The sequence below is a fragment of the Heloderma suspectum genome, chromosome 2 (assembly GCF_057233095.1).
Source record: "Heloderma suspectum isolate Gila_16-S chromosome 2, 16-S_ref, whole genome shotgun sequence".
Taxonomy (NCBI): domain Eukaryota; kingdom Metazoa; phylum Chordata; class Lepidosauria; order Squamata; family Helodermatidae; genus Heloderma; species Heloderma suspectum.
The window spans coordinates 347,266,826-347,406,795 of record NC_139459.1 but is presented as its reverse complement, the minus strand read 5'-3'; the positions used below and the strand labels follow the sequence as shown (position 1 = coordinate 347,406,795).

Here is a 139,970-nt window from a genome sequence, read left to right as displayed (position 1 = left end):
CCAAGGGTCCATCTAGTCCAGCATTCTGGTCACACAGTGGCCAAACAGCTGTCGACTGGAAACCCACAAGCAGGACACAAGTGCAATAGCACCCTCCCACCCATGTTCCCCAGCAACTGGTGTACATCAGCATACTGCCTCTGATACTGGAGGCAGCATACAGCCCTGAGGACTAGGAGCCATTGATAGACGCCTCCCCCAGGAATTTGTAATGCTTCAGCATGTTGATATGATACACCTCAGGCTGTTGTGTTGAATCGGGATGGCTAAGCTTTCAGGCGCTTTCAGCCAACTCAGAGCTCTCTCTTTCTGCCTCATAGTGGTTAGGTAAGCTAAAAAACACCACAAAAAATAAATTATAAAACACCCTGAAAATGAGCCATAAGAACATAAGAAGAGCCCTGCTGAATCAGACCAAGGGTCCATCTAGTCCAGCATTCTGTTAACACACTGGCCAACCAGCTGTTGACCAGGAACTCACAAGCAGGGCATGAGCGCAACAGCACCGTCCCGCCCGTGTTCCCCAGCAACTGGTGTACATCGGCATCTTGTCTCTGATATTGGAGTTAGCATATAGCCATCAGGACTTGGAGCCATTAATAGCCTTCTCCTCCATGAACTTGTCTAACTCCCTTTTAAAAGCTGCCAAATTGGTGGCCATCACTACGTCTTGTGGTAGCGAATTCCATAGTTTAACTATGTGCTATGTGAAGAAGTCCTTCCTTTTATCTCCCCTGAATCTCCCACCAATCAGCTTCATGGGATGACCCTGGGTTCTAGTATTTTGAGAGAGGGAGAAGAATGTCTCCCTATCCACATTCTCCACACCATGCATAATTTTGCATACCTCTATGATGTCTCCCCTTATCCTCCTTTTTTCCAAGCTAAACAATCCCAGCTGTTGTAACCTTCCCTTGTAGGGGAGATGCTCCAGCCTCTTGATCATTTTAGTTGCCCTTCTCTTTACTTTTTCCAGCTCTACAATATCTTTTTTTAGGTGTGGTGACCAAACTGGACACAGTATTCCAAGTGTGGTCGCACCACAGATTTGTATAGGGGCAGTATGATATTGGCAGTTTTATTCTCAATTCCTTTTCTAATTATGCCTAACACAGAGTTTGCCTTTTTTACAGTGGCTGCGCAGTGGGTTGACATCTTCATTGAGCTGTCCACCACAACCCCAAGATCTCTTTCTTGGTGGCTCACTCACCGCTAGCTCAGATCCCATCAGGTTATACTCGAAGTTGGAATTTTTTTCTCCTAACATGCATCCATGTACGCTTGCTTACATTGAACCACATTTGCCATTTGGATGCCCGTTCTCCCAGTTTGGAGAGATCTTTTTGGAGCTTCTCACAATCCCTTTTTGTGTTAACCACCCTAAATAATTTGGTGTCATCTTGGCCACTTCACTGCTCACTCCAAGCCTCCTGAAGGCGTGGGAAGCACCATTTTTCGGTGGTTGCCATCCTTCCTTGAGGGTTATTTCCAAATGGTGGTGCTGGGGCACTCCTGATGGATGCCTTGGCTATTGGTACATGGTGTCTATTAGGTATCATGTGCCAAGCACTATCCTCCCCACCACCTTCATTGGACATTTCTTCCCTATGAAGGGAGGGGGAAAATAGAATTCTAGGGATTATCAGGGTGAGTGTGTACAAATTGCTTGATTTTCAGATACTTACAATTTGCTGAGGTGACTGATGCTTCCTTGTTTTTTTCCCCTTTCTTCTTAGCTGTTGAGTCCTATGGAATCCTATCTGCAAATACCCCTGGGAATCATAGAAATATCAAGTTGGAAGGTACTTTGGAGATCAACTAATCCAACCTCCTGCTCAATGCAGGCTAAGCAATGCTGCTTGTAGCTACAGCATTCCTAGTAGATGGCTCCCCAGCCTGTGCTTAATACCTCCAGTGAAGAAGAACCCACCATCTCCCAAGGCAAGTCTGTTCCCCTGCTGAAGAGCTCTCACTGTGGTGAAGTTTCTCCTGATGTTGAGCTGAAATTTGCATCCCTGCCAAAATGAATAAATGGAGAGACCCCACTCCATGTCCCACCTAGAATGTTGGAGTGCCTCTGGGAAGGATGCTAGCATGACTGTGCTAACATAATCCCAAGAGGTGTTTTGGGAAGGAAGATAGCAACAATTAGGGATGTCCATTGCCATGAAATCTGGCCCTTTTTGGGCTCACAGGACTTCCATGGTGTGCCCAACTCGCGTTGCTTTTGCGAGCTGAGCTACGTGTTTTCCCCAAAGCCCAGGGACTTCTTACCTAATTTATTTGGTCTCGGTTGTAATTTGCACAGAGATTTGCACAAATTATGACTGCAAATTGCGAAAATTACAGCTGTGATTTGCATGATTTGTGCAAATTGAAGTCTTAATTTATGCAAATTCAGTAACACTGAACATCCGATAGCTGGCCCGACTTGCTGCAGGTGGAGTTGGGCCAGCAGGCAGAACATGCAATGAAGTCAGGGGGGCTGAGCCACTGAAAACTCATCGAGCTCCACCCCTAAACCTGATTTCTCCAACATCCATACCAACAATTAGAGGTCTATCGCTGTTGCTGCTGCTGCCCCACTAATCTTGGGGTGTGTGTGGTGTGTGGTGAGTATTTGGGCTGAATCCCAAATTGGGGAAAGGGGCTTCTTTTGAGAGTTAAGCAAAGAAAAAGAAGCCCCCTGACATTTAAGCACTTTCCTTGTCAAATTGTGACCCGCCAAATGGCACTGAATAGCCACCCACAATTTACTAGCTGCAGTAGAGTTTTTAAAAAACGAAGACCCCTTCACTATTTAACCCCCTTCATCTCCCCTGAAAATGGTGCAAACTGATTTGCACCTTCCTCATTTTGGGATTTGCCCAAAATACTCCCCTCCCCACTAATCAGTCAGATCCCAAGATAGGGGGGAAAAACACTGTGAGTGGTGTTTTTTTATATTTATATTTTTATTTATTTATTATTAAATTTATTAATCGCCCATCTGGCTGGTCACCCAGCCACTCTGGGCGATGTACAACATACAATAAAAACAGTTTAAAACAATAAAATTCTACAATAACAACATTTTCTAAAATACCCTAACCCACCCCAAATGCCTGCCTGAACAACCACGTTTTTAATGCACGACGGAAGCTCATTAAAGAGGGGGCATGACGGAGTTCCCCAGGGAGGGAGTTCCACAGAGTGGGGGCCACCACAGAAAAGGCCCTCTCCCTCGTCCCCACCAGTCTAGCTGTCCTGGCTGATGGGACAGAGAGAAGGCCATCCGAGGCTGATCTTGTTAAGCGGCCTGTCTGGTGCTGCTGGAGGCGCTCCTTAAGATAGGCTGGGCCGGAACCATATAGGGTTTTAAAGGTCAAAACCAACACCTTGAATTTGGCCCGGAAAACAACTGGTAACCAGTGCAACTCCTTCAGCACTGGAGTGATGTGATCTCGCCGGCGGCTGCCTTTAATCAGGCGAGCCGCCGCGTTCTGTACCAGCTGCAGTTTCCGAACCGTCTTCAAGGGTAACTCCACGTAGAGCGCATTACAGTAGTCTAAACGAGAGGAGACCAGGGCATGTGCCAGGGCTGACAACGACATACCTATGGTATCTGTTCTGAATGCTAGGGCTTAACAAGCCACAGATGACAATGCTCTCAAGCAGGTGCAGAGTGCATTTCTTTCATCAGTGAATACAGAGAAACAGGCTCCGGGTAACAGTGTTGTTGTTTTCAGCATCTCTTTCCCCAGAAATTAATTGCTGGCCGTATTTACAGGGAAGGATTCTACCGCTCAAGATCTAGATCAGCCTTCCCTGACCTGCTGCCCTCCAGATGCATTGGACTGCAATTCCCATCATTCCCAGCCAGCAAGGCCTTTGCTGGCTGGGAATGAAGGCAGTGGAAGTCCAACAGATCTGGAAGGCACCAGGTTGGGGAAGGCTGATCTAGATTATTTCCTACCTTATATTCCTGTGCAGTCTTTTCCTGGGCAAGGGTCAAGTGTTGTCTGTGTTCTATGTGCTGACAAATTCAACAGACTAATTTTCCACCCTCTTTGCAAAGCAGGTTGAGTTCCTTCTTATATTTCACACATAGGTTGCCCTTTGCAGCTGTCTTTTTCAGCTGGCAGCGATGCCTTCTCTGGCTTCTGGCTTCGCCGATAAGACACTTAGAGGGCCCTGGTTCTTCCCTTTGCTCACAGTCTTTAGTGAAGCAGTCCTGGCACACACAGGGACCCTGGGCCTCTTAGGCACTTCTGGCAGATGTGGTTCTTGGCCATCACTTCCACATCCGTGGTGGTAGACCTGTGGCCATGGTGGCTGGAGTCTCTGTGGTTTTGTTGGAAGAGGCAGCTTGTCTGAGCTGAAGGGAGAAAGCAGGATGAGAACTGAGTAAAGACTGGTGGGAAAATAATTTCCCAGAGTTCTAAATGACATGGGGGAGCTTACATGCGCCTGAGGTTATCCCTCAACACAAAGAGGCTGGTAAGGATGGCGATGGAGGCAAGGCGGAGCTTGGATGCTCCTCCAAGTCACATGTTCATTGAACACTGAACCAGAAAGCCTCAACAGGGACATGGAGAGCAGGGCTAGCAACGTGTATTACATTCAGAGGCAGTATGCCCTTATTTCATTAATTTACACCCCACATTTTCATATTAGATGCTCTCCCCCCATATGTTCATTAAACACTGAATCAGAATGCCTGAATATGCTTATGAACATGGCTAATCCACTTCTAAAGTAATCTCAGGTAATGCCAGTCCCCCACATCTTGTGGAAGCAAATTTGGGAAATGAATTATGCATTGATGAAGACATAGATTCTTTTGTCTGTCCTCAGTCTACCGCCTTTCAGTTTCATTGGTTGACCCTGAAAGGGGACACAAAATAACTTTTCTCTACTCCCTTTCTCCAAACCATGCATAATTTAATAAAACTCTACCATGCCAACCCATGCCATCTTTTTTTCTAGAGATGCTTTTCTAAACTAGAATTTAACACGTTGTTGTTAAAAGCTAGTATCAATTTAACTACTTAAATGAAGATAAATATCTTCATTTAAGATATTTAGGGCGCAGTCCTATGGCGGCTAGTCAGTGGCTAGACGGCCATAGGATAGGTCAGTTCCAGGGAACTAACCTCGGAGCCCATGATCCAAGGTCGGTTCTTGGAGAACTGACCTCCACCCCCTCCCGCGTTGCCTTGTACGCAGTGCAGAATGGCTCCGCGCTCAGACGAGGAGCGCAGAGTGGCAAAAATGGTGCGTTCCTGGGGGCGTGCTGGGGTGGGGAAGTTGGAAATGCCTGTACGACACATCCCATGTGTTGTCCGGCTGCCGCTTCCTGCGCTCCGAGGCCCCATGGCTGGACAGCCAAAATCGTCTGTCCAGCTGTAAATGCAGGGTGGCTGAAGCATGGAGGGGATGATCCTCTCCGTGTTCCTCCTGCCCTGCATTGGAGAGGCAGTCGCCTCTGAGTTTGAGGGCAGCTGCCTATCCCCACAGGATTGCGCCCTTAAGGGATCTTAAATGAAGATAGTTTACTGCCTTCTGAAAGGCAAAAAGAGATGGTGCCAGGCAGAAACCTTCAGGATGGTATTTCATAGCCATAACTTCACAGGTTGTAGTTTCGATTGTGATGTTGTACACTACAGATTTCAGCCAGCTCTGACTGGTAGAGGAGCCATCAACTGAAATTTAACCACTGTGAGCAAGCAAGCAAGGACTCAAAAATTGACCCTACTCAACATTACGATTTGGGAGACATGTTTACGTCACTGCTGGAGAGCGGGAGCATGTTGTTCTCAGAAACATGCACCCAGCTAATAAAATGCAGAAAGCAGAAACTACTGTAAAGTGAAAACAAACTGCTAGGAAGGGAGGGACTCTCTTTAGATACAAGATAAATTCTTATAAAAAGGAATCTACACAGAGCTGTCAAAAAAGCAAACTAGATTGATTTCCCTGCCCTTCCCACTGTGCTAATTTCCTACCTTGTACTCTTTGGCAACCTCTTTCACCTGAGCCGCACGCATTGCCAGTTCTTGGTTTGGCCTGAGGTCACCTCCCTGAAATATTTTTCCACAGCGAGGGCAGGAAGCTTCTGTGACGGACTCTCCCCAGCGCTGTGTGAGGCAGCCTCGGCAGAAATTGTGCCCACAGTCTAGGCTCACTGGGTCTGTGAAGTATTTGTGGCAAATGGAGCAAGTTGTTTCTTCACAGAGCCCCTTGACTGGACCTCCAGATGCCATGGCTGCCTTTTCCTGATGCATAAAAACAGCTGTAGTTTCATTTCTACAGGAACAGAGTGGTGCTCCACTGACGTGACAAAAACGGTTGGAACCGCCCCTGAATTCCAGCACGAAAAAGTCATGCAATAAAGAGGGCGTGTGTATTTTTTCTCTCCATTATTTATTTATTTGCTACATTTGTAAGAACATTTTGATATGAGAACTGGATGTCGAAGTTTTATTAATCCATTCCAGCCTCAGTCTTTTTAGAAAGCCATTTCATGATCCAGAGTAACTGGCTATAATAAACCAGGATTTATTACTCGTTGGCAGGATACCCAGAAAACAGGGAATGTTCTGCATGGCTGTGTATGGAGCAGCTGTGCTGATGGTGTTGCTCACCTTTGTACGATCAGATTCATTGCAGTCTTGACTGTTTGCTTGTAGTAGGTCTCTTTAGCATGGTGGCATTTGTTCGTCTTCTTAGTGGGAAATGCATGAGTTGCGAAGCGTGCAAATATGTCTGAGCCGAGTGCGGCAGTGACTGGAGTTGTGGCATGTGATGTCACAAAGGGAACAATGTTTCTTTTAAGCGATGGGAAATGATTCTCAGTGCAATTCCCAGACAAAAGGGCCCTTTAGGAGCTGTCCTCTAGAGCGGTGGTCTTCAAAGTGGGGTGCGCACAGCCCAGTGGGTGTGTGATATGATCCATGGGAGTGTGCGAGCTGCCTGATCATTGAGCACCCTCCTGCTGCTCGTAAGAGGTGGGTGGTGGGGGTGGCAGCAGGGCAGGGCAGGACGGGAGCTGAGAGGGAAGCTCTCTCTCGACTCTGGCCCTATTGAGAGCAACTGCTCCGGGCTGTGGTGCCTTCCTGCTGAAGGAAAGCGAGAAGGAGATTAACCCTTCCCACTCTCCTTTCGAAGCCGAGAAGGAAGCAGGCACTTTCCTCTCAGCTTCCATCCTGCCCAAGGAGAGCAGGAAGGCCAAGCCACCAGTTGGCCAAGGAGTGGGGACTCTGTGCAGGGTGCGGGGCTGGCAACCAGGACCAGGAAGGTGGGATTCAGCTTGCCTCCTGCATCTGTTTTCAACTCGAGGATTTACCCTGCCCTGGAACATATAAAGCAGCCACAGATAAAAATGCCCTTGAGCAGGCACAGAATGCAATTCCTTCACCAAATAGGTACAGAGAACATCAGGTGTTAGGGCACAGGTGGGGAGCCTCTTTCAGCCTGAGGGCCAAATTCCATTTTGGTGAAGCTCTCAGGGGCCACATTCCAGTGGTGGGTGGGGCCAGAGGCCAAGGGAGCAGGGACAGAATTACAACAATTACAAACATACCAGCTTAAAGCTCTTACTGCCAGGCACTGAGCCTTAGGAGAGGCATTTCAACCTTTGAGAATGGGGACAAATCTGCACAAAACCCAGGAAACCTCCAAATGATCAGTGGTTGGGGGAAGGGAGTGGGGCCTGAGGAAAGAGAAGGGGTGTGACCTTCTGAGGAACCCTGGAAGGCTAGTTTGGGATGGCAGCAGGGCTGGATTTGGCCCCTGGGCCTGAAGCTCCCCACCCCTGCATTAGTGGAAGGGCTTCTGCATCAGAAGGTGCTGTTTCCAGACAGTTGTCTAGTGTCTCTTTTTGCCCCTAGAAGTGAAGTACTGGTTATATTAGACAGAAAGGGATTTAGGTAATTTCCTATCTTGTATGACTTCAGTTGACTGACTTTGAGTTGATCCACTGTGGTTACCAGTTGCCAGTTTAGTTCTCTGTCCAGGTCTGGACTCTGCAGACCCTTCACTCCAGCAACCCCCATTCCTTCGAGTTCTCACAGTGCTTGGTGATGCAGCTCCGACAGAATTGATGTCCACAGTCCAGGATCATGGAGTCTGTGAGATACTCCCTGCAGATGGGGCACTTGTCATCCTGTTCCACACCCATGGCTGGTGGCCCTGGGAAGACCATGGCAGGTGCAGCCTCGGTGGCAGTTCTGTTCAAAGACCCAGCTTGTGGGGACAGCAAGATGGAAATGATGCGGAGAAGGAAGCAATGCAAATTTTATAATGCCTCCAGTAGGAGCAGCTTTCCCTTGCAGAGGGTCTATAATACATTGCAGTCTGTGTCATGGCATTCACTTAGTGGACTTCCCTCCTCATGAAGATCTAGGTATGGATGAATCTGTTAATTTTGGTTTCTCTCAGGGCGTGTCTCCATGAGCGATTTACTCCGAGCCGGCTACGTTTGGAGGCTATTAGGGATATATGACGTCGTGGCCATCCAGCAGCCGCCCTGGAGCTTATCAGGGAAAAACTGGATTTCCTGAGACTGCTTAAAGCCCGATTCTTTGCCTTAAGTCGGGTTCTCCACAGCGTAGTTGTTTTGTGCCCCAACCGCCTCATTTAGCTTGGGTACGCTAGCCCTGCCCAGGGGTGTGCCTTTCACCATGACCCCAGTTAAGGGGTATTTCCTGTCCCTGTGTTTCCCAGCACAAACCAATTAGTGTCTACTCAGAACTAACTCCCATTGTGGTCAATGAGGCTTGTCCCCTGAATGCGCAGTGAGATTCCCATGAATCGAAATAATGCATTTAGAGAGCCTTAGGCCTCCATCACACTGTCAGAGAATTCCACATCAATGCCGGTTCTATCCCCGTCTGGTATCATTGCAGGACTGGGTCGTTCTCTTTAGATGGCTGTCCACGTTATATTATTTTCCATTTATTTCCTTCTCGCAGTGGTGGTGATGCTGCTCAGAGGCATTGCCACCTTTCTGTGAAGAAGCATTACACGTGCTCAGGGTGTAGCGATAATTCCTCCCTGGTTCCTGCCCCTTTCCCTCCCCTTGTACATTACTGGTGGATGGGAACTGACTCACAGGCAGCGCCCCCCCATGATCTCCCCAGGCCCCCTGCCTCCCCATTCAGTGTTTTTGTCAATCTCTGCCATTTACTCAGCCGTTGACTCGCTGGGAATGCACAGCAGCGGGTGTCCCAGCAGGCTGGAAGGCCAGCATGCCACTCTGTCCACCTGCCGCTCTGCTGTCTTGTTCAGAACGCTGCAGGCCGAAAATGTCGAAGACCCAAAATGGCGCAGGCACAGGAAGGTGACACGCCCCACAGCCTGCCGTCATCACCTTCACTATCATGACTGCACCCCCAACAACCCAAAACAACCACACAGCCACCAACGTGGTTCATTTGTGCTAGGGGAGAAATGCATGGGGAGGTCATGGCACTCCATTTGCACATATTTGGAACCAAATTTTTTCCATTTGAGGAAAACATAGGATAAGGGGTTTACAAAACCCACTTACCAGTCTGCTGGTGGGGTCCATGGGAGGGGGAGGCAATCTGTTCCTCCCCCCGGAATCCTCCCCGGCCGGCTCCACTCTGTGGCGAGTCCACGGAGCCACCGGCCAGGTCCATCTACAGCTGGACTTCTGTCCACTGCTGGCCTGCAGACGCAAATGGCGTCCGGCGTAGCAGACGCCATTTGTGTCCCTTCTCTTTGCCATGATAGACTATGTAAAGATTTACGTAGTCTATCACGGCAAAGAGCGGGGATGCAAATGGCGTAGCAGACACGAAGAGGTCACGAAGAGTCGGACACGACTGAACGACTGAACAACAAAATCACGGCAAAGAGAAGGGAAGTAAGTGGCGTCCGTTATGCCGGACGCCATTTGCTTCCGCAGACCGGCAGTGGATGGACCGGTCCTGGCTGGTGGCAGGTAGGATCTGTTCTGGGGAAACTTCACGGGGTGGCGGAGGTGGGTGGTCCGTTCCGCCACGGACTCCGAGGGGACGGATTCTTTAGAATTCTCCGCCATCCCATCCCTACATAGGATAGGTGGGCGGAAGTGGTGGGATAACGACTGGATGATGACGACGTCATGTAATGGACCCACACAATTCAGTGAGTGAGCAACCATGAATGTGCAATAAACTTGAGGTGTAGATGCTCCTAATGTCGAAGCTTTGAAACTTTGATTGATTGCAGCAGGACAGCTAGAACACTGTGTTCCGGAAGGGATTGTTTATTTAAGGAAGTAAGGGGAGGGGGGAGAGAGAGGCCACCTTCACACCTTGGCTTTTTAGTGCGATGGTTCTTCTTTTCTCACAGGTTTTCATGGGTGCTTTAAACGACACCACTGCTCTCTTGCTATTATCTCACAACTTCCCCTTCCTCTTCCCATGTTATCTGACTATGGGGAAACCTGGCATTTTCTGTGCTTGTGATTGAAATTGCCATTTCCGCCCTGTGTATTTATGCCTTAGTGCTTTGTCCTGCTTTGTGTGGCCATGTGCTGGGGGGGGGGGTGTTGCTGGGGGGTGTTGCATAGCATTGTCACGACAACAAATTGGTGGGAGGGTGGGGGCAGGTCAGTGATTGCGAGCATTTCTCTCATTCCATTGAAAGTGCCATTGAAAACTGTGTGGCTTGCTTCTGAGTTGGCATGCATAGGAGTGCAATGTAACTCTACAGAGTAGCAGTCTTAAGGTCTCCCATCCCCTTCAATGCATGTACTTGGAACCTCCCCCTCCCATTGACTTCACTGGACTTTTTATCTATGAGAGGAGAACCATTCTCCTTAGCCCCTGACTGCTTCTTCTCCCTTTTGCTCACCAGTTTGATGGGCTTTTTTCCTCCCAGGGTGGATGGGGGAGTCTCCCTTCTCAGCCATGCAGGAGAAAGGCTTGACAGCTAGGATTTCAATGGGTATTAAAGGTGCCTTTTCTCCTCCTCTGAATAAGTCCATCATGCAGTGCTTGGAATGGTCATCTTTAATGGTTTCTTCTTTTTTTATGGAGTTGTTTTAGATAAGGCAGTAATGCTAAGGTGGACAAAGGTGGTCTCCATCGCCTCCACATCAGAAAGTAACCATAAAGTCAATTTGCTTCCAAGAGGTTTTCTCTCCCTCCTTGAAAAGACACAGGCACAGGCAAAGTAGAGCTCCTGGCTTTGTGAATGGAAGGATGGATCTGAAAACGTGGACCGGATTAAACACAATCTAAATCTCCCTACGGAACACAGAACCAAAGATGCCAGACAAGGCACAGAAAAGAGAAGGACAAGAGAAGGGGCTTGGGGTGGTTAATGCCTTGCCACTGTGCAGGAGGTTGGCTGTAGTATTGCAGGTACACTGCACTGAAGGCCCAGCCTGGCCTGACTTTGTGGGGTGGGATGGGATAACAAGGTGGACTCTTGTGTGGTCAAACGGGCCTGTGCATCTGCCCACCTTACAGGGTTGTTGGGAAGCCATAATAAGGGGGAAGAGCAACAGCAGTGCGGGGGGGGGGGCAGCCACTATATCTTCTCCTAGCCCACCTTACAGGGTCATTGGGAAGATAGAATTAGGGGGAAGAGCAACAACAGCGTGCGGGGGGGGGGAAGGAAGTTAGGAGGGATGAAGGAGCGGAAGGATGGGGCAGGGCCATCAATCATGTTAGAGGAACCAATGATCAGTGGGGGGTGAGGCAAGGGACCAGAAGTCACCTTCTGTCCCAATTTTTCCATGCAGCTCCACCCAGCTGCAAAAAGGTATACAGTGGAGGGAAGCGCTATGAAAGATGCCTGTACACAGGGCCAGTCTAAATCCCAGAAAGGATCAGGAATCAAAAGGAACGGTTTGTAGTGGGATAAAATGCCAGGTGTGAAGAGAGCCAGAGAGAGAGAAGGAGATTGTTCCTGTCCCCACTGTGTTTCCCAACACAAACCCATTAGTGTCTACTCAGAAGTAACTCCCATTGTGGTCAATGAGGCTTGTCCCCTGAATGCAGGGGAGCCTCTTATTCTCAAAGGAGAAAGGGGGGGAGAGCCTGGAGGGGGGCTGGGCTCTCTTATTGGTTGAGCAGCCCCAGCCAGTCAGATGATGTTCACTTGAAACCTCCCCCCCGCCCCAAAGTATATTCTGTGAAGCGACTTTTGCTGGTGCGATACCCTCTCTCGTGGAGCCCTGTGTGGAACAAAGCCAGCTCCTTGAAAAATCCGGGTAAGCCACGATGGCTTCTCCTTCTGTCTCCTTCCGTTGTGGAGACAACCCTCCAATTTCTCATTTTTCCAAACTTAAACTTGGTTCATCTTGAACTTTCAGATTTTTCTTTTTAAGTTTGCATGAAAATTCGTTAGTGTCGTTGTGCACATTTCTCCTAATACATGCATGTATTATATATGCATACATTAGGATGTTTGGATCTGCCTTTGTTGACGTTTATGTGTAATTTCTTTTATTCCCCAAGAAAACTGTACTTTCATTCACTCATTCACACACATGCACACACTTCACATGCATCCATTGAAATTGATACTTTCAATCTTGTAGATTCATCTCCCCCTTTCCCCACTTTCTTTCATGTGTTGTTGTTGTTGTTGAAATTTATATGTGCAGCTCTTTGGATCTTGCCCTATATTGGGGGTCTAGAAAATACATTCGTATGGATTTATTTATTTTTTATTAATAAAATAATAATAAAATAATCACCCACCCCAACTCAATCCTAGCTTCACTCCACTCTGAGGATGCAACCCGCCTGCTAGTGCCCAATGACCCTGCAAAGTGGCGCTTTGTGCGGAGGAGGTGGCAGCAGTAAACATCACCCGTCTAGTAAACCCAGCTTCACCCCAACTCTGAGGCTGTTGCCTGCCAGATAGTACCACTGCAAAGAAGGTGTTGTGGGGGAGCTGGCAGCAGGACCTTGGAGCCTTCAGTGCCTCTCTCACCTGAGAAATGCAGTGGCATGGGTCACGGCATAGCCATTTATGGCACCACTATGGTTCATGGCTCCATGTTAGGGGGAGCACATATGGGACCATGTGATCATGGTTTCCAACACCACCATGATTACCAACTCCACTGGGCATGTTGGAATTGGACAACCAGCCATCCCACCTGCTTCACATTGGACAACCAGCCATCCCACCTCCTGCCAGGTTCAGCTGCCTCATGAATTGAGCAGGGGGTTGGACTTGATGGCCTTGTAGGCCCCTTCCAGCCCTACTATTCTATGATTCTATGATTCTATGAATCTTGTGGATCAGGGTAGAAGCCAGCACTATGGACTGTAAGGCAGGGTATGGATGGCCCTCTTTCATGCTGGGGTCATGGACCAGTCCCATATGGCAGAAGAGAAATAAAGGTGAGAAGAAGATGAAGGCAGTGCTGAAGACTGTGCTTATAACAATTGGCTATATTACTGACAAATACCACTTCATCATAGGAGCATAGGAAGCTGCTTTATACTGAGTCAGATCATTTGCCCATCTAGGCCAGTATTGTCAGTTGCTCTCCAGTGTTTCAGGGAGGATTTTTTCCTAGCACTACTGTCATGTCCCCACTGGAGGGGTCTTCCTCCTTCAGTGAGCTAGAGCTCCCAGAGATGGGTGGAACCATCGATATCAGGAGACCTGGGCGAGCCTGGGCCCTCAGGGAGAGAGGACCACAGTTCCATCCCCACAGGAAGAGGGGAGTTCTGCTTCTGAGTGATCACCCAGTCCTAGTGAGCGTTGTCACCTTAAGAGGCAAGTCAGCAGGGATCCTTTAAGAAGACATACCTGACTCCAAAGAAGGACTCCTCAAGAGGAGGGAACTCCTTGGGAACAAGGGTTGTAATATACTGCAGCTGAGCCTTGGGTGGGGCTCAGGAGGTTCTGGTAATATAAACCTGTGTAAACAGGTTTACACAAGCTTTGTATATAAACTCAAGCTTTGGCTGAGAACAGTGCTATTTTTTTTTTCAGTTGCTAGTGCTGTCATCTTGTTTCCTTGACTGTGACCTGTATTTGGATCTTTGGACTTTTGCCTGATGCTGCCTTCTGGGCTTTGATTCTGCTTGACTGATATCCCATGCATTTTACCTGGCTGCTCCTCTGACTTCTCTCTGGAAAAAAAATCTGTGTTTGCCCAGGAACACTGTACTTGACTTCTGCATGTTTAACTTCTCTATTGTGCTCAACTGTGTGTTTTGCATAGCAAAGAACTGAAGCAGGACAACTACCTGGACATGTGGGAGATTGAATCTCAGACCTTCTGCATGCAAAGCAGGTGCTTTCCCACTGAGCTATAGCTGCTCCTAGGGACCCTCTGGCTTTGGGAAGGAGGGGGAGGGAGATTGTTGTAGCCCATCATGCTACTATCATTACCCCCATTAATAAGATATGTCAGAACCACTTCCACCATGGTTGTTGGTTGCTGTGGAAGAAATGAGCACAGTCGGGGCTCCCTCAACGATGCACCAGATGTACCAGGATGTGGGGATGCACTATAATTCTGTGTACATCCAGGATTCTGGAGAAACATGCTGGAGCAAGGGATTGCAGTGATGTGAATGTGAGACTGGGGAACTTTGGTATGCCAGGGGAACTTAATGTTGGGAACCGTTGAGAGATTTTATTATATTCAGCAGTATATAAATGCCACAAAGAAATGAAATAAACAAACAAACTTTGGTATGCCAGGGGAACTGTCAAGGCATTGCTGGGGTGCTATATCTCAGCTGCTGGTGATCTTGAAGCCCTCTGTGGAGGCCACCAAAATGCTCAGCTGCAGCACCACACTCAGATGATCTATGTAGTCATGCATCTAGGTTGGGGACTTCCTGAGGATCCCAGCTCAGGTCAGGCCGCCAACCTCAAACTAGGGGGGTTGTGATCCAGCAGCTAGTATAGAGGTATAACTTGTGCCACTTTCCATCATAGACTAAAGCGGGGCTTTCAGTCTGCAGGGAGAAATTTGTGCAAATTGGGACATTTGTGTAAAATCAAACTGGGAAAGTTGTGCAAATCTGACATGAGCACATGTCTGGAAATCAGCAATTTTTTTTCAGTGGATACATTCTCACGCTTGGGTCTTCGAACACACTCACCTGCTTTGTGAGCAAAGCTGAAATTCTCATTCATCCCTAGATTCAGGGCCAGGTCTCAGCTCTGATGGGCTCTGGGCTAGCAGGCTGCAGCAGCCTCCCTACTCCGGTCTGAATTTGCACATGCTCATGCAGCAGTGGTGGTTGGTACCTATTGGGACTGGTTTTGCCCTATCACTTTGGTTTGTCTTCTGACTAAAGAGATGATGATATACCACACTAAGGACACTCTACACTTGACCGGGTGTGTGCGTGGTGGTGGGACAGAGAGTCTTGCTGAGCCTTGAAGACATACAGATTTATTTAAAATTCCCAGGAATTTTAGCATTTTCACATTCTAGTCTTTTAGCTTTGCTGTTTGAAATTTGTTACTGTATTTTAAATCTCTGCATTACTGCTAGGTTTTACGCTGGTTATACTTTTATACTGTAGTTTTAATGCTTTTGTATTTTATATTGTTTTTATGCTGTACTTGTGGTTTTAATTTTTGTGAACCCCCCACCCGGAGAGCTTTGACTATTGGGTAGTATAGAAAAGTAATAAATAAAATAAATAAATTTTGCACTAAACCTCATGCTGCTACCTGGGTGGGGAGGGATGGAAATGGCACATGATGCTTCAAATATTTTAAACTGTATTTTAAATCTTTGCACTGCGTCTAGGTTCTGTTTGGTTATTTTTATACTGTAGTTTTAAACATTTACATTTTATAGTGTACTTTATTGTCTTGTGTTTTATGGTTTTAACTGTTGTGAATCACCCAGAGAGCTTTAGCTGTTGGGTGGGGTCAAGAATGATGGCCTGTTTTCCATCCTGAGACTAGGCCGTGTTGTCCCATCTAATGCAGCCACCTGGAATAGTATGTTACCCAGAGGCTCCTGGGCCCCTTGTTCAAGGCCAGGTGCAGCCCCTGTTAACTGGGGAGTGACAATTGGTAGGGAGTTCCGGCCTGTTGGAGGCAAGGGCAGTCCATCCAGGGGCTGAGCGGGTGATTGGCTAAAGGAAAATCTGCCCTGGTTTGCCAGGGCTGGGCTTTAAAAGAGGGCTGAGGTAGCGGTATGGCATCTCCCTTCATCCTGGTGGTTCTGGATCTGCTGGCGGCTGGTTGCTGGGAGACCCATACTTAGGTATATTAAGGATAGGCCAGGTAGTTTTATTTTTTTTGCATGGGTATGCATTTATAAGGCTCTCTGTGTATGTTTAATTAATCTGGCTTTTGCTTGTTTGTACAACTTACTATTCCCATTCTTCCTTTTCTCTTTACCCCCTTGTTTACCTTAAGAAATATTTATCCAAACTTTAGTTGGTGTGATTTTCTGTGCATGACCTCAGTGCTAATTTCAGTGTCTCTTGGTCTAAGAGGGTGGTTACTGGATGTTTTGGGGGGGCTGAAAGGCTGGGTTTGGCCAGCTCTATTTTGCAGGAGAGTTGGAATTAGTTCCAAGGTGGTCCTCCCTTGCAGGAAGGTTGGAATTAGTTCCAGCAATCCTTCACAGGTGGTAAAGAAATGTAATAAAACTTTTTTTTTTTGCATCCCCATTTGTGGTGTGCAGGTGGGAATGGGAGGCGAAAATGGTCAGTATTTATGGTACACGGTCTTACCAATGGATGGGAGAGGCAGTGAGTATCTGGACATACTCTACTGCACTGACTCCACTCCTGAAAGGCTGTGCCAACATGTGTGGCCAGAGGTGGGGAACACCTTGTGGTTAATGCCATTTTGGGCAGAAAGGCAGGGTATACATTTAGTGCATAAATAAATAGAATTACAAACTTTGGTAGCTCTGAAAAAAGATAATCCAAGAACCCAAGCAAAATCAAGCTTGATGGATTTCTCCATCCCCATCAATTTAAACACAGAGAATCGAATGGGTACCTTATATCTGCATGGATATTTATTTTTGGATCTCACCCACTGAACAGAGCTAGTGGGACTGTGAATCCATAAGAGAACGAGGCAGGAACTAGAGGCTCAGGTGAAAAGGAGACAGAACTCTTTGTTTCTATGGGAGAAGAGTAGGGCAGAGAACAGAATCAGCCAAGAGTTCTGGGTATAATATTGCAATGGGGATAATTGCAACAGTTTGTGATAGTTGTGGTGTTAGTGAAAGGGTCCTTTGTGGTTGTGCCACAGTTTGTACGCTGAGCAGCATCAGTGCAGTTACGAGATACATCATGGATCACATTGCCTGAGTGGGAAAATAAAATACTGTGAAGTGGGAAGCAGAATGCTGGGTTTAAAGGCAAGGGGATCATGTGGTAGACCACGGGCAGTGGGACTGTCTGTAACAACTGGAAAGAATATGGATTCATAGAATCATAGACTTGGAAGGGCCATTTAGGCCTTCAAGCCATAGCCCCAGCTCAGTACAGGATTCAGAACCAGTGCATCTAATTTCTCCTGACTGGAGCTGAAGAGGACATTTTTGGGAAGGAGAAATGGAAGAGGGATTCTCAAAATGTCAAGTGTCATTGTGCTCATGTCCTACTTACAGGCTTGCTCAATTACTTCACAGGTGGGCAACTTGTGGCCCTCCAACTGCAACTCCTATCATCCCTTACCATTGGCCAAGTTGGCTAATGCTGATGGGAACTGTAAGCCAAAATATCAGGAGGGCCAGCAATTGCCCACCACAGATTGATTGATTGATTATAGTCTAATTCTGCCCAATAACAAAAATTATTTGAGAAAATTACACAAAGCTAAAAGAATGAACTACAATTAAACAATAACAAACATCACAAGTAAAAAAAAACAATATATGAAAACAGCCCAAAATCTAAAATAGCTATCTGGTTGGCCACTGTGTGAACAGAATCCTGGATTAGATTGGCCTTTGGCTTGATCCAGCAGGGCTCATCTTATATTCTTAAATTTAAATTAATATACATAAATGTATATTCTCTGAATTCAGTTATTTTATTTAAAAAATATTCATGCTTGCTTCAATTGTCCTTTTACTCTGTAGTTCTCAGGCATGGTCTTTTTGAGAATATTCATTGCTGCTTATCAGTATAGTGAGATGTATTTCTATTTATGTTCTAGTAATTCTTTCTTCATTTGCATCTATACATGTAAATAACCGTATGCAAATTTTATACACGTATGGTCCTCTTTTTGCGGATGTATGTCCTCTATTTTGGTGATGCATATGTGACAACCATAGATTTGAGAGTGTGATTTTATGTTGAGAATCTCTTGTAAGTTGCTTTGAGAGCTTCTCAGAGCTATAAAGAAAGATATAAGTAGTATAAATAAATATGAGAGCAATCCTATGTCCTCTAGACAGTGTTTGGGTGACACAGGATTGTTCAGTTTCCTGAATCTGAGCTCAGAGACAGGGCTGTGACCTTGGAGCCAGGAAACTGCGCTGCCCACCACCTCCCCCACCTCCTCCTAGCCGGTGTGGAGAGAACCATGCTGGCTACCTCTCTGCACTCAGAAAACACAGTGTGGAGATGGGCAAAAGGTGGCGTTCTCGGCGGCGGGGGTGGACGGGAGGAGACTGGGGCAGGGGCCATACGACATTTCCTATGGCCGCCTCAGCCTCCTTCGCTCCCCCTCCCTGAAGCCTCCACTAATCAGGCAAAATCTCCTGTCTAACTTAAATGCAAAGTCCACTCTGCATAGGATACTCGTAAGCCTCTCAGTTTGGAGGCTTATGGGTATGTAGGGTGGATCAGGTAGAATTGCACCCTGGAGTACTCCCACATTTTTTCAGTTTCTGAAACTTACCTCTGTAGACTGTAATTATCTGGCATTGTTCACTCTCACTGGGGACGCAGTCCTGCGAAATAAAGAAACCTCTGTTGGGCTGGTTGGGGTGGTTTTGGAAGCATTTCATTTCTCTAACTCGAGGATTAGTTCGTTGAGCTGTGGAAGAAAGGCGAGGTTTAGGAATAGGAATGTACAAAAGTCATTTACCTTTCCGTGGATTATGTTTATGGTGGGGGGGAGGCGTTCCATCCCTCCCCCAGGAATCCTTGACGGGGGGGGGGGGGAGGTGATCCGTTCCTCCCCCACGGAATCCTCCACGGCTGGCTGTGCTCCGCGGCAGCTCTGCGGAGCAGCCGGCCAGGCCCAGGCCAGACCCTCCGCAGCTGGATTTCCGGCCGCGGAGGACTCTGGGTAAAAAAACCCAAAATGCGTATGCAAATGGCGGCGGCTACGGCTGCCGCCATTTGCGTTCCTTATTTTTGGCCGTCTTAGTCTACGTAAATATTTACGTAGACTATGATGGCAAAAATAAAGGGTAACGCAAATAGCGTAGCAGGCGCTATTTGCGTCTCTTTTTGATTTGCCGTTTTAGCCTACGTAAATATTTACATAGACTAAGACGGCCAAAAATAAGGAATGCAAATGGCGGCGGCCGTAGCCGCTGCCATTTGCGTACGCGTGTTTTTTTTAACCCAGCCGTGATAGGCTACGTAAATCTTTACATAGCCTATCATGTCTCTGTAAAAACAACCCCCCCCCCTCCAGACTGCAAATGGCGGCGGCGGCAGCTGGTCGGAAGACCAGCCGCCGAAGCCGTCGCTGGAGCCGCCTCCGCCCGGAACATCCGCCCCAGGTAAGTCTCGTCCCGGGGGGGATCGGTGGGGGTGTGGCAGGCCGTTCTGCCACAGATTTCGGGGGGGGGGCCCCGAATGCACTGGCATTCAGCCTCACCGAGATCCGTGGCGGAATTCTTTGACATCCCTATTTAGGAATCCCCTTTGTGTCTGTTTAGTGATGAGTGGTGCGGGTGGACTAGGTGCCCCTATAGTATGTATACTCTGTAGCCATACAAGAGAAAGCGACTCCTGCATTGGTGATGGATGCATCACCAGGATACCTGAGGGAGCGTCTTCTCCTTTACCAGCCTGCCCAATCACTGAGGTCATCAGAGGGCATGCTCCTGGTAGTTCCACATGGCGCCATGGCCTGACTGGAGTCCACTCGGATAAGAGCCTTCAGTGTGGTGGCTCCCTTCCTATGGAACTCCCTGCCTTGGGAGGTCAAGCAGGTGCCAACACTTTTTTCCAGGAAGCTTTCCTTGCTTAACCAGCCTTGATTTTATTGGCACTCTGTTTTTCAGGATTAATTTTTATATCATGTTTCTTCTTTTTATCTTTTGTTAATTTTCTCTCTTGTTGTTTACGGCTCCAGAATCTGTTTGGATGTGGAGCTAGGGATGGCGGAGAATTCCGCCACAGACTCCAATGAGGCCGGATTCTAAAGAATCTGCCCCCCCCCCGGAGTCCGTGGCGGAACGGACCACTCACCTCCCTGCGAAGTTCGCGCCAGCTGGATCCTACCTGCCGCCGGCCGTGTCTGTGCCTATGTGCTCACTCTGCTGCCATCTGCTGCTGGTCTGCAGACGCAAATGATGTCCGGCGTAGTGGACGCCATTTGCATCTCTGCTCTTTGCTGTGATAGGCTACGTAAATCTTTGTGTAGCCTATCATGGCAAAGAGCAGGGACGCAAATGGCTCCCGCTACGCTGGACGCCGTTTGCATCTGCCGACCAGCAGCAGACGGAAGTCTGGCAGCGGACGGACCTGGCCGGCAGCTCCGCAGACTCGCCGTGGAGTGGAGCTGGCCAGGGAGGATTCCGGGAGGAGGAACGGATCGCCTCCCCCCTCTCCTGAGGATGCCCCGAAACGGACCAAGGTAGGGAATTTGTACACCCCTATGTAGAGCGGTATACAAATGTTGTAAATAAATAAATAGTGGTTGTATTTTCAATATTTTTAATACCTATCAGGGCCACTGTGTTATTGTATTCAAATGGCCTAAGTGCTGTGAAAGGCTTTGAGCACAAGGTATTAGTGGGAAATGCAGTTGTCAAGAACAGCAGACAGGTTGTTAGTTTCCCCTCTGGTTGCTGCAGCCACCGGGCTAGGCCCAGCTGCCACATAATGACATCACCACCTGTGAATGTGCTATCTAGGGATGTACGAAAGGCATTTACCTTTCGCAGATTATGTTTATGGTTGGGGAGGAGGCGCTTCGTCCCTCCCGCCGGAATCCTCGCCGGTGGGGGAGGCGGTCCGTTCCTCCCCCCCCCCCGGAATCCTGGTCGGCCGGCTGTGCTCTGCAGGGATTCTGCGGAGCCGCCGGCTGGCTCTGCCAGCAGCCAGACATCCGCCCGTTGGCTAGCAGGGATGCAAATGGCGACGGCCGTAGCCGCCGTCGTTTGCGTCCCTGCTGTCAGCCGTGATAGGCTACGTAAATGTTTACGTAGCCTATCACGGCTGACTTAAAAAAACCCAAAACGCGTGTACGCAAATGGCGGCGGCCATGGCCGCCACCATTTGCGTTCCTTAATTTGGCACGTCTTAGTCTACGTAAACATGTACGTAGACTAAGACAGCGAAAATAAGGGGAACGCAAATAGCGTAGCGGATGCTACGCTATTTGCGTTCTCCTTATTTTCACCATCTTAGTCTACATAAATGTTTATGTAGACTAAGATGTGCCAAAATAAGGAATGCAAATGCCATTTGCATACGTGTAGGGTTTTTTTTTTTTAAAGTCAGACATGATAGGCTACATAAAGATTTACGTAGCCTATCACTTTTTTTGTTTTTTGTTTAAACTGGAAATGGTGGTGGCGGCAGCCGGTTGGAAGACCGGCCGCCGCAGCCACCGCCACCGAACCGCCGCCAGAGCTGCTGCCGGAGCCGCCGCCGCCAGGAAGATCCGCCCAAGGTAAGTCTTGTCCCGGTGGTGGGGGGTGGCAGGCCATTCCACCACCGATTTCGGGGGGCCGAATGCGCTGGCATTCGGCCTCCCCGAGATCCGTGGCGGAATTTTTGTACATCCCTAGTGCTATCTCATAAGAACCTGAGAAGAGCCCTGCTGGATCTGACCAAGGGTCCATCTAGTCCAGCATTCTGTTCACACAGTGGCCAACCAGTCGTTGACCAGGAGCCCACAAGCAGGGCACGAGTACATCAGCACCCTCACGCCCATGGTCTCCAGCAACTGGTGTACATAGGCTCCCTGCCTTTGATACTGGAGGTAGCACATAACCAACAGAACTAGTAGCCATTCATAGCCTTCTCCAGGCATTTGTCTTACCCCCTACTAAAGCCATCCAAGTTGGTGGCCATCAGAACCATCTCGAGGCAGCTTGGGCAGCTCCTGTGCTCCCTTCAGGGTGGGGGGACCCCATTGGCACTGGCCCAGGATTGGCTGCCTGAAATCTGCCTTGAGTTGCCAGGGTCTGAAAGATAAAAGGGGTGATGGAAGATGGTTTAGTTGTCTCCCACTTTTGTGTGTCAAGTTGTTGCGAGCTGGTGCATTCTTGAACCTTGGCTGGGACCCTGGCCTCGAAGATTCTTACTCCAGTAATGCATAGGTTAGATCAGTTAGTGTTTTGTTTTGCTTGGGATATTGTAGCGAAGGTGCTCTGTAACATTTTGTATAACTTTGATTTCCTTTCCCTTTCCCCATCCGAATAAACTGCTTATCTACCTCTAGAGATGAGTGTGCTTTGTTCTGGGTAAAACTCAGTGCTAAGTTCAGTGCCTCTTGGCTGAGTGACTAGCTACTGTGTAACATTTGGGCTCCAGGACTAAAACAGAGGGCCCTGAAGCTTGAGCCCTTATTGTAGTGGCCCCCAAGCATTTCCAAAGTTCTGAGAGTCCCCTGATGTGGACTGGACTGGAGGAATCGGGGTGGTGGCAGCCGACTGACTTTTGGAGATCCCTGCCTACCTTGCAGGGAGTCTGGGATAACTCTCATTCTCCCCTTGCAGCAGTAGATAAACAGGGCCATCCCAAGATAGTTTGCTGCCAAAATACAAGATGGCATCCAGTCCTTGTTCCATGTACAGAAGCCAAGTGGACTGGCAGCTTCACCTTACTTTGACACTGGTGATAGGATATCATTCTCCGGAGGCAGCAGGCCACTTTAGAGGGCCCAGCAAAAAGGTGTGTGGCATCCACAGCTCTGTCCTCAAACAGAGAAGAACAGCCAGAGGGTTCATGAGGAACCGCTGGAAGGCTGCCACTGCCAACCCTGTAGATAAATAAACTGACTATGAGCACATCGGTAATACAACAGGATAACCCTCGCCCCTCATATGAACCCCAGTCTGTCTCCCGTTCCATGCCAAGGCTGGAATTCTTTGGTACAATAATAATTTTAATTCATTTCCCTTTTCCTTGAAGGATTTGCATTCTACTAATATTCATAGTAGATGGGCTGATCCTAGATGGGGTGTTCAGAGGAGGTGTTGAAAGTCTTCCCACCCTGCAGCAAGGCCAGGATGTTCCCCACCCCACAGGAAGATCCACTCCACTTACCTCTCCATAATTGTCAGCCAGTTGCTCTACAATGACTGCAGCATAAGAAGCATGTGTGCATAATGAGAGCACTGGAGGGAAGCAATTGCCACCACTGCCTACCCCTACGTTGGCTCAGTCTTCTCCCGAAAGAGGGTCTATGAGCCCTCTGGCAAAGACGAAGTATGGGCTCAAGGGGCCGGATTGCAGCTTGAGATCGATAGGTATATGGTCAAGGAACACCTAATTCCTTTGAATGAGTTCAAATCTCCAGGGCCAGATGAACTGCATCCTAGAGTAATAAAGGAACTGGCAGAAGAACTCTCAGAACCTCTGTCTATTCTCTTTGAGCAATCATGGAGGACGGGTGAAGTGCCAGATGACTGGAGGAGGGCTAATGTTGTCCCTCTCTTCAAAAAGGGCAAAAAGGAGGAGGAACCTGGGAACTACAGACCAGTCAGTCTGACATCAATCCCTGGGAAAATTCTGGAGCAGATGATCAAGCAATCCATCTGGAAGCACCTTGACAACAATGCAGTGATTACTCGAAGCCAACATGGATTTGTCAAGAACAAATCTTGCCAGACGAAACTGATCTCATTTTTTGATCAAGTAACCTCCCTTGTGGACTGTGGGAACGCTGTGGACATAATATACCTCGACTTCAGCAAAGCTTTTGACAAAGTGCCCCATGATATTCTGATGAGCAAACTAGCTCAAAGTGGACTAGATGAAACAACGATCCGGTGGATCCACAGTTGGCTACAGAATCGGACTCAAAGAGTGCTTATCAATGGGATCTTCTCAAACTGGGGAGAGGTAACGAGCGGGGTACCGCAGGGCTCAGTCCTGGGCCCAGTGTTGTCAACATTTTTATTAATGACTTGGAGGAGGAGGTGCAGGGAATGCTGATCAGATTTGCAGACGACACAAAATTGGGCGGGATAGCTAATGCCCTGGAAGACAGAAACAGAATTCAAAGTGATCTGGATAGGCTGGAGTGCTGGACAGTAAACAACAGAATGAAATTTAATATGGATAAATGCCAAGTTCTGCATCTAGGAAAAAGAAACCAAATGCACAGCTACAGGATGGGCGATACTTGGCTCAACAATACTACAAGCGAGAAGGATCTTGGAATTGTTGTTGATCACAAGCTGAATATGAGCCAACAATGTGATGTGGCTGCAAAAAAGGCAAATGCTCTTTTGGGCTGCATTCATAGAAGTATAGCTTCCAAATCCCGTGAAGTCCTAGTTCCCCTCTACTCAGCACTGTTTAGGCCTCATCTGGAGTACCATGTCCAGTTCTGGGTGCCACACTTTAAGAAGGATGCAGACAAACTGGAGAGGGTTCAGAGGAAGGCAACGAGGATGATCAGGGGACTGGAAACAAAGCCCTTTGCAGGGAGACTGAAAGAACTGGGTGTCAAGATTGATTCTGAGCACAGGGAGATAGCAGCTCAGATTCAGAAGAAGAACAACCAGAACCGGGGGATGCATTTTCCCAAGCCAGTTCAGATATGGGTAGGTGTGCTTCTCAGGTTACTAATTCCCAGATGGCTGGGCCTGAAGCCCCCCCTAGCCCCCCTCTGTGAGAAGCCGGGAGGAGGAGGAGGAGGAGGAGAAGGAGGAGAGCAGGGCCTGTGATCTAAGAGATGCTAGAGTGCAGCGCAGAGCTAAGAGGGAAACATCAGGGGCAGAGCTCAGATGGTCAACCCGGTTAGCGATGCGTGAGAGGCGACATAGGGAAGCACCACTGGAAGGGCAGGACATCCCTCCCTAAGTGAGTCTAGCCAGCAAGCCTCACTTCAAACTGCAGGCAATGTCATTGTTCCCATTTGAATCCCCTGGAGGCATTCCTTTGTAGCCTGAGAGCCTTCAAGGATTTGCATCTGTAATGAACCTGTTCAATTACAATGAGGCCTTCCTATTTGTGGGTGTGAGTGCATAAGGAAAGAGGGAGCCCAAGGGAAACGTGACACTGGGCATGTTCAGCCTTGAGAGGAGAAGACTGAGTGGAGATAGGATGGCACTCTTGAAGTACTTGAAAGGTTGTCACAGAGAAGAAGGCCAGGATCTCTTCTCCATCATCCCAGAGTGCAGGACACGGAATAATGGGCTCAGGTTACAGGAAGCCAGATTCCGGCTGAACATCAGGAAAAACTTCCTGACAGAGCAATACGGCAATGGAACCAATTCCCTAGGGAGGTCGTGGGCTCTCCCACACTGGAGGCATTCAGGATGAAGCTGGACAGCTGTCTGTCAGGGATGCTTTGGCTTAGATTCCTGCATTGAGCGGGGGGTTGGACTCGATGGTCTTACAAACCCCTTCCAACCCCACTATTCTATGATTCTATGAACACATCCTACATATTTTCAGGGGCAGGTGATAATTCCATTTCAGTTCGGTTTTGATAAGAATGTACTAAAACGTGCAAATTTCTTATTATTGGGGATGGAAAGAACTTGAGGTTGAAAACATTAGATAGTGTCCACAACCTAGAATAAAGAGTTGAGACACAAGTGTTGGGTAACTGAAGGGCCGCATTTATTTGACGTATGAGGATGATCTGCACTAGTCTTGTCATAGCCAGGTGGGACTCAGCTGAGACGGGTAGCCTGCCAACACCTCTTCCTTGCATAATCTAGGGGCAAGGCACCTTGGCCCCAGGTGCAAGCAGGATTTCACAGTTTCTGCCCAGCCATCCACCTTGTAGTTGAGAGAGGGACCTTGTCCCACTTCAAAACCCCCAAGCCTTGTAAGTCTTGAACTTGGGTGGGCTTCCAAGGGTGGTTCCTCTGCCCACCACCAGGACCCACAGCCCTAAAGGACAAGCTTATGGCAACCCCCTTTCCCTATCAACGTGCCCCAGGATGCTCTGCATTAGGCCCCAGTGATTGTATCCTGCATAGCCCTGCCAAAGTGGTGATCCATGACCAATTTTCCCTGTATCACAACGGAGTAGGTGAAGAAAGCCTGCTCCACACAGACAATCAGGGGAGCAAGCACATAATTCCTACCTGGCCCTGAAGCAACTGGTCCAACCATGCTGAGTCCTGTTACGGTGAGCCAGGTGGATACCACCAAATGGAAAGAGGACCTTGTATATGAGAAAGCTCGCTCCTCTCAGAGTGTGCCCCACACAACGTGCATCTGCATGCTCCATTGCGTGCCCCAGTCTTTCTGAGGCCAGCCACAAAGCTTCTCCCCACTCCTATGCGCCTATTCCAGGTGCAGGGAAGGGAGTATGTGACAATGTGGGAGAAAACAGAACTTTCAGATTTGTCCAACTCTCCTTCATCTTTTGGGGGGTTCTTTTTTGTCTTAGGGAGCTAACCTTAGCTTTATAGAATTAATTGGTGCTTCTGGTTTTTCTCCTGGGGAACCAAAATTATCCTGCAATCGCACTGGAAGACCTCCTTAGATGACCTCTTATTTTACAACTTCCTGAGAAGAATCTAATCTAGCATACTTTGTACAGAAGTCACCACCAGCATGCCATAATCCTGATTTACCAGGAGATATCCTAGCAGGACTTACCCAAAGAGCAGAGGATCAGCAGTGCAGAACAGCCAAAGACAATAATCAGTTTCATCTTGCTTAATTTCCGAAGGGCAACTCTCAAAGAGAATAGGGAAGCAGCACTTCTTGAGATTATTATACATGTGCAAGTCCTTCAAATTTAACAGCTTCAAGACTCTTGGGGCAGCCAATGGGGTGATGAATTCAGGGTGTGGAGAACTGCCACGTTGCAGGAAAATATGCTGAATTCTGTACATGGAGTTCCTCTAATAATGTAATAATTATTGTAATAATTCTTCTGGAAACAGAATAGTGTGTTCTTATTAACCTATTGCCAATGCTAATATCTTTTCCTAGCAACAGGGTTAGGCAGAAGTCATTAAGTTTCACCTGGAAATAATCCAGAAGAAATATACATTTCCCAGATATAAGCCCTTGCCAGACAAGTTAATTCAGACCGTAGATTAGGCCTGAACAGAACCAGCATGAGCATGAAGAAGTGTGAAGCAGGCAACATCTTTCCCAATTGGGAGGGCAAGCAGTGTGCAGGGGGATATCTACTGTTATCTCTGATCGCAAATTGGAGATAACAGCAGGGATGCAGGGGCATGTCAAACTGAGGACTCGGCCAGGGCTGGGAGGAGAGGCTCTTCCCATTGCCGGCCACGGGATCTTTCCTGCGCTGCTTGACCCAATCAGGATGGTGTGTGGTCTGAAAAGGAGGCTCACAACTCATCTGGTGCATGGAGAAGCAGTTTGTCCATGCACTGGCTGAGTGAACCGTCATGCGCCATCTTCGGCCCCTATCAGGATGGCGCATGGCATAGGAAGGAGAGGCCAACTCGGCCAGCACATGGAGGAGCCACTCCTCCAAGTACCGGCTGAGTTATCCTTGTGCGCCACTCTCCACCCTGAATGAATGGGGATGGCAAGAGATGGATGAAGGAGGCGCCTGGCTTGGAGGAACCATTCTTGCAGCCTATCAAGATCACTTTGAATTTTGTTTCTGTCTTCCCGGGCATTAGCTATCCCGCCCAATTTTGTGTCATCTGCAAATCTGATCAGCATTCCCTGCACCACCTCCTCCAAGTCATTAATAAAAATGTTGAAGAGCACTGGGCCCAGGACTGAGCCCTGCGGTACCCCACTCGTTAACTCTCCCCAGTTTGAGAAGATCCCATTGATAAGCACTCTTTGAGTCCGATTCTGTAGCCAACTGTGGATCCACCGGATCGTTGTTTCATCTAGCCCACTTGGAGCTAGTTTGCTCATCAGGATATCATGGGGCACTTTGTCGAAAGCTTTGCTGAAGTCGAGGTATATTATGTCCACAGCGTTCCCACAGTTCACAAGGGAGGTTACTTGATCAAAAAATGAGATCAGATTCATCTGGCAGGATTTGTTCTTGACAAATCCATGTTGGTTTCCAGTAATCACTGCATTGTTTTCAAGGTGCTTCCAGATGGATTGCTTTATAATCTGCTCCAGAATTTTCCCAGGGATTGAAGTCAGACTGACTGGTCTGTGGTTCCCAAGTTCCTCCTTTTTGCCCTTTTTGAGGAGAGGGACAACATTAGCCCTCCTCCAGTCATCTGGCACTTCACCCGTCCTCCATGATTGCTCAAAGAGAATAGACAGAGTTTCTGAGAGTTCTTCTGCCAGTTCCTTTATTACTCTAGGATGCAGTTCATCTAGGATGCAGCCCTGGAGATTTGAACTCATTCAAAGGAATTAGGTGTTCCTTGACTATATGCCTATTGATCTCAAGCTGCAGTCCTGCCCCTTCAGCCTGTACTTCGCCTTTGCCAGGGGGGTCATAGACCCTCTTTTGGGAGAAGACTGAGCCAAAGTAGGAATTGAGCATCTCTGCCTTTTCTTTGTCCTCTCTATTATCATTTCCCCATCCTTATTAATAGCTGAACCACCATTTCTGCCCTCTGTCATTTACTATGCACGTAGCTGAAGAAAGCCTTTTTGTTGCTTTTAGCATCCCTCATTAACCTCAACTCGTTCATCTTTAGCCTTCCTGATGCCATCCCTGCAATTCTGTGCTACCTGCCTGCCCTGTACTCTTCCTTTGCTGCTTGGCCCTCTTTCTACTTCCTATATGTGTGCTTTTTTGTTTCCAGGTCATCTCTAAGCTTTTTGTGAAGCCACCTTGGCTTCTTCTGCTGTCTTCCACCTTTTCTTCTTGTTGGAATTGTCTGTAATTGTGCCTTGAGAATTTCCTTTTTTAAAAGCTCCCACCCATCTTGGACTCCTTTTCTTGTTAGAGTTGCTTGCCATGGGACCTTACTTATCATTGTTCTAAGTTTATTAAAATCACCTTTCCTAAAATTCAGGGTATGTGTTTGACTACACTCGGCTTTTGCTTCCCTTAGAACCAAGAACTCAAGTATAACATGGTTGCTTTCCCCCAGAGATCCTGTAACTGCTACTTTATCCGCTAAGTCATCTCTGTTGGTTAGGATCAAGTCAAGGATAGCCGATCCTCTAGTTCCTTCCTCTACTTTCTGTAGGAAGAAGTTATCTGCCACACAAGTCAGGAATTTCCTGGAGGGGGCGAGTTTTGCAGAATTTGTCTCCCAACAAATATCGGGGAAATTGAAATCCCCCATTACTACTCCATCATGCTTCCTTGAAACATTGGCTATTTGCTTTTCAAAAGTTGCATCCTCGTCTTCTCCTTGATTGGGTGGCCGGTAGTAGACTCTGACCACCAGGTTCCTTTTATTCTTTGCTCCATTTATTTTAACCCAGATACTATCGATGGGGCTACCAAGCTCATCCTCCTGTATTTCTGTGCAGAGATATGTATTTTGCACATACAGTGCAACCCCACCTCCCTTTCTGTTCCTCCTGTTCTTTTTGAACAAGTTATATCCTTCAATTGCTGTATTCCAGTCATGAGAGTCATCCCACCAAGTCTCAGTTATACCTATCAAGTCATAATTTCCTTCTTGTATCAAGAGTTCAAGTTCGTTCTGTTGTTTCCCATACTCTGGGCATTAGTATATAGACATCGAAGACCATGTGCTTCATAGTCTGGCTTTCTTCCTACATAGTTTTGAAGACTATTATTGGGCGCTATCAGCTGTTCTCTCCGTTGTGGTGCATGAGCCTTTGTCCATTGTTACCCCCAACTTTACATCTCCCTTCCCCGTAGGTTTCAGTTTAAAGCCCTTCTGATGAAGTTCTTCATGCTGTGGCCAAACACATTCTTCCCAGCCTTTGTGAGGTGCAAGCCGTCCCTTTCCAACAGTCAGTCTTCCAGGTGTATTCATATGTGTATGTTTGTATGTTTGGGGTGTATGTTTGGGGTGTATGTTTGGGGTGTATGTATGTATGGTGTATGTTTGGGGTGTATTTGTTTCTGAGTCTTACTACCTTTCTTGGTCAACTCCCACTCCCTGGCAGATGAGCAGTTGCCATCTTTGTCTTTGTCTTCATCTTCTCTCTCTATTCTGGCTAGAGTTTCCTCTGGGCAATCAATCCCCAGTGCTGCAAGAAGACTGACACCCTCTTTTAAGGTCTCTGCTGAATAGGTGGATGATCCCCTGTTTACAATCAAGCGAAACGGAAAAGCTCATCAGTATCGTATATCAGCGTCTTGTAGCTGAAGTGTGATGGGTTTCAGTTCTTTACATTTCCGCAGCGTTTCTGAAGACAGGTCTTGTAACACCATCACTGATTGATTTTCAAAAGATGTCTTGTCGAGGTCTCTAAGAGAGTGCCACACGTCCTCCTTTTTCTTAAATCTTGCAAAACACATTATAATGTCTCTTGGAGGGGCATTCTCTTTAGGATTTGCTGTGAGGGCTCTGTGAGCTCTCTTGAGATCATCCTCCAACAGCTCCAGTGTTGGGATTAAAGTCCTAAACCAGGTGACAATAAATTCACGTAAGTTGTCCTGTTCAGCACCTTCTTCCACCCCATGCAAATGGATATTAACCCTTCGCATTCAATTTTCAGTTTCTGCCAGCGCTGTATCAATGTATCAATCTTTGTCTCTAAGGGATACAGTAATTCCTTCCAAGTTTCTATCAGGACTGTTTTAAGGGAGGCAAGTGGAGTTGCAAATTGTTGATTTAGGGTTTCAGATGTGATTTCTGAAACACCAGCGTCTGTCGCCATGCTGATCAACTTCCCCACTTTTCCCTCCGTTACAGATATTTGTCTCTCCTTAGGTTTGAAATGAGCAGTAATGCTTGCAATTTTAGACCTATGGAGTTGAGTACTCATACCCCAAGACTGACCACTTTTACTAATTTGACAGTTTCTAGGGCAGGAGTTTTTCCATAAATTATGTAGCCTCTTTCCGGAGCTCGAATTACCTTGCAGCCATCTTCTCTGTCGTCCGCCCCCCCACACCCAGACCGGCTGGAGCAGCTTCCCCTGCTCTGTTCTGCTCAGCTAGGAGGTGGGAAACAGGTTGGGGCAGTGTTGCGCCCAGCCTCTGAAAGAAGCAGGGCATGAAGGGCAGTGTGGGCACATGTCATGCTCTCCTTTAGTTGGGTGGATTAGTGGGGCCAGCTAGGGTATATAAGCCACGACGTCTGCCCCTAACCAACCTCTTTGCTTCCTGGTTCTCGGCAACCACCCTCCTTCTAGGAGTGTAGTGCAGGACTGTCCAGTCACTCATGGGCCAAGTAGGAATATGGATTCTTTACATGTGGATCACATTGGCTTAAAAGAAGTGGTTTTTTTTTTAATGTACTCACACTGTAGCTAAGGGAGAATTGGAGAGTAGTGTGAAAGGGGCCTCAGTGGAGGCTGGTGGCTCCAATTTTGTTGGGTGTGAATCCTTTCCGGGTTTCAGCCAGACCCAGCCAGAACTCTAAAGGAGCTATGCAAAGTGCTGAACCTAGCTCTGGGGACAGGGTTCAGCACACTCCTGTCCACTCTGCCAAGCTCAAGGAAGTTTACTTGAAGTGCAGAATTAAGCCCCTTCAGTTTACCCCACACCTCTCCTCTCTCATCCACCATTGGGATTTTGTGAAAGATTAAAAGATACTGCGCTATTGTGAATGGGGAAAATGGGCAACGTAATCTGAGTGTGTGAAGCAGCTACTGTGCTATTGTGAATGTTTGAAACAGTGCTACTGTACTATTCTGAATGGGAAAAACAGGCTGCATAATATGAATGGGAAAAATAGCTACTCCGCTATTCTGAATGCCTGACATTGTACAACTGCACTATTCTGAATGGGAAATACAGGCTAAAAACCGTGAATGAGAAAAGCAGACACTCCACTATTGTGAATGCCTAAAACAGCGCAGCTGTGATACTGTGAATGGGAAAAAGAGGCTTGATATTGTGAATGGGAAAGCAGCTCTACTGCGAATGGGGAAAAAGGGAATGGGAATAGGGGGTGGCCCCACCACCTGACCAGGTCACAGAAATAGGCACACCCACGACTGAATGCAGGGGAACGGGGCACACAGCAGCAGAACTGCATGGGAGCCACATTTAAGGAAACCAGAAAGACTTTCCAAAATTCACCTTTTCCAGAGGGAAGCTGGGGGGTTGCTGTGGATTGGTGGCAGCAGCATCTGTCGCAAACGACCCTGATGTGCTGTCAGTCCACACTAAATCGGCCATGTACTTAGGGAGAAGCCTGTTTACAAATTATCCTTTAAAAAATTATCCTTTTTACAAATTACCCTATTTAGGGAGGAAGCACAGCTCATGTATAAGATCCAAGGTTCAATCACTGGCATCTCCTGTTAAAAAAAGATCAGGTTGAAGGTGGTGGGAATAGATCCAATCTGAGATCCTGGAGAACCACTTCCATTCAGAGTGAGCAACACTGGGCTGGAATCTAGCCCAAATAGTCTGTCCTGGTATAGGGCATCTTCCTGTGATCCCGAGAGAGAGAGAGAGAGAGAGAGAGAGAGAGAACGAGAACACTTTGACCTGGTAAATGTATTTTGATGAACAGGTGTCTGAAATGTAAAATGCAAGGGTGTGTGTGTGCTTTATGTTACTATACTTTTGATTTCACGCGCCATTCATGGGGTGGGGGCGGCGGGGACTTTGTCCCACGTGCCTTTTCTGGGTTGGGGGGTGGGGGCTTCATTCCGCGATGGATTTCGGGGGGCCGAATGCACTGGCATTCGGCCTCACTGAGATCCGTTGTGGAATTCTCTGACATCCCTAGAAATAACTGATGAGGTGGCCATCATTTCCTTGGATGAAGAAAAGGCCTTCAACAAAATTCATTGGAAATTGATTTTTACTACATTGACTAATTTCGGTTTTTCTATATAATTTTTGAAATGGTTTAAAATTTTATAAGCTCCTAGAGCGAGAGTAATGACTAACGGTTTATTCTCAGCTTTTTAAAAAAACTTGGGCAGGGTACCAGACAAGGTTGCCCACTTTCCCCATTGATATTCAATTTATGTTTGGAACCCTGGTGTGTGCTACTAGACAAAATAATAGTATTCATGGACTTGTCTATTTTGGTTTAGAATTTAAAATTCGTCTTTATGCTGATGATCTTTTGTTATTTATCTTGACACTCCATTCGTTGGTTCCAGCTTTGACAAAATTGATTAATACATTTGGTGAATCCAGCTATTCAGTAAATTGGTCAACGTTGGAAATAATGCCGATTGGAGATATGATATACTCTAGTGTATTAGCCAATTCGCAATTTCTACGGTGCCCAGAGTTCATTACTTACTTGGGATGTACTAGTTCCCCTCTACTCAGCACTGGTTAGGCCTCATCTGGAGTACTGTGTTTAGTTCTGGGCACCAGTACCACACTTTGAGAAGGACGCAGACAAACTGGAGAGGGTTCAGAGGAGGGCAACGATGATGATCAGGGGACTGGAAACAAAGCCCTATGAAGACAGACTGAAAGAATTGAGCATGTTTAGCCTTGAGAAGAGAAGACTGAAGGGAGATAGGATAGTGCTCTTCAAGTACTTGAAAGGTTGTCACAGAGAGGAAGGCCAGGATCTCTTCTCGATCATCCCAGAGTGCAGGACACGGAATAATGGGCTCATGTTACAGGAAGCCAGATTCCGGCTGAACATCAGGAAAACTTCCTGACTGTTAGAGCAATACGACAATGGAACCAATTACCCATGGAGGTAGTGGGCGGTCCCACACTGGAGGCATTCAAGATGAAGCTGGACAGCCACAAAGTCAGGGATGCTTTGACGTGGATTCCTGCATTGAGCAGGTGGTTGGACTTGATGGCCTTATAGGTTCCTTCTAACCCTACTATTCTATGATTCTATGATAATTATTCCTAGAGATGTAACTCCAATGATTAATTTAAATTTAAACAAGTTCATGGAAGATATTTCATGAGATATAGATAGATGGGCATCTTTAAAGTTGAGTTTATGGGGTAAGGTGAATAAGATGTATACCATACCTCGAATTATTTATGTTATATGTGAGATCCCTATACTTATACCTGGCAAATATTTCCAAAAACTTAATGCTTTGTTTCATAAATTCTTTTGGGGTTCCTCTCCACCAAGAATATCTTTTAAAAGGATGCAACTTCCAATTAATGAAGGCGGGTTCGGTTTTCTGGACCTACTATGTACCATCAGGCCTATTTGCTGACCTCTACTAAATTTTAGTCTTTTCCACTCAAATTAGATTTTCCTCCTGGGTCAGTATTGGAATCTTCTTCTCTAGAGCCTCTCTTGAAATGCATGTCATTAGGTTCTCAACATATTAATGTAGACAGAGCTTCTCCCACAATTTTGGCATTTAGGGAAGTTTGGCATATAACATCACATCAATTACAGTTTGATCTATTTTTCCATGCTAAACTGACTTTATGGGGAAATCTAGATTTAAGAATTGGCAAGAAAATGGTTTTATGGTGGACCTGGACAGATAAAACGATCTTTACCCTAGATCAATTAATGGGGGTTGATGGTGAGTTGTTCTTATTTTCAACGTTGTGACATCAATTTGATTTGCCTGCTACAGTGGAATGGCAGTACTTGCAACTGAAACATTTGTTGGTATCTAGATTCGGTCCTGCTGCTTTTACTGCCTCGGAGTCTCCTTCGCTACTGGAAATACTTATTGAAGCTGATCAGTTATATCGACCTACGATTCATGTTTACAAACATTTAGTATCAATGAATAAATATGATACAAGTGGTTTACAGCAGGGATGGAACAGGGAATTGGAAGGTCCTACTTTGCTTAATCAGTGGACTGCCATTTTGGCGTCTGTATCAGACATAACCAATCTTCGGTTACGCCTTATTCAGCAAAAACTTTTGTTCTGGGTGTATTGGATGCTACAATGTCTTTTCAGTAAAGGCGTGTCAAATTCAGCTAATTGTTGGAGGTGCAGTGCAGTCAATGCTTCTCTTATTCATATGTTTTGGAAATGCCCAATGGTTGCCTCCTTTTGGGAGGAAGTTACAGATAAATTTTGTATTGGAAAGCTCTTTAATATTTACTGATGTAAATGTTCTCTTAAAATATTTACCTGCTTCTTGGAATTTAACATATGGTCAGCGTAAATGGATTTTTCGCACCCATTTGGTTGCTAAAAAGACTGATACTACGATATTGGAAGGATAAAAGCTCACCACATATTACACAATGAATGGAAGACTTAACAACTCTAGCAACATTTGAAAGAGTGGTATATAGGCGTAACTTGCAGATGGACTTATATGTGGCTATTTGGTCTGCTTTTACTGAAGTTTATATGTAACCTTTTTTCTTTCTTGAATATTGTAATATTTGAAACTGAGGATTTTTGAACATGTTGTATTTTTATTTTGTTCCTTTTAAAAGGATTTGCTATGTTTTTGGTTTGTTTTGTTGTGTAAAAATTCACAATAAAAGACTGAAAAAAACCCATGTGACAACAACCCATGGTTTAATTAACCCACGCCATACCCAGAGTTAACCCATGATTTGGCTGCCAGAAAACTGAGCAAACTGCAGATTGCTTTTTCAATTTCTGGATTGTTTGGTTCCTGCCCCTTTCACCCATACCCTCCCTGTATCCCACATAGGAATGTTGCGAGAGTCTGGGAAGTGGATAGAGTCTGGCAGACTCCCCCTCACTCATATCGCCTGGACCCGCTCACCAAGCCTCTGTGACACTTGGACTTGCTCATGGAGCAGCCCCATGGCCAGTGAGCGAGTCCGGTAGGTTCTCCCCTCCTTGCAAGGAGTGGAGAGCAATGGGTTAACTCCGTCTGTCATGGCTTGACAGGTGGCAGAAGCAGGGGTTGCCCTTAACCCCTTGTTCTGCCCTCCTTGCAAGGAGAGGATAATGTGCAGTTCTTTCGACAATGACCTCACTGTCCAGTTTTGCTTCTCTTTGTTAAAAGCAGTTTTGAGAGGGCTGGGGGGGTTGGGTGTGGTGTGGGGGAAATCCAATATTTTTTGTGAAAGCGAAACAAAGCACTAGTCCCCAGCTGTGTACTTGCATTCTACCACAGGGCCACCAAGAGATTACAGAGCAGAAACCATGGAAAGGCAGGAAAGGAAAATAATTCACACTGAGCTCCAATCTTAATTCTGCAATGAAACGGGAAATTGAAACAGCGGGTTAAAAAGACTCATCTAGAAAAGCTGAAAACAACACGAAATGCATAAAGCCTTAGAAATGAGTGTGAATGTATTTGGCCCCATCCCTGTTCGCTATTGTAACTGTGCATCGGGTTATCCATGGTCAGGCTTACCTGCGGTCCTGATTGTACATTCTTATGCTCTGTCATTTAATTGCCCCCAACTGATGACAGTGTATTTGAAATTTTTGTTAGATTAATACATTCCCCATTCTGAAAAGAAACTGGCCTGCGTGCGGATTATTGGGAGTCTGCCTTGCCAAAGAGGCACTACTGCCAAAGTGAGAAAGATCCCTGTTGGAATGTCTGTCCTGAGGCTGTGCATGGAGTTGTACACATGTCTAGAGGAGCATATTGAGTAACAACTGTGTGTACTGTGCAACAAAAGTAAAAATTCCTCCCCAGGAAATCCATGTTCTCCTCGAAGTAAAGGTTAATACTGTGACCTGTATGGATAGTTCAAACTGAACTAACTGGCATCATTTCTGCACTGAGCAGGGGGTTGGACATGATGGTTTTATAGGCCCCTTCCAACCCTACTATTCTATGATTCTATGATTTCATTATTTTGAATAATTTATTCTGCAGCTTGCTGGGATCTGCTCCTTTCCTGCCCTTCCTGGTTAGGTGGAGAGGGGAGGAGCTATGGGGAACCATGAAACTCCGTCTCCAACCCAGTCTGAGTAAGAATGTCCCAAACACGGAAACTCTTACTCAGTCATTCCTTTGGCTTCTGAGATTCCAGCTGGTATTGCCCATATATTTCAAAGCCCAGTTTACTACACAGAATGGTTGGAAACATTTTTCTTAAAGATGAAACTAGAGACGCTGGGTGTAAGGCCATTACTGCATTCTGCAAATATTTGTGCTTCTGAAACAGCACAGCATAGACACAGCCCTTGTCAGTAGTAACTGTCCAAAAACACCACCTTTAAAATGTTTGTCTTTGTCATCACATTAGTCTAAAAAATCCAGCGCAAAGGACTTCAGGTACAGGAGCCTGTGTGTTGCATGGACAAGGCGACTGGCATCTTCTCCTATGTGGGGGGTATCTATGCTACAGTAGGGATGTACAAACGTCACTTACCTTTTCGATGGGTAATTCACGGTGGGGGGGAGGCGCTCCGCACCTCCCCCGAAATCCTGATCCGGCTGGCTCCGCTCTGTGGAGATTCTGTGGAGCTGCCGGCCAGGGCTGCCCGCAGCCGGACATCTGGCTGCTGGGCAGCCTTCTGGGAAAAAAACCCACCATGTATGCAAATTGCGGCTGCTGTGGCAGCCACCATTTGCGTTCCCTTTTTTTCTGTTTTAGCCTACGTAAATATTTACGTAAGCTATTACGGCGAAAAAAAAAAGGAACGCAAATGGCACCCACTACGCTATTTGCGTTCCCCTTTTCTTCGCCGTAATAGCTTACGTAAATATATAATATTTATATAATATTTACGTAGTAAATATATAATATTTATATAATATTTACGTAGGCTAAAACGGCAAAAAAAAGGGAACGCAAACAGTGGCCGCCGTAGCCGCCGCCATTTGCGTACGTGGTTTTTTTTTTGCTTGCCGTGATAGACTACGTAAGTATTTACGTAGCCTATCACGGCAAAGGCAGCTATGCAAATGGCATGGTGGCTGCCATTTGAGTCTGCAGCAGCCGTCCGAGAGACCAGCTGCCGCTGCCACCGGAACATCTGCCCCAGGTAAGCTTTCGTCCCAGGGGGGATTCTGCGGGGGGGGGGGCGGGCGGGGAGGCTGTTCTGCCATGGGTTTCAGGGAGCCGAATGCCAGTGCATTCGGCCTCACTGAAATCCGTGGTGGAATTCTCCGCCATCCCTATGCTACAGACACTGCAGTTGCTTTTAACTTGTCCTGGAGCACAGCTCTATTTTACTCTTTTAATGTTTTGTTCTAGTATTTCAATGTCATATATTCAATGTGTTACTGTTAGATGTTCTTTCTACAACGCCTTGTGAAGTTTTATGGAAGTCAGTCAAGAAGTGCTTACCTAAATACGAAAGAAAGAAAGAAAGAAAGAAAGAGAAAGAAAGAAAGAAAGAAAGAAAGAAAGAAAGGGACGTGGCCTGGGATGTGTAGCTCTGCAAGGGCCCTGGGGATCTCTGTTAGTATTCTCAACATCTTCACACAGCGATGGTTCATCACAAGATTCTTTAGCCACTACATCTATACACAGCCCTTCTGTGGAACGTAAGGTGGCATACACAGGATTCCTAGACATTCCTCCTTAGACTTCTAGTGGCCTCGTTTTTCACCATAGGGGAACTAAAAAAGGACCGGAGTTGGCAGCTCAAAAGCCAGGGCAATCTTATGTTGCCCAACTTTTCTTTTAAATCCTCAATTTTTATTGGTTGACCCTTGTCATAAAATTGATACAGCCGATATAGCACTCTTTCTTTCCATACAGCGAAATTAGATGTCCTGGCTTTATTACGGAAATTAGGGTGACTTTCCACTGGGAGGAGTGGCGACGTCCCAGGAGACAATTTTGCTGCCCACCTTGTCCAGCTCTGGCAGGTGGTTTGTGTAAACCTATTTTCAACTAGGCGCCTAAGGTTAGTTTTGTTTTTTAGCAATAGGTGATCGCTTAATGGTATTCCCTGTATCTCTATGTTTTCCATTGAAACCTATTGCTTTCCCTCATCTTTTAAAATTATGGGGATTGCCTGCTGAAGTTGACAAGCATTGTAACAGAGTTGCCAATTCAGTACCCCCCAACCCCCCTGCTGAGCTTGCAGGAAGAGTAGAGCTGCTCTAATCCTTGGGTGTTTTGTAGCAAAAATAAAGGAATTAATTTTTTTCTGCCATTTATTTAAATGTTTCTGGGGGATATACACTGGGAGTGTTTGGAAAAGGAACATAAGGTGGCATACACAGGATTCCTAGACATTTCTCCATCTAGGCACTGGCCAGGCCAGGTTCAGGTTCAGCAAGATTTCAGCATCATGGGCCTTCAAACCATTGCCCCAAGAAGGGGTGAATGAGACAAACCCACATCTGGATGTGTATGTATATTCATCAGAGACTCAGGTTAGGCCCTGGTCAAGATACTCTCTGTCACAAATCTCACTTTGTTGGTGTCACACAGTGCATGAAGAGGCCCAGAGAGACTGCAGGTTCCACCATTTATATGGAAGGCCTTGATGGGAATCCATTTTCCACCCACCCATCATCCCATTCCACACTTGGTTTCCATCCAAACTCTGCGAGGAATAATACTCTCAGGAAACATTCCATAAACTGGCTTCTGTAATCCCATCATACACATAAAATAAAGGACAGTGTGCATTTGGATGCCAGTTTATTATATCATCTTAAAATAATTCACCAGCCCGATACCCATTTAAGACAGACAAGCTGTGCTGAAGCCAGAAGAGACTTCTCTCAGTAATTTAATGTGGGTGGGTTCTCTTCCTGGTGGGTCACTGCAAAAGGAGTCTTTAGAAGATTACATAAATCAGTTACGCAGCAGGTGATAGTTCCTCCAATCTTGCGACCAAGATAGGAAAATGTATTGCACATCTCAAATCTGGGAGTTATCCAAGGCATACTTAGACCCCCTGAGAATAGAAAAGGCAACAATATCACCAACAGGTTCATTTTTGCTTGAAAACACATAATATATAGGTGCTGGGTAGCACTCAGAAAGGGGCTCATTTAAACATTCACCAAAAAACTTATGAATCCATGAAGGCCGTGTTTCTGTGAAGGGACAGCCCCAGCACCTCTCTGTAATATAAGACAAGACAAGTTTCTGGGATCACAAACCCTCCAGTTTATGAGAAGCGACAAGGTGCTGGAAGACTCGCTCACAAACCCCAAGCATGACGAGCATAGCAATGAAAGCCCCTGGCCTTAATGTCTGCATCATGGAAGCAGTGCATCCTGCATTTATGAATAAATATGCACACCGTTGGCATATCCCACAGCATGTCTCTGTTTAGACCGAATTAACGAAATACTTCAGACTGACAAGCTGCGCGGAGCAAGGCTGCACGCCTGACAATGCCTGAAGATTAACCGGGATGGTTTGAGGCCCACAGTCACTACCCCGTCCTCCTCCAAGGAGAAAGCAAGCTGGCCAGTGGCAGTGCAGAAAGGCAACCTGGGAATGCAGCAGCTGCTGCCTGCCGGCTTTGAAAGATCTGCCTGCCCTCTCTCTCTCTCTCTTGTTCTCCCTGTATTTACATAGGAGAATGAGAGAAAGAACTAGGCTGGGAAGGCAAGCAGGCAGACTGGAACATTGGTCTCACTGCTGAGCTATTACTGAAAGTTTCTTCTTACCAGGAATTATACAATCTGTTGTGCTATAGGGGTATGTAGCTTTCTGAGAAGCTGCAAAATGCCACCTTCTGCCTCAGCATTCACCTCCCCCTGCTTCCTTCTTCACCTCTCAGTCCTGCTCCGGTGTGTGGAAAAGAACTAAGGCAAAGCCATGTCGTCTTGGCTTCTTCATGCCTACGTGGCAGATTCTTCAAAGGCCTAAAACGGTTGTCTCTGTTTCTTCCATATTGAAGGAGAAACTGCTAGGACAGTAGAGATAAGTTATCTTGTTGGCACAGCAACTCACCCCACACCTATGAATCATCGTGCTTCCAAAATAATTGGGTCATAAATTTTAAGAAAGTCACAGAAACTCTCAGGGAAGAAGCTGGGGGTGGTGGTTCAATAAAAGTTTAGTTGATAATGAGCAGACATGCGCGATAGGCTTGGCCGATGTCACTTATTTAGCCACACTATGATTATAAATGTAACTGGTGAGTGTTGGTCTGTGCTGCCTCTGGGTTGACAAAGCTGCCTTCCTTGTACACGAATAAACTTGAGTTGGGTCTTACCTGCGTGTCCAGAGCTTAATTGGAGGGCAGCTGGGCACGGACCTCTAAGTCCAGTTCTGGATTTTTATCACAGGTGTTGCATTAAGGAAATTTGGGGCACAATCCTAAGCATGTTTAGACAGGAAAAAAATATCCTGGGAGTTGTAGCACTTTTTTTCCTGCATAGAATTGTGCCCTTGACTACAAAGGCTCATGGGTAATACTAGCATGTTGAAGGGCAGGATAGAATTACAATGTGGAGAGAGGATTCTGAAATGCCGTTTCCTTCCTCTGAATTTTACGAAGTATAATCCTCTCAGGAGATTGTATCGTGAGCTTTTTGTGAATACGTCGATCAGCTGTGCCTGTACCTTCTCCAAAAATGGAGATAAACTTTCAAAATAATTTGTATTACCATCTCTTTCAGTCTGAAATTCTAACACACAGACAACGTCGTCAAGGACTCTCCGACGCGTCCCCAAATAAAATATGGAACAGGTGAGAAAGAAATCTTTCTAGGAAAGAAAGATGAGAGACAAAACCAGAATGTTTTATTGCTGCTTGTTTTCAGTAATGTCGCTAGCTGCGTTGCTAGGCCTATGTGCAGATGGATCTTTTTGAGGCCAAGGTCAAGATTCAATCTTAGGGGCAGCTTCACTGGAGTGGCGTGGGGAAGCAGCTCCTTGAGACCCAAAGACCTGAGAGAGCACCTCCCTCTATCCCAAGGGTGGGAAACCTTTCATGTGATACTGGGCAATTGGTCAGAGGCAGTACACACATATGTACGTACGCAGAGTGATCTCACGGGTGTCTGCAGGAATTTTGCGGTGTGTGTGCATTTTCAAAGCTACACAGTGCGCACGAGTACAATGCACCTGTGCATTTTCCCTGTGTGTCTGCACATGCTTTGTCGCTTAGAGACCTATTCCATGACATTTAGGAGCCTACAAAGAGTGGGCGTAAGTCCTGGGAATTTGACAGCACGAATGCAGAAGGGTGTTATTGACAAGCTTTACACAGGTGGCATTAACCTGGTTTGCAAAATCACTGCAGTCCAGGGTCCTTTAAATCATGGCAGGTTGCAATGCCTGCGGGTGCCAGTTTGCGGAATCAGCCCTCCGGCAGCGGCTTCTTGGCAGAACCTGGCGAGGGTGGCTTACTGGGGTAGTTAAGCCACCCTACAAACGAGGCAAACCAGGCCATGGGCTCTGGGTGGTTTGTTATTATGTAATTATGCAAATTGGGACAGCACATGACTGGCACACGCAGAATGGTTAACAAGCCACTATGAACTGCAAAGAACTTTATTTGGAGTGAGAACACTAAGAACAAGCGGGGAAAAACAGATGGGTTGTTCTAGGGTTCAGGGTACTTTGCACACCACCCCAGCCACCCACCCTCACTGGGTTCAGACATTGCAACAACCCATGCTTGGTGGGCAGAATAATGCTAATTAGGTGAATCACGACTGGTATGCGCAGGGAAGGCACCGTGGCTTATTTTCCCTCTGTGACTGTGCAAACCCTCTGTGATCGTGCAAACCCATCGCTCACTGAGTGATGTCATGGCCATCTGCTGACAGCCTTCAATAGTTTTTAAGTTTACACTTAACTGAGCTTTTCAGGTAATAGGTGTACAGAAACTTCTCCAAATTGATTAGTTCCATTCCATAGAACAAGCCTCTTTTTCCCCTCCAAAAAGGTGCTAGTGCATGTGTGTAAGAGAGTGTTTCTGTCTGTAGGGATGTGTGAGAATTCAGTTTCAAGTTGAAAGCTCAATGGATTTTCTTGATTCGGGTTCAGTGGATTTAATTCCATTTTCCTCTGCTGGCACTGACTCAATTCGTATTGACTCAAGACACGAAGCAGATTCCAGAATTTTTATAATTAGCTAATTATACGTAAATAAACATGACCATCCCCCCCCCAATATGTAAAATAAGTAACCCAACTCTCAGTGGTCTCCCTCTCCAGACAGGACTTACCCTCAGAGCAGGAAAAAACCAGGACCAAAGCAATCAGAAGAATCTTATTCATCTTGGTAAATGTTGCCAATGTAATTAGCAGAATGATGAGTTGGGTCAGGCAGAGGCACCCTCAAAATGAGAATCTTCTCCAAGACAGGTGCTGAGAATTTATTTCTGTTCAAATCATGATGAATAGTCAGTGAGGTGGAGACCAGGGCAAAGAAACACTCCCTTACTGGAAAGAGAGGAGGAGATTTTATATACTAGTCCAGGATCACATGTAACTAATATTCAAAACTGCTTAATATATTTCCTGAAATTATCAAGATGACAAGTGGGGCGGAGTATTCTTGATCCATGTTCCAGGCAATCAGCCTTGCCTTCTTCCAGGTTACTCCATCCCACACTCACCCTTTTCTGTTTTTCACTTAAAGGTAAAGGTGTCCCCAACCAGTCGTGTCTGACTCTAGGGGAGAATTTTGTGGCTACTGAGCATGCTCAGTCCTCATGGGTCTGATTTGGTTACCCCCCCACTATGTTTCCCCCCCCCAAAAAAATATTTTTTTCGTACTTCTGCAAACCCTGAGCATGCTGATACATCCCACTTGTTTCTCAATAATCTGGTTTGGGCTACATAAATACTAAAACACAGTACCCAAGTCCTCTGTTAGTAGTATATTCAAGTGGGACCTACAACAAACTGTTGCAGTATGGAGTGTTTTTGTTTAGGAGTGATACCAGATGATGTTAATGTTCTACCCAATGAGTTAGATTAATAACTGATGCACATGTAACAGAATATAGGCCCAGACATCCAATGGTATTCCCAAGTCCCTTACAATTCTCAGGTCCTGTTGGGTTTGGAAAATGGACACACATGCACTCACACAGATTATGACAACAAATGGTGACACCTCATTAGTGATGCGTGATTAATTTGATTGTTTGTAATTCTGATGCGAACTGACTTGATCCACACCTCCTCCATGAACGTGCAGATTGGAATGAAATAATCCATCTGATTTTATATTTTTCTAAATTTCACAATGGATTTCTCAACTGAAAAAATCACCAAAATACATTTTTTAGAATGTGTATGTTAGGATAAAACAGAAATGTGTACTTGGAGATAAAATATTTTGATCCAAAACTTGTAGATCAAATATCTCTCAAAATATTTGGAGATACATTTTTTAAATATGGTAAGTGGTATATAAATCTGTTAAATAAATAGAATCTTAAACAAATACATGAAATCCAGCTGCCCTGGATCCTGCTCTCCTAGTGGATCAGCTGTGGTTATACCCTTTTCTTGAAGGAAATGAAAAGGGAGCGGTGGAGATAGTGCTATTCCAAAACCTCCCAGTTACATGAAAATCTTTCCCCATCTGCAGGTGTCCAGGGGGTCAATTTTCTACTGCTTTTAGTGGATGGGCAAATATAAGTGAAAATGGGAGTCTGGCACATACCTTAGTTTTATGAGGTGGATGCTGGTTGTTTTCCTTCTTTTAGACTTTTTTTTTTAAAGCATTGCATATAAGTGGCACGAGGCTCTTTGGGCATTAAAAGCAGATCGGACAAATTCATGGAGGATAAAGCTATTAAGGACTATAAGTCACGATGGGTATATATGACCTCCAGAACCTCACTCAGTGCCATCTGTTTCCCATGAGTATCATCCAGAAAAAAGCAGTCAGGAGGAAGTGAAGGGCCTTATGGCTACTGTGAGTGAACTTTTTTCTTTAAACTGTAAATGCAAGGAACAATCAGCAGCAGCTCATATAACTAAGGTAAGTGTCTCCTGAAAATGGTTTTATAAATTCTCCCACCCCCAGAGCAGCTGTAAGTACTCTCTCCCCCCCCCCCCCCCACACACACACATAACTGGCATGGACATGAATACTTAATAGTTCCATGTCAATGGAGGGGGGAATTTTGGCACAGTGAGAGTTCAGTTTGTGTATTGATTTTAGGATGCTATATGCGACACCTTCATCCAAATGTAGATTGCACGTGGTATGCTTACCTGTTGCTAATGTAGTTTGTTTGCTCACTGAAGATCATGACTTAATAAAGCTGAGGGCCTTTTGTCCCATACATATGCCTCATGTCTTCATTTCAGTATTTGGGCTGAAGCCTGAAGGAGGGTGGCATTTGTTTCCATTCAAAGTACCATGAATAGTTAATGGGGCGAAGTTCAGGAAAAGAAAACAGCAGAGGATTTTTTTCACAGTATTTTCATGATGCCAGGATCACATGTTGCAATGCAGTTAGATTTGCTTAATGCAGTTTCTGGAATTATGATAACTGTATAATGTTGAACCTCCCAGGCATTTTCAGGCTTCTGCGAAAGGGTGGACAGTCCCAAGAGAAATCCCACATTTCCTGATAGCTCAGTGCACCTTGGGAAGTCAGTCTCCAAACATGTTTTGCATATTGCATGTGTTTTGGTTAGAGATGATGATGACGTTCCCCTGAGGCAGACTCACAGGGGCATCTTGGGGGCTCATAAAAGCCTGTCCCCAAAGAGATGCTGTCTTGCCAAGCTCCTGAATTCTTTTTCCACTTGCACTAAAATTTGAGCTGAAGAACTGAACTGAATTTGAAATTTGAACTGAAGAATCATTTCAGGTGTCCCTGGTGACCAAAAGATTTGCAGGGTAGTGAGAATGATCCCTCCTGGCCAAGCAAAGCCATTGTCCACCAGGGATGGTGGGAGGCTTGAGGAAATTGTTGCTGTCACTCAATAAGTAGCAGTTCCATCTTAGTGGGACCAGAGTGCCTCTCGTTAAGAAGCAAAATCAGTTACAGGAAATATTCTCATGTTGCTGAGCCTAAACAGTATTAGAGGTTGGGGCAGTGTTGCGCCCAGCCTCTGAAAGAAGCAGGGCATGAAGGGCAGCGTGGGCGCATGTCATGCTCTCCTTTTGTTGGGTGGATTAGTGGGGCCAGCTAGGGTATATAAGCCACGACATCTGCCCCAACCAACCTCTTTCCTTCCTGGTTCTCAACAACCTCCCTCCTTCTAGGAGAGCAGTGTAGGACTGCCCAGTTCTCATGGGCCAAGTAGGAATTCTTTACATGTGGATCACATTGGCTTGAAAGAAGTGGATTTTTTTAAAAAATGTACTCACACTGTAGCTAAGGGAGAATTGGAGAGTAGTGTAGAAAGTGCCTCAGTGGAGGCTGGTGGCTCCGATTTTGTTGGGGCGTGAATCCTCTCCAGGTTTCAGCCAGACCCAGGCAGAACTCTAAAGGAGCTATCCAAAGTGCTGAAACCCGAATCAAATGGATCCAGATAATCCAATGGTGATACAAACCACTATTTGGCTCCTCCTTTTCCAGGACTGTCTTCCTCAGTGGCCATTCTACCTGGCTTGTTTCCCCCTCAAACATACGTACGTAAGAAGTGTGCACTTCAACTCAGATTCCAATTCAGCATTTTGGAAAACATCCTGCTTCTGCTAGGACCAATTTGTAGTCGGTCCACTTCAGCTCAGCAACAAACCTGAGTCAAGGTTTGGAAAAATGAGCCTTTATGCTTCCTGTTGACTGCTATGGGAAATTAGGGAAAAACACACACACACTTCAATGTTTTTTCTTTGTCAGAACTGGATGATAATTTCAGGCATGGTAGCCTCCTAGAATGGGATTACACCTCCCCAGTGTCAGAAAAATAGGTGCAGGGTTTATATTTTGATTTTCTTTTAAAGGAAACTTCCAATAACCATTTTATTCCGTGGAAGAATTGGATAAAAATTTCAGGAATCATTGCCCCATCACAGGAGATCATATCTGCCAAATTTCAGAATGAGAGCCACAGCGGTTTTTGTGCAAGGGTAGCCTTGCCATTTTGAGGTCTCCAAAAGTGGACATACTTACAGTATCTGCCAGTGTTCCTTGTGGATGCTTGTTCTGAAAATTACAGACAGCCTAGGGGTGTCCCTAAGTAACCAGCAAATTTTCAGAAGGATAGGTGCAGCAGTTCATGTGGAAGGGAAGTTCTCCAATTTGGAGAAGGGACTGATTTGCTTTCCCTTCACCCCCGCCAATAGTTTTTGGGTAAATTTGTATGAAAATGCACAGGCCATTAGAGTTGCCCCCCAGGCGAGAAATCTGCAAAGTTTCTGAAGGATATACATACATTCTAATTTAGAATGACTACTATTTATTTACTTTTCATCAATGTTAGCAGCAGGGGAACATGGGTGGGAAGGTGCTATTGCACTCATATCCTGCTTGTGGGTTTCCCATGGGCATCAATTTGGCCACTGTGTGAACAGAATGCTGGACTAGATGGACCTTGGTTTGATGCTGCACTCTTCTTATGTTCTTAAATATAGAGTGCCTTTGAGCATAATCAGAATGTTTTTCTTTCACCACTGAGCACTTACATTCTCCCCCTACCAATTCTAGTCCCCTCCATGCAACCATCCCTCCGCATCCTACCATCCTCCAGCAACTCTGCATAAATGTCTTGTTTTGTGCAATTCTCTTCTACCTCCTCCTTGTAATGCACAAGCTCTCATTGTATCTTCCTCCGCATAACTTCATTTGTGCCGAGACTTCAACAGGATTCAACCAATGAGCCTGTTTTCAAAACCAGGGCTAAGTTATGGAAAAACACTGAGCATGTACGAAGTGCCTTTCCCTCACCACTGAAGCTGGAGTTCATGCAAAATGAAAACACACACACACACACAAATGACAAAACATGCATAGGACTGAGCTGAAAGGGTAGTCAGTTCATTAGACGGAACTGGGTAGGCACTGTATTAACTCTGCAGCACCATGCTCACAGCTCAGGACTCGTTTCTGGGTCAACATGCAGGACATCAGGGTGCAAACCTCCCTGCAAAAGTAACTTGTGCTGGAATCCTATGCACACTTTCCTGAGGGTAAGCCTCATTAAACATAATGGGGCTTCTGAGTAGGCATACATAGGATTGTATAAATGAGCAGCATTTATCTCCCCTCCACTTAAAAAACAAACCCCAAACTCCTATTTTTTAAATTAAAGCTTTCTGTTCATAGGAACATAGGAAGCTGCCTTATACTGAGTCAGACCCTGGGTCCATCTAGCCCAGTATTGCTGACTGCAGCAGTGGCTCTCCAGGGTTTCAGGCAGGATTCTTTTGTAGCCCTACCTGGAGATACTGGGGATTGAACCTGGGACCTTCTCCATGCCAGGCATGTGCTCTACCACTGAGCTACAGCCTTTCCTATTGCTGGATAATCGCAACTGACAAACAAAACAGCCCCAGATTGGTTTCTCTGAAACCACGTGAAACCACTTTTCTCAAAGACTTGAGTGAGGAGGAGGAGAACAAACTCTCTTGTCTGTTTGTATGAAGTCAAATACAGTCCAGAACTTCTCTTGCCCACCAAAGAGAATTTTCTTTAAGAATACCCCAATATATGCTCTGGGTGGAATAAAGAAGAGAAAAAAAGAACCGGATAGGGGAGGGAAGAAGAAAAGAAGAATGGTGACTGGAAATGTAGCAGTGGTGGTGTAGAGAGTTCCCCAAGTCAAGTGGCTCCTTTCAGAGAGGTGGTACTTCATCAGAGGAATTTAGGAGGCTGTGGAGGATTTGTAAGGATTGCATGTACTTAAATTAACTTTATGAGGTGAGGTGGTGGAGGGCTTTTTCTAGCTTAAAAAAACAACAACTTTAGAATCTATTTAAAAGCCCCAGCAGTTCCTCGATCATGATGCCACATAGCCCTAACCCTCCTTTTGGAATAATTCGAGTCCTACGTATATTTTGGAGAAATTAAAGTAGAGTGGGAGAAAGAAGTTTCTGGAGGCTGATTGGATCCTTTGCTGTACTGAAGCTACTAAACTTCTGCAGAAGCCGAAGATTCCAGTTTGGGGCAGTAAAATCAGATACTCTGTGAAATACCAGTATTTCATGCGGGGCTCTTTCTTCCCTTCCTTCTCCCTCTTCAAAATTTCATTACAAGCAAGCTCCCAACAGCAGGCATGTAAGAGCAGAAAAGTAGGGGGAGAGAGAAAAAACAATAAGCAGACTGTGAAAGGAAAGGTGGCAGTCTCTTCTCTAGTTTAAAGGGCTGGTGCATTCATGCTAGAGTCCAAATTGGTCTGCCAAGGGAGCGAGTCCTAAGGCCTCCTAGTAACAGCAAGGCTATTGAGCTCAGAGGGAAGAAGAAGGCTTGTATTAAGTAGGGCTCTAAACTGCTTCGAATCCGGATCCAATTCTGAACCGAAGCAGGGTGATTCAGACCAAATTGGTCCAGATCTGAAGTGGATCTGGATTAATCTGAAGCAGCTCGGATCAGTCTAAATTGCTTCAGGTCGCTTTGGACAATTTTGAAATGTAACAGTTTCCTTAAGATTAGGGAGGGGGAGAGGAGGAGTTGGAAGGGGGGAACTGAGCCCTGGAAAGTGACATCTAGCTCTCAAGGGCTGAACTTTTAACCCAGCAGTCTTCAATCACAGTGGGGTGATTGAGAGTGGAGTGCAATCACTTCTCTATAAGGAAAGGCTTCAATGTTTGGGCTATTTGATTTAGAAGAAGGCAAATAAGGGGGAGGACGTTAAAAAAATTATATGGAATAGTGAAAGTGCAGCGGTGCAATAAATAAGCTGAGTTCAGTGTGACTTTTTTCCCAGGTAATGTGTACTGCAGCCAAAGAGATGCTTCACTTTTTTCTTCCCTTAATGGAGAGCCTCAGGTCATCCAGTGAAGCTGAACAGTGGCAGATTCCGGACAGACAAAAGGAAAGTACCATTTGCACTTCAAAATAACTTTTGAATAGGGATTAGGGATAGTGACCTCCTAAAGGTCACCTGAAACACCTTCTGATTAGGATCTCTAATCCCCTTTGTGGCTTGACAGTTTTTACCTTTTGTTTTAGTCTTTGAGAAAAGGAAAGCTAATGCATGGCTAGCACAAAAGCCACTGGACCTAACTGCTTGAACTTTGGCAGGTTCAGTCAGCTCCATAGGGGCTACCAGGTCCCCAAATTCCATGCACCCATGTGGAAGCACAAAAAATTATAGCTCTTGGCTTTGACAGATTTCTTGAAAAAAGTAAAATTTTACCTGTGACTAGCACAAAAGCCACTGGATCTAACTGCCTGAAACTTGGCAGGTTCAATCACTCTATGGGGGCTACCAGGTTTCCAAATTTCATGTATTTATCATACAAATTAAAAAAGTTATGGTTGTTTCTGTTTTCCAATGCAAGTCAATGAGAAAATGTAAAAAAAGAAAGAAAAAGAAACAATTAGGACAGCTCAAAAGATCCGGGGCACAGCTCAGAAGATCAGGGGCCATACCCAGGTGGGCCTAGTTGTAATAACGCCCATGGTGGAGCCCTATATGGACCACATTGCAGCAAAGCCGATTCCATTTAAAAAATCCAGTACTCCTTCATCAGCTTCTCCTTCCGTTGTCATGGAAACACAGCCAAGGAGAGTATCCCCCCCACCATTAACTCATAGACAGAGAGATAATTGCAGAACATTTTCTGCAATCAATACCAGAAAGGGCATCAAAAGGTGAGAACAAAGCTAACTTCTGCCCCCCCCCCCCATTGTGAGACGGTCACAGCCTTAAACAGTTTTTAAGTTTACACTTAACTGAGCTTTTCAGGTAATAGGTATACAAAAACTTCTCCAAATGGATTAGTTCCATTCCATAGAACAAGCCTCTTTTTCCCCTCCAAAAAGATGCTAGTGCATATGTGTAAGAGAGTGTTTCTGTCTGTAGGGAGAATTCAGTTTCAAGCTGAAAGCTCAATGGATTTTCCTGGTTCGGCTTCAGTGGATTTAATTCCATTTTCCTCTGCTGGCACTGACTCAATTCGTATTGACTCAAGACACGAAGCAGATTCCAGAATTTTTATAATTAGCTAATTATACATAAATAAACTTTACCTTTCATCCCCCCTACCCAATATGTAAACTAAGTAACTCCAACTCTCAGCGGTCTCCCTCAGCACTGGACTTACCCTCAGGGCAGGAGAAAACCAGAACTCTAAAGAAGCTATCCAAAGTGCTGAACCTAGATTTGGGGAAGGGGTTCAGAACTCTCCTGTCCACTCTGCCCAGCTCAGGGAAGTTTACTTGAAGTGCAGAATTAAGCCCCTTCACCTCTCCCCTCTCATCCACCATTGGGATTTTGTGAAAGATTAAAAGCTACTGTGCTATTGTGAATGGGAAAAACAGGCTACAGATTGTGAATGTGTGAAGCAGCTACTGTGCTATTGTGAATGGGAAAACCGGGATGCATACTATGAATGGGGAAAGAAGCTACTCCGCTATTGCGAATGCCTGAAACAGTGCGACTGTGATACTGTGAATGGGAAAAAGAGCCTCAACTTTATGAATGGGAAAGCAGCCCTCTGTGAACGGGAAAAAGGGGGAAAGGGGGAAAAAGTGGGGTGGCCCCACCATTTGACCAGGTCACAGCCAGATCACAGAAATAGGCACACCCAGGATTTGATGCAGGGGAATGGGGCTCACAGCAGCAGAACTGTGTGGGAGCCATGTTTAGGGGAACCAAAAAGACTTTTCGAAAATGCGCCTTTTCCAGAGGGAAGCTGGGGGGTTGCTCTGGATTGGCGGCCGCAGCATCTGTCGCAAACAAACCCAGTATGCTGTCAGTCCACACTAAATCAGCTGTGTAGACTGGGCCATGTGCTCAGGGAGAAGCCTGTTTAGAAATTATCCCTTTAAAAATTATCCTTTTTACAAATTACCCTATTCAGGGAGGGAGCACAGCTCATGCAAAAAATCCAAGGTTCAATCACTGGCGTCTCCAGTGAATAAAAGGATCAGGTCGAAGGTGATGGGAAAGAGGTCCAATCTGAGAACGTGGAGAACCACTTCCATTCAGAGTGAGCAACACTGGGCTGGAATCTAGCCCAAATAGTCTGTCCTGGTATAGGGCATCTTCCTGTGATCCCGGGGGGGGGGGGGGGAGAGAGAGAGAGAACGAGAACACTTCAACCTGGTAAATGTATTTTGATGAACAGGTGTCTGAAATGTAAAATGCAAGGGTGTGTGCGTGCTCTATGTTACTATATGTTTGATTAAAAAGCTAGGCCAAGGGGTTTGCCTGTTTCCCTTACTTCCGAACTTCCATTGAAAGCACAGGAACAGGGCTAGTAGAAACAGATTGTCACTTTTTGTGTCACACCAACTCATCCATCCATCCTCAACTTTCCAAACTAACTCACTTTAGTGACTCCTTAGTTAGGCCTTAGCAGTATGACCCACACGGGAAAGAAGCCCAAACACGAAGGCTCAGATCCAACTGAACTTTATTCTCATATGGAATTGTGTTTCAACGTAACACAGAGCCTGCTGACAACAAAGGCTGACATCTCTGCAATGTTCAGAGGAGGCAGAGAAGGAGACGGTCTGGTCCACTGCTGGAGAAAGCTGGCAGGCGCTCCTTCCCGCCTCAGCCACTCCTTTCAATAGCCAGGTTGCGTGCGCCAAGGAAGTGATGGATCACTTCTGCAAGAGGAACACATATGAGAATAAGGGGGAAGCAGAAAAGGTGCCTGGCGCGTGCTGGCATGCGCCAGAGATCAAAACAAGCCACGGTGGCTTGCTTGATGATAAGAACATGCCCTTTGTCTGGCAGACGATTGAACGAACTGTGGTTTCTTTTCTCAATCCCTGGGTTGTTTGTTTATGTTTACCTCCTCCTTCGGCTGCTCCCTCCTCGCTGTCTCTGTACCCCTAGTGAGACAATCCATGAACAACCCACAATTCTGGTTTTACAACTAATGACAATCTATGGTTTAAGCAACCCAGAGTTCACAACCCAACAATAAACCATGGGTTCTCCTTCTGTGTAGTTCGTGGTTAACAAACCATGGTTTGTTAGTGCAGCCGCTTTTACCCATCATTACTACCCAGAATTCAAAAACCCATGGGTTATATAAACCATGGGTTAGTCCCACTGATCTTAGAGACCTGGTTAACATGTGACAACAACCCATGGTTTAATTAACCCATGCCTTACCCAGAGTTAATCCATGATTTGGCTGCCAGAAAATCTTGAAAATGGTAGATTGTTCTTTCAATTCCTGGGTTGTTTGGTTCCTGCCCCTTTCGCCCACACCCTCCCAGTATTTCACATAGAAATGTCATGAGAGTCCAGGAAGGAGATGGAGTCTGGCAGACTCCCCCTCACTCATGTCCCTGGGACCTGTTCACTGAGCCTCTGTGCTCATCTGGACCCCCTCACGGAGCAGCCCCATGCCTGGTGAGCAGGTCTGGTAGGTTTTCCCCTCCTTGCAAGGAGTGGAGAACAATGGGTTAACTTAACTCCGTCTGTCAACTCTTGACAGGTGGCTGAGGCAGGAGTTGCCGTTAACACCCTGTTCTCCCCTCCTTGCAAGGAGCAGAGAACAATGGGTTAACGGACGGCAAAGGGGACTCCGGTGGCCGCCACTGTGTGCAACAACGGCAGCTGTGGAACTTCCCTATTTTTAATGTTGGGTAAATGGTGCCTTTACGGCCGCCAATTATGCAACATTAAAAATATGGACGTCCTGGAGCTGCCATTGTTGCGCACAATGGCTGCTCCCTATGAAGGCGGGTGGCCCCGCGGCTTCCTTGGGCACTCATTAGGCCATGCAGCACTGCGAGCGGCGGGCAGTGGCGGCGGCTCAGCGAGCACCCGATGAAGCTGGGCACAGGTGAGTCTGTCCATCCCTAATCCCACATGCTTTGCATCACTGTAGTACTGACAGGTAGAGCAGCCGGTTATTTTTGCCACTCTTGCCCGCCAGCTTGGTAGCCTGGCAAAACAGCCCATGAACAACCCACAGTTCTGGCTTCACACACAAAGACAACCTAAGTTTTACACAGCCCAGAGTTCACAATCAACAACAAACCACGGGTTCTCTTCATAAGTTGTTCGTGGTTAAGAACCCATACGCTGGGTTCAAACAACACAACAACCCATACTTAAGGTTGAGTGTAGATTGTTGTTGAACCATAGGTTGTTGTGTTGTGTGAACCCAGTCACGCTATCAACCATGGATTGCTAGTCATGAACAACCCACAGTTCACAAAGCAACAACAAACTGTGGGTTCTCTTCATGGGTTATTTGTGGTTAACAAACCATGGTTTGTTACTATGGCTGGGCTCACACAACACAACAACCCATGGTTCAACAACAACCCATACTCAACCTTGAGTGTGGGTTGTCGTGTTGTGTGAACCCAGTTAAACCATAGTTCTGGGTTTGTACACAACAACAACCTATGATTCAGCAACCCATACTAATATAAACCATGCTTTAGTGCTACATATGAAACCAGCCAGAGGGACTTATGCCTGAGTAAACAAGATTAAGCTTGCACTGTTCACTGCTGGAAAAGCCTGATCCAACATATCTATATTCGTTGGGCCTACAGCTGCCCTACCACAGAGCATAATGAGGTAACTGAAGATATTTTCATTTTCCCAAGCAGTTTAATCTTTTTATGATCTTCAGACGTTTGTTACTTTTCTTTTTTTTACTGTTTAAGCAGTAAGATGGGGTGTATGGCTGCTACTGCAGTTTTCTTCTTTGATGCTTTTTATTATTTTGAATTTAGTGAAATTAATTATTGTAGGTTTGGATTTTATTGTCGCATTCTTGTTTTGCATTTGCCACCATGGGACCCCTAGTGATTTAAGGTATGGGATACCCCCCTTCCCCCTACCCACACACATATACATATATAGAAGGGTGCAAATATTGACCATTTTTTATTTATGCTGCTGAAGAGGCTGTGGTGGTCAAAACATTCTGGCAAATTCTATATTTAATTTTAATTTTAATATTCTAGTGTATCACATTTGGCTGTATTTTATTTGACAAATTTCTGTCTCATCCTTCAATGCATACTGACAAAGAAGCCAGTAATAACTCATGAGCAAACAATGCATTTGTAAACAATATGCCCAATCATATATTTATAAACTAATTCTAAGTTCTCTGTTATTATCTATGGCTTCAGCAATAAACCTTTTCTACATTTTGTAGTATGATAAACTTCCATATAATTATATTTATGTTTTTATTATTTTAAATGTTTTCACCCATGCCTTTTAGGGCTATGATCTCACAAGGGGGGGCTTCTAGCAATACAGAACAATATAATAAAAATACAAATTAAAACAAAACACCAGATAATATCAACTATATGAGGCTATCATGCATTAAAAATATCAGTCAAGAGAGGCTTACTCACCTTAGTCTGGGTCACACACTGCTCGCTGGATCTCCACCAAAAATGGTGGCTCAGACTTTTTCATAAAGGGCCATGTGTGGTAACAGCAGCTGTAATGCGCCCACTGATGCAAAATTATAGCCGTAAATGGACCATTTATGCCTGTAATTTTGCATAAATGGTTGCTTTATGGCCACCATTTGCACACATAGTCATTTACGAAAAAGGCCAAGCCGCCATTTCCCCACAAAACGGTGGCTCAGTGAGAGATGGGCGATCCCCACGCTTGCTTGACTCGGTGTGCGCCAAGACAGGCAAATGTGGGGTCCATGGACTGGAATCCATGGGGCCAAGCGAGGGGATGTCCGCTGGTCATCCATCCCCTTCCCAGACTCCCATGACATCCTTAGGTTTAAAGAATAAGAGCTTAAATATGGAAGGCTAAACATAAGAATACAGTCCCTGTATGTGTGGTAAGGCCTCCACCATCAACTCACTTCTCTTACCTTTGGCCATGGAATATATTTTCCCAAGCACGGACTTGGTGAGGTGAATAATACAATGGAAAGTCATCTTGGCAGCTTGCTGGGTTCACCTTCACCTGCGTGTAGAAATTAGGATGAAAAGCATCACAGTCGGTCCAGAACATGCAAGGTAAAGAAAGGCCTGTTGCATCCCATCGCCTTCCTAGGACTGCCCACTGTTTTACTGGCCTTGCTCCTTTGCAAGGTCAACATGCAGAAATTAAGCAGGCAAAGTTTCCTCCATCGCTTCATCTCCATGCCAGGAAAAGCGTCACCTGATTCATTTTTGCCTGGTGGGCTGATATTAAAGTAAAAAGGACAGTAAAAAGCCAACAATGCTATTTCACTTCCCATAATCCCGTAATACCCACACCTGGATCTCCCACTGCCCCATCTTTATTTGCCTTCCAGCTAAGATGGAGGGCATGCATACACCATTCCTGCTAGGTCAGAAATGGGCAGCTTCTGGCCCTCTAGATGTTTTGGCCTACAACTCCCATCATCCCTCACCATGGGCTACGCTCAGGGCCAGCGTCAAGGGTAGGCATGGTCGGGCAACTGCTGAGAGCCCACAGCCTACTGGGGGCCCACTGACAAGAGTTCCCTGGAGCTCCTCCTCTTCACCATTGCAACTCGCTTGTTCACCAGCCAGCCACTCTGGCCCAGGCAACGGTGGTGGTGAGGAGGAGCAGCAGCAGATACCCCGGCCGCCTTGCTCCCTGGCCCTCCGCCTGTCCAGCAAGCAAGTGGGAGCAATGATGAGAAAGAGGAGGAGGCGCAAGAGCAGCTGGAGATAATGGCGGTCTGAAGGTAGGGTCACCGATGGAGGGGGCCCATGGCGGGTGTCTTGCCCAAGGGCCCACAAAAGCCTGGAGCTGGCCCTGGCTATGCTGGCTAGGGCTCATGGGAGTTGTAGGCCAAAACTTCTGGAGGGCCACATGTTTCCCACTAAATGTACCCTTCTGAGGGGTTCCCCCCCGACCTTTAAATGCACTGCAATATCATCTAAAAAAATAACAACACAAGAACAGTTTATACACAGAAGGCCATGGGAGGGGGAGCAGTTTGATAAGGGGCACCATTAAGGTTAACAGTGCAATCCAAAACTCCCAGTTAAGTGTGTATAGGATTGCAGCCTAAATCAACCAGAACACACACAGATCTTAGTAACAGGATTGATCAGTCCAAAGAAAATGCTCATAGAATCATAGAATAGTAGGTTGGAAGGGGCCTTTAGGACCACCGAGTCCAACCCCCTGCTCAATGCAGGGGTCCAAGTCAAAGCATCCCTGACAGATGGCTGTCCAGCCTCGTCTTGAATGCCTCCAGTGTGGGAGAGCCCATCACCTCCCTAGGGAATTGGTTCCATTGTTGTATTGCTCTAACAGTAAGGAAGTTTTCCTGATGTTCAGCCAGAATCTGGCTTCCTGTCACTTGAGCCCATTATTCCGTGTCCTGTACTCTGAGATGATCAAGAAGAGATCCTGGCCTTCCTCTCTGGGACAACCTTTCAAGTACTTGAAGAGTGCTATCCTATCTCCCCTCAGTCTTCTCTTCTCAAGGCTAAACATGCCCAGACCTTTCACTCTCTCCTCATAGGGCTTTGTTTCCAGTCCCCTGATCATCTTTGTTGCCCTCCTCTGAACCTTTTCCAGTTTGTCTGCATCCTACTTAAAGTATGGTGCCCAGAACTGGACACAGTACTTCAGATGAGGCCTAACCAGTGCTGAGTAGAGGGGAACTAGTACTTCCTGGGATTTGGAAGCTATGCTTCTATTCATGCAGCCCAAAAGAGCATTTTCCCTTTTTGCAGCCACATCACATTGTTGGCTCATCTTCAGCTTGTGATCGACAGCAATTCCAAGATCCTTCTTGCTTGTAGTATTGTTGAGCCAAGTACCCCCCATCTTGTTAACTGTGCATTTGGTTTCTTGTAGGGATGGCGGAGAATTTCTCCACGAATCTCGGGGAGGCCGAATGCCAACGCATTTGGCCCCCCGAAATTGGCAGTGAAATTCTCTGCCCCCCCGCCCCCCCCAGGATGGGACTTACCTCCCTCGAATGTCCCTCTCGGCGGCGGGTCCCGGCGGCATTTCGGTGGGGGCGGGGGCGGCGGCCAGTCTTCCGACCGGCTGCCACCGCCGCCATTTCCAAGTAAATGTAAAACCCCCCCCCACACACGTGATAGGCTACGTAACGATTTACGTAGCCTATCAAGGCTAGATTTCCAAAGTCAGCCGTGATAGGCTACGTAAATCGTTACGTAGCCTATCACGTCTCTGTGTTGTTTTTTTTAACATTCACTTTTATATTTCGCAGCCGGGGAGACAGGGCGCTTCTCCCCAGCCTGAATTTCGGCTGGGCGAGGCGGAGCGCCTCCCCCCCGGCCTGAATTTCAGCTGGGCGAGGCGGGGCGCCTCCCCCCTGGCCTGAACTTCGGGGGGAGAACCGAAGCGCCTCCCCCCCACCGCGAAGCAAGGTGCAGGACCAGGTAAGTGACTTTCGTACATCCCTAGATTCTTTTTCCTAGGTGCAGAACTTGGCATTTATCCCTACTAAATCTCATTCTGTTGTTTTCTGCCCAACGTTCCAGCCTATCAAGATCACTTTGAATTTTGTTTCTGTAGCTATCCCACCCAATTTTGTGTCATCTGCAAATTTGATCAGCATTCCCTGCACCTCCTCATCCAAGTCATGAATAAAAATTTTAAAGAGCACTGGGCCCAGAACTGAGCCCCGCGGTACCCTGCTCGTTACCTCTCCCCAGTTTGCTGACCCATTCCTTGCCCGGAAAACTGCACCATCTTAAATTTGCAATGGAAAAGTCAATGAATAAATTTGTTTTCTTGTCTGTCGTCACTACATGATCACACAAGTTGCTCCAGCCAAGATCTACAAGCGTAATGCTGTAATCCTATATGTGTTTAGACAGTTTAGACAGAAATAAGTCCTAAAAACTCCCAGCATCCCCCAGCCAGCTATGCTGGCTGGAAAATGCTGGGAGTTGTAAGGTTTATTTCTGTCTAAACATGCAAAGGATTGTGCCCTCAACTCACACAAATTTGAATGAAGATATAGCAACTCTTACACACAGCTGTCCCAACATGATATCAGAATCAACCCTTAGACTAAATTTACAAGGGTGAAGAAATTCTTTCTCAGTGGGTCCGGGATGAGAGTTGGTTGACAAATAATGCAAGATTACCCTTGGCCCAAATGCAGATCCAAGCACTGAGCTTTCGATGTCATTTGCCAAAGAAAAGAAAAATACACACATATTTATGTGCGTGGGGAAAAAAGCTCGCAATCTAACAGGGAAGCGGGATGGAATTACCCTAGTGGTGGAAAAGTGATCTCCAGGCGATCAAGCTTGACACGTTCGCCCTTCCCTAGCTGTGACCACCCTATGCTTAGAAGGCCTTTGCGCATATTTCAAAACATTGCCATGTCCACGCAGCGCTGCCATCTTCCATGCTAAGCCCGCCTAGTTGTTTTCACCTCTCCTAGCATATTGTGTCTTCGAAACCTATTTCAGTAAGAATTCTAAAACGATTATTGCAGCATTTCCATCGCTCCTCTCTGAATCCTTCATCAGCTGTGCGACATCCTGAGCTGCAGATTGGCGGCGTGTGGCACATGGCCACCAAGCTGATTCATGCAGCCAAACTGTTCCCCCCATCCGCCCAAAGGCATCAAGGGCTGCGGGGGGGGGGGGCACTGGTGAGCTCGTGACCCAGCCAGGGTTGCGTGGAGGCACCGGACCCTCCGCCCAGTGGCTGTGAGCTGTGCAACGACAGCAGCCCTCCTGCAAGCCGCTGCAATGGTGGAAGTCACTGCCGTTGTGCAGAGCCCCCACAAGCAGGCAGCAGTTCCTCTGCACAATCGTGGCAGGACCACAAGCCCACCGGCAGCCCCACGCACTCCCAGAGATCCCTGTGTGGGCAGCCAGCTGCATGAAACTGCCCTGGTTGGGACACCAAAGGAACGCCGTGCAGAAGGGCTCCCCCCCGCTCTTCCTGAACGCAGCACCGCGTCTGTGTAACCCAGGATGGCCTGTCCCACTTCTCAGCAGTGACATGCAGCTGGCGCAGGTTCGGCTTTGGAGCCGCTCCAGCTCCCAGGCGCTCCTTCTCCGTGTTTGCGTGGGCACAGCATCTGCATCAGGAGGCCTGGCGACAGCAATTGGCGCCAGAGAACCGGATATCCATTCTCAGCTTATCCTGCCAGGTTCAACACACCCAGCGCTTTAGAGGCTCAGTGCTCACTTTCCTGATCAGCTGCAAGACTCTTGCTGTTTGGCACTGAAGCAGCAAAGGCTGCTCCCAGACGAGGCTCTCGTCCTGAAGTTGGCCTGCCTCAAGCATGGAATTGGGGGTGGCGGCGGCCCAGATGTTGCCACTTGTTATGCTCCCATGTTTGCCCACTGTTTCGTCTGTCTTCTGTCTTACCAGGCAAAAAACAATGACGGAGAAAATGGCGGAATAGGTGCACAATGCTTTCTGACAGGGAGGGCTGGGATAGGCGCCCTCCATTTGGAAGCACCCCAAATGGCGTTATCCTGAGGTAGGTGATGTAGTATCAGCCCCAGGACTAAGCGCCTGGCTCCATCTTACACCTAGCCCCCTTCCCCTGAAACTTCCAGCTGAGAATTCTGAAGGCCCCCCCCCCCCCGACACCCCAATCCAACAGACTGAGAAAGCCAGCACTCACACTGGCTGCCTCTCTGTTGCTGTTTATCTCCTCTTACCTCTCTCCTATACCGGTAATTTTCCCTACAGCACCGAGGGTGTGTGTGTGCTTTGAGGTGAAAACCCACAGAAAGGAAAAGGGTTAAATGTGTGTGTCCTTGTCCACCCGAGATAGCAACCTCTGTGGCTGCTTTATGTTAAAAACAACAACAGACTGCTCATATTATTGTACTGAAATAGATATCTGAAGAAGAAAAAACAGTATGATATAAATATCTTTAAAAATACATATGATTTAGCATCACATGGAATTTGGGTCTCAGCCACTAGAACAGAAGAGTTATCCTCTGAGTGGAAGGCAAAATCACCCAGGGTCACTAGTCCATATGAGTTGGGAAGAACATCCTTCCCTACCCCACTTCTATATTTCATTTTGCTACTGATCTAGTCTCCTAATGAATTGAAAACCACCTTAATGTTCAGCTCTGAAGCCAAAAATGCCTCCCCCACCTCCATTATTCTACTAGTGACCAAAGAGGTTCCAACTTACAAGTGGCGTAGTCTCTGCTGTCTTGGATGTCTTCTGGTGATGTCCTTTGAGAATCTCAGGCGGCTTATGTACCCATTGGGTAGTGGCCCACTCAATGGGCTGATGGGTGGAATCACTGGTTGAAATGTCACAATCCTCCCTTGAAGACAGTTTGTGCAGGTTATGCTGGTACTCCCTTTGCTGTCCCTGCTGACTAGTGTGGGTGGGTGATTGTCCAATTTCAGCTCCGTCATGGGCCCTTGAGGTAGCACTGGAGCGTATTCCTGCCCCGTACGAGAGCTCTATAAACTACTTAATGCTTAATTGTTTATAGAGATGAAAGAAGGAAATGTGCAAGACCGGTTTTACAGTGTGAGTAAAAGCCTTCCGTATTCCAGATGTGTCACAGTTATAAATCGTATTGCATGAAGGGTAGTCAGATTTGGGATGATGACCACACATGGCTATTTAATTTAAGCCTCAGTTTAGTCCCATAAATCAAATGTATTGCTGTAGTAAAAAGCGTTTGTCAAGATTGTGATACCTTCAAAAGACACAAAGCAATTGCAGCATGGGTGTGCAGCCAGTTATCTAAAAAGAAAACAAAACTAGACAAAAACAACCTTGACTCAGTACCATAACTAGTGGGTGAAGTAATCTACAATGGACACAATCTGAATGGGCATAAAAAAAATCATGTAATATATTCTTAGCTATTAAAATAATGCTGAGATGCCTTAAGTGAAGTCAGATTGTTTGCCCAATTTATTTTATTAAAAAAATTATATTCCGCTGTTCTTTATAAAATAAACCCAAAGTGGTTTACAAAACAATAAATAAAACACATAACTTAGGCCAAATTACTAAAATTAATTTCATACAATAAACCAAGAGGATAAACCAGTTAAGAATTTAAAACAGGGAGGCAGAACTTTGACCCACACTAAACGCTCAGCAAAAGGCCTTAACAGTTCACTTGAAGTTTAAAAGAAAGGGAACCTACCAAACTTCTCTGGGAAAGGCATTCTACAAAATGGGGGCCACAACAGAAAAGGCCCTGTCTTGCCCAGTTTGGGCCCAATGTTGTATGATGGGCAGCTGCTCTCCAAGGCAGGGGTCTTTCATGTCACCTCCTACCTGATGTTTTTACCTAGTTATCTCAGCGATTGAGCCTGAGAACTCCTGCATGCAAAACATATGCTTTACCACTGAGCCATGGTCTCTCACCAATATTAAATTATGCAATTGCTTTGAGGCTTAGTGAGGGCAGCAGGCCTGGCAGAGCAGTACAAGCACAGCATCTCAGTGGCCCTGTCCGGGCAGCCTTATAAACTGGTCAAATGAAGGATTTCCTCTCAAAGCAAATGCTACCTTGAAGAAAGACATCAGCAGGGGAGGAAAAGGCTACATTCTTCTTCCACACCTGCTGTGATCTGATATTTATCAGTCTCCTCCAGCTAATGCTACCTGTATTTTTTAAACCTACATGTTAAATCAAAAGAAGCATTTAATGTCACATCTACTGTGGTCCTGAGTGACATGAGGTTAGGCTTAGTTACAAGCTAACTTACAGCAGGACACTGGACCTAGGCTCCTGTCCATTTTGACAAAGCCCCCCTCCCTGCCCCAGGTGCCCTGTTCGAAAGCAAAACCCTACTCTCTCTGGGTTTATAACAATGTGTCGTTTTGGCCAAAACTGATCTGTCCCATATTGTTGTTGTTGTTGTACAGTCATTAAGTCGTTAAGTCGTGTCCGACTCTTCGTGACCCCATGGACCATAGCACGCCAGCCGGTCTTCCTGTCCTCCGCTCTCTCCCGGAGTGTGCTCAAGTTCATATTCATTGCATCGGTGATGCTATCTAGCCATCTCATCCTCTGCCGTCCCCTTCTCCTTTTGCCTTCAATCTTTCCCAGCATCAGGGTCGTTTCCAGGGACTTTTCTCTTCACATTAGGTGGCCAAAATATTTGAGCTTCAGCTTCAGTATCTGTCCTTCCAATGAGCAGTCAGGGTTGATTTCCTTTAGGACTGACTAATTTGACCTCCTTGCAGTCCAGGGGACTCGTAAGAGTCTTCTCCAGCACCACAGTTCGAAAGCATCAATTCTTCCGCACTCAGCCTTCCTTATAGTCCAGCTCTCACAGCCATACATTACTACTGGGAAAACCATAGCTTTGATTAGACAGACCTTTGTTGGCAAGGTGACCTTTGTCTCTGCTTCTTACTATGCTGTCTAGGTTTGCCATAGCTTTCCTCCCAAGGAGCAAGCGTCTTTTAATCTCATGGCTACACAGTCACCGTTTGCGGTGATCTTGGAGCCCAAGAAAATAAAATCTGTCACTGCTTCCATTTCTTCCCCTTCTATATGCCAGGAAGTGATGGGGCCAGATGCCATGATCTTCGTTTTTTGAATGTTGAGTTTCAAACCAGCTTTTCCACTCTCCTCTTTCACCCTCAACAAGAGGCTCTTTAGATCCTCTTCACTTTCTGCCATTAGGGTGGTCTCATCTGCGTATCTGAGGTTGTTGATAATTCTCCCGGCAATCTTAATTCCGGACTGTGATTCATCCAACCTAGCGTTTCTCATGATGTACTCTGCATATAGGGACCGCGGTGGCTTAGTGGTTAAGACGCTGAACTGTAGACTGGAAGGTCGGCAGGTCAGCAGTTCGAGACCCGAGTGCTACGTGACGGAGTGAGCTCCCGTCTTCAGTCCCAGCTCCTGCCAACCTAGCAGTTTGAAAGCAAGAAATTGCAAGTAGATAAATAGGTACTGCCTCGGCAGGAAAGGTAACAGCATTCCGTGCACCTCGGTGTTCAGTCATGCCGGCCACATGACCATGGAAGCGTCTTCGGACAGCGCTGGCTCTTCGGCTTAGAAATGGGGATGAGCACTGCACCCTAGAGTCAGACACGACTGGTTGGGGACACCTTTACTTTTTTACTCTGCATATAAGTTAAATAAGCAGGGCGACAATATGCAGCCTTGTCGTACTCCTTTCTCAATTTTGAACCAATTGGTTGTTCCATGTCTGGTTCTTACTGTTGCTTCTTGACCCTCGTACAGGTTTCTCAGGAGACAGGTAAGGTGGTCTGGTACTCCCATCTCTTTAAGAATTTGCCACAGTTTGTTGTGATCCACACAATCAAAGGCTTTAGCGTAATCAATGAAGCAGAAATAGACGTTTTTCTGGAATTCTTTGCTTTCTCCATGATCCAGTGAATGTTGGCGATTTGATCTCTAGTTCCTCTGCCTCTTCGAAACCCAGCTTGTACTTCCGGTAGTTCTCGGTTCACATACTGCTGAAGCCTAGCTTGTAGGATTTTGAGCATAACCTTACTGGCATGTGACATGAGTGCAATTGTACGGAAGTTTGAACACTCTTTGGCATTGCCCTTCTTTGGAATTGGGATGTCAACTGACCTTTTCCAGTCTTGTGGCCACTGTTTCTCAGCTATTTAAGCTGAGCTGCTGATATCCAGTGCATTGTGATGCTCAGCCAAGACCCTTGGTGTAACTCCCGTGTGGCACTTTGCTTGCATGCATGCTTGTTTGCATGCATTCTTTGTTTGCATGCATGCTTGTTTGTAATACGTCATCTCCCTTTAACACTGAGAAGCCAGAGTGGCATTTGTTGCACATATTTGGGAAACAATTCTACATGTTAAGCTCGAATATGAACCTCACACTTAGGGGAAAGATGAAAAATACAATGTAATGGGACATCTATAATGGGGGCCAGGTTACGTGAAGGACTGCCTGTTCCCACCTGTGAAGATCAGCCCTGGAGGCCCTGCTCTGCATTCTGCCACCTTCTGAGTCATAGAGTTGGAAGGGGCCATTTAGGCCATCAAGTCCAACCCCCTGCTCAGTGCAGGAATCCAGTTTAAAGCATCCCTGACAGATGATTGGTCTCTGCTTGAATATCTCCAGCCATGGAGAGGCCACCACCTCCCATGGCAATTGGTTCCATTGTCTGAATGCTCTGACTGTTAAGAAGTTTCTTCTGATGTTCAACCAAAACCTGACTTTCTGCAACTTAAGCACATTATTTTGTGTCCTACTGTCTTGGGTGATAGAGAACAGGTTGCGACCCTCTTCAATGTGACTTTTAGGTACTTGACAAGTGCTATCATATCCCACCCTCGGTCTTCTCTTCTTTATCTGAATCCTTCTGATAGCATGGTGTCCAGAACTGAACAACTACCCAAGGTGAGGTCTGACCAGCACACAGTAGGGTGGAACTATTAAGCGCTGTGATTCTGAAACCATACTTCTATTGATGCAACCTAAAATTGCATTTGCCTTTTTTGCAGCCATATCACACTGCTGACTCATATTCAGGTTGTGATCGTCTACAAGTACAACATGTATGATTGCCAAGTCAGGTGTCCCACATCTTACACCTGTGCATTGGATTTCTTTTTCCTAAATGAAGAACTTTGCACTTGTCTCCACTTATTTTCATTCTGTCATTTTCTGCCGTGTTTTCTAACTTATCAAGGTCTTTTTGAATTATATTTGTCTTCTAAGGTATTAACTATCCTGCCCAGTTTTGTGTCATCTGCAAATCTGTTATGCATTCCCCCCACCTCTTCTTCCAAGTCATTAATAAAAAATGCTGAAGAATACAGGGCCCAGGACCGAGCCCTGCGGCACCCCCCTCGATACCTCCCTCCAGTTTTATGAGGAACCATTGATGAGCGCTCTTTGAGTCTGGTTCTCCAGCCAGCTGTGGATCCACCTAGTAGCAGTGGCATATTAACTTGCTTGTTAATCAGGGTATCTTGGGGCACTTTGTCAAATGCCACGCTAAAGTCAAGATATATTGGGCATCTCTACACCAGCATAAAATCCTGCATTTAAAACGGGGCTTTCTGCTTCCATTTTAAATGCAGGATCACGACTCCCTTCTCCACCTGCTTCCTTTCCCCCCACCCCCTTCCCCTTCCCCCTCCTTCTCCCCATAGCTGATTCTTCCATTATCTTTCATTGATCTCCCTCCTCTTCTTGCTGCTTTTCCTCTTTTCACGGAAACTGAAGCGGAACACAGTGGGGTAATTTGATAGCTCATTATTGGCGATCTATTTAAAAACGGAGTAAAGGGCATTTAGTGCAGGAGATGCCTTGGATGATCACGGTGTCATGCAGAGAGCCTGCAAACTTCGGTGAAGGAGCAATCTCAATCTCAGGATAAAAGCTCCATGTGAAGAAAGTGATTGTGTCCACAGCATTTCCACGAGCTACTAAGGAAGTTACCTGATTTAAAAATGAAATAAGATGGCCTGACGTGTTGACAATTCCATGCTGGATTCTAGTGATCACTGCATCAGTGTCCAGGTGCCTTCACCTTATGACAAGAGACAAAGCCGTTTATGTTGTGGCACCCCGTTTCTGGCATTTCTGTTCTCTTTCCAGTGCCAGGTGTAGTTTTGTTTGTTTGTTTGGCTAGGCCTTTCACTTGCCTGAGGTTTTGTGTTGGCATTGTATCTTATTTTATTGCTCTGCTGTGTCTTTTCTTACTGTGATTTCAGCTTCTGCTATTGGGTGGTATACAAAAAAACAAACTCCCTCAATTCATTATTTTAAATTGTGACTTTATTATTTCTGTTGGATGGCATTGCTAGAGGACAGCCTAGCAATATTCTAAGGAAATCTGATGTCAGGCCTCTTGAACATTGTACTTCACTCGTTAATCTAGCAGCAGCTATTGAATTTAATATGAATTCTGTTTTGGTTTCCCTGAGGCACTCTTCATCAAACCAGACTATCAAGGGTAGGCACGGTTGGGCACCTGCTGAGGGCCCCTCCCAATCAAGGGCCCACTGACAAGACCCCCCTGGAGTTGCTCCCCCTCTTTGCCACAGCAACCTGCTCGTTCACCCGCCTCTCGCTCTGATTGAGACAACGGTGGTGGTGAGGAGGAGCAGGAGATGCCACAGCCTCCTTGCTCCCTGGCTGTCCACCTGCCAAGCAAGGAAGTGGCAGCCATGATGGGAATGAGGCTGAGGGGCAAGAGCAGCTGGTGGCAATGGCGGTGAGAAGGCCGTTTCGCTGAGCGAGGAGGGGGGCTCACAGTGGGTGTCTTGCCCAAGGGCCCCCCAAAAACCTGGAGCTGGGGCTGCCTACAGCCCCCCAAGTCCTTGACAGCAGACCCCAGGATGCCAAGTCCATGGCCACGACCACCTTAAAAATACTAACTTATGAAAATAAATTACAATTAATATGTGGAAGTTTTCTTGAATTTTATATGGAGAAATGTGATCCACCACAAAATCAGTGCAGGCCAGCAACAAGACATGAAAATAGAATAAAAAAGCCCAATCCTCTAATAAACTGTTGTTAAGTTCCTCACTTTAAAAAAAAGTCAGGTACTACTCCCTTTTGTACACCCAAATCACGATGTATAGGAAAATGAAAGCAGAACACCAAATAGTTGGAGGGTGGAGTCTTTTGCTCCAACCCAATATAGAACAGACTTAACATTACTCCATTACTACAATAAGAACAACAACATAAAATAGCTTACAGTGCAATCTTATTCTGTTTAGACAGAAAAAAAAGTCCTACAACTCCCAGCATGGCTGGCTGGGGCATCCTGGGAGTCGTAGGGCTTTTTTCTGTCTAAACATGCATAGGATTGCCTGCACGCTTAACTGACTAGCCCACTCAATGTTCTACTGCCCACACCACACTAATTCCACAGCTTTTCTAATACAGCCTGGCCACCTATTCCCCCCCTACGTCGCTTAAATCACCCTAACCGGCCTTCCCTGGTTAAAGCAACCTTTACATCCAGGGGGCTCTTTCTCAGCATACATACACCTAAAGGAACAGACGTCATTTCCCCCTCCTTGGCGTTGGGCCCTCTCGCCACTAACCCTCCCCAGCAAAAGCCACCTACTCCAACAAGCTTTAGTTTGGCATTCACCTATTTAATTTGCATCCCACCTACTCCAACAAGCTTTAGTTTGGCATTCACCTATTTAATTTGCATCCCACCTACTCCAACAAGCTTTAGTTTGGCATTCACCTATTTAATTTGCATCCCACCTACTCCAACAAGCTTTAGTTTGGCATTCACCTATTTAATTTGCATCCCACCTACTCCAACAAGCTTTAGTTTGGCATTCACCTATTTAATTTGCATCCCACCTACTCCAACAAGCTTTAGTTTGGCATTCACCTATTTAATTTGCATCCCACCTACTCCAACAAGCTTTAGTTTGGCATTCACCTATTTAATTTGCATCCCACCTACTCCAACAAGCTTTAGTTTGGCATTCACCTATTTAATTTACATCCCACCTACTCCAACAAGCTTTAGTTTGGCATTCACCTATTTAATTTGCATCCCACCTACTCCAACAAGCTTTAGTTTGCATTCCTAATGAGAGGCGTAATACGACAGTCCTCCTTCGCTACTCGTGAACTTGGCTGCCAGAGAATTAACAATATTTTGTGTGCTATGAGACTGAACCCACCCTTCCCCCCACGCCAATTTTTCGTCACTACTTGAGGTGCTCGACGTCGGGGAATCATCCACTGACGGGACACCTCAGCAGGCGGCGTTTAATGGGCATCCTTGTTTTGCAGCACATCAGGCCACTATGCATTCTTATTTTCTCCCTCAACGGCATCCCGTTTTCAGCGGCAACGCCGAACGTGGGTCGCGGTTTGCGCCGCGCCGACCCGGAAAGGACGGGTCCGGCCCAGCTGCAAGGCCGCGCCCAGCTGCTCCGGGGATGGGCCCGGGTCGCGGCTGTGCCGCTCGTCTCGCGGCCCGGCCCTGGGAGCGGGCTGGAGGCGGGGGGGAGCCTCCTCTCGAGCCCACACCACGGGCACTTTAAGGTCGGTGCCTCGTTTCTTTAGTCTGCAGCTTCAGGCTCGGAGGGGAAACCAGCGACGAGCAGACCCGCAACGAGAGAGCGGCGGCGGGGCGGCAGCGACGCCGGCCAGGGTCGCCGCCGCGGGAAGCAAGCGGGGAGAAGGCGAGGCTCGAACCGTCGCAGGACCTGCCGAATAAAAGCGGCGGCGGGGTGTGTGCGTGCGTGCGAATGTCTGGATTTTGGAGAAGCGTCGTTTTGGCGACGTGGGGAGCAAAGGGGTCATCGGGGGAATGGCTCGGAGGGCGAGGCAGCACCCTCCCAGGGGCGGGTATGTAAACGTGCGGGGGGGCGGGTTACAGCCGGCTTGGTTCGGCTCGGCTGGGGGCGTAGCGACTTGGATTCCTGCACTGAGCAGGGGGGTGGACTCGATGGCCTTGGAGGCCCCTTCCAACCCTACTGTTCTGTGACGTCTGGTCTTAGGAACCCAGCTCCTCCACAATTCCCGCCAGCGCGCAGCTGGGGGTTTTCGCTCGAGGCTTCACATTCCCTCGTCTTCCCGAGCTTACTGACAAGTTGATCTTGGCACCTTTAAAAAAACAACAACTAAAAATGCTGCCTGTGCTTACAGAAAGCCTAGTGGAAGACGCTCCCCTTGATGCGGCCACGGCCTCAGTCTGGTCGGTGTATTCATATCCCTGCAGCCCTACAGTCCCAGCAGCTTCTGAAAGGGCGCCAGGAAGTGAAGGGAGCCAACCTATACAGCGCTAGAAAGGGGGTGTCTCTACATTAAGCAAAAAACCTATCTCCTTACTGGGGCCTTCTGCTTTCGATTTCTTTGCAGGATTAGAATGGGCTTCTTTACATGGCAGACATGGGGTTTGAATCAAGGGAGGGCCTCCCTCCCTCCCTGGCATGTGTGCAAATGAGCAGGGGTGGGGGGAGGCTTGTTTTAATTGCTTAACTTGTGCTGTACCGTTTCCTTGCAGCCCCCAGGAAAACTACGACTTCTGAGTATATGTAAGATTGTGCTGTAAGTCTGTAACCCTCGGCGCACTTACTTGGGGGTAAGCTCCATTGAACTTAATAGGGTGCTCAGAATCAACAGAGGTGGTTGATTCTGAGCTTGGTGGGGTAGGGCATCAGATCAGTCTCCCTTCATTGCAGGGAGGCATTTTCCCCTCTTCTCCCTCTGACTGACTTGTAATCAAGAAATGTGCTCAAGCAGTTACGTGGCAGGCACGCGGTTTGAATCCAGGAAAGTCCTTACTTGGTAAATTCAAAGTGCTATGCCGGTGTTACACGCTGCTGATAGGGTGCCATTACCTTTTATTACTAGCTTATCTCCAATATTTTTGGAAGTGGATAAAGGGGGAAATGTGCGGGAGAGGTACTGGAAGTTGACGATGTTGTGTAAAGGACCTGCAAACTTTTGTGAGTGACCAGTTATGAGAGTGCAATAAATCGCTCGTGTGGAGATCCAGAGACTTAAGGAGCTCTGGAGATTAGAGCTGTTATAGCAATAAAAAGGTTAATGCAACTCATTTATTTTTATTTATTTGTGGCACTTATATACTGCTGAAGATAATTAAAAAAACCTCAGCGGTTCATAATAAATTCACTAACTGGGTTTGCCCATAATGACTAACGATGGGTTAAACAAGCCATCGTTAGTCAGAGCCACAGTGGCATAAGCAAGCACAGGGCCTCCTGTGCACTGGCTGCTTTCTCTTTGCTTCCTGATGCAACGTCCGAACCCAGGACTTTGGATAGTTGGACAAAAAACCCAGAGTTTTAACACAACAACAAAACACTGGTTCATATTCTGGGCTATTTGTCTCAACAACCCGGAGTCCCAGTTTTGGACATTGCAATGAACAACCCAGGTTGTTTTCTAAGCAGGACATGGTGAGTGGTTGTGCTTGCTTGCTTGTTTTTGCAGGCATTCCGGTAAATAGTGTGCATTGGTTTTACCAGAAAATCAGGAGACGTTGCTGAATGGAGTGAGCGGGTGCCTGAGTGGGTGAGGGGGGACCCACAAAAATGGGGTGGAGGGACCTTCCACGGAGCGGAGCCATTCCTCTCGCAGAAGGCCTCTTCCTCTCCCGGAAGGCCCGTCGTAGCTCAAACCCTTGAGCATCTGGAGGGCACCAGGTTGCCTGTCATGCCCTCACTAGAGGGATCCTCCTCAGAGGAAGAACTGAGCTTCCCGGATCTGAGGGCACACTAGATCAGTCGCTGGCACCAGACCAGGAGGAGCCTGGGCCTTCGGGGAGACGGATGCAGGTCCTTCCCTGTCCGAGGGAGGGGACGTGGACTCAGAAGCAGAGGCTGAGCAGCCCCCTGGCCCCCAGGAGCCTCCTTGCCTCAAGGGACAGGTCGGTAGGGCTCCTGTAAGAAGGAGTGCTGGCTTACAAAGTGGGTCTCCTCAGGAGAAAGCAACTCCTGAGTAAGCTGCGGCCAGAGGGCTTTAATGGACAGCAGCTGAGCCTGGGAAGGGCGCCGCAGCCTTTGTGCTTCGAAGCCTCGAGGGCTCCATTGCCAGCACTGGAAACAAGGTCTTCTCTGCTGCGTTGCCTCCCGCTTTCCTGACCCTGCCTTGGGGTTGACTACAGGCCCGGGGTCCTGCTTGACTCTGCCACTGGCCTGTGTATGTATCGGACTGCCTCGCTGTGCTTTGACCGCTGCCCGTCAGCTTGGCCACCCCTGCTTTGCCGGATGCCATGTATCTGGCTGACTGCTTGGGCTTTGATCTTTGCCTGTTGCCTTGACCGCTTCTGCCTTTGCCTTTGCCCCCTCGCACTGCGACCTGTCTGCGGGAGCTTTGGCCTGGTTTCTCCCTTTGCCTGGTGGCCAGCCCTTTGGCCACTGCTCAGCCAGCGCAGGGCATCGCCTGCCCCTGCGGTCTGCCTCTCCCAAACTGCTGTTCCTCACACACCATAATCTGCCAAGCACGCGGCTCTCACCCCCAGCTCTGCGGCTGAATTGCCTATTTGGGACAGACAGTAATTAAAGTTCTTCTGTCATATCTCTGGCTCCTCTCCAGAGTCACTTCAGGCAGAAGCATAGGCTGTCGTAGTCATAGGAATTAGGCAGAAGCTTACAACATCACCTCTCAAAGAAGCTCTTGTCCTCAGTTCACTTGCAAGGCACCTGCAGCTCTCTTGGAGACAGCTGTGTAAGACAGATTTAAAATTACAAACATACTGTGGGTTAGAGCAGCTTTCTCCAACCTGGTGCCCTCCAGAAGGTGTTGGATAACAACTCCAATCGTCCTCAGCTGTTATCGGAGTTGTAGTGTGCAACACATCTGGAGGGAAGCAGGGTGGGGAAGGCTGGTGAAGCGGAAACATACTTTGCAATGACGGAATTGTTCTTTCTTTTTGTATTTTATGTCTGAATATATTTTATACGGTTAAAATGAAGTTACATATCCCAGGTGATTCATTCTTAACTTTTCACATATCAGTATTGAATTGGGGGCATGTGATCCATATATCACTTTACTAGCGTTATTTCCTACTTCTTACTCTGGATTATCCAAAGTACCACAACAAATGTCATTGTGTGCACTACGGGCTATAAATGTGCAAGAGGGATTTAGCATCACCATGATGGGATCATATAGCTATAACTAGGTGTAGATCTGGTCCTGGATCATGAAGAGGGAGAGAGAGGAGCTTCACCTCCTGGCCACTTGCCTCCTCTTCTATCCCCATCAGCTTTGCACCTTGGATAGCTGACTAGTTTAGAGTATGGACTGGTTTGGACTGAAACCTGGAGCGGATTCACCACCCCACTGAGATTGGAGCCACCAGTCTCCGCTGCTGTACGCGCCTCCCCTCTGTAGTGAATGCTGCCTTTCACTGTGCTTGGGGCTGCTCTGCTCCACCCGCTGCTGCCACTCATTGCCAGGTCTCTACTGCCCAACAACCGAAGGTCTCTGGGCGGTTCACAAGGTTCCCCCCCCTCCCCTGCCTGCCCACCTGCTGTAACTGCTGCCTCCAGCTGCTTTCCCCCAGCCACCAACTGTTCTGTGCTTTTGTGCAGTTTCCCCCCTATTCTAAAAGCTTGAAATGCCTTCCCCAGGCTTGGTTACTGACATTTTCAGCCTCACCCTGTTTGCCTTTGGCCTCGCCCACCACTGGAATGCGGCCCCGGAGGTCTCTGAAATGGAAATCGGCCCTCAGGCTGGAAGACGCTCAACACCCCTGTTTTAAAGCAGGCTCACCCATCTCCTCCTTTAATATATTGATAAAATATCAAGAGGAACATTTGAAAAATGAAAAATGCCTTTTCTCACTGTGTAGCAGCCATATCGGGGATCAGACTAAGTAGCCTCATGCAGTCTCATGCTTCATGTTCTTGCTGAGCTCTTTCTCCCTTGAATATATTGTTGTAAGCTGACGAGACACAGGAATTCCTTATCTTGTCAAAGGTCATACAATTGTATATCTTGTTCTCTGCTGTTCTCTTCTGTTCTCTCCTTATCATGGCTACCCTATAACCCAGTTCTTGTATTATAAACAATAGTGCTAAGAGAAGAAATGTTGAGGATTGCAACCCCATGCGGGAGGGGGAGGAGGAGCCGTTTCATATGTGTCACAATGTCTATAAAACCAATGTGCTAATGTAAATCGGGGCTTCTGGCTCTTTGGAAACGATTCCAGCCTTAAGCCCGCGCGTTAAATAAAGAATCTCTTTTTCCTTCACTCCGTGGTCTCTCTGACTCTGGGTTCTGCAACATAAATGGTGCCGTGACTCGGATGTGGCAGGCTCTGAGCCAGACAGGTGGCAGTTGCCTGCTCTTGATCGCCGCACCGGGAAGACGAGCTCGGCACATGCCTCCCTTTCTTGGCGCCACCGACCTTTTTGTCGAGTGAATGGGAGAAAGCCTGCACCGGGATCGCCCAAACGGCAGCGAGCAGCAAGAGAACCTTGGGAAGCGGAGGAAGGAACTTGAGCCCTGCCTGTATCGCAGCTGCAATTGAGTTGAAACCCACATTGGAAGCCTTCAGGAGAAAGGCAAGTATATGGGAAAAAGAGGGCCCCGCCTTTAGGGAGAAAGGCCACTGGGCAGAAAAAAAGAGGGCCCCGCCTTATGAAGAAGGTCAGTGTTGGTGGTATACGTATACAAAAGAACCTACTCCTTGCGGGTAGAAGGGGGGCCTGATCACACCCCCGAGTAGGCGCCAGTACCTAGCACGCCAGTACTCAGTAGGAAGCTGGGGAAGCCGTTTTCCGCTCTGGTAAAAAGTGGGAAAAGTGGGTGGCAGGGACATATGGATGTAGTGGAGAGATTGATGATTGTGTGAGTGGCTACTGCGGTTTCTGAAGCATACCGTTGACCGTCCGGGTGCCCAGGCCAGTAGCAAAGTGCGTGGTGTGAAAAATCCTCTTGTGTCGGCCAGTGAGACCCCTTACTCACTGACCAATTCCCATTCCCTAATTGTGTCTGTCTTCAATTTAGGAGGGAGGCTATGGGTGGTAGGGGAAGCAAACCTTGCACCCCCTTGAGATGTATGTCAAACAAAGAAGGAAAAAGGTTTTTTTAAAAAAAGATTCAGAATAAAGAGAGAAAACAGCAAAAAGCTCAAGGTCGAGCTGAGAGGAAAAAAAACAAGATCTGAGGCTGTTAATTAGAAAAATGTTGCAGGACAGTCTGGCTTTTAACAAAGCGTGGGAGCGTGAGAGTGTAAGGCCGAAAAAGTAGCTGTTAGCCTAGCGCGCCGAGAGAGGGGGGGCAGGAAAATTGCCCACAACGTTCTGAGTTGTGCAACATCATCACCTCGCCTAATTGAGATGAAATCCCTAAAAAATGGAAACTGAAAATGAAGACCCAGAAGATGAAGGCAAAATAGAAAATAAAGGTGAAGAATCAGCCCCCAGAGCACAGGCTAGACCCCTCTTCGAGTGAAAAGTGTGCCATAAGACTGTCCCAAAGCAGAATAAAGTGGAAAGACCACGTTGAAGATCTCTGTCAAGGTAACCGTGTTTAGCTTTGAACTGTGTTAAAATTGCATAGAGCCTGTAGCTACTGACCATCAGCTATATGATTTCTGAAGAGCATAACCATTAAGCTTTTGCCGTGGGATTCCCTGCAATGAAGAAATCTCACTGATTTGAGTGTCCAGTGTTACACTGCCTAAGTATGTGTGCTAAAGAGACCGAGAAACCAGACAGCATGTTCCTGGCCAAGCCAAAATCACGCTACTGCCATGCTCCTGAAAGCTGCAATAAACTGTGTAAGCTGAAAGACCCAACCTGATTGAGAAGAAAATATTGGAGCAACTGTCTTAAAAAACAATGAGATCTGTGTGGCTGGCTGGCTGACGCTGTCAGTGATGTTACAACTTTAAATTAAGACTGTTTTCCTGTTTGAGACCCCAGCGAAAAAAGCTAACCCGAGTTATTTGTTGCCCGTGCCAAAGCAAGAATTTGGTGGCCCTGTACCTCATCGTGTCCTGTTTTGAGCTTGGGATTTACAAATACAAACAAACTGAGAAGCCTGCCTTTGAAGTCCTGCAAATCACCCCACCGCCTCCCCGAAGATTAATGGCTGCCTGAAAAATGCAAGTATAAAGCGATGCCCACCACCCCCCAGCGTCCTGAGTTTCGGCACTCAGTGTTTCAGTGCTTTCGTGTACCAGGTTAGAAGAGAAAAAAAAAGAGTAAGTTTTTAAAATGTCTGTGAGAGAACCTGACAGAAGTAAAATAAAATTTACAGAGGAGTTGCCCAAGTTAAAGCATCATGGCTAGAGAGCTGAGCTGTGCCGCTCTGTTTAAACAGAAGCCTTGCTAAAAAGTTAAAGGCCCTTGTCTGTCAGAAGGGGTGTAGGGCCACACTTTCCCTTTTTAAACTCATGCAAAAGTAGAGAGCCTTTGCTGGAAACATCGCATCTTCATTGCCCAGAGCCTTCTCTGTTTGCCTCCATCATCATCTGGGCTTTTTAGAGACACTCTGCACATGAACTAAAATTTTAAATTGTCACAAACTTGCCATGGACAGTGCTATGAAGCTTTTGATAAACTTGAACTCTCATCGCTGTAGACCATGTGTCTGTGTTTGTAGTCAGCTCAGTGTACAGCAGGCTGAGTTTGATCTGTGACTTTTAGATTTCCTTCTGCCAGAACTCATGCAGCATAGAGTTGCCGATGCAAAAATGGTGACCTAGAACTCTTTGTGTGTGTGGGTATGCCCGTCCCTTGATTTTAATGAGCCCTGAGCTTTCAGCCAGAAGACCAGTATGATTGCTGGATCTGCTCCATCATGCCTTACCATGCAAGAAGTGTTTTCCATTCATTGTGTTAAATTGCAAAAAAAGTTTGTTGTATATATTTTATGATTTCTTAGATATCATAAAGTATATGTGATATTTGCAGATTAGTGTTAGTTGCAACTCCAAATGATACTAAGTGTGGTTCCCAATGGATGACGAAGAGAAAAGACAAAAGCAAATAGAAAAGAAGGAATAGAGAAAGTAGCAGACAGATAGAGAAAAGAGAAAAAGAAAAGGCAAAAGGCAAAGAAAAAACATTTGTAAAAAAAGAAGCGTGGCCATAGTTGCCCCCAGGGTAAATTAAAAGCAGCTGATTGTGCCTGGAGCTTATTACCTGGGGTAAAGTAGCCACAATAATGTAATAGTTCTTTAAAATGAAGAAGATGTAGCTAGAGGGAGAGGAGGGGCCTATCCCAAATGTGTGTCAGTGGGACTAGTGTAAGGCAGAAAAGTTTAAGTAAGTTTAACTTAAAAAAGACAAATAAAGAGACAAGGCTGGTGCATGGAGCAGAAAGTTTTATATAAAAAGTTTGAAACATGATCTGCAATACAGGCAGATCAGCAAAGAAAAAGAAAGCAAAAGAAAGAAAAAATTTGTCTTCCCATACTAATAAATAAAAAGTGTTATCAAGCACTTTAAGAAGCGAAGTTGTTTACAGGAAGCTGTGCCTGAGAACCAAACACTTCTAGCCTATGCTGAAAATGCTTGCTAGTGTTATGGGTAACATGTATGGTATAAAACCCATTTAGCGCAATAGCTCGTGGTTCAGAGAAACTGTCTGATCCAACCATTAAGTACGCCTGTGTGCTGTAAGTTACCCAATAAAGCCTCCTTGTAAGTACCCCCCCCCCCGCTGGAATCCCAAAACAAGTTGGGCTAGAGCGCCTCACCCAGTATCAAACCCTGCTGTTAGAAGCCATGAAAGGCAGGTATAAAGAAGTCAATTAATATGACCAAAGTGTCTAAAGTGCTGCAAGGTGCCACCGAGGCCCCAGAGCGTACTTGGAGCATCTTTCAAATGCCTATCGCCAGTACACCCCCCTCGACCCAGAGGCCCAAGAAGACGTAAACGAAAAAAGAAAAGAAGAAGACCCGCAGAGGCAGAAGATTCTTAAAAAAAGAACCAGTGTGGACAAGATGGACATTAGTGGCATGAATGCCCAAATAAAATAAATCAAATACACAAAGGAAAAAAAACAAAGAGGCCAGAATGGGCGAAGAGGGAGACAGCTTGAGAGGGGCCGTGACATTGACTGTGAGGGGCAGTGACATTGACTTCATGATTGACACTAGAGTGGCATCAAGAGCAAGCAAACGTTAGCCTTAAACAAGAAGTCCAAACACTGAGCAAAGGTCTTCAAGCCCAGCGTCGCTTTGTCTTAAAAAAATAAGCCATTCCCATCACAGAAGTTCATCCTTTCCAATTAAGAGTTAAAGTATGAGTTAAAGAGGGAAAAATAACCCTTTGACTCCCAGATAGAGAGGACTGAAAACTGTCATACTTTCCACCCCCGCAGCTATGAAAGCAGCTAGAATTAAACCCTGGATACATTAGACACGAGTCAAGAGAGCGAGAGGGGGAGAGTAGACTGTAAACAGAAATCCTGAAAATCCTTTAAAAATCATTCTGAAAAAGCAGTAAGAAGACTCAGGCTAGACCTTACTGTGGACACACCGGGAAACTGTCCCCCTGCGTACGGTCAGACCTGCAACTGGAGAATTGAAGAAGGGGACTAGACCCTACTGCAGCTTGCCAGGTGAATAGCTGCCCAGCGTACGGTCAGATCCCAAAGAAGATCAAACATGAGTGTTGTAGTGTTAGTAGTGTTGCATTGTGTTTCCTTAATAAGGTGCAAAAAGGGGGGTCTGCCCCTAGAAAAAGAAGTTTGTCCCAGTGATTTGCTGATAATTACTGGCTTCACCTGGCTAACATCACGAGAGTAAAACATTTTTGTTTGCCAGGAGGTATACCTGCAAACAGGCTTATTAGCTCTTGCTTAATACCTGTCTGTAGACATCCTGGGAAAATGCAAAAAGATACCATGTTAAAAGTTTATGGTGTAAGTTTAACTTATTCCCAAAATGCTAATTGGGGCGTGGTTGCAAAGATCCTACCCCCTACAGAGTTCACTCTACGCACCCCCATCATTGCTAAAACAAATGCTACGTGTGCACAAATGCTTAATTGTCAAAATTTTTTCCAGAAAATACAAAGCTATCCCTGGCCCCCTTCCACTGTAATAAAATTCAAAACATATCTTTTAATGATGCCCACATACTTTTGCCTCATGGATGGTTTTAGACATGTAATTCCCGCACTTGGTCATTCATTCCTGCCAACTTGTCTGATAACCACCCATGTTGCCTCAGCCGCCAATTGAACTGGTGCCAATTCTTCCCCTGTAGCCCGAGAAAATCCGTCAACGGCAGCCTCGAGCACTCCAACTAACTAAAAATTGTAATAGTCATGTGCAGTTATATTCTGACTCAGAAAAATTGGCCTTAGCAATGTCACTAGTTGGGGTTCCAAGTTTAGCCGTGGCTGATGGTCTGGAAATCAACCGGTTAGCTTGCAGCTTAGCCAAAAGCATAAATGCCACCTCACGAGCATTGTCATTGTTAAATAAAGAGTTGCGTGATCCAAGAGGTGCAGTTCTAGAAAATAGAGCTAGTATAGATTACCTCTTCCTTCTTCATCATTTAAGTTGTGAGACACACCAAAAGCTCTGTTGTTTTAACTTAACTGATAATGGCAATGCTATAAATAAACAAATCAACAAGCTGCACAATATATTAGCTAACAAAACAATAAGACAAAACAATTAGCTCAATTAGTTAACCCCTTGGCTTCCAGATCTTAGCTAGCTTAAAAGCATTGTTCATCCTAATTCTACCAGTATTGTTCATAAAAGTTCTGTTATGTCTCTGCGTTCCTTGTCTTATGCGCTGTTTAACCAATCTGTTTTATGTCTCAGCTAGTAAAACTGCTGCCCTCTACGCTCTAATAGCCCAACAAGAGGCTAAGTAATATGTATGTCACAAAAAGCTTTGTATGGTTATCAGAAATGCTATAATTGTAATGAAATTATGCATTTAAGGGGGGAATGTAGCAGCCATATCGGGGATCAGACTAAGTAGCCTCATGCAGTCTCATGCTTCATGTTCTTGCTGAGCTCTTTCTCCCTTGAATATATTGTTGTAAGCTGACGAGACACAGGAATTCCTTATCTTGTCAAAGGTCATACAATTGTATATCTTGTTCTCTGCTGTTCTCTTCTGTTCTCTCCTTATCATGGCTACCCTATAACCCAGTTCTTGTATTATAAACAATAGTGCTAAGAGAAGAAATGTTGAGGATTGCAACCCCATGCGGGAGGGGGAGGAGGAGCCGTTTCATATGTGTCACAATGTCTATAAAACCAATGTGCTAATGTAAATCGGGGCTTCTGGCTCTTTGGAAACGATTCCAGCCTTAAGCCCGCGCGTTAAATAAAGAATCTCTTTTTCCTTCACTCCGTGGTCTCTCTGACTCTGGGTTCTGCAACAACTGTGCTGGTAGGCTTTTAAGAATATAAAGTGGCAGAGAATGAGAGAGAGAATTCTCTGCAATGAGGGATGAGTGGGGAGAGGAAAACAAGGAATGGATTCTGTGTGTCTGTGTTGGGGAAAGGATGCAAGCTTGTGCTTGGATGCAACCTGCTCCTGAATTAACTCTGGGTTGTTTGTGGTTAACAAACCATGGTATGTTAATGTGGCTGGGTTTGCACAACACCACAGTCCATAATTCAGTGACAACCCATACTCAACCTACAGCCTTCCATGGGTTGTTTTGGAGTCAAATTATTTGGCAACTCTTTCTGGTTGAATGGTTCTAGGATCTACTATTTCGCGTGCTAAATTAACTTTATGGGAAAATCCAGTCTTGAAAATAGAGGGATGGCTTTTGGGGCTGTTGAGCCAATAGCGGAATTCAAACTTTAGATCAGTTAATCATAGGGCCAAATAATGAATTTTTAACATTTCCAGTACTGCAGATTAGATATTATTTACTCTCTAGTGCTTGTTGTTTATTCGTTCAGTCGCTTCTGACTCTTTGTGACTTCATGGACCAGCCCACGCCAGAGCTTCCTGTCGGCCATCGCCACCCCCAGCTCCCCCAATGTCGAGTCCGTCACCTCCAGAATATCATCCATCCATCTTGCCCTTGGTCGGCCCCTCTTCCTTTTGCCTTCCACTTTCCCTAGCATCAGTGTCTTCTCCAGGGTATCCTGTCTTCTCATGATGTGGCCAAAGTACTTCAGTTTTGCCTTTCATATCATTCCCTCAAGAGAGAAGTCTGGCTTTATTTCCTGGAGTATGGACTGGTTTGATCTTCTTGCAGTCCAAGGTTCTCTCAAAATTCTGAGAGTTCTTGCACTCTCAGAATTTTCCTCCAGCACCACAGTTCAAAAGCATCTATCTTCCTTCGCTCAGCCTTCCTTATGGTCCAGCTCTCGCAGCCATAGGTTACTACAGGGAAGACCATTGCTTTAACTATGTAGACCTTTGTTGTCCGTGTGATGTCTCTGCTCTTAACTATTTTATAAAGATTTGTTATTGCTGTCCTCCCAAGAGGTAAATGTCTTCTGATTTCCTGGCTGCAGGCAGCGTCTGCAGTAATCTTTGCGCCTAGAAAGACAAAGTCTGTCACTGCCTCCACATTGTCTCCCTCTATTTGCCAGTTATCAATCAAGCTGGTTGCCATAACCTTGGTTTTTTTGAGGTTTAACTGCAACCCAGCTTTGCACTTTCTTCTTTCACCTTCGTCATGAGGTTCCCCAGCTCCTCTTCGCTTTCAGCCATCAAAGTGGTATCATCTGCATATCTGAGATTGTTAATGTTTCTTCCAGTGATTTAAACTCCAGCCTTGGCTTCATCAAGCCCAGCACGTCGCATGATGTGTTCTGCGTACAGGTTGAATAGGTAGGGTGAGAGTATACAACCCTGCTGTACTCCTTTCTAGGGATGTACAAAAGTCACTTACCTTTTCGCGGATTCTGTTTATGGTGGGGGGGAGGCGTTCCGTCCCTTCCCCTGGAATCCTCGACGGGGGGGGGAGGCGATCCGGTCCTCCCCCCTGGAATCCTCGATGGCCAGCTGTGCTCCGCGGCGGCTCCGTGGAGCAGCCGGCCAGGCCAGGGCCATCAGCAGCCGGATTTCCGGCCGCGGAGGGCTCTGGGTAAAAAAACAAAACAAAAACGTGTACGCAAATGGTGGTGGCTACGGCCGCCGCCATTTGCGTTCCTTATTTTTCGCCGTCTTAGTCTACGTAAATATTTATGTAGACTAGGATTTTGCATTTAATTGGGCATATCTCCCCCTATCACTGTTGCCTTTTGCTTTCCTTCTTTCTTGGGTTGCTTCCAGTGTCTCAGCAGACAGCCATCTTGCCTTCTTGGTTTTCTTTTTCTTTGGGACGTTTTTTGTTGCCGCCTCCTGAACAATGTTATGAACTTCTGTCCATAGTTCTTCCGGGACCCTATCTACTAAATCTAGTCCCTTAAATCTATTCTTCACCTCCACTGCATATTCATGAGGAATATTAGTGAGCTCTATTCTCTTGAGTCTGATTCTAAATTGTGCAATAAGAAGTTCGTGATCTGAACTACAATCAGCTCCAGGTCTTGCTTTTACCAACTGCATAGATGTCCGCCACCTTTGGCTACAAAGGATGTAGTCAATCTGATTTCGGTGTTGACCGTCTGGTGAAGTCCATGTATAAAGTCGTCTCTTAGGTTGTTGGAAGAGAGTGTTTGTTATGCACAGGGAGTTGTCTTGGCAAAATTTTATCAGCCTATGTCCTGCTTCATTTTGTTCTCCCAGACCATGCTTGCCTGTAATTCCAGGTGTTGTTTGACTACCCACCTTAGCATTCCAGTCTCCTATAATGAAAATAACATCTTTTTTTGGCGTACTATCCAGTATGGGCCATCAGCAATGAGTGCTTCAGCACTTCCTCCGCTGTTGGGGGAATTAACTGGTTCTTCACAGAAAGCTAAGCTGATAATTGCTGTTTATAAACGTCTGCTGGAGTGCAGTAAAGTAGATGTTCAGAAAGTCAGAGAGGAATGGAATAAGGAGTTGAAATGCTTTGCACAGTCTAATCAATGGAAAGGTGCCCTAGTATCCTTATCTACTATTTCTGTAGATTTAAAATCAAGGCTGATTCCACAATAAATGATGTTTCATGTATGTTGGACACCACAGAGGCTTGTTCAGAAGAAGCTGGCTAGCTCTGGCAAATGCTGGTGATGTAATGAGGACAGTGCTTCATTGAGACACATGATGTGGGCATGTCCTGTGGTGGCTTCCTTTGGTTGGAAGTAATTGCTCCTATAAATTTTGTTTTTGAAAAATCTGTGATAATAGCAGATATTCATGCACTTTTAAATTATATCCCTATGATGTGGGAATTCACAGATGGACAGCAAAAGCAGATGCTGAAAGCCCTTACTATGGCAAGGAGACTGATACTTCAGGCTTAGAATGATAAACCACCATCACCCATCTTTCAGTGGACTGAAGATCTTGCTGCTCTTGCTACATTTGAACATACCTTCTACATCATCAATCTCATAAAGATCCCTATTTAGATATATGGGCTGCTTATATTAATGTATATATTGGAAGTGGAAAGGTTAAATCCTCCTTTTCCCCTCTTTTTCTATTAAGGGTGATGGCATGGCCTTGGTGTACAAAATGAAGCAGGACAAAAGCTAATAGAGTTTTGCCAAGAGAACACGCTGATCATAGCAAACAGTCTTTTCCAACAGCACAAGAGACGACTCTACACATGGACGTCACCAGATGGTCAATATCGAAATCAGATTGATTATGTCCTTTGCAGCCAAAGATGGAGAAGCTCCATACAGTCAGTAAAAACAAGACCTGGAGCTGACTGTGGCTCAGATCATGAGCTGCTTCTTGCAAAATTTCGGCTGAAATTGAAGAACGTAGGGAAAACCACTAAACCATTCAGGTATGACCTCAATCATATCCCTTATGAATATACAGTGGAGGTGAGGAATAGATTTCAGGGATTAGACCTGATAGACAGAGTGCCTGAGGAACTATGGACGGAGGTCCGTAACATTGTTCAGGAGGCAGCAACGAAATCCATCCCAAAGAAAAAGAAATGCAAGAAAGCCAAGTGGCTGTCTGATGAAGCTTTACAAGTAGCTGAGGAAAGAAGGGAAGCAAAAAGCAAGGGAGAAAGGGGAAGATATATCCAACTGAATGCTGAGTTCCAGAGAATAGCAAGGAGAGACAAGAAGGCCTTCTTAAATGAACAATGCAAGGAAATCGAGGAAAACAACAGAAAGGGAAAGACTAGAGATCTCGTCAAGAAAATCGGAGATCTCAAGGGAACGTTTTGTGCAAAGACGGGCATGATAAAGGACAAAGAAGGCAGGGACCTCACAGAAGCAGATGAGATTAAGAAGAGGTGGAAAGAATACACAGAAGAACTATACAGGAAAGATCTTAATGTCCTTGATAGCCATGATAGTAATGTCCTTGATAGCCATGATAGTGTGGTCACTGAACTTGAGCCGGACATCCTCGAGAGTGAAGTCAAGTGGGCCTTAGGAAGCATTAGTAACAACAAAGCTAGCGGAGATGACAGTATTCCAGCTGAGCTATTTAAAATCCTAAAAGATGATGCTGTTAAAGTGCTGCACTCAATATGCCAACAAATTTGGAACACTCAACAGTGGCCACAAGACTGGAAAAGGTCAGTTTACATTCCATTTCCAAAGAAGGGCAACGCCAAAGAGTGTTCAAACTACCGCACAATTGCGCTCATTTCACATGTCAGCAAGGTGATGCTCAAAATCCTACAAGCTAGGCTTCAGCAGTAAGCGAACAGAGAACTACCGGAAGTACAAGCTGGGTTTCGAAGAAGCAGAGGAACTAGAGATCAAATCGCCAACATTCGCTGCATCATGGAGAAAGCAAGAGAATTCCAGAAAAACGTCTATTTCTGCTTCATTGACTACGCTAAAGCCTTTGATTGTGTGGATCACAACAAACTGTGGCAAATTCTTAAAGTGATGGGAGTACCAGACCACCTTACCTGTCTCCTGAGAAACCTGTACGAGGGTCAAGAAGCAACAGTAAGAACCGGACATGGAACAACTGAGTGGTTCAAAATTGGGAAAGGAGTACGACAAGGCTGCATATTGTCACCCTGCTTATTTAACTTATATGCAGAGTACATCATGAGAAATGCCGGGTTGGATGAATCAGAGGTCGGAATTAAGATTGCTGGGAGAATTATCAACAACCTCCGATATGCGGACGATACCACCCTAATGGCAGAAAGTGAAGAGGATCTAAAGAGCCTCTTGTTGAGGGTGAAAGAGGAGAGTGCAAAAGCTGGTTTGAAACTCAACATTAAAAAAACTAAGATCATGGCATCTGGCCCTATCACTTCCTGGCATATAGAAGGGGAAGAAATGGAAGCAGTGACAGATTTTACTGTCTTGGGCTCCAAGATCACCACAGACGGTGACTGTAGCCATGAAATTAAAAGACGCTTGCTCCTTGGGAGGAAAGCTATGGCCAACCTAGACAGCATAGTAAGAAGCAGAAACATCACCTTGCCGACAAAGGTCCGTCTAATCAAAGCTATGGTTTTCCCAGTAGTAATGTATGGCTGTGAGAGCTGGACTATAAGGAAGGCTGAGCGCCGAAGAATTGATGCTTTTGAACTGTGGTGCTGGAGAAGACTCTTACGAGTCCCCTGGACTGCAAGGACTGCATACTCTGGGTTGTCATTATGTGCGAACCAGGTCAATGTGAGTGAAACATTTGTTTGACATTCAGAGAAACATACGTAGAGATGCTTTGCAAGCAGGAATAACTAGAGGTATTCATTGAGTTGTTTATAAGTGACCTTTAAAAATAAGATTCTTCCAAGCTGGCTCATAATACAATAACAGTGTAAGAAACCCACTGAAACCCACAGCATATAGATGAAAAGCAACAGGAAAACACAACAAGAAAATATGTGAGCCGGTATTAGGGATGTCAGAGAATTCCGCTACGGATCTCGGAGAGGCCGAATGCCAGTGCATTTGGCCACCCAAAATCTGTGGTGGAACAGCCTGCTGCCCCCCCCCACAGATCCCCCATGGGATGAGACTTACCTGGGGCGGATGTTCCGGATGGCGGCGGCTTCAGCGGCGGCGGCGGCTGGTCTTCTGACCGACCGCCACCACCATTTACAGTCTGGTCGTTTGTGTGGGGTTTTTTTACATAGATGTGATAGGCTACGTAAGTCTTTACGTAGCCTATCATGTCTGGGTTAAAAAAAACCGACGTGTACGCAAATGGCGGCGGCTACGGCCGCCACCATTTGCGTTCCTTATTTTTCGCCATCTTGGTCTACGTAAATATTTACATAGACTATTACGGCGAAAATAAAGGGGAATGCAAATAGTGTAGTGGGTGCTATTTGCGTCCCTTTTTGATTCACCGTCTTAGTCTACGTAAATATTTACGTAGGCTAAAACAGCGAATCAAAAAGGAACGCAAATAGTGCCCACTACGCTATTTGCTTTCCCCTTTATTTTCGCCGTAATAGTCTACGTAAATATTTACGTAAACTAAGACGGCGAAAATAAGGAACGCAAATGGTGGTGGCCGTAGCTGCCGCCATTTGCGTACGCGTGTTTTTTTTTAACCCAGACGTGACAGGCTATGTAAGTCTTTACGTAGCCTATCACGGTTGAGTACAGGGATGCAAACGGCGGCGGCTACGGCAGCCGCCGTTTGTGTCCCTGCTAGCCAGTAGCCGGATGTCCGGCTGCTGGTGGAGCTGGCCGGCGGATCTGCGGAATCCCCGTGGAGCGGAGCCGGCCGGGCAGGACTCCGGGGGGAGGGACGGAGCGCCTCCCCTCCCCACCGCGAAGCAGATCCGCGAAACGTTAAGTAACTTTCGTACATCCCTAGCCAATATAGAAGCAATCCAAAAGACCCTATAGAATATAAAAAATTCTAACAGGCTCTACAGAATAAAAGAAAGGAACAATCCTTCATTCCACATCTAAACACTGGAAGAGAGGGGATTTGATAGAGCTTCTTGGGAGGGGAGTTCCAGAACTGTGGAGCCACCACTGAAAAGGCCCTGTGGCAAGTACCCACCATCCTCATGATGGACAAGGTATGCAGTTCTTATGGTGCCCAGGACAAAGAGAAACAGCTCATCAAAGGGAATGTTATATTTATTTATTTATATATACCCCGCCTTTTTTCCTCTTGCAAGGAACCCAAGGCGGCTTACATTATCCTCCTCCTCTCCATTTTATCCTCACAACAACAACCCTATGAGGTGGGTTGGGCTGAGAGTCTCTGACTAGCCCAAAGTCACCCAGTGAGCTTCCATGGCCGAGTGGGGACTAGAACCTGGATCTCCCAGCTCCTAGCCCAACACTCTAGCCACTACACCACACTGACTCTGTGTCCCTTTTTGATTGCGTGTTGCTTTTAGGAATGTGTGTTGCTTTTAGGAATAACTGTTATGATACCTTCCCTACAGCAAGAGTGGGTAGAAGGTAGACCTGGATCTACTGGTAAATTTATGGAGGGTAAGGCTATCAAAGACTGCAAGTCATGATGGTTATTTACTACCTCTGGTACCTCCAGTATCAGAGGAAGTATGCCTCTGAATACCAGTTGCTTAGGAACATGAGCATGAGGAAGCTGTGGCACTCATGCCCTGGTTGTTGGCTTGCCATAGGCATCTGGCTGGCCACCATGGAAACGAGAATGCTGGCTGGACAAGAAAGGCCTTTGGTTGATTCTCCTGGGCCTCTCATTCGCCAACGATATGTGGTATTTTTCTCAACTGACTCAGTGGTTTGGGAGTAAGGTAAGCGCCAAGCCCCAACCCTTGAAACACCACTCAATGCCACCTATTTCCCATGGGTATCATCCAGAAAAAAGCAGTCAGGAGGAAGTGAAGAGCCTTATGGCCACTATGAGCCAATTTCAACTCTAAAGGCAAGAAACAAACAACCATCAGCACTTCATATAAACTAGATAAGTGTACTCTGAAAATGGTTTTATAAATTCTCCCACCCCTGGAGCAGCTGTAATTACCCCCCACCCCAAAACCTGGTGTGGACATGAATCGTCAATAGTTCCGTGTCCATGGAGGGGGAGTTTTGGCACAACACTAGTTCAGGTTTCTTATTTTGGGAATTTTATTTTAGATACATTTTCAATATAATTTGTACAATATATGAGATGTGAATATAGGATGTGAATAAATCTATTGTTTATTAAAACCAAGCATTTGAAACTGCTTCATTTAAGTAAATGTAATGCTGGGATTCTGAATAAAATGTTTTACGTTGCAAGTATGACAATTCGCTTCTGTAAATAAAAATAACTTCTAGTCTCTTCATATTTGTTTATTTTTATTTAGTTATCTTTTGGGGAACTACCAAACAGATAAATGTTGGTGTAGCTATGAAAGGGTTCCTATACACATGGCCTGTGAGAAAATAAAGAGTTCTCTCTTTTTAAAAAGCATTTCACTTCAAGATATACAGGTGACGTTCTTCAGATTGTGACAGGGTTTTAACTACATAAATAAAATAAATGTATTCCTGTAAATAAGAGTATTTTCAGCCTGGAGATGCTTTGTGAAATCCTGAAGGAAAAAAAGAGAAGGAGGCTGCTCTAATATCTCATCTCCAGGTGTGCCTAAACTCAGTAATACTCATGAAGGACATGTGGGTGATGGGAGTTTGCTGACTTTAAAATATATAAGGGAATAACACTTGTATAGATCAGTATGAGGAGGGCAAAGAGTGTGGAGATGTTCTAGGCACAACTACTCAGGGAAAAGGCTTTTTACAAATTACCCTTTTACAAATACCCTATTCAAGGAGGGACCACAGCTAATGCAGGAGATCCAAGGTTCAATTGCTGGCATCTCCAGGTAAAAAAAAATCAGGTAGAAGATGATGGGAAAGAGATCCAATCAGGTCTTGAAGAGCCACTTCCATTCACAGTGAGCAACATTGGGCTGGAATCTAACCCAAATAGTTTGTCCTGGTATAAGGCATCTTCCTGTGTTCCCGAGAGAGAGAGTGAACGAATGAGAACACTTTGACCTTGTAAACGTGTTTATATGATCACGTAGATGAAATCTAAAATGTAAGGATGTGTGTGCACTTCATGTTACAATATGTTTGATTAAAAATCTAGGCCAAGGTGTTTGCCTGCTTCCCCTATTTCTCATCTGGTTTTAACCTATAAAGCCTTATATAGCTCGGGACCGCAATACCTGAGGGAGCGGCTCTCCCAGCTTGAAAATATCCCTGCACTATGCTCAACATCTAAGGTCCTCCTCCGGGTGCCTACTCCGAGGCAGGCTCAGAAGACAGCAACAAGGGAGAGGGTGTTCTTGGTAGTGCCCCCCCAATTATGGAATGATCTCCCCAATGAGGCCTGCCTGGCGCCAACGTTGTTGTCTTTTTGGTGCCAGGTCAATACTTCTTTCCCAGGCATTTGGCAGCATGTGATGAGTTTTAATTGATCCTGGATTTGTTTTATGGTTTGGCTGATTGCTCTAAGTTGTTTTTAGATATATGTTGTTTCTGTGTATACTGTCTCTGTGTGTATGTTTATGTTTTAAAATTTTGCATATTGTTTTTTTATGTTTTAATCTTTGTAAGCTGCCCAGAGAGCTTTGGCTATGGGGCAGTATAGAAATATAATAAAAATAAAATAATAACTCTTAACAATCCAGGAACAGGGCCAGTAAAAACAGATTGTCTCTTGTGTCTCTTACATCAGCCTGCCCATCCCTCCTGAGCTTTCCAAAATAACTCACTTTAGTGAGTCTTTAGTTTAGGCCATACCAGTGTTATTCACTTGGAAAAGAAGCCCAAACACAAAGGCTTAGATCCAAATGAACTTTATTCTCCTTTGGAATGTTGTTTCAACATAATACAGAGGCCTTTCATGAGAAAGGGCGACATCCATGCCATCATCAGTGTAGGAAGAAATGGAGATGGTATAGCCCGTCATTGAAGACTTGCATCTCAGCCACTCCTTTCAATAGGCAGGTTGTGTTCACCAAGGAAGTGATGGATCACTTCTGCAAGAGAAACACATATGAGGATTAGGAGAAAGCAGAAAAGGCCAAGGGATGAGGAAAGGAAGTAGATTTATTGGGCAACAGCATTTATTGGGGGAATGAGAAATCCAAAGGCAGCTGGATCAACTAAAAGAGAGTTTGTAAAGGGGCTTAACCAAAACTACTGGACTCTGAAAGGACTGTGGAGACCAGGCCTAGAAGAGCGGTGGGCAACTCTGGTGGGCAAATCCCACTGAAATCAGAGACCTGGTTAACACCTAATGACAATGCATGGTTTAATTAACCCATGGTTTGTTGCCTTACCCAGAGTTAACTCATGATTTGGCTGCCAGACGACTGAACAACCCATGGGTTGTTTTTTCAATTCCTAGGTTGTTTGGTTCCTGCCCTCTTCACCCACTCCCTCCTTGTATCCCGCATGCCTTTGCGATACAGTAGTGCTGATATATAGATTGGCTTGTTATTTTTGCCATTTTTGACAGCTGCCTCTGTAGCCTGGCAAAACAACCCATGAACAAGCCACAGTCCTGGGTTCGCACATAGTGACAACCCAAAAGGGCTGGATGTGCCCAATCTCGTCTGATTTTTGGAAGCTAAGCAGGGTCAGCCCTAGTTAGTACTTGGATGGGAGACTGCCTGGGAATCAGGCTTCCTGCATTGAGCAGGGGCTTGCACTCAATGGTCTTGTAGGCACCTTCCAACCCTCTCATTCTAAGGTTTAATAACTCAAGAGTTCACAATCTAACAACAAACCATGGGTTCTCTTTGTGAGTTGTTCATGTTTAACAACCCATAGGCTGGGTCCACACAAGACAACAGGCACTCAAGGTTGAGGATGGGTTGAGTGTGGGTTGTTGAACTGTGGGTTGTGTTGTGTGAACCCAGTCACGCTAACAAACCTTGGTTTGCTAAGCATAAACAACACAGAGTTCACAATCCAACAACAAACAATGGGTGTGATTGGATGACGTGGGAGCCAATGGTGGTTCAGTACCCATCCTGAGGACAGGGCTACTGAAACAACAGGCCTCTCTCCCCACCCCCTGCAACCATGTTGTGCAGCACAGGTTACCTACCCTCCTCAAGGTACGCCCCCTCCAGAGTCCTCCCGGCCTGGCAGCCGTGCATCCTATTAGCCACCACAGTGGAAAAAGGGATCCCAGCGGCAGCACCACCATACGTTGCCAGGCAGATCTTGGCCATAGAGATCTGCCTAGTAGTAGAGCACAGCGGCAGTGGCATTTTCAGCCACTCTTGGTGGCTGTCTCCATGGTAGGCCTCCATTACTGTCATGTATTCCCCACGTGACACCGTAAGCCATCACGGGGCCCTTTATGAAGACTGTGGGTTGCGAGGGTGGGTAATCCCTCATGGGTCGCTCCCAGAATTTACCCATCATAGCTTGGTGTGTTATGTGAACCCGGCCAATCGTTAACCCACAGTTCCAGGTTTCATGCAACAACAAGCCACGATTCAACAACCCATACTAACATAAAGAATGGTTTGGTGTTACATATGAACCAAGCCAGAGGGACTAGGTAAATAAGCTTAAGCTTGCACTGTTCATTGCTGGAAAAGCCTTATCCAACATATCTATATTTTTTGGACCTACTGCTGGCCCTACCACAGAGCATAGTGAGGTGACTGAAGATGCCTTTTAGGTGCCACTGAAGATGTTTTCATTCTCCCAAGTATTTCAGTGCTTTTATCATCTTTGGGTGTTTGTTTTGGTTTCTTTTTACTCTTTAAGCAGTAGGATAGGGAATGTGGCTGCTATTGCGGGTTTTTTGTTTGATGCTCTTTATTATTTTGATTTTATTGCAATTAATTATTGTAGGTTTGGATTTTATTGTTGCATTCTCGTTTTGCGTTTGCCACTGTGAGGCCTCTAGTGATTGTAGCTACGGGATATAAGTAACCCCCCCACACACATATATAGAAGGGTGCAAATGCTCACTACTTTTATTTATGCCGCTGAAGAGGCTGTGGTGGTCAAAACACATCTGGCAAATGGTATATTTAATATTTAATTTTGATGTTCTAGAGTATCACGTTTGGCTCTGTTTTATCTGACAAATGTTTATCTCATCCTTCAATTCATAAGTATTTCCAAAGAAGCTGGTAATAACTTTTGAGCAACCAATGTGTTTGTAAGTGCTATATTTGTAAACAGAAGTTCGCTGTTATTATGCATGGCTTGATTACTAAACCTTCTCTGTGTTTTATATTAAGATAACTGCTATATATTTATACTTCTGTTTTTATTATTTTAAATGTTTCCACCCATACCTTTTAGGGCTATGTCCTCACAAGAGGGCTTCCAGAAATATATAAAAACATTGCAATAAAAAATACACATTAAAACAAAACACCAAATAAACTTAAGTATATGAGGCCAGCATGCATTAAAAATAGCAATCAAGAGAGGCTTAAAGCATCTCAGTCAAGGCTACACATAAGAATACACTCCCTGTATGTTTGGAAAGACCTCCACCGTCAACCCACTTCTCTTACCTTTGAACTTGCCATATTTGTTCCGAAGCATATCTCTGGCCATGCAGACAGTACAACGCAGGTGGCACATCTCGGCAGCTTGCTGGGTTCACCTTCACCTGTGTGTAGAAATTAGGATGAAAAGCATCACAGCAGATCCAGGCCACCAAGGTAAAGAAAGGCCTGTTGCACCCCATCGCCTTCCTAGGACTGCCCACTGTTTTACTGGCCTTGCTCCTTTGCAAGGTCAACATGCAGAAATTAAGCAGGCAAAGTTTCCTCCATCGCTTCATCTCCATGCCAGGAAAAGCGTCACCTGATTCATTTTTGCCTGGTGGGCTGATATTAAAGGCACAGCAGCCAGGACAGTAAACAGCCAACAATGCTATTTCACTTCCCATCATCCTGTAATACCCACACCTGGTTCTCCCACTGCCCCATCTTTATTTGCCTTCCAGCTAAGATGGAGGGCATGCATACACCATACCCCCTAGGTCAGAAATGGACAGCTTCTGGCCCTCTAGATGTTTTGGCCTACAACTCCCATCATCCCTCACCATGGGCTATGCTCAGGGCCAGTGTCAAGGGTAGGCATAGTGAGGCAACTGCTGAGGGCCCACAATCTATTTGGGGCCCACTGAGAAGAGCTCCCTGGAGCTCCTCCTCTTCACCATTGCAACCCACTTGTTCACTGGCCGGCCACTCTGGCCCAGGCAATGGTGGTGGTGAGGAGGAGCAGCAGCAGATGCCCCGGCCGCCTTGCTCCCTGGCTCTCCGCCCATCCAGCAAGCAAGTGGGAGCAATGATGAGAAAGAGGAGGAGGCGCAAGAGCAGCTGGAGACAATGGCAGTCTGAAGGTAGGGTCCCCGATGGAGGGGGCCCATGGTGGGTGTCTTGCCCAGGGCCCCACAAACACCTGGAGCTGCCCTGGCTATGGTGGCTGCTAGGGCTCATGGGAGTTGTAGGCCAAAACCTCTGGAGGGCCACATGTTTCCCACTAAATGTACCCTTCTGAGGGGTTCCCCCCCGACCTTTAAATGCACTGCAATATCATCTAAAAAAATAACAACACAAGAACAGTTTATACACAGAAGGCCATGGGAGCAGTTTGATAAGGGACACCATTAAGGTTAACAGTGCAATCCAAAACTCCCAGTTAAGTGTGTATAGGATTGCAGCCAGAATCAACTAGAACACACACAGATATTAGTAAGAGCATTGAACAGTCCAAACAAGCTGATGACCCATTCCTTGCCAGGAAAATTGCGCAATCTTAAATTCGCAAGGGAAAAGCTAATGAATACATGTTTTCTTGTCTGTCATACTTACATGATAACACAAGTTGCTGCAGCCCAGATATGCGAGCTTAATGTTGCAAGTGCAACCCTATGCATGTTTAGACAGGAATAAGAAGGGGTGTATGAAACCCCGCTTACCTGGCTCCGCCGGGTTCTGCTGGGGCGGGGGAGGCGCTCCGTCCCTCCCCCTGGCATCCTGGCTGGCCGGCTCCGCTCCGTGGGGATTCCGCAGAGCCGCCGGCCGGCTCCACCAGCAGCCGGACATCTGGCTGCTGGCTAGCAGGGACGCAAATGGCGGCTGCTGTAGCCGCCGCCGTTTGCGTCCCTGTATTCAGCCGTGATAGGCTAAATAAAGACTTAGGTAGCCTATCACGCCTGGGTTAAAAAAAAAACGCGTACGCAAACGGCGGCGGCTATGGTCGCCGCCATTCGCGTTCCTTATTTTTCACCATCTTAGTCTACGTAAATATTTATGTAGACTAAGATGGCAAAAATAAGGGAGAACGCAAATAGCGTAGCGGGCGCTATTTGCGTTCCCTTTTATTTTCGCCGTCTTAGTCTACGTAAATATTTACGTAGACTAAGACGGCCAAAAATAAGGAAGGCAAATGGCGGCGGCCATAGCCACCGCCATTTGCGTATGCGTTTTTTTTTAAAACCCAGATGTGATAGGCTACGTAAGTCTTTATGTAGCCTATCACGAATCGGGGGGGGGGGGGGGAAACAGACCGCAACTGGTGGTGGCAGCCATTCGGAAGACCAGCCGCCGCCACCGAAGCTGCCGCTGGAGCCGCCACCGTCCGGAACATCCGCCCCAGGTGAGTCTCATCCTGGGGGGGGATCTGTGGGGGGGCGGGGGGTGGCAGGCCGTTCTGCCACGGAGTTCGGGGATTCGAATGCACTGGCCTCACTGAGATCTGTGGCGGAATTCTCTGACATCCCTAGGAATAAGTACTACAACTGCCGGCATCCTCCCACCAGCCGTGCCGGCTGGAGAATACTGGCAGTTGTAGTATTTATTTCTGACTAAACATGCGAAAGATCGTGCCCTAAACTCACACAAGTTTGAATGCCGATATAGCAACTCTTACATGTGCAAAAAGCTGCCCCAACATGAGTGTGTTTCCATGCTATCGGCTTCACCTGGCTTTCAACTTTGTTGCGATGTTTCCCCAATCGCATCTGTGCTTAAAGTCCTGGCTTATCATCGCTGTAGTCTGGGGCTTTGTGCTGTTTCCACTGAGCTGTAATCGAATTATTTTCTTGATGGCTGGGTGGAGTCTGGGTGGAGTCTCGTTACCTCATCCATGTTCCCGCCTCCTCCTCTTACTGAGTCCCCCTTCCCTCTCCCCCTTCGCTGACAAAAGCATACTTCCGGGTGGGGTGATTGGAACTGAGTGTTATCGGACTGGCAGAGGCTGCTGAACCAGTCAGAGAGTCTTCCCCCTCCAGGCTCTACTCCCCTTAATGGCAATCTCGGGAACAAGCCTCATTGACCACAAATGGGAGTTACTTCTGTGTAGACTTCCTGGACATATGCCCGATTCCTACCATCCCCGCCTTCCCTCTAATTAGGAGGCTACTGCATTAGGAGGCACGTGCTAAGTCGTTATGTCGTTATCACAGTATTACGCAAGTCTTCCATCAATATGCATACCCTCCACATCAGTACGTTGTGAGGACTCTATCACTCTCTCGCTCAATTGCGAAATAGCACTAACATGCATCTGTGCTATTGCGCAATACCGCATTACTCCAGGAGTACCTGCTGACACCTGTTGAGGTCAAGGGGGCTTGTTCCAGAAAATGGCAATAGCTTTCAGGTAATGGGAGCACTTGCTTGCCTGCAATAGCAGGCTTAGACACACTAGTGTTCTAGCATTTATTTTCAATGATGTTTAAAAAGTTGGTCCCTCAGCATCCTGCTCCAAAATAGCGATGAAACTTCCAGAAAACTGGGAGGGAAAGGGTTGCATCACTGAGGTCACAAGTGACACACCCACAAAGGCCAGGCTATGCGCCCAATGGGCAGGACTATGATACCAAACCCAGTGCAGTTGTGGAAACCAGTCAGTAATGGAGCTGAAGTACACTGGAAAAGTTGGAGTATAACCAGTCTCACAAGAAGTGTTTTTTTCATGATAAAATGTGGGGCTGGTGCTGAATGGCCATGACGTCATGGAAACACAGAGACCTCACTGCGCAGTTAGGTTGGTGTAAATTGCTGGTGGAAACACAGCCATTGACATCAGAATCATCCCTTAGACTAAATATACAAAGGGGCAGAAACCCTTTCTTAGAGGGCCCATGAGGAGAAATGGGTGAGGAATTCCTTGAGTTCGCATTTTAATGTAATATGACCCTGGATCCAAATTCAGTTCCAAGTGCAATTTGCAGTCAGAAGTCCATATATCTCTGACCTTCAGATGTCATTTGCCAAAGAAAAGAAAAGTGCTCAAAAACAGGCACACATTGTAAAAATGCGCATGGGAAAATGCATACATTTCAAAAACATAAATAATAAACATGCTTTACTCCATGTATACATGTGTACACAAATGTGAAAAAAGCACAGGAAAATACGTACACATTTATGTGTGTTGAAAAAAAGCAATTCAATAGGGAAGCGGGATGGAATTACCCTAGTGGTGGAAAAGTGATCTCCAGGCGATCAAGCTTGACAGGTTCGCCCTTCCCTAGCTGTGAGCACCTTATGCTTAGAAGCCCTTTGCGCATATTTCAAAACATTGCCATGTCCACACAACACTGCCATCTTCCTTATTTCCTCCACGCTAAGCCTGCCTAGTTGTTTTCACCTCTCCTAGCATATTGTGTCTTCGAAACCTATTTCAGTAAGAATTCTAAAATGATTATTGCGGCATTTCCATCACTCCTCTCTGAATCCTTCATCAGCCGTGCGACATCCTAAGCTGCAGCTTGGCGGCATGTGGCACATGGCCACCAAGCTGATTCATGCAGCCAAACTGTTCCCCCCATCCGCCCAAAGGCATCAAGGGCTGCGGGGGGGGGGGGGGCACTGGTGAGCTTGTGACCCAGCCAGGGTTGCGTGGAGGCATCGGACCCTCCTCCCAGTGGCTGTGAGCTGTGCAACGACAGCAGCCCTCCTGCAAGCCGCTGCAATGGTGGAAGTCACTGCCGTTGTGCAGAGCCCCTGCAGGCAGGCAGCAGTTCCTCCGCACAATCGTGGCAGGACCACAAGCCCACCGGCAGCCCCACGCACTCCTAGAGATCTCTGTGTGGGCAGCCAGCTGCATGAAACTGCCCTGGTTGGGACACCAAAGGAACGCCGTGCAGAAGGGCTCCCCCCCGCTCTTCCTGAACACAGCACCGTGTCTGTGTAACCCAGGATGGCCTGTCCCACTTCTCAGCAGTGACATGCAGCTGGCTCAGTTTCGGCTTTGGAGCCGCTCCAGCTCCCAGGCGCTCCTTCTCCGTGTTTGCGTGGGCACAGCATCTGCATCAGGAGGCCTGGCGACAGCAATTGGCGCCAGAGAATCGGATATCCATTCTCAGCTTATCCTGCCAGGTTCAACACACCCAGCGCTTTAGAGGCTCAGTGCTCACTTTTCTGATCAGCTGCAAGACTCTTGCTGTTTGGCACTGAAGCAGCAAAGGCTGCTCCCAGACGAGGCTCTCGTCTTGCAATCAGCCTGCCTCAAACATGGAATTGGGGGTGGCGGCGGTCCAGATGTTGCCACTCATTATGCTCCCATGTTTGCCCACTGTTTCGTCTGTCTTCTGTCTTACCAGGCAAAAAACGATGATGGAGAAAATGGCGGAATAGGTGCACAATGCTTTCTGACAGGGAGGGCTGGGATAGGCGCCCTCCATTTGGAAGCACCCCAAATGGCGTTATCCTGAGGTAGGTGATGTAGTATCAGCCCCAGGACTAAGTGCCTGGCTCCATCTTACACCTAGCCCCCTTCCCCTGAAACTTCCAGCTGAGAATTCTGAAGCCCCCCCCCCCCCCCGACACCCCAATCCAACAGACTGAGAAAGCCAGCACTCACACTGGCTACCTCTCTCTCTGTTGCTGTTTATCTCCTCTTACAGCTCTCCTAAGCTGCTAATTTTCCCTACAGCAGCCAGGAGGGAAAAGGGTTAAAAGGTGTGTGTGTCCCTGTCCACCCCAGATTGGAACCTCTGTGGCTGCTTTATGTGATTGATTGATTGATTGATTGATTGCATTATATCCTGCCTTTTTCCGTCTTGCAAGGAACCCAAGGCTGCTTACATTATCCTCCTCCTCTCCATTTTATCCTCACAACAACAACCCTGTGAGGTAGGTTGGGCTGAGAGTCTGCGACTGGCCCAAAGTCACCCAGTGAAGCTTTATGGCCAAGTGAGGACTAGAACCCAGATCTCCCAGCTCCCGGTCCAACGTTCTAGCCGCTACACCATGCTGGCTGTCTATGTCAAATATAACAATGACTGTGCATATTATTGTAATGAAATAGATATTTGAAGAAGAAGAAGAAAGAATATGCTATATATATTTTAAAAATACATGTGACGTAGCATCACATGGGTCCCAGCCGCTAGAAGCATTATGAAACATTGTTAGCAGAATGAATGACTTGTGATTACCCTAGTAAGTGAGTCAATCCATCCTCTGAGTGGAAGGCAAAAATCACCCAGGGTTGCTAGTCCATTTGATTTGGGAGGAACACCTTTCTCTACTCCACTTATATTTCATTTTGCTACTGATCTAGTCTCCTATTTAATGAACTGAAATCCACCTTAATGTTCAGCTCTGAAGCCAAAAATGTCTCCCCCACCTCCATTACTCTATTAGTGACCAAAGAAGTTCCAACTTACAAGCGGTGTTGACTCTGCTGTCCTGGATGTCTTCTCCTGGTGATGTCCTTTGAGAATCTCAGGCGACTTATGTACCCAGATCCCAGGTCCTTCTGTCCTGCCCATGAGAGGATGGGTGGAATCATTGGCTGAAATGGCACAATCCTCCCTTGAAGACAGTTTGTGCAGGTTATGCTGGTACTCCCTTCGCTGTCCCTGCTGACTAGTGTGGGTGGGTGATTGCCTAATTTCAACTCAGTCATGGGCCCTTGAGGTAGCACCGGAGTGTATTCCTGCCCTGTGTGGGTGCTCTATAAACTTCTGAACGCTCAATTCAGAGTGACACAAGAAGGAGATCTACAAGACTGGTTCAACACGATGAGTCAAGGCCTTCCCAATCCCGGGGGTGTCACAGTTGAAATTCATATTGCATGAAGGGTGGTCAGATTTGGGAAGATGATCACACATGGATATTTAACTTGAGCCTCAGGTTAGTCCCATAAATCGAAGGTACTAATGTAGTAAAGAGTCTTGACTGCAATACCCAAAAGAAACACAAAGCGATCGCTGTCTGGGTCGGCAGGCAGTTCTGTAAAAACAGAACAAGACAAAAACACCTTTCACACAGTACCATAACTAGTGGTTGAAGCAATCTGCACTGGACACAAAAAATATCTAATATATTCTTAGCTATTAAAATAATTTTGAGCTGCCTTATGGTAGGTCAGACTGTTTGCCCAATTTATTTTATTTATTTTGAAAATTTATGATCTGCTTAGCTTTATAAAATAAACTCAAAGCAGCTTACAAAACAATTCATAAAATACATAAAACACAGGAAATATAGTCCAAATAACTAAAATTAATTTCATACCATAAACCAAGAGGAGGATAAACCAATTAAGCATTTAAAACAAGGAGGCAGAACTTTGACGGATACCAAATGCTCAGCAAAAGAAACAGGCCTTAACAGTGCACCTGAAGTTTAAAAGAGAGGGAGCCAACCAAATGTCTCTGGGAAAGGCATTCTACAAAATGGGGGCCACAATAGAAAAGGCCCTGTCTTGCCCAGTTTGAGCCCAATGTTGTCTGATGGGCAGCTGCTCTCCAAGGCAGGGGGCTTTCATGTCACCGCCTACCTGATGTTTTTACCTAGATATCTCAGGGATAGAACCTGAGAATTTCTGCATGCAAAACATGTGCTTTCCACTAAGCCATGGTCCCTCACCAATAGTAAAGCATGCAATTGCTTTGGGGCTTAGTGAGGACAGCAGGCCAGGCAGAACAGCACCATTGCAGCATCTCAATGGCCCTGTGCAGGCAGCCTTATAAACTGGTACCACAGAGAGATTTCCTCAAGAAGCAAATATTACCTTCAGAAGAGAGACATCAGCAGGGGAGGAAAAGGCTAATTTCCCCCTCCACACCTGCTGCAATCCAGTAATTATCAGCCTCCCCCAGCTAATGCTACCTATTTTTTTTTAAACTTACATGTTAAATCTAAAGAAACTTTTAATGTCGCATCTAGTTTGGTCCTGAGTTCCATGTGGTTAGGCTTAGTTACAAGCTAACTTACAGCAGGACACTGGAGCTTGGCTTCCATTTTAACAAAATACCCCCCCCCCCCGAGGCACCCAATTCTAAACCAAAACGCTTCTTCCTCTGGGTTTATAACAAATGTGTCATTTTAGCCAATACTGATCTCTCCCTTATATATCTCAACTATTTATAAGTAAGCTCAGCTGCTGATTTCCAGTGTTTTGTGATGCTCAGCCAAGACCTTTGGTGTCGCTCACCTGTGTGGCATTCTTTGTCAGCGTGCATTCTTGTTTGTAACACATCATGTGCCTTCAGTACTGAGATACCAGAATGACATTTGGAGCATCTCTACACCAGCCTAAAATCCCGCATTTAAAATGGGGCTTTCTGCTTCCATTTTAAATGCAGGATCACAACGACTCCCTTGACACACACAAGATCCCCACATCCATTTTAGTGGAAAGATGCAAAATACATTGTAATAGGACATCTATAATGGGGGCCAGGTTATGTGAAGGGCTGCCTCTTCCCACATGTACAAAAGTCACTTACCTGTTCGCGGATTATGTTGATGGTGGGGGGGAGGCGTTCTGTCCCTCCCCCCGGAATCCTCGCCGGGGGGGGAGGCGCTCCGTTCCTCCCCCCTGGAATCCTCCGTGGCTGGCTGTGCTCCGCGGCAGCTCCGCGGAGCAGCCGGCCAGGCCCGGCCAGGCCAGAGCCGTCTGCAGCTGGATTTCCGGCCGTGGAGGGCTCCGGGTAAATAAAAAACCAAAAAAACATGTACGCAAATGGCGGCGGCTACGGCCGCCGCCATTTGCGTTCCTTATTTTTGCCCTCTTAATCTACGTAAATATTTACATAGACTATGACGGCGAAAATCAAGGGGAACACAAATAGCGTAGCGGGCGCTATTTGCGTCCCTTTTTGATTCCCCGTTTTAGCCTACGTAAATATTTACGTAGGCTAAAACGGGGAATCAAAAAGGGACGCAAATAGCGCCCGCTACGCTATTTGCGTTCCCCTGTATTTTCGCCGTCATAGTCTACGTAAATATTTATGTAGATTAAGAGGGCAAAAATAAGGAACGCAAATGGCGGCGGCCGGAGCCGCCACCATTTGCGTGCGCGGTTGTTGTTTTTTTAACCCACCCAGCCATAATAGGCTAGGTAAATATTTACGTAGCCTATCACGTCTTTTTTTTTTTTTTAAACCTAGTCATGATAGGCTACATAAATTTTTATGTAGCCTATCATGTCTTTCTTTTTCTTTCTTTTTTTTTTCCAGAGTGGAAATGGTGGCGGCAGCAGCTGGTCGGAAGACCGGCCACTGCCACCATCGCCGCTGAAGCCGCCACCGGAGCTGCCACCGCCTGGAAGATCCGCCCCAGGTGAGTCTCGTCCCAGGGGGAATCCGCAGGGGGGTGGGGGGATCCACAGGGGGGCGGGGGGCAGGCCGTTCCACCATGGAATTTGGGGGGCCGAATGCACTGGCACCCCTCACCGTGATCCGTGGCAGAAGTCTCTGCCATCCCTACCTGTGAAGATCAGCCTCAGAGGCCCTGCTCTACATCTTACCACGTTCTGAGGCAAGGTGAATCATAGAGTTGGAAGGGGCCATTTAGGCCATCAAGTCCAACCCCCTGCTCAGTGCAGGAATCCAGTTTAAAGCATCCCTGGCAGATGGTTGTCCAGTCTCTGCTTGAATACCTCCAGCCACGGATAGCCCACCGCCTCCCTAGGCAGTCAGTTCCATTGTCTGAATGCTCTGACTGTTAGGAAGTTTCTTCTGATGTTCAACCGAAATCTGACTTCCTGCAACTTACGCCCATTATTTTGTGTCCTACTGTCTCAGGTGATAGAGAACAGGTTGCGACCCTCTTCAGTGTGACAACTTTTAGGTACTTGACAAGTGCTATCATATCCTGCCCTCGGTCTTCTCTTCTTTATCTGAATCCTTCTGAAAGCGTGGGGTCCAGAAATGAACACACTACTCAAGGTGAGGTCTGACCAGCACAGAGTAGAGTGGAACGATTAAGTCCTCTGATTTTGAAACTGTACTTCTATTGATGAAATGTAAAATTGCATTTGCCTTTTTGCAGCCAGATCATCACAGAATAGTAGAATACAATCATAGAATAGTAGGGTTGGAAGGGGCCTATAAGACCATTGAGTCCAACCCCAGATTACACTACTGACTCATATTCAGCTTGTGATCGGCTACAACTACAGCATGTAAGATTGCCAAGCCAGGAAACCCGCATCTTCATTTCATTTCATTTCATTTCATTTCATTTCATTTCATTTCTTATATTTCTATACTGCCCCATAGCTGAAGCAATCTGGGCGGTTCACAAAAATCTTTTATCTGTGCATTGGATTTCTTTTTCCTAAACAAAGAACTTTGCACTTGTCCTTGTGGAATTTCGTTGTTATTTTCTGCCCTGTTTTCTAACCTATCAGGATCTTTTTGAATTTTGTTTCTATCTTCTAAGGCATTACCTATCCCACCCAGTTTTGTGTGATCTGCAGACTTGTTTCGTGTTCCCCCCACTTCTTCCTCCAAGCCATTAATAAAAATGTTGAAGAATACAGGGCCCAGGACTGAGCCCTGCGGCAACCCCCTCGATACCTCCCTCCAGTTTCATAAGGAACCACTGAGTACAGTTCTCCAGCCAGCTGTGGATCCACCTAGTACAGTGGCACACTTAACTTCCCTGTTAATCAGGTTATCCTGGGACCCTTTGTCAAATGCCATGCTAAAGTCAAGCTATACTGTGTCCATAGTATTTCCACAATCTAGTAAGGAAGTTACCTGACTGAAAAATGAAATAAGTCTGGCTGGAGTTGTTGCTGACAGTTCCATGCTGGATTCTAGCGATCACTGTGTTAGTGTCCAGGTACCTTCACCTTATGATAAGAGACAGAACCATTTCTGTTCTGGCACCCCATTTCAAGAATTTCTGTTTTCTCTTCAGTGCCAGGTGTAGGTTTTCTGTTCGTGTGTTTATTTGTTTGGCCAGGCCTTTCAATTGCCTGAGGTTTTGTGCTGACATTGTGGGCTTCTCCACATGAGGCTAAAATCCCACACCCTTGCCAGGGCTTCTGCTTCCAGATACCTTGCGGGATTAAGATCTCTTCCTTTACACCTGTTTTTTGCCTGGGGTGTGGGTGTATCTTTCTGGGCAACTTCTATGTTTCATTATACAGTCACTAGATGGCGCTGCGGTATAGCTGCGATAAAGTGGAATTCTGGAAATTCACTGGAAATTTATCGCACATCAAAGCGTGATCAAATCTCTTAACACTTTTTCCTCAGTGAGAATAACACCTCTCTAATAGCGAGAAAGCACAGGAGGGGCCCTGGAGGTTGACGACGTCGTGTTAAGGACCTGCAAAAAAAGTGAGTGACCAGTCATGAGCACACAATAAAAGCCTCGGGTAGAAAGGCCCTGTATCTTATTTTATTGTTCTGCTGTGTCTTTTCTTACTGTGATTTTCAAGATTAATTTTTTTAAAATTGAGCTTTTATTGTTTTTGTTGTATGCACCTCTGAGACTATTGCTGAAGAACAGCCTAGAAATATTCTAAAGAAATAAAGAAATCTGACATGAGGCCTCTTGAACATTGCACTTTACTCGTTGATGTAGTAGCCGCTATTGAATTTAATATGAATTCTGTTTTGGTTTCCCTGAGGCACTCTTCATCAAACCAGACTATCAAGGGTAGGCATGGTTGGGCACCTGCTGAGGGCCCCTCCCAATCAAGGGTCTGCTGACAAGACCCCCCTGGAGTTGCTCCTCCTCTTCGCCACAGCAACCTGCTCATTCACCCGCTTCCTGCTCTGGCCCAGACAACGATGGTGGTGAGGAGGAGGAGCAGGAAATGACACGGCCTCCTTGCTCCCTGGCTCTCCACCTGCCAAGCAAGGAAGTGGCAGTCAAGATGAGAACGAGGCTGAGGGGCAAGAGCAGCTGGTGGCAATGGCGGTGAGAAGGCCGTTTCGCTGAGCGAGGAGGGGGGCTCACAGTGGGTGTCTTGCCCAAGGGCCCCCCAAAAACCTGGAGCTGGGGCTGCCTACGGCCCCCCAAGTCCTGGACAGCAGCCCCCAGGATGCCAAGTCCATGGCCATGACCACCTTAAAAATACTAACTTATGAAAATAAATTACAATTAATATGGGGAAGTTTTCTTGAATTATATGCGGAGAAATATGACCCACCACAAAATCAGTGCAGGCCAGCAACAAGACATGAAAACAAGAAAAAAAAAACCCCTCTAGTAAACGGTTAAGTTCCCCACTTTAAAAAAAAAGTCAGATCCTACTCACTGTTGAAGGCCCAAATCACAGTGAATAGGAAAATGAAAGTAAAACATGAAAGCAGCTGGAGGGTGGAGTCTTTCGCTCCAACCCAACATAGACTTAACATTAACCCATTACTACTACATCAACAAAAATCTCTTAGCTTATCATTTAGCAGACTATGCATTATAGTGTGTGATATTGATAAGAAAGAAGTTACTGTATTGTGTAGATGTGACTAGTTCTGTGTGTGTTGTGAGATAACTGTGAGTAATGGAGTATATTCTTGGACATGAAGGAAGGCTGCTGAAGTGGGTTGGTCGAGTATTGGAAGCAGAAAGTTGCTCAGTTTAGGAGGGATACTTTCATCTCGTTGTAACTGGACTCAATGGCAAACCTGGCTACACTGGGAGAAATAGGAATAGTGACCAGGTCTGAAACATGGGATGAGGTCATCAACATCATGGGGATTATAAAAGACCAGGGTTTGTTCTGTTTGGGAGGGAGATCCTCGGAGAACGAGGCACCTGCCAAATGTGCTTAGGCTGACTTGGCCCACCATGCCTTCCATTTAGGTAAATATGAAATTCTGATATTAACTGTTAGATTGAGAGGAATTTAGATTTTTACTAGGTTGACAATATGCTTGCTACTATTTTCATTTTACTTTTAGGGTGCAATCTTATCGGCCAACTATCCTAGGCAGGGCAGGCAGAACACAGAGGGGATCCTCTCCTCCACATTCCACCCGCCCTTCTTTTGTTCCTAGACAGCCAATTTCAGCTGTCTAGCCGGGGCATGTCAGAGCAGGAGAGGGGGAGGCTGCACGGCGCATAGGAAGCCTCTTAAGAATGGAACACCCCCTTTTCACCCTCAGAACGCCCCCTTTTTGCTTGGAAACAGAGTGCAGAGACCGACGAGAACTGCTCCGCCTACAAGGTGGAGGTGGATGGGGTGGGGAGTGCGGTTTCTGGGAGCCAAGCTCGGAGCCCTGGCTCCGAGCTTGGATCCCAGAAACCAGAAAATCCAATGGCCCTCTAGACAGTGTCTAGTGGCCGTAGGATTGCTCTCTTAGGGTGCAATCCTATGCATGTTTAGACAGAGAAAAGGCCTACAACTCCCAGCATTCCCCAGCCAGCATTCCCCTTGCTAGCTGGGGCATGCTGGGAGTTGTAGGCCTTTTCTCTGTCTAAACATGCATAGGATTGCGCCCTTAGTGATTATAATTTGCATGTATAGGGATGTTTATGATCTGCCTTATAGCAAAAGCATGTTATTCTCTTAGACTGTTTGAGCAATAAATATATATTTCTTAATACCAAATGTGTGTATTCTGGTTTGAGTGAAGTTTCAAGGACCACTACCCATACGTCAATTCTTGAAGCCCCAAACACTCAGTAAGGATTTGTAAATCTATCACTGAGTGGGGTCTGTCCTTAAGGCCATTGTATCTTTTCTTGATCAGGCAAATCTCAGATACACCTGTTCAAGTTAGGGAAACAAGCTAGTCAGATGGAGGGAGAATGAGTTACTCCTCACAATTAGAATACTAAAAGTTCTGGTACCCACAACCACACTAATTCCGCAGCTTTTCTAATACAGTCTAACCACCTATTTCCTCCACTAAACTGTATAAAATTTACCCTAATCATTCTCCCCTGGTTAAAGCAGTCTAGAGGGCTCTTTCTCAGCATACGCTGAAATGCGCAGATATAATTTCCACCTTCTTACTGTTGGCTCCTTCCGCCACTAACTCTCTCCAGCAAAAGCCACCTGCTCTAACAAGTTTTAATTTGCAAACAGACATTCTTAATAAGAACGGCAATATTACACACCTACTCATAAACTTGGCTGCCAAAGAATTAACAACATTTTATATTATATGTGAAACTACACTTCTCCCAGCTCTAATTATTTGTCACTAATTTGTTTTAAACACCCTGAATAACTGAGGTGCTCAACAGAACAATTACGTCTGGGCATCATCAACTACTTCAGCAGGCAACATTTAATTTGTACCCTTGTTCTGTAACACATTAGGCCACTATTTATTATTTTCTACCTCAGCAACCAACAATATCACATTTTTACCAACAATGCTCTATCGTATTCTTCCAGAGCTTATTGACAAAGTGGTCTTGTCACCCTTTTTTTTCTTACTAAGAAGGCTGCCTGTGATTACCAAAAGTCCAGGTAGAAGAAGCCCCACTTGCTGTGTCCATAGTCTCTGTTGGTATAGTCAGTTTACAGATATTCCTGCAGCACCTCAGTTGCCAGCAGCCTCTGTAAGGGTGCCAGGAAGGAAAGGGAGCTAACCTGTACAGTGCTAGAAAGGGTGTTAAGGAGCTCTGGAGTTGTAACAACTGCTATAGTTGTTATAGCAGTAAACGGGTTAATGCAACTCACTAATGTATTTTTAAAAATTATTTGTGACACACGTATACCGCTGAATAGAATTAAAAAACTCTCAGTGGTTCACAATAAATAAACTCACTAACTGGGTTTGCACATAATGACTAGCGATGGGTTAAACAACTGGCACAAGTGAGCACAGGGCCTCCTGTGTACTTTCTGCTTCCTCTTTGCTTCCGGATGCAATGTCTGAACCCAGAACTTTGGGTAGCTGAGGGACAAGCAACCCAGAGTTTTAACCCAACAACAAAACATTGGTTCAAATTCTAGGCTGTTTGTCCCACAACTAACCAGAACTCCAGGTTTGGACGTCGCGACGGACAACCCAGGTTGTTTTGTAAGCAGGAAGGGGTGAGCGGTTGCAAGACAGTACTCTTGCTCGCTCCCAACTAACCATGGGTTAATTAACCCATGAATCAGCATTACATGCAAACTGGGTCAGTGTCTCCAGAGATTTCTTGTTAGACCATCTTCAAAAGAGACACAATAGCCCCCCTCAACTCTTTTACTAAAAACAGGGGGCCATGGCGTTACCGCAATTACTATAGCACTCCCCACTAACAAAAAAAGACTGCTACCCTTTCGTAATTTAAGTCTCTGGGGTCGTTATCACATTCAGCTGTATTTGTCTATGGCAGAGGTGGGGAAGCTGTGGCCCTCCAGATGTTGTAGGACTCTAAATGCCATCAGCCCTAGCCAGCATGGGCAATAGGTATGATGATAGGAGATCATAATAACACCTTTTTGAAGCAACTTCATTGGCCTTCACAGACACAGTCCATAAACATCATAAGCAATTAAATTAGGGATGGCGGAGAATTTCTCCACGAATCTCGGGGAGGCCGAATGCCAATGCATTCGGTCCCCCGAAATTGGCAGTGAAATTCTCCGCGCCCCCCCCCCCCGGGATGGGACTTACCTCCCTCGAATGTCCCTCTCGGCAGTGGGTCCCGGCGGCGTTTTGGCGGCGTTTTGGTGGGGGCGGCGGCCGGTCTTCCGACCGGCTGCCGCCGCTGCCATTACAAAGTGAATGTTAAAAAAAAACAACACCACAGACGTGATAGGCTACGTAACGATTTACATAGCCTATCACAGCTAGATTTCCAAAGTCAGCCGTGATAGGCTACGTAAATCGTTATGTAGCCTATCACGGGTGATTTTGGGGAAAAAAAGCGCGTACGCAAATGGCGGCGCCCATGGGCGCCGCCATTTCCATTCCTTATTTGGGCCCAGGTAGTCTATGTAAAGATTTACGTAGATTACGGCGAAAATAAGGGCGACTTTGGAAATCTAGCTGTGATAGGCTACGTAAATCGTTATGTAGCCTATCACGTGTGTGGTTGTGTTTTTTTTTAACATTCACTTTTGTATTTCGCGGCCGGGGAGGCGGGGCGCTTCTCCCTGGCCTGAATTTTGGCTGGGCGAGGCGGGGCGCCTCCCCCCCCGGCCTGAACTTCGGGGGGAGAACCGAAGTGCCTCCCCCCCACCGCGAAGCAAGCTGCGGGACCAGGTAAGTGACTTTTGTACATCCCTAAATTAAATTCATCATGATATGACATTGGAAAAATCACTCCCGAGGGGGTTAATATTCCTGCATGCACCAATCAATAATAACATTCTCTTTCCCCACAAATAATTAATCAAGGCTGTTCCACTACACTATTAATCACCTCATTTTTAATAAAGAACCTAAGAAGAACCCTGCTGGATCAGACCAAAGGCCTCATGTAGTCCAGCATTCTGTTTACACAGTGGCCAACTAGATGCCCATGTTGGGTACCCACTTATGTCACCCCCAAAAGGGCAAGCATTAGCAATAAAGAAGACACACATTTACATAACATTTGCACATACTGGTCTCTCTCTCTCTTTGGCTGCAAAGAGAGACATCTTTACCATAGAGCCAGTGTGGTGTGTAGTGGCTAGAGTGTTGGACTGGGCATCAGGAGATCCAGGTTCTAATCCCCACTCAGCCATGGAAGCTCACTGGGTGATTTTGGGCCACTCACAGACTCTCAGCCCAACCCACCTCACAGGGTTGTTCTGAGGATAAAATGGAGGAGGAGGAGGACTATGTATGCTGCCTTGGGTTCCTTAAGGAGGAAAAAAGGTGGGATATAAATGTAATAAATAAATAATGTAGAAATACAATACTTCTTACCATAGTGGGGCAGACTGTGACAAGATGATGTGTGTCCCTGCGCAGTCGGCTTTCCAGGCACTAAGCGTTGATGGAAAACGTCTAGGGCCCCAGCCTGTTTTCTCTTCTTATGGTTCTTTGTCTTTCATTTGGACTTTGACTGGACAGCCCTTCAAATAGACCATGCCTTCAAAAAGAGGACTATCCTTCAACAGCCCTTCAAGTAGTGGACTGTTCTCTTTCAAGTAGGACATGTAGCCACCCTGTGCCCATGAAAAGCCCACAAGTAGGACATGAATTCAACTGCAGTCTCCTGTTCATGTTCCCCAGCTAAGGATGGGCGGATCACTCACCATCTGTTCTGCGACGGTGTCCGTGGGGGGGGGGAGGTGATCTGTTCCTCCCCCCCAGAATCCATCCAGGCTGGCTCCGCTCTGCCTCGATCCTGTGGAGCCGGCTGCTAGCTCCACGTCCCTGGAGAATGTCGATACGGCCAGCAGCCACTGCCATGCTGTATCGCTGTAAGTAAGTCTCCAGACACAAATGGCATAGGCTGCATTTAGGTTAATCTACCAGCTTTACCCCCTTCATGGATCACTGCCTTGTTGTGGCGAAGGGGCTTGCGTAACTCAGTGAAGCCATAACCTATGCCGTGCAGGGCCACCCAAGACGGACAGCTCATGGCAGAGAGTTCTGACAAAATGTGGTCCACTGGAGAAGGAAATGGCAACCCACTCCAGTATTCTTGCCAAGAAAACCCCATGGAACGTATCACAAGGCTAAAAGAGATGACGCCGGAAGATGAGCCCCTCAGGTCGGAAGGTGTCCAATATGCTACTGGGGAAGAGCAGAGGGTATTTCCAAGTAGCGCCAGAAAGAGTGAAGCGGCTGGGCCAAAGCCGAAAGGACACTCAGCTGTGGATGTGTCTGGTGGTGAAAAGAAAATCCGATGCTGTAAAGAACAATATTGTTTAGGAACCTGGAATGTCAGATCAATGAATCAAGGTAAGCTGGAGGTGGTCAAACATGAGATGGCAAGATTGAACATCGACATCTTGGGAATCAGTGAACTAAAATGGACAAGCATGGGCGAATTTAATTCAGGTGACCATCATATCTACTACTGTGGGCAAGAATCCCTTAGAAGAAATGGAGTAGCACTCATAGTCAACAAACGGGTGGGAAAAGCAGTACTGGGGTACAATCTTAAAAATGATAGAATGATCTCAGTACGAATCCAAGGCAAACCATTCAGCATCACAGTAATTCAAGTCTATGCCCCAACCACTGAGGCCGAAGAAGCTGAGGTTGATCGGTTCTATGAAGACCTACAACACCTTCTAGAACTAACACCAAAAAAAGATGACCTCTTCATCATAGGGGATTGGAATGCTAAAATAGGAAGTCAAGAAATCACGGGGATAACAGGCAAGCATGGCCTTGGTGTACAGAATGAAGCAGGACAAAGGCTAATAGAGTTTTGCCAAGAGAACACGCTGATCATAGCAAACACTCTTTTCCAACAGCACAAGAGGCGACTCTACACATGGACATCACCATGGTCAATATCGAAATCAGATTGATTGTGTCCTTTGCAACCAAAGATGGAGAAGCTCTATACAGTCAGTAAAAACAAGACCTGGAGCTGACTGTGGCTCAGATCATGAGCTGCTTCTTGCAAAATTTCGGCTGAAATTGAAGAACGTAGGGAAAACCACTAAACCATTCAGGTATGACCTAAATCATATCCCTTATGAATATACAGTGGAGGTGAGGAATAGATTTCAGGGATTAGACCTGATAGACAGAGTGCCTGAGGAACTATGGACGGAGGTCCGTAACATTGTTCAGGAGGCAGCAACTCAATCCATCCCAAAGAAAAAGAAATGCAAGAAAGCCAAGTGGCTGTCTGATGAGGCTTTACAAGTAGCTGAGGCAAGCAGGGAAGCGAAAAGCAAGGGAGAAAGGGGAAGATATATCCAACTGAATGCTGAGTTCCAGAGAATAGCAAGGAGAGCCAAGAAGGCCTTCTTAAATGAACAATGCAAAGAAATCGAGGAAAACAACAGAATGGGAAAGACTAGAGATCTCGTCAAGAAAATCGGAGATCTCAAGGGAACGTTTTGTGCAAAGACGGGCATGATAAAGGACAAAGAAGGCAGGGACCTAGCAGAAGCAGATGAGATTAAGAAGAGGTGGAAAGAATACACAGAAGAACTATACAGGAAAGATCTGAATGTCCCTGATAGCCATGATAGTGCGGTCACTGAACTTGAGCCGGACATCCTCGAGAGTGAAGTCAAGTGGGCCTTAGGAAGCATTAGTAACAACAAAGCTAGCGGAGATGACAGTATTCCAGCTGAGCTATTTAAAATCCTAAAAGATGATGCTGTTAAAGTGCTGCACTCAATATGCCAACAAATTTGGAACACTCAACAGTGGCCACAAGACTGGAAAAGGTCAGTTTACATTCCAATTCCAAAGAAGGGCAATGCCAAAGAGTGTTCAAACTACCGCACAATTGCGCTCATTTCACATGCCAGCAAGGTGATGCTCAAAATCCTACAAGCTCGGCTTCAGCAGCATGTGAACTGAGAACTACCGGAAGTACAAGCTGGGTTTCGAAGAGGCAGAGGAACTAGAGATCAAATCGCCAACATTCGCTGGATCATGGAGAAAGCAAGAGAATTCCAGAAAAACATCTATTTCTGCTTCATTGACTATGCTAAAGCCTTTGATTGTGTGGATCACAACAAACTGTGGCAAATTCTGAAAGAGATGGGGGTACCAGACCACCTTACTTGTCTCCTGAGAAACCTGTACGAGGGTCAAGAAGCAACAGTATGAACCAGAACAACTGATTGGTTCAAAATTGGGAAAGGAGTACGACAAGGCTGCATATTGTCGCCCTGCTTATTTAACCTATATGCAGAGTACATCATGAGAAACGCCGGGTTGGATGAATCATAGGTCGGAATTAAGATTGCCGGGAGAATTATCAACAACCTCAGATACGCAGACGATACCACCCTAATGGCAGCAAGCGAAGAGGATCTAAGGAGCCTCTTGTTGAGGGTGAAAGGAGAGTGCAAAAGCTGGTTTGAAACTCAACATTCAAAAAACTAAGATAATGGCATCTGGCCCCATCACTTCCTGGCATATAGAAGGGGAAGAAATGGAAGCAGTGACAGATTTTACTGTCTTGGGCTCCAAGATCACCGCAGACGGTGACTGTAGCCATGAAATTAAGACGCTTGCTCCTTGGGAGGAAAGCTATGGCAAACCTGGACAGCATAGTAAGAAGCAGAGACATCACCTTGCCGACAAAGGTCCGTCTAATCAAAGCTATGGTTTTCCCAGTAGTAACGTATGGCTGTGAGAGCTGGACTATAAGGAAGGCTGAGCGCCGAAGAATTGATGCTTTTGAACTGTGGTGCTGGAGAAGACTCTTACGAGTCCCCTGGACTGCAAGGAGGTCAAATCAGTCCATCCTAAAGGAAATCAACCCTGAGTGCTCATTGGAAGGACAGATACTGAAGCTGAAGCTCCAATATTTTGGCCACCTAATGCGAAGAGAAAACTCTCTGGAAAAGACCCTGATGCTGGGAAAGACTGAAGGCAAAAGGAGAAGGGGACGGCAGAGGATGAGATGGCTAGATAGCATCACCGATGCAATGAATATGGACTTGAGCACACTCCGGGAGAGAGTGCAGGACAGGAAGGCCTGGCGTGCTATGGTCCATGGGGTCACGAAGAGTCGGACATGACTGAACGACTGAACAACCAGCTTTACGGCCGCAAATGGCTTCCACTAAGCAGGTGGCCGGCTCCGCAGGATCGAGGCTGTGACGGATGCGACCCGGATGGATTCTGCGAGAAGGCGGAGGTGAGTGCTCTGTTCCGCCACAGGCCCCAATGGGGCCAGATTCTTGGAATCCGGCCTCATTGGTGTCCGTGGCAGAATTCTCCCCCATCCCTACCAGCAACTGGTGTAAATAGACATACTGCCTCCGATACTGGAAAGAACATCTAGGCAATAGGACTAGTAGCCCTGTATAGGCTTATCCTCCATGAAGTGTGGTCACACAACAGATTTGTATAAGGGCTTTATGATATTGGCAGTACTGTTTTTGATTCCTTTCCCAATGATCCCCAATATGGAATGTGCCTTTTTCAAAGCTACTGCACACAAGGTCTACATTTTAATCAACCTATCCACCAGAACTACTCCCAAATCCCATTCTTGGTTGGTCACTGCTACCTCAGACCCCATCACCACATAGGACTATTTTTGCCCCAAAGTGCATCACTTTACACTTGCTTACATTGACACACATTTGCCATTTTAATGCCCGTTCCCCCAGTTTGGATCAATGCTTTTGAAGCTCTTTGTCATCCCTTTTTTTTTTTACCACCCTAAATAATTTATTGTCGTCAAACTTGGCCTCCTCACTGCTCACCCCTAACTCCAGCTCATTTATCCATAAGTTAAAAAGCACTAGTCTTAATTAGGGATGTACAAAAGTGACTTACCTTTCGCGGATTATGCTGATGGTGGGGGGGGAGGCGTTCCGTCCCTCCCCCCGGAATCTTGGCTGGGGGGGGAGGCGCTCTGTTCCTCCCCCTGGAATCCTTGAACGGCCAGCTGTGCTCCGTGGCAGCTTTGCGGAGCAGCCGGCCAGGCCCGGCCAGGCCCAAGCCGTCCGCAGCCGGATTTCCGGCCGTGGAGGGCTCTGGGTAAAAACAGAAACAAAAACCACGTACGCAAATGGCGGCAGCTACGGCTGCCACCATTTGCGTTCCTTCTTTTTGGCCATCTTAATCTACGTAAATATTTACGTAGACTATGACAGCGAAAATAAAGGTGAAAGCAAATAGCGTAGCGGGCGCTATTTGCGTCCCTTTTTGATTCCCCATTTTAGCCTACATAAATCTTTACGTAGGCTAAAACGGTGAATCAAAAGGGGACGCAAATAGCGCCCGCTACGCTATTTGCGTTCCCTTTTATTTTCGCTGTCATAGTCTACGTAAATATTTACGTAGATTAAGATGGTAAAAAGAAAGAACGCAAATGGCGGTGGCCGTAGCCGCCGCCATTTGCATATGCGTTTTTTTTTTTTTAACTCACCCAACCATGATAGGCTACGTAAAGATTTATGTAGCCTATCACGTCGTATTTTTTTTTGTTTAAACCTAGCCATCATAGGCTATGTAAATCTTTACGTAGCCTATCACGTCTTTTTTTTTTTTTTTACACAAGCCTGGAAATGGCGGCGGCAGCAGCCGGTCGGAAGACTGGCCGCCACCGCCGCCGGAGCCGCTGCCGCCCCCGCCCCGAAGATCCGCCCCAGGTGAGTCTCGTCCCGGAGAGGATCCGCCAGGGGGCGGGGGGGTGGCAGGCCGTTCCGCCACAGAGTTCGGGGGGCCGAATGCACTGGCATTCGGCCTCACCGAGATCCGTGGCGGAATTCTCTGACATCCCTAGTCTTAATACAGATCCTTGGGATCCCACTGTTTATATCCCTCCATTGCGAGAAATGACCATTTACTTGTACTCTCTGCTTTCCCGTTAGTGTAAAAGATTAACCTTCCACCCCATTTGTTTCATTATTACATTTCTATACCACCCAATAGCCAAAGCTCTCTGGATGGTTCACAAAACAAGACTTAAAACCATAAAATATAACTTGATAAAACATAATATAAAAACAATTCAAAGTTTAAAACAGAATAAAACTAGTCTAAAAACCAAAATAAATGCCAGTAGCAGTGCAAAGATCTTAAAACCTTTAAATGGAAGGACTAAATATGCTGCAGGAATAAATAGGTTTTCACCTGGCACCAAAAGGATCACAACATAAACTAATTATATACATTTACTAACAGTGCAATGCTATGCATATTTGCTCAGATCGGACACGACTGAACGACTGAACAACAAAGTCCCACTGAGATCAGTGGAGATTACCCCCAGGTAAATGGGTATAAGAGTGTAGCTGAAGTGTGGAAACTGGGTTGTGTGTGTCTATGTAAGGACATTCTACTAACTTGTTTGTGAATAGTAAGAAGGAAAATGGGAACTTGAAGGATACATTATCTTCTTCATGCAACCCAATGTGTATCATGGCTTGGGGGTAAAGTGATAAACATTGTTTTGTCTTGCTAATATTAACAGCTTTGGGAAAAGGCATTTCTTGGTGATGGAAACATATCTTTCTGCAGGCATTCCAGTAAATAGTGTGCATTGGTTCTCCCAGAGAATCAGGAGATGTTGCTGAATGGAGTGAGCGGGTGCTTGTGTGGGTGAGGGGGGACCCACAAAAATGGGGTGGAGGGACCTTTCACGGAGCGGAGCCATTCCTCTCGCAGAAGGCCTCTTCCTCTCCCGGAAGGCCTGGAAGGAGGAGCCTGGGCCTTCGGGGAGACGGATGCAGGTCCTTCCCTTCCGGGGGAGGGGACGTGGACTCGGAAGCAGAGGCTGAGCAGCCCCCTGGCCCCCAGGGGCCTCCTTGCCTCAAGGGACAGGCCGGTAGGTCTCCTGTAAGAAGGAGTGCTGGCTTACAAAGCAGGTCTCCTCGGGAGAAAGCAACTCCCGAGTAAGCTGTGGCCAGAGGGCTTTAATGGACAGCAGCTGAGCCTGGGAAGGGCGCCGCAGCCTTTGTGCTTCGAAGCCTTGAGGGCTCCATTGCCAGCACTGGAAACAAGGTCTTCTCTGCTGCGTTGCCTCCCGCTTTCCTGACCCTGCCTTGGGGTTGACTACAGGCCCAGGGTCCTGCTTGACTCTGCCACTGGCCTGTGTATGTATCGGACTGCCTTGCTGTGTTTTGACTGCTGCCTGTCAGCTTGGCCACCCCTGCTTTGCCAGATGCCATGTATCTGGCTGACTGCTTGTGCCGTGATCTTTGCCTGTTGCCTTGACCACTTCTGCCTTTGCCTTTGCCCCCTCGCACTGCGACCTGTCTGCGGGAGCTTTGGCCTGGTTTCTCCCTTTGCCTGGTGGCCAGCCCTTTGGCCACTGCTCAGCCAGCGCAGGGCATCGCCTGCCCCTGCGGTCTGCCTCTCCCAAATTGCTGTTCCTCACACACCGTAATCTGCCAAGCACGCGGCTCTCACCCCCAGCTCTGCCGCTGAATTGCCTATTTGGGACAGACAGTAATTAAAGTTCTTCTGTCATATCTCTGGCTCCTCTCCAGAGTCACTTCAGGCAGAAGCATAGGCTGTCGTAGTCGTAGGAATTAGCAGAAGCTTACAACATCACCTCTCAAAGAAGCTCTCGTCCCCAGTTCACTTGCAAGATGCCTGCAGCTCTCTTGGAGACAGTCATGTAAGACAGATTTAAAATTACAAACATACTGTAGGTTAGAGCAGCTTTCTCCAACCTGGTGCCCTCCAGAAGGTGTTGGACATCAACACCAATCGTCCTCAGCTTGCATGGGAGTTGTCGTGCAACACATCTGGAGGGAAGCAGGGTGGGGAAGGCTGGTGAAGCGGAAACATACTTTGCAATGACGGAATTGTTCTTTCTTTTTGTATTTTATGTCTGAATATATTTTATACGGTTAAAATGAAGTTACATATCCCAGGTGATTCATTCTTAACTTTTCACATGTCTATTTCAAAGACATCTAAGCCTCAGTAATGGCATTTTCAGGGGGCTGGAGGGGCTGCCATGGCAAGGCGTGAGGTCCACTTCTGCCAGCGAGAGATGATCCAGCATAAATCTGGATCCAACCCCTGGACTGAAACTCCCATGATCACTGACCATTGGCCATGCTAGCTGGGGATGTTGGGAGTTACAGTTCAAGACATTCAGAGAGCACCAGATTGCCTGCCCCATTCTGGCACTGTCCTCCACCAAGTCAAGGAGCATTTCTACACCAGCCTAAAATCCGGCATTTAAAACGGGGCTTTCTGCTTCTCTTTTAAATGCAAGATCACAATTAGGGATGTTAGAGAATTCTGCCACGGACTCCAATGAGGCCGGATTGTTTAGAATGAGTCTGTGGCGGAACGGAGTAGGGATGTACGAATCCCTTACCTTGCTCCGCTGAGGGGCATCTGTGGTGGGTGGGAGGCGCTCCGTCCCTCCTCCCGGAATCCTCGATGGGGGGGAGCCGCTCCATCCTTCCCCCCAGAATCCTGCCTGGCTGGCTCCGGCCGACCGCAGCTGGACATCCAGCCACTGGGCAGCCCTGCAGGGACACAAATGGCGGCTGTCATCCCTGTATTTAGCCGTGATAGGCTACATAAATATTTACGTAGCCTATCACAGCGGGGGGGGGGGAACCCAGCATACGCAAATGGCGGCGGCTACCACCATTTGCGTACGCTGGGTTTTTCCTCCCCCTGCCATGATCGGCTACGTAAGTATTTACGTAGCTGATCACGGCAGGGGGAAAAATTTTTTGCCAGTGCATTTGGCCTAGGGATGGCAGAGAATTCCACCACGGATCTCAGTGAGGCCGAATGCCAGTGCATTCGGCCCCCCAAACTCCGTGTTGGAACGGCCTGCCCCCCCGCGGATCCCCCCTGGGATGAGACTTACCTGGGGCGGATCTTCCAGACGGCGGCGGCGGCAGTGGCGGTGGCCGGTCTTCTGACCGGCTGCCGCCGCCACCATTTCCAGTGTTAAAAAAAAAAAAGACGTGATAGGCTGCGTAAAGATTTATGTAGCCTGTCATGGCTAGGTTAAAAAACAACAACAACGTGATAGGCTACGTAAATCTTTATGTAGCCTATCACGTCTGACTTAAAAAAACAACAACAATGCGCATACGCAAATGGCGGCGGCCATAGCCGCCACCATTTGCGTTCCTTATTTTGGCCTGTCTTAGTCTACGTAAATATTTACGTAGACTAAGATGGCGAAAATAAGGGGAACGCAAATAGCGTCCACTACGCTATTTGCGTTCCCCTTATTTTCATCGTCTTAGTCTACGTAAATATTTACGTAAACTAAGATGGGCCAAAATAAGGAATGCATATGGCAGCGGCCATAGCCGCCGCCATTTGCATACGTGGTTTTGGTTTTTTTTTAAACTCACCCAACCATGATAGGCTACATAAAGATTTACATAGCCTATCACGTCGTAGTTTTTTTTTTTTAAACCTAGCCGTCATAGGCTACGTAAATCTTTACGTAGCCTATCACGTCTTTTTTTTTTTTTTACACAAGCCTGGAAGTGGCGGTGGCGGCAGCCGGTCGAAAGATCGGCCGCCACCGCCGCCGGAGCTGCCGCCGCCCCGAAGATCCGCCCCAGGTGAGTCTCGTCCCGGGGGGGATCTGCCAGGGGGCGGGGGGGTGGCAGGCCGTTCCGCCACAGAGTTCGGGGGGCCGAATGCACTGGCATTCGGCCTCACCGAGATCCGTGGCGGAATTCTCTGACATCCCTAGTCTTAATACAGATCCTTGGGGGAACCCCACTGTTTATATCCCTCCATTGCGAGAAATGACCATTTACTTGTACTCTCTGCTTTTCCGTTAGTGTAAAAGATTAACCTTCCACCCCATTTGTTTCATTATTACATTTCTATACCACCCAATAGCCAAAGCTCTCTGGATGGTTCACAAAACAAGACTTAAAACCATAAAATATAACTTAAAATATATACTGGCGGAGACAGGTAAGGGCAATTTCGTACATCCCTAATTTGGCCTCACTGAAATCTGAATGCCAGTGCATTTGGCCTCACTGAAATCCGTGGTGGAATTCTCCACCATCCCTAGCCGTGATAGGCTACGTAAATATATCACGGCTAATGCAGGGATGCAAATGGAAGTCCGGCGGCAGGCAGGCCCGGCCAGTGGCTCCACGGACTTGCTGTGGAGTGGAGTTGGCCAGGGAGGATTCCGGGGGGAGGGACGGATCCCCATCCCCCTGAGCAGATGCCCCCACCCAGAATGGGGTAAATAATCTGTCCATCCCTTATCACAATGGACTCTCTTTATACTCGCTTCCTTTTCCCCCCTTATCTGAGTCTTCCATATGTTTCATTATATAGCTGCTAGATGGCACTGTGGTCTAGCTCCTCCTATTGCGGGGTTTCCTCTGTTCACAAGGGAACTCAAGCGCTGTAATTTGATAGCTCATTATCTCCGATCTTTAAAAAAAAAATGGAATAAAGTGCCAGAGGTGCCCTGGAGGTTGACAATGTCATCTAAAGGAGAAGCCCTACAATTCTCCTTGTCCCTGCCTTGTCTTTCCCTCCCCATCCTTCTACCGCCTCATTCTTGGCTCAAGAGCTACCTGTGTGTGAGAGTTTCTGACACGTGGTCACTTTTCAGGGAATGGCTGGTAGGGGTGGGGTGAGGTGCACACAATACTCTGGTTTACCTCAGGCAGCAAAATGTCTTGGGCTGGTCTTGTCCCCAGATACCACCAACCTGGCAAGGCTTGCCTCTTTTACCAGTCGCTGGTGTCAAGCCCATAACTTGATTTTACCAAACCTAATCTGGATTTATTCTAGCCTCTGGTTGTTATTTCACCACCATCTAGACATACTTCCACTGGGTTATTTATGGTCTGAGTTATGCCGATCAGCATAACTGATTTTTCTAGCAATGGGTAATTCATTCTCTCTCTCTCTCTCTCTCTCTCTCTCCCTATTTGCCTATTCTGGATGGGATTGCACTCTTTCTGAAGGAGCAGGTCCATAGTTTGGGGGTGCTCCTGGATCCATCTTTGTCACTGGAGGCCCAGGTGGCCTTGGTGGCCCAGAGCACCCACTACCGACTTTGATTTGTATACCAACTACGCCTATTCCTGGATAGGGATAGCCTAGCCACGGTGATTCATGCACTAGTAACCTCACAATTAGACTACTGTAATGCGCTCTGTGTGGGGCTACCTTCATGCGTGGTTCAGAAGCTGCAGTTGATGCAGAATGCAACACCTAGGGTTCTCACTGGGACACCCAGCTATGCTCACATAATACCTGTGTTAAAAGAACTGCACTGGTTGCCCATTGACTACTGACCCACATACAAGGTTATGTTGTTATCATATGAAGCCCTAAATAGCTTGGGACCAGGATACCTCACAGACGGTCTTCATAGAATCATAGAATAGTAGGGTTGGAAGGGGCCTACAAGACCACCGAGTCCAACCCCCTGCTCAATGAAGGAATCCAAGTCAGAGCATCCCTGACATTCAGCTTCATCTTGAATGCCTCCAGTGTGGGGAGAGTCCACCACCTCCCCGGGTAATTGGTTCCATTGTTGTAGTGCTCTGACAGGAAGTTTTCCTGTTGTTCAGCCGGAATCTGGCTTCCTGTAACTTGAGCCCATTATCCCGTGTCCTGCACTCCGGGATGATCGAGAAGAGATTCTGGACTTCCTCTGTGTGACAACTTTCAAGGAATTGAAGAGTGCTATCCTATCCTCAGTCTTCTCTTCTCCCAGGCAACATATAAGACCATGTTGTGTTTTTAATGTTGTATCTAAATGTATTTTAATATCGTGAACTGCTGATTTTATTCAGAGATTTTATTCAGAGGTATACAAATGCCACAAATAAATTTTAAAAAAAATTCTGCTGAAAGGTACATCATGGGAGACCGTTTAAATACCTACATGCATGCATACATAACAGAGGTGTAATTCTTGTGGGGCTTTTGTATTTCATTTTCAAGGCTTTTGCTGTAATTTCTTAACATTCTAGTCATCAGAAATAGTCAGAACCTTATTTTGTACAGTTGTACTGCATTCTCTAAGATGTCTCTAGTTTGGCTCTGTCCTAAAGAAAAGACCTGTTGCTAAGAAATATTTGCAGAAGTTAATTAATTACTTAATTGTGTGACAAATTCTCATATGGGTGAGAGAGAAAAAAATAATTCCAGAAAATGGATTAACATACTTGACTACACCCTTGGAGAAATCTCTTTCCAGAAAGTCAGGACTCTCCTTTAATTTCCTGTAAAGTAGACATTTCCCCACCTTATTTGTTCTTGCCATTGGCTGTTCAAATTGTCCTGGGGAGAATAAATTTCTTGCATGTGCCTTCCCAGATGCATCTGGAGAAAAGGTGAATGATTGGAGCCCTCTTTCTTTCTATCTTTTCTCCTTCTCATCTGCACTTGTGACCAAGAGATGGACAAGATCTTTCTTCTGGGCTTCTCTCTTCTGCTCTGCTGGACAGTTGGTAAGTAGAGAAAGTACACAAAAATGGGGTCCGGCCTGTTCAATACGGTCCTTCCGAGTGTTCATATGAGGGAGACTTTTGCCTAGTTCAGAAGATGGTGGGTGGCTGCAAGCTCAGGCTTTGCTGGGCAGCATGCCCGGCTACCCACTTCCCCAAATAGAAAGAAGGAGAAGGCATGGAGAAGGCATGGAGAAGGCACTGGGGGCCAAGGGTAGGGAAGGTAGTTTAGGGATGTGGTTGCATCTGCTCTGCACCTTCTTAAAAAATAGTTGATGGTGCTGGGATCAGCCAGGTTGCCATGACTGATCTATAAAAATTGTAAGAATAACTCTGCATATGCTCTGAGGCACTCGTATCCTTTCTTACCTGCCAGAGTGTAAGTTAACTTTAGCGTGGTCCCTCTTCACGACTTATCTTTTAACTTGAAAGGTAAAGCCTTTACTTCTGAATGTCACAAGATTACAACCTATTGCTTATTTTAATCATGCTCCAAAGTACAGACTTAGTTTTGCTTATGTGATGTATCAAATGGTCTCTTGAACTTTCTGCTCAGTTTCATAACCATCCTCGTTCTCCCAACATTAGAAGAGGCTCCCTTGATTCATATGAGTGTTCGTATCAGGGAGTCTTTTGTCTAGTTCAGAGGATAATATTAAGCTGAGATAGGTATGAGCAGTGGCATCCTGTTCCTCTCCCCTTCTTGGCAGGCTACAATAAGCCTGGCAGTCTTTTGTTAACCATCATTTCACATTATATCCGAACTGGGAAACTAAGGTTACCAGCTTTGGAACAAACCAGGGCTTTAATTCATTGTTTGATACTGGGGGTTAAGTATGAGACTCTGTCTGGTTCTGAACCCAGAAACTGTATTTTCTTCATTTGGAGGGAAAGGGAAGTGGTGGTTAATCAAAGACTTCCAGGGTTAATTCTGGCATGCCAAGAAAGAAGGAAAGACGGAAGGGGCTGCATAGGTGGGCACAAGTCTCATTCATAAATCAGCTTATTAAGCCCAGTTGTGTCAATCTGAACTAGGCTATTATGTTAAGGATACTGTTGAGGAAAACTATGTTCTCAAAGTATTGACTCCAGTGGTGGCATGACACCTGGGACCATGGCAGCCTGGGCCTCACATAGAATCATAGGGTTGGAAGGGGCCTACAGGACCATTGAGTCCAACCCCCTGCTCAATGCAGGAAGCCTGATTTTCAGGTGGTCTCCCATCCAAGTACAAGACATGATCAGGCACATCCAGCCCTTTGCTCATGTACCCAAAGACATTGTAATTAAAAGAGGGTGGCTGAAAGCTGGGGCTTCACTGTGCACTGCAGCCTGCCTAGTCAGCCAAACAAGGAAAACAGCGATGCAGAAACTTGGAAAATCATAGAATAGTAGGGTTGGAAGGGGCCTACAAGACCATCGAGTCCAAGCTCCTGCTCAATGCAAGAATCCAAGTCACAGCATCCCCAACAGATGGCTGTCCAGCCTCATCTTGAATGCCTCCAGTGTGGGAGAGTCCACCACCTCCCTAGGGAATTGGTTCCATTGTTGTATTGCTCTAACAGTCAGGAAGTTTCTCCTGATGTTCAGCTGGAATCTGGCTTCCTGTCACTTGACAGGAAAAAAGTTTCAGGCAGGATTCTTTCCTAGCCCTACCTGGAGATGCTGGGGATTGAACCCGAGACCTTCTGCATACCAAGCATGTGCTCTATCACTGAGCTACAGCCCTTTCTATTGGTGGATAATGGCAACTGACAAACAAAACAGCCCCAGATTCGTTTCTCTGAAACCACGTGAACCCACTTTTCTCAAAGACTTGAGTGAGGAGAAGGAGAAAACCCAACCTTCTTGTCTGTTTGTATAAAGTCAAATACACTTCAGAACTTCTCTTGCCCACCAAAGAGAATTCTCTTTAAGAATTCCCCAAGATATGCTCTGGGTGGAATAAAGAAGAGAAAGAAAGGACAGGGGAGGGGAGGGGAGGGAAGAAGAATGGTGATTGGAAATATGTGCAGGGGTGGGAGGTAGAGAGAATTCCCTAATCCAAGTGGCTCCTTTCAGAGAGGTAGTACTTCAGAGGAATTTAGGAGGCTGTGGAGAGTTTGTAAGGATTGCATGTACTTAAATGAACTTTATGAGGTGAGGTAGCTGAAGGCTTTTTCTAGCTTTTTTAAAACTGTAGAACCTATTTAAAAGCCCCAGTAGTTTCTTAATCATGATGCCACATGGTCCTAACCCTCCCTTTGGGATTATTTGAGTCTACAGCTATCTAGGAGAAATTAAAGTGGAGGGGGAGAAAGAAGTTTGTGGAGGCTGATTGGATCCTTTGCTGTACTGAAGCTACTAAACTTCTGCAGAATCCAAAGGTTTCAGTCTGGGGCAGTAAAATCAGATGCTCTGTGAAATACCAGTATTTCACATGGAGCTCTTTCTTCCCTTCCTTCTCCCTTTTCAAAATTTCATTGCAGGCAAACTCCCAACAGTGGGCATGTAAGAGCAGAAAAGTGGGGATAGAGAGTTTTTTTGCACCTCAAACAAACAAACAAACCCTACACCAGAGATTAGGGACAGTGATCTCCTAATGATCATGTTAAACACCTTCTGATTAGGATCTCTAATCCTCTGGGTGGCTTGCCAGTTTTTACTTTTTGTTTTAGACTTTGAGAAAAGGAAAATTTATGTATGGCTAGCACACAAGCCTCTGGACCTAACTGTCTGAATTTGGTAGGTTCAGCCAGCTCTATAGGGCCTACCAGGTCTCCAAATTCCATGAATTTATGTGGAAGCACAAAAAAAATATAGCTCTTTACTTTGACAGATTTTTTTGGAAAAAGCAAATTTTACCTGTGGCTAGCACAAAAGCCACTGGACCTAACTGTCTGAACTTTGGCAGGCTCAGTCATCTCTACAGGGGCTGCCAGGTCCCCAAATTCCATGCACATATGTGGAAGCACGAAAAGAATATAGCTCTTTGCTTTGACACATTTTCTTGAAAATAGCAAATTGTACCTGTGATTAGTACAAAACCCACTGGACCTAAGTGCCCAAAATTTGGCATATTCACTCAGCTGCATGGGGGCTACCAAGCCTCCAAATTTCATGCATTTATCATGCAAACTAAAAACGTTATGGCCGCTTTTGTTTTCCAATGCAAGTCAATGGGAAAATGTAAAAAAAAGGCAATTTGGACAGCTCAAAAGATCCGGGACCCATGCCCAGGTGGGCCGCTTTACAACGATGTCTCTGCTTTCATCCCATTGTCCGCTTACTGATGGAATCAGATTTTTTGTAGGGATGTTCGTGCTTGCAATTGTGCAAGTGTGCACTTATGGAAATGCGTACTTGCACAAGTGTGCATTTGTGCAACCCCCCCCCCATCTACAAGTCTGTGGCATCCTTGTGATGAGGAAAAAGCCAGTCCGCTGTAGAATCCGCAGGTCAGATCCATAGAAATCTGAATTTATTTCAATCCGTTGTGGATTTCTCCAATATCCTAATGATCTCCATGAATTCTTGTCCATCAGATCTAGCTCATCTAAGCCATAAAACTTGTTGTTGTTCAGTCGTTCAGTCGTGTCCGACTCTTCGTGACCCCATGGACCATAGCACGCCAGGCCTTCCTGTCCTGCGCTCTCTCCTGGAGTGTGCTCAAGTTCATATTCATTGCATCGGTGATGCTATCTAGCCATCTCATCCTCTGCTGTCCCCTTCTCCTTTTGCCTTCAGTCTTTCCCAGCATCAGGGTCTTTTCCAGAGAGTTTTCTCTTCGCATTAGGTGACCAAAATATTTGAGCTTCAGTTTCAGTATCTGTCCTTCCAATGAGCACTCAGGGTTGATTTCCTTTAGGATTGACTGATTTGACCTCCTTGCACTCCAGGGGACTCGTAAGAGTCTTCTCCAGCACCACAGTTCAAAAGCATCAATTCTTCGGCGCTCAGCCTTCCTTATAGTCCAGCTCTCACAGCCATACATTACTACTGGGAAAACCATAGCATTGATTAGATGGACCTTTGTCGGCAAGGTGATGTCTCTGCTTCTTACTATGCTGTCTAGGTTTGCCATAGCTTTCCTCCCAAGGAGCAAGCGTCTTTTAATTTCATGGCTACAGTCACCGTCTGTGGTGATCTTGGAGCCCAAGACAGTAAAATCTGTCACTGCTTCCATTTCTTCCCCTTCTATATGCCCGGAAGTGATGGGGCCAGATGCCATGATCTTAGTTTTTTTAGTGTTGAGTTTCAAACCAGCTTTTGCACTCTCCTCTTTCACCCTCAACAAAAGGCTCTTTAGATCCTCTTCACTTTCTGCCATTAGGGTGGTATCGTCTTCATATCGGAGGTTGTTGATAATTCTCCCAGCAATCTTAATTCCGACCTCTGATTCATCCAACCCGGTATTTCTCATGATGTACTCTGCATATAAGTTAAATAAGCAGGGTGACAATATGCAGCCTTGTACTCCTTTCCCAATTTTGAACCACTCGGTTGTTCCATGTCTAGTTTTTACTGTTGCTTCTTGACCTTCGTACAGGTTTCTTAGGAGACAGGTAAGGTGGTCTGGTACTCCCATCACTTTAAGAATTTGCCACAGTTTGTTGTGATCCACACAATCAAAGGCTTTAGCGTAGACAATGAAGCAGAAATAGACGTTTTTCTGGAATTCTCTTGCTTTCTCCATGATCCAGCGAATGTTGGCGATTTGATCTCTAGTTCCTCTGCCTCTTCAAAACCCCGCTTGTACTTCCGGTAGTTCAGGGTTCGCATACTGTTGAAGCCTAGCTTGTAGGATTTTGAGCATCACCTTGCTGGCATGTGAAATGAGCGCAATTGTGCGGTAGTTTGAACACTCTTTGGCGTTGCCCTTCTTTGGAATTGGAATGTAAACTGACCTTTTCCAGTCTTGCGGCCACTGTTGAGTGTTCCAAATTTGTTGGCATATTGAGTGCAGCACTTTAACAGCATCATCTTTTAGGATTTTAAATAGCTCAGCTGGAATACTGTCATCTCCGCTAGCTTTGTTGTTACTAATGCTTCCTAAGGCCCACTTGACTTCACTCTCGAGGATGTCCGGCTCAAGTTCAGTGACTGCACTATCATGGCTATCAGGGACATTCAGATCTTTCCTGTATAGTTCTTCTGTGTATTCTTTCCACCTCTTCTTAATCTCATCTGCATCTGTTAGGTCCCTGCCTTCTTTGTCCTTTATCATGCCCGTCTTTGCACAAAACGTTCCCTTGAGATCTCCGATTTTCTTGAAGAGATCTCTAGTCTTTCCCATTCTGTTGTTTTCCTCGATTTCTTTGCATTGTTCATTTAAGAAGGCCTTCTTGTCTCTCCTTGCTATTCTCTGGAACTCTGCATTCAGTTGGATATATCTTCCCCTTTCTCCCTTGCTTTTCGCTTCCCTTCTTTCCTCAGCTACATGTAAAGCCTCATCAGACAGCCACTTGGCTTTCTTGCATTTCTTTTTCTTTGGGATGGATTGAGTTGCTGCCTCCTGAACAATGTTACGGACCTCCGTCCATAGTTCCTCAGGCACTCTGTCTATCAGGTCTAATCCCTGAAATCTATTCCTCACCTCCACTGTATATTCATAAGGGATATGATTTAGGTCATACCTGAATGGTTTAGTGGTTTTCCCTACGTTCTTCAATTTCAGCCGAAATTTTGCAAGAAGCAGCTCATGATCTGAGCCACAGTCAGCTCCAGGTCTTGTTTTGACTGACTGTATAGAGCTTCTCCATCTTTGGCTGCAAAGGACATAATCAATCTGATTTCGATATTGACAATCTGGTGATGTCCATGTGTAGAGTCGTCTCTTGTGCTGTTGGAAAAGAGTATTTGCTATGATCAGCGTGTTCTCTTGGCAAAACTCTATTAGCTTTTGTCCTGCTTCATTTTGTACACCAAGGCCATGCCTGCCTGTTATCCCGGTGATTTCTTGACTTCCTACTTTAGCATTCCAATCCCCTATGATGAAAAGGACATCTTTTTTTGGTGTTAGTTCTAGAAGGTGTTGTAGGTCTTCATAGAACCGATCAACCTCTGCTTCTTCGGCCTCAGTGGTTGGGGCATAGACTTGAATTACTGTGATGCTGAATGGTTTGCCTTGGATTCGTACTGAGATCATTCTATCATTTTTAAGATTGTACCCCAGTACTGCTTTTCCCACCCTTTTGTTGACTATGAGTGCTACTCCATTTCTTCTAAGGGATTCTTGCCCACAATAGTAGATATGATGGTCACCTGAATTAAATTCGCCCATGCCTGTCCATTTTAGTTCACTGATTCCCAAGATGTCGATGTTCAATCTTGCCATCTCATGTTTGACCACCTCCAGCTTACCCTGATTCATTGATCTGACATTCCAGGTTCCTAAACAGTATTGTTCTTTACAGCATCAGATTTTCTTTTCACCACCAGACACATCCACAGCTGAGTGTCCTTTCGGCTTTGGCCCAGCCGCTTCACTCTTTCTGGCGCTACTTGGAAATACCCTCTGCTCTTCCCCAGTAGTATATTGGACACCTTCCGACCTGAGGGACTCATCTTCCAGCGTCATCTCTTTTAGCCTTGTGATACGTTCCATGGGGTTTTCTTGGCAAGAATACTGGAGTGGGTTGCCATTTCCTTCTCCAGTGGACCACATTTTGTCAGAACTCTCTGCCATGACCTGTCCATCTTGGGTGGCCCTGCACGGCATAGCTTATGGCTTCAGTGAGTTACGCAAGCCCCTTCGCCACAACAAGGCAGTGATCCATGAAGGGGAAGCCATAAAACTAGGAACATGATAATAATCCCTGTGTTAAATTCACTGCTTTTTCTCTCAGCTCAAGGTTTGGTGTGCAATTATTGTCGAAGAACAGATCTTTGTCATGCAAAGAATGAGACATGTGTTGCTGACCCCAAATATCCTCACTGCTACACATCTCTACTGCAAACAAGTGAGTTCTTCTAGAATTCCCAAAAGGTTGTTGTTGTTTTCATGGATTTCAGCCAGTATTCTGAGCGATCAGGACTCTTTGATTATTCTTTCTCCCACATTTCAACCCACTTGACCAAGGTCTTAAGAACATCAGAAGAGCCCTGCTGGATCAGACCAAGGGTCCGTCTAGTCCAGCATTCTGTTCCCACAGTGGCCAACCAGCTGCCCACGAGAAACCCACAACCCTTCACATGACATGAATTGATGAAGATTTCCAGCCAACCCCCTTGCCTCATGACATGATCTCTAGCCCACTCTATTAGGAGTGGAGAACTTGTGGCCCTCCAGATGTTGTTGGAATCCAAGTCCCATCCACCTCAACCAGCATGGCCAATGGCCAGGGATGATGGGAGTTGTAGTCTGACACCATCTGGAGGGCCACAGGTTCCCTAGCCCTGCACTATATCCTACCCCTGCCTAGGCTTGAGAAGCCATGCATCCTGGCTCCCAACTCACACACTTGTTTTCTTCTCCTCTTCAGACATAACAAGTTACTTCTTTTATGGCTGTGCCTCCTTTACACCATGCCTCAACTGGGAACCGATTAAGAATGGAAACAAAACATACATAGTGAAATGCTGTAACACTGACTTTTGCAATGGATTTCCTGCACTTAATGAAAGCCGTCACCTACTGGGGTCCCCAGAAGCCATGGGTCCCACGTACCATCTTGTGTAACCTTTAAGTATTGCCTCTATTACAGCTTTTGTTCCAAGACTTCCCATATCAACATGGGGCTCTCTGATCTGTGGAAAAGCTTGGAGGTGACAGAATAAAAATGCATGACTTGAAAGACATCCTCAAGTGTCTCTTCTCCTTTCTTTTTTACATGTGCAATAAGCATGTTACTGTGGTCAGATAGTTTCACCGGGGAACATCTCTGTCATGTCATCTTTGTTGCTGCAGAAAGAAATGTCATATTTCTGTGAAAATTAATGAGAGTATCCGAAAATCTGCGCACTGGTGAACCCACAAATTTGGGTTCATCCAGGAAATGGCAGGGAAGAAAGAATGGGGCGAAAGGGAAAACTGAAAGAGAGAGAGGAAGAATTGTGTGTCTCTCTGTGTGAGCCTGTGTGTGTGTGTGTGTGTGTGTGCGCGTGCGTGTACACGTACTATGGAGGGGAGATTGAAGTGAAAGCAATGTAGCCTCACCCGCTTTGGACGTTACCGTATGGCCAACGAGAGGCTTTCTATACAGCCCTTGGGCTGCAATATTTCCCCACCCCCGATTAAGGGGTATACCTGTCCTTATATCAGACCCAGATTTAGTCATACTGAGTCAATGGGACTCAGTAGTACAGCTAAGCAATTTTAGGCCCTGGAATTAATGAAATTATGGGGGACTTTAGCTGGCCATGTGTGGATTACTTCAATTGTGAAGCACACAACTAACATATCTCTTCTCCTCACCTGCGATCGCCATGCTTTACATTTGCTTTTATGCTCCTGATTATGTCAGACCAAGCCTCCCTCAAAACTCACACAGTCTGCCAGCTTTGCTGTGTATGTATTCCCAGCATTCTGAACATGTGCAGTTTTGCATTTTAAACTCACATAAGTCATAACACCATCACGGTTCCAGGAATAAAATGGAGTTTGTTTCTGCTGTCCTGATCCTAAACACATTTTCTTCAGAATAAGCACCGTTTTGTTGTAAAAAAGGGTAATATATATTTTAAAGTAAACATGATAAAAGCGCAGATCTACCTATCGGTTAGTATAGATCAGGAACTCTAACATGAAACCTTGAAAATGCGCCAAGATTGCTGCAGAAACAGCTAATCAGAAGCAGCCAATTAACACTACCCTTTGACAGATGAGGAACAGTGAGTCTGGTGTCCCCAAGTAACAATATTACTAGCCCTTTTGTCTTGGGGGAAAAGTGCTACTGTAACTTCCTTTAATCAGCTGCTAGCATCAGTGGAAAGGAAGACTGAAGAGACAGGCGTGGAGCTGAGACAACACCCTTTCTTTGGGAGATGGGTGGGAACAGACAAAGTTGGACCTCTCAGTGGCTTTCGATACCATCGAGCATGGAATCCTTCTGGATAGGTTGTCTTGGCAGGGAGTTGGAGGCACTGCACTGTAGCGGTTCCGCTCCTACTTGGATGGCCGATTCCAGAAGGTGGTGCTGGGGGGTTATTCTGGGCCTTGGCAATTATGCCATGGGGCTCCACAGGGCTCTGTTTTATCCCCGATACTATTCAACATCTACATGAAACCGCTGGGGGAGGTTATCCGGAGGTGTGGGCTGAGGTGTCATTAATATGCGGATGACACCCAGCTCTACCTCTCTTTCTCATCAAAACCAGGTGAGGCAGTGGCTGTTCTGAATCAGGGCCTGGGCACGGTAATGGGCTGGATGACGGCCAATAAACTGGGAGGCATGTATCATGCACTCATAATTGTTCACTCACAGAAGTTTGCGGGTCCTTTGTGTGATGTCATCAACCTCCGATGCCTCTCCTGTCCTTTTCAGGTGGGAATCTGCCATTTTATAAAACCCTGAAAATGCTGTAATAAATCAAAATTGCGCAATAAAACAGTGCCATCTTCTGGTGGTATAAATGAAACATATGGGAAGGAAATCAGCAAAAAAAGTGCGGGGGACCCACAAAGAAGACTCCAGAAAACAAAGCCCTGGTAATGCAGCGGGATTTTTGCCAAATGTGGAGAAGCCGAGACTCAACCCAGACAAGATGGAGGTACTGTTAGTGGGTGGTTTGTGTACCCAGCTAGGTGATGTTAAACCTGTTTGGGTTGCATTCCCCCTAAAGGGTCAGGTTCATAGTTTGGGGATGCTCTTGGACCCAGAACTGTCACTTGAGGCACAGATGGACTCAGTGGCACAAACCACCTTTTATCAGCTTAGGCTGATATACCAACTATGCCCTTATCTGGACAGAGATAGCCTAGCTGCAGTTATCCATGCTCTGATAACCTCTTGTCTGGATTACTGCAATGCGTTATACATGAGGCTGTCTTTGAAAATAGTCCGGAAACTTCAGCTGGTCCAAAACAGGACAGCGAGACTGTTAATGGGGACTGGACAATGAGATCATATTATGCCAGTACTTTCCAGCTGGCTGCCAGTCCATTTCCAGGCCCATTTCAAAGTGCTTATATTAACATTGGGGCCAGGTTATCTGAAGGACCATCTCCTCTGATATGTGCCTGCCTGGACCCTAAGATCATCCTCAGGGGTCCTTCTCCAGGAGCTCCTACCAAAGAAAGTGAGGCGTGTGGCTACCAGGAAGAGGGCCTTTTCTGCTATGGCACCCTGGCTGTGGAATGTGCTTCCTAGCAAAGTTTGCCTGGTGCCCCCGTTGTACTCCTTTTGGCACCAGGTGAAGACCTTTTTATTTGCCCAGCATTTCAGTATTCTAGTCTTTTAGCTCTGCTGTTTTAAAACTGTATTTTAAATCTCTACATTGCTGCCAGGTTTTATTCTGGTTGTACTTTTTACATTGTAGTTTTAAGCTTTTATATTTTATATTGTTTTATGCTGTACCTTGAGGTCTTAATTTTTGTGTGCCACCCAGACAGCTTTGGCTATGGGGTGATATAGAAATGTAGTACATGTACTAAATAAATAAATGAGAAAGAAATAAGAAAGTCTAGCACGAACTGACTGATCATTTACCCCTAAGCATCTGCATTTGCCCCTTCATGGATCACTGCCTTGTTGTGGCGAAGGGGCTTGCGTAACTCAGTGAAGCCATAAGCTATGCCGTGCAGGGCTACCCAAGACGGACAGGTCATGGCAGAGAGTTCTGACAAAATGTGGTCCACTGGAGAAGGAAATGGCAACCCACTCCAGTATTCTTGCCAAGAAAACCCCATGGAACGTATCACAAGGCTAAAAGAGATGACGCCGGAAGATGAGCCCCTCAGGTCGGAAGGTGTCCAATATGCTACTGGGGAAGAGCAGAGGGTATTTCCAAGTAGCGCCAGAAAGAGTGAAGCGGCTGGGCCAAACCCGAAAGGACACTCAGCTGTGGATGTGTCTGGCGGTGAAAAGAAAATCCGATGCTGTAAAGAACAATATTGTTTAGGAACCTGGAATGTCAGATCAATGAATCAAGGTAAGCTGGAGGTGGTCAAACATGAGATGGCAAGATTGAACATCGACATCTTGGGAATCAGCGAACTAAAATGGACAGGCATGGGCGAATTTAATTCAGGTGACCATCATATCTACTATTGTGGGCAAGAATCCCTTAGAAGAAATGGAGTAGCACTCATAGTCAACAAAAGGGTGGGAAAAGCAGTACTGGGGTACAATCTTAAAAATGATAGAATGATCTCAGTACGAATCCAAGGCAAACCATTCAACATCACAGTAATTCAAGTCTATGCCCCAACCACTGAGGCCGAAGAAGCTGAGGTTGATCGGTTCTATGAAGACCTACAACACCTTCTAGAACTAACACCAAAAAAAGATGTCCTCTTCATCATAGGGGATTGGAATGCTAAAGTAGGAAGTCAAGAAATCACCGGGATAACAGGCAGGCATGGCCTTGGTGTACAAAATGAAGCAGGACAAAAGCTAATAGAGTTTTGCCAAGAGAACACGCTGATCATAGCAAACACTCTTTTCCAACAGCACAAGAGGCGACTCTACACATGGACGTCACCAGATGGTCAATATCGAAATCAGATTGATTATGTCCTTTGCAGCCAAAGATGGAGAAGCTCCATACAGTCAGTCAAAACAAGACCTGGAGCTGACTGTGGCTCAGATCATGAGCTGCTTCTTACAAAATTTCGGCTTAAATTGAAGAACGTAGGGAAAACCACTAAACCGTTCAGGTATGACCTAAATCATATCCCTGATGAATATACAGTGGAGGTGAGGAATAGATTTCAGGGATTAGACCTGATAGACAGAGTGGCTGAGGAACTATGGACGGAGGTCCGTAACATTGTTCAGGAGGCAGCAACGAAATCCGTCCCAAAGAAAAAGAAATGCAAGAAAGCCAAGTGGCTGTCTGATGAGGCTTTACAAGTAGCTCACGAAAGAAGGGAAGTGAAAAGCAAAGGAGAAAGGGGAAGATATACCCAACTGAATGCAGAGTTCCAGAGAATAGCAAGGAGAGACAAGAAGGCCTTCTTAAATGAACAATGCAAAGAAATCGAGGAAAACAACAGAATGGGAAAGACTAGAGATCTCTTCAAGAAAATTGGAGATCTCAAGGGAACGTTTTGTGCAAAGACGGGCATGATAAAGGACAAAGAAGGCAGGGACCTAACAGAAGCAGATGAGATTAAGAAGAGGTGGCAAGAATACACAGAAGAACTATACAGGAAAGATCTGAATGTCCCTGATAGCCATGATAGTGCGGTCACTGAACTTGAGCCAGACATCCTAGAGAGTGAAGTCAAGTGGGCCTTAGGAAGCATTAGTAACAACAAAGCTAGCGGAGATGACAGTATTCCAGCCGAGCTATTTAAAATCCTAAAAGATGATGCTGTTAAAGTGCTGCATTCAATATGCCAACAAATCTGGAACACTCAACAGTGGCCACAAGACTGGAAAAGGTCAGTTTACATTCCAATTCCAAAGAAGGGCAACACCAAAGAGTGTTCAAACTACCGCACAATTGCGCTCATTTCACATGCCAGCAAGGTTATGCTCAAAATCCTACAAGCTAGGCTTCAGCAGTATGCGAACCGAGAACTACCGGAAGTACAAGCTGGGTTTCGAAGAGGCAGAGGAACTAGAGATCAAATCGCCAACATTCGCTGCATCATGGAGAAAGCAAGAGAATTCCAGAAAAACGTCTATTTCTGCTTCATTGACTATGCTAAAGCCTTTGATTGTGTGGATCACAACAAACTGTGGCAAATTCTTAAAGTGATGGGAGTACCAGACCACCTTACCTGTCTCCTGAGAAACCTGTACGAGGGTCAAGAAGCAACAGTAAGAACCAGAGATGGAACAACCGATTGGTTCAAAATTGGGAAAGGAGTACGACAAGGCTGCATATTGTCACCCTGCTTATTTAACTTATATGCAGAGTACATCATGAGAAATGCCGGGTTGGATGAATCAGAGGTCGGAATTAAGATTGCCGGGAGAATTATCAACAACCTCCGATATGCAGACGATACCACCCTAATGGCAGAAAGCGAAGAGGATCTAAAGAGCCTCTTGTTGAGGGTGAAAGAGGAGAGTGCAAAAGCTGGTTTGAAACTCAACATTAAAAAAACTAAGATCATGTCATCTGGCCCTATCACTTCCTGGCATATAGAAGGGGAAGAAATGGAAGCAGTGACAGATTTTACTTTCTTGGGCTCCAAGATCACCGCAGACGGTGACTGTAGCCATGAAATTAAAAGACGCTTGCTCCTTGGGAGGAAAGCTATGGCCAACCTAGACAGCATAGTAAGAAGCAGAGACATCACCTTGCCGACAAAGGTCCGTCTAATCAAAGCTATGGTTTTCCCAGTAGTAATGTATGGCTGTGAGAGCTGGACTATAAGGAAGGCTGAGCGCCGAAGAATTGATGCTTTCGAACTGTGGTGCTGGAGAAGACTCTTACGAGTCCCCTGGACTGCAAGGAGGTCAAATCAGTCCATCCTAAAGGAAATCAACCCTGACTGCTCATTGGAAGGACAGATAATGAAGCTGAAGCTCCAATATTTTGGCCACCTAATGCGAAGAGAAAACTCCCTGGAAAAGACCCTGATGCTGGGAAAGACTGAAGGCAAAAGGAGAAGGGGACGGCAGAGGATGAGATGGCTAGATAGCATCACGGATGCAATGAATATGAACTTGAGCATGCTCCGGGAGAGAGCGCAGGACAGGAAGGCCTGGCGTGCTATGGTCCATGGGGTCACGAAGAGTCGGACACGACTGAACGACTGAACAACAACAACAACAACAATCTGCATTTGGTAACCATACAAGACAAAGAATGCCAGAGCGTGCACTCTCTGTCTGTATTGTGTGGGATGGACGGAACATTGCACTAGAAGCAGGGGCCTGAGGGTGAGGCAGCCTTTAGAAAGGTGGAGGCAAAGAAAAGGGCGAAGAGGTGTACTAGTAGCATGGAATTAAGGCTGAAACCCTATCCATATTTACTTGAGAGTAAGTCCAAATGAAAACAAAAATTACTTCTGAGTAAAAATGCACAGGATCAGGATTTAACAGTAGCAAAAAGAGGATGTAGGTGAAACAAAAAACATGAAGTGAAGCCAGAAAGGAAGAGAATGAAGACAACATTGTGTGAGTAATAAGAAAGGCAAAATTAAGAGAAGATGGGAAAGGAGTGATGAAAGAGAAAGGACATTTGCAGGAATGAGAGAAAAGCAAAGTTTACCTCAGACCTTCTGCACATTTCCCTGGGAGTATATTCTACCGAATATAGTGGGATTTACTTCTGCATAAACATGAAGAGAGGTGGGCTGCAATATTTCAAGAGGAGAAAGAAAGAAAAAAGTGCCTGGGAAAGAGAAACAGCATTAAGAAGAGAAGGTGATGGGGTCGGATCAGAGGAACATGTTTTGACTGGTGGATGACTTAGGAAGGTGGCTCAGGTGGGCTGTATTCCAGCAAGCAAGTGGACCACTGGTTTGGAGCATTTCAAGACAAGGTTTCTTGTTGTGTGCTTGCCATTCCTCAGTCTCAGTAGGTTGCAGGTGCTTTAGACCACACTGTTATCCTCCAGGGCCTATTCAGTGCTTTCCAAGCATTATCATTGGGGTGGGGGTTAACAGTGCGGGTGCGGCAGCGGGGGCGGCGGCGGTGGCGGGCCGGGGGTGACAGGTGTGGCGGTGGGGGTGGCAGGTGCGGCGGCGGGTGCAGTGGGGGTGGCAGCGGCGGCTGGTCTCCTCGCCAGCTGCAGCTGGGTGCAGCGTACGCAAATGGCAGCGGCTACGGTGGCCGCCATTTGCATTCGCTATTTTTAGCTGTTCTAGCCTACGTAAATATTTACGTAGGCTAGAACGGCGAAAAATAGCGAACACAAATGGCGGCCGCCGTAGCCGCCACCATTTGCGTACGCATTTTTTTTTACTTTGGCGTGATAGGCTACGTAAATATTTACGTAGCCTATCATGGTTAAATACAGGGACGCAAACGGCGGCGGCTATGGCAGCCACCATTTGCATCCCTGCTGCCCAGCAGCCGGATGTCCAGCTGCGGGCGGAGCCAGCCGGCGGCTCTGCGGAATCCCTGAAGAGCAGAGCTGGCCAGGCAGGGCTCTGGGGGGAGTGACGGAGCACCTCCCCCCCACCACAAAGCAGATCCGCGAAACGGTAAGTGATTTTCGTACATCCCTAGAATTAATTAAGCCAAAACTACAGTGTGAACCATAAGAAGATGCTTAGAGCTTTTCTACATGAGGGTATTAATCGACTGTATCTTAGGGATGTACGAAAGTCACTTACCTGGTCCTGCAGCTTGCTTCGCGGTGGGGGGGAGGCGCTTCGGTTCTCCCCCCGAAGTTCAGGCTGGGGGGGAGGTGCCCCGCCTCGCCCGGCCAAAATTCAGGCTGGAGAGAAGCGCCCTGTCTCCACGGCCACGAAATACAAAAGTAAATGTAAAAAACAACAACACACACACGTGATAGGCTACGTAACGATTTACGTAGCCTATCACGGCTAAATTTCCAAAGTCAGCTGTGATAGGCTACGTAAATCGTTACATAGCCTATCACGGGTGACTTTGAAAAAAAAAAAGCGCATACGCAAATGGCGGCGCCCATGGGCGCCACCATTTGTGTTCCTTATTTGGGCCCAGGTAGGCGAAGAGGATCTAAAGAGCCTCTTGTTGAGGGTGAAAGAGGAGAGTGCAAAAGCTGGTTTGAAACTCAACATTAAAAAAACGAAGATCATGGCATCTGGCCCCATCACTTCCTGGCATATAGAAGGGGAAGAAATGGAAGCAGTGACAGATTTTACTTTCTTGGGCTCCAAGATCACCGCAGACGGTGACTGTAGCCATGAAATTAAAAGACGCTTGCTCCTTGGGAGGAAAGCTATGGCCAACCTAGACAGCATAGTAAGAAGCAGAGACATCACCTTGCCGACAAAGGTCCGTCTAATCAAAGCTATGGTTTTCCCTGTAGTAATGTATGGCTGTGAGAGCTGGACTATAAGGAAGGCTGAGCGCCGAAGAATTGATGCTTTCGAACTGTGGTGCTGGAGAAGACTCTTACAAGTTCCCCTGGACTGCAAGGAGGTCAAATCAGTCCATCCTAAAGGAAATCAACCCTGAGTGCTCATTGGAAGGACAGATAATGAAGCTGAAGCTCCAATATTTTGGCCACCTAATGCGAAGAGAAAACTCCCTGGAAAAGACCCTGATGCTGGGAAAGACTGAAGGCAAAAGGAGAAGGGGACGGCAGAGGATGAGATGGCTAGATAGCATCACGGATGCAATGAATATGAACTTGAGCACGCTCCGGGAGAGAGCGCAGGACAGGAAGGCCTGGCGTGCTATGGTCCATGGGGTCACGAAGAGTCGGACACGACTGAACGACTGAACAACAACAACATCAAGTCTACATAAAGATTTACATAGACTACGGCGAAAATAAGGGCAACGCAAATAGCATTGCCCTTATTTTCGCCGTAGTCGACGTAAATCTTTAAGTAGACTACCCGGGCCCAAATAAGGAACACAAATGGCGGCGCCCATGGGCGCCGCCATTTGCATACGCGCTTTTTTTTTTTCAAAGTCACCCGTGATAGGCTACGTAACGATTTACGTAGCCTATCATGGCTGACTTTGGAAATCTAGCCGTGATAGGCTACGTAAATCGTTACGTAGCCTATCATGTATGTGTGTGTGTTTTTTTACATTTACTTTGTAATGGCGGTGGCGGCAGCCGGTCGGAAGACCGGCCGCTGCCCCTGCCCCCACCGAAACACCGCCGAAACGCCGCTGGGACCTGCCGCCGAGAGGGACATTCGAGGGAGGTAAGTCCCATCCCGGGGGGGGGGGGGGCGGGGGGGCGGAGAATTTCACCGCCAATTTCGGGGGTCCGAATGCATTGGCATTCGGCCTCCCCGAGATTCATGGAGAAATTCTCTGCCATCCCTACTGTATCTACTTCAGTTTTGTCGCAGAATTGAAATCCGAGCTCTACACAAAGAGTTTTTAATTTGCTTTCCAAAATCATCACTCCATTTTCCCAGCTCTAAGAAAAGCTGGGGAAAGTGCTCTTGAAAAACAGAAGTGAAACTGGGGGATCACAGTATCATCTAAAGAACCCATAAACAACCACGACTAAGGAATCACAAGTGCACAGTAGAAAAGCTCTTTCTGTAATTTATTCCAGGGTTGCTTTACTGCTATCACCTAGGGGTGCACGAAACCCCACCTACCTCCGTCCGCTGGGGTCCGCGGGAGAGGGGAGGCGATCTGTCCCCCCCCCCGGAATCCTCCCTGGCTGGCTCCACTCCGCAGCAAGGCTGTGGAGCCGCCAGCCAGGGCCAGCCACAGCTGGACTTCCGGCCACAGCTGGGCTGCAGCTGCAAATGGCGGCTGCTATGCTGGCCGCCCTTTGCATCCCTGCCAAGCCATGATAGGCTACGTAAGTATCTAATTCAGGCATGATCTTTGACAATTTGACAATTTGAAGAGTTGAAGCTTCAAATCTTCAAATTTTCGAATCTTCGAAGATCATGCCTGAAAAAAAACATTGCTGAGGAGCCACAATTCTTTGAAGATAACACCTTAATTTTTTTAAAAAAATCTGAAGTGGGGGATAGGAGGGGGTAAAACTTAGTCTCATTTGAAGGGATAGAACAACCCTCTGCTCAGTGCAGGAAGCCTGATTCCCCAGCAGTCGCCCATCCAACTAATGACCGGGGCCGACCCTGCTTAGCTTCCGAGATCAGACAAGTGCTCGCACATCCAGCCCTTTGTTTGTTGCTGAGGAAACATTGAGTGCTGAGGAAGCTATGTGATCAGTAGCCGGAAGACGACATGGGGCTGTTGAGAGCTGTGATTGGACAGGAGGGAAATACAAACACCGCCGTATATGGACAGGTAGGGGAGGGGACTACAACCAGATACAGTAGCGAAGGTGGAAAATCAGAGCACATTAAGGGGAAATACTGGGATATCAGGGTATTGAAAGCAGGAGCACGGAAGCTGGAAATTCCGGTTCCAATTCAAGGCAGGTACTGTGTAGTGTGAAAGACAGGCGGTGAAACCTCATTGGAAGCAACCCCCCCCATAAGTGTAGATTGGCCCTGTGTGTGTGTGTGTGTGTGTGTGAGAGAGAGAGAGAGAGAGAGAGAGAGAGAAGTGGAGAGAGAGGTGGAGAGGGAGAGGCTGAAAGAAAGTTGCTTTATTAAGGTCACCAGGTGAGTTGTGGCTCAAGTGTGACTTAAATCGGAGGCTTCACAGCTCACCCTCTTGGCATCACAAGGTGAAATTCCTGCTTCTACATAACTATTAAAGGTCCTTTTTTTCACTTGGCCACCCTCACAATTTTTCTCTATTCCGGTTAGCCCATTTACTGCTCTAAATATGTGGGGTGGGGAAACCTGACTTTTCCAGAAAAGGAGTGCGACTGCATTAAGCCATCTCTTACAGGGTTGATCTACATACAACTTTAATTGAATTCTGTGCTTATGACTGACCGCATCCCTTTCTTTACATAAATAAGCAATGGGCACAGGGTGCATGTGTGTGTGATTTGGATGGCAACCATGATGTGGAGGGAGGGAGTTAATCCTCCCCCCACCCCCATTCCATTTTCCCAGTGAACCATCATAGCTGTTATACACCCCATTTTTTAAATCACTTTTAAATATTGGGGAGAAATAGCTGCACAATTAGGTAAGTTCACATTCAAATGCAAACTGAATGAATTTCTTCCCCATCCCCAGGTCTGGTATCAGTACTTCACTGAGCCAGCCTGTTGCATGGCCACCAGCTGCCAGAACTTGGGTTTGCTCTTACTGAATCAGTGTGTTTCTGCTGTTGGCTGCAGCTGGTTACCAACTCTCCCCAAACACACAGCTGTCACATAGGTGGAGATGGAGGGAATGTGGTCAGTTTCGGTGGAGCCTGGAGATCCACAGGTAGCTCTACCAAAGTTTATCATCCTAAAATATTATAAACCAAGAAAAAACAAACATGCTGCTCTGAGCCCAGCCGCACTGACAGTTACCCCCAAGTAAGCCCAACCGGGAACAGAGCCCAGTGGAAAATGATCCTCTGAGCACCACTGAGGAAGCCCACCACAATCAGCCCTCTGAGCCCTCCTGCACTTACACCCAAGTAATCCCAGCTGAGCACAGAATGACCCTCCAAGTGCCACCACATTTGCTATCCCAACATCTCTGCTCAGTTGCTGTGCCCACTGGGTTCCATTTCCTTTGCCGGCAAGTGTCTCTCCCTCTCTCTCCACCCAAAGATCTGGTGG

General features: G+C 46.4%; 3 protein-coding genes and 2 long non-coding RNA genes across 8 annotated transcripts in view; 2 read left to right on the top strand and 3 right to left on the bottom strand.

Annotated features, from left to right (window-relative positions):
- Positions 1-6,336, bottom strand: part of LOC146355404 (E3 ubiquitin-protein ligase TRIM15-like) — a 24,536-nt gene extending 18,200 nt beyond the window's left edge. Inside the window, exons 1-3 of the mRNA XM_084829881.1 lie at positions 5,988-6,336; positions 4,277-4,357; positions 4,034-4,213 (exon numbers count right to left, since the gene is read on the bottom strand). Of these exons, the coding sequence (XP_084686007.1) occupies positions 4,034-4,213; positions 4,277-4,357; positions 5,988-6,266 (540 nt within the window). The 5' untranslated portion in view covers positions 6,267-6,336. The remainder of the gene's footprint in view (positions 1-4,033; positions 4,214-4,276; positions 4,358-5,987) is intronic.
- A 46,189-nt stretch (positions 6,337-52,525) lies between these two features.
- LOC146355403 (uncharacterized) lies at positions 52,526-69,761 on the bottom strand. Of its 2 annotated transcripts, XM_084830632.1 has the most exons (4): positions 69,657-69,761; positions 61,222-61,360; positions 55,966-56,060; positions 52,527-52,741 (listed from the first exon to the last, which is right to left on the bottom strand). In XM_084830632.1, exons 1-4 carry the CDS (start codon positions 69,719-69,721, stop codon positions 52,699-52,701), a joined length of 342 nt encoding a protein of 113 aa, XP_084686758.1. In that variant the 5' UTR covers positions 69,722-69,761; the 3' UTR covers positions 52,527-52,698. The 2 variants fall into 2 exon arrangements, 1 of the variants encoding a protein (XP_084686758.1); XR_014787179.1 differs by lacking the exon at positions 61,222-61,360 and having other exon boundaries at positions 52,526-52,741.
- On the top strand, positions 68,570-83,013 carry LOC146355402 (uncharacterized). 2 transcript variants are annotated; one of them, XR_014787183.1, is made up of 4 exons: positions 68,570-69,240; positions 70,017-70,094; positions 73,803-74,052; positions 77,826-83,013. It is a non-coding gene; the product is annotated as an uncharacterized LOC146355402 (long non-coding RNA). The 2 variants fall into 2 exon arrangements; XR_014787182.1 differs by having other exon boundaries at positions 68,572-70,094.
- Positions 83,014-89,264: 6,251 nt separating this feature from the next.
- Positions 89,265-104,026, bottom strand: LOC146355401 (uncharacterized). 2 transcript variants are annotated; one of them, XM_084830634.1, is made up of 4 exons: positions 103,935-104,026; positions 98,092-98,659; positions 91,976-92,073; positions 89,265-89,461 (listed from the first exon to the last, which is right to left on the bottom strand). In XM_084830634.1, the coding sequence occupies exons 2-4, from the start codon at positions 98,194-98,196 to the stop codon at positions 89,437-89,439; spliced, it is 228 nt and encodes a 75-aa protein (XP_084686760.1). In that variant the 5' UTR covers positions 98,197-98,659; positions 103,935-104,026; the 3' UTR covers positions 89,265-89,436. The 2 variants fall into 2 exon arrangements, with proteins under 2 accessions (XP_084686760.1, XP_084686759.1); XM_084830633.1 differs by having other exon boundaries at positions 98,092-98,188.
- Positions 97,024-128,368, top strand: LOC146355400 (uncharacterized). Its single transcript, XR_014787185.1, has 7 exons — positions 97,024-97,135; positions 100,894-100,996; positions 101,461-101,604; positions 102,925-103,008; positions 120,466-120,599; positions 127,424-127,537; positions 128,060-128,368. It is a non-coding gene; the product is annotated as an uncharacterized LOC146355400 (long non-coding RNA).
- The last annotated feature ends 11,602 nt before the right edge of the window (positions 128,369-139,970 follow it).

Bases quoted from the DNA above. Each gene is read 5' to 3' on its own strand.
- LOC146355403 (XM_084830632.1), bottom strand. From the start codon at position 69,721: ATGAATACACCGACCAGACTGAGGCCGTGGCCGCATCAAGGGGAGCGT. The intron at 61,361-69,656 runs GTAAGCACAGGC...ACTGTCTTCAAG, and splicing joins CGTCTTCCACTAGGCTTTCT to GGAGGATTGTGACATTTCAA. The intron at 56,061-61,221 runs GTAAGTTGGAAC...TTCTACACGCAG, and splicing joins CAGCAGAGACTACGCCACTT to GTGAAGGTGAACCCAGCAAG.
- LOC146355401 (XM_084830633.1), bottom strand. From the start codon at position 104,023: ATGTTGGGTTGGAGCGAAAGACTCCACCCTCCAGCTGCTTTCATGTTT. The intron at 92,074-98,091 runs GTAAGTTGGAAC...TTCTACACACAG, and splicing joins CAGCAGAGTCAACACCGCTT to GTGAAGGTGAACCCAGCAAG. The intron at 89,462-91,975 runs GTAAGAGAAGTG...TTTCTCTTGCAG, and splicing joins CAAATATGGCAAGTTCAAAG to AAGTGATCCATCACTTCCTT.